The sequence below is a fragment of the Equus asinus genome, chromosome 6 (genome assembly GCF_041296235.1).
Source record: "Equus asinus isolate D_3611 breed Donkey chromosome 6, EquAss-T2T_v2, whole genome shotgun sequence".
NCBI lineage: Eukaryota > Metazoa > Chordata > Mammalia > Perissodactyla > Equidae > Equus > Equus asinus.
In genome coordinates, this window is record NC_091795.1 from 98539622 (window position 1) to 98683800 (window position 144179).

Below are 144179 nucleotides of genomic sequence, written 5' to 3' on the forward strand. Positions count from 1 at the left end.
TAGTTATGGCATCTGGCCAGCAGAGATGATTCCAGCCAATCACATTTATCTGTATGTATAAATCTGTAGATGGCTTCTTTGTTCATCTATAAGGCCAGCTTTTGTGATGTTTGGTAATAATGAGAATGAATACGAGGGCATCCTGTGGTATTTTATAATGCATTTTGGTAAAATAGTTCTTTATTCATTTGTTTAGTCAGCCAGCAAGTCAATTAGCCAGCCTTTTATTCTCTGAATAATTTTTTATAAAAAACAGCTACTATGATGCAGACTTTCTTGTAGACAGTGAGATACTAAGTGATAGCCGCTGCCTTCAAGGATCTTTTCTCACTTAGTAGATAAGAAACTTGCTCATGATCACATTTGGAAAATACTTTTCACACTCATAGATGGACACTTGTCTTTTAATAATATAAACAAGCAGAGAATAGCAACATTAAAACTCTAAAATCCATTGTATCCATCTTGGACATCAGATCTCTGTGTCTCAAATTAAGATATAATTGAAACTACAAGTCACTGACATTTCCTTCTAATAGCATTTTAATGTAGAAATTTCACAGTTCTTTTTAAAATAGATTTTGCTAAAGAGGGGTGAGAAGGTAGTTGATAATAGTTTAAAATGCCAGTGTTCTGTCCAGAGTGGGTATTCAAAAATGCTCACTGAAAAATGCATGAAAAGAATGGCCATCAACGTTTCATCAATATGGAATTTACGAAAGAATACTTTTAGTTTTATTGCTCACATCTCTTTTTGTGAACATAGAATCATTATCAAAGGATGTTCTTTAATGTTACGCACACATAATAGAGAAATGGAGGAGGCTGCCAAACTTATTGAATCTGATTTGTAACTCGGTGGGTAAGTTCACCAGACTAAATTCTTGGACCTTAAAGTTGGTGCCTTTCCATCAAATTTCCCGTTGTTGAAAACACCTCCTTCCTGTACTGACAGATCTGTAATCATATTCATATAAAAATTGACTCTTGGTAAGCTAGCAGAGAAATTCATTTTTCACATATCAGTCTGCATGTAAGGATGGAATTCCAAGTCTTCTTCAAGTGAGAGACAAAGTACATGCATGGTTTGCTTTTAGGGAGAAACTTACTTAAGCATTAATGATTCACTTGAGATTAATCCTTCATCAATAGCTTAAATCCTTGATAACTATATAACTCACCCTTCTCAAACACACATTGTCTAGGAAACAACTCTCTCTGTGGACTCAGTTTTCCCCAGAGCTACTCAAAGCATATAGGTACTTTTAAAGGTCGGGTCCATATTTAAGAGTCCAAACCTTCCAGATGTTCTCATTCTTGGGACTTCTGTGTGAGAAGCTAACAGACGAGGAAGTGCACCAGATTGTACCCACAGGGAAAGTTAAGTTCATTCTTCACATCATCCAACAAAGAAATGGATGATGGAGGTGGTGATGAAAGCATTGAAGGGAGACCGTTGAGGACAACAAGGGATGGTATGTGAAGACAGACTCCTTGCATCCACCTGTGGAACGCTCGTACAGACTCAAAAGGAGCTGAGGTACCATCTCTCCCAGAGACTTCACTGTACTAGTAAAGAACATCTTTAACTCCCTGGAAACTCAAAATGTAGTGTTTTTTGTTGTTGTTGCCCTCACTCACTGCAATTTTTTTTCCTATGGACTGAAAGAAAATAAGGACTTGACCTAGGTAATAAAGCTGAAGAGAAAATAAGCTTACATAATTGAAGTTTGAAGACGCTCTCAGAAATGAAATAGACCTCAATGAAAATTGTGGATGTGTTTTTGTTTCCTTGATATTTGACCCCAAAGCTCCTATTTCTCATGACAGTTTATGAGATAATCTTGGAATTATTGATAATTGTTGAGAAAAGAAAGTGTCTATGACCCTAGAGTCTGAGTAAAAGTAAGAACCCCCACTTTGCAAGCCGTGTCATTGACACTGCTTCCAGGGCCTCACTGAGGCATCTAGGATGGAGCGCTTTCCCTCTGATCTCAGGCTCCTCTTCTCAAGAAAGAGCAGTCACAATTCAGTCCTACTGTGGCTGATTCAGAGTGACTATTAGATCCAGAGTCTGGCTACTGAGCAGAGTCCTGAGTGATAAAACATGGGGATATGTATGTAGGTGTTCACGTGCCATATATTCGTATGAGAACCGGGCACATATTCTCTTTGAACTCTTCTTCTGTGTGAGGATCAGGGTGGTGACACAGGCATAGAGAAAAAAGGCACAGTCCCTATCTCTCAGCTCTCATGATGCAGTGCCACAGATTGGGGAACTTAATCACAGCAGTGGGGCAGCCAGAGCCGAGGAGGGGTGGTGCTCATGAACACTGGCTCTGGAGTCAGGCAGCTGGGTTCCGGTCTCTGTTCCACTGCTACCACTTCAGAGAATGACCAGCATCTCTATCAGCCATGTTTATCGTCTTTGAAATTAGGCAATAGTAATTCCTACCTCAGGGCAGTTGTGAGATAATCAACAATTGTAAGATAGTTCCTAGCACATAATGTGTGCTTGATGAAAGGACAGACTGGTTGAAAAGGAATTAATTATGAAACCATTTTAATATTTCTGGTGAGAGAATTATGGAGAATTGAATTAAGACTTCATAGTAGGGTAGAAGTTACAAGGCAGCCCAGACTTCTGTTTCTGCAAACGATGAGGTGGGTAAATCAGACCAACTTTTTTATAAAAGGATGAAATTTTTAAAAAACCTCAAAAATATATCCAAGTGTCAACCAATTAGTGGAGAATTACAGGGTCAACAAATGAGAAGAGGCAAAGAACCAAGGGATACAAGTTCAGAACTCAAATCTACTTAGATCTTGAGGACATTTGAGGACCTGGAAGAAACAGATGTGAAGGTGAGCTGCATTTCTTAGCAATTTAGGAGGTCAAGTAGGTCAAGTCAAATTCAAGGATGTCTCCAAGGTGGATGCTCTGATGATCAGAATCCACTTTAAGTTAATTCCCTCCAGGGAAGAGGAACCTGATCTGAGGTAAATCAGCAGTCAGGCAGAGGTGCCTGACTGTCCAGGGCCATTTAAGCTTGAGCTTGTATTAAGGTGGTCCCAGACCAGAAGACTCTCAGTTGCCTGGCAGATAGATGCAGATAAATATCATCTCTGGAGAAAAGTGACAACATTATAACCCTCAAATTACACCTTCAAATAATTTTGAAAGTACAGTCACAACACAAATCAAAGATAACTAGTGTATGAAGAAACAGGACACAGTGATTCTTTCTTGATTCTTAGAATCGAGAAAACAAGACACAAAGAAACGTCCTATCAAGATTTGATGTATTAGAATGATTAGCCAAAGAATACAAATTAACTATGTTTACTGTGTTTAAAGAAATAAAGGACAAGCTTGAAAATATCTGCAGGAAATAAATATTTGTAAAGGTTAAGGAAGATTTGATAAAGAACCAAAATTCTTCTAGAATAAGAAAATAAATACACAAAATGGAAGAATTCAATGAACAGTTTAACACTGGATTAGACACAGCTGAAAAGGGATTGGTAACTGGGATGCAGTTCAGAGGAAATTATTGAGAATGCATTATGGTGACACAAAAATATGAAAAATATTTTTGACAGAGTAAGGCATGTAGGCAGTGCCGTGGGAAGGTCAAGTGAGATTTAATTGAAGCCTCAAATAAGAGTTGAGAGATAAAGCAGCAGAATCAATATTGGAAGAAATAATGGCTGACAATTTTCTAGACAGATGAAAGACCCAAAACCACTGATTTTAGAAGCCCAAAGAAATCCCTACCAAAATGAATAAGAAAGAAAATCCACTCTTAGAATTGCCATAGTCAAATGGCAGAAAACCAAAGATAATGAGAAAAATCTGAAAAGTGGCCAGAGGAAAAAGATCAGATTACCTTCAAAGCAGTTAGAGATAGACCAAAATACATCATCTAAATGTCAACAGCAAAAACCAGAAGATGGTGGAATACAGTCTCTGATAGGCTAAAACAAATTAATTATCTACTTGGAATGTTACTCTGAAGCAAAAATAACCTTTACAAAGAAGAAAAAAATAAAGAAGTTTTTTGATCAGAAAACTAGTCAACCAGAAACAAAACAAAGTGCCCTGGACATTATATATAAGACAAACATAAGAATAATCACCCCCTAAAAAGAATAAAACATTAAGTTCTTCAATAACATACTTTTTTTTTCTGTGACCAAAATCAGTTAATAAAATAATCTAGCTTGAGGGGAGTTATCACACAGGCCCCCTTGCCAAAACTCCCCCCAAGCCCCAAAATCAAAGGCAGTAATGTTTTAGAGAAAGAACTATGACAATAAATTCTGGCGCAAATCCTGCCTCTGCCATATACAGCCAGTGCATATGAAGTTACTTAAACTCTGGTTTCCAGTAAAAAATTACCAAACATACAAAGGAGCAGGAAAGTATGACACATAATGAGGAAAGAAGCAATCAAAATCCAGAACTGACCCAGATGTTGCATTTAGCAGACCAGGACATTAACCAGTTACTATAACTGTATTCCACACATTTAAAAAGTTCAGTAGAGACTGGATGATATAAAAGAGAACCAGGTTAAACATCTAGAGAGAAAACTAAAATGCTTGAGATAAAAAATACACTGGATGGGATTACCAGCATATTAGACATTTCAAACAAACAAATTAGTGATTCTGAAGACATAGCAAAAGATAGGATCCAAAATGAAGCAATGAGAGAAAAAAGAATGTCAGAAAAATGAAATCAGCACTTGAGAGCAGTGGGCAAACTCTAAGTGGCCTAACAGACATATAATTGGTGTCACTGAAGAAGATGGAAGTGGGAGAGGACAGAAAAAATATTTGAATAATTAACAACCACACATTTCCAAATTTGATGGAAACTATATACCCACGGATCCAAGAGGTCCAATGAACTCCAGGAGGAGATATGTAAAGAAAACCATGCTGATGTGCCTTATAATCAAATTGCTCAAAACCAGTGAAAAAACAGTATCTTAAAATCAGCCAGAGGAAAAAAAATATGGATTGCAAATAGAGAGAAAGTAAAGATGATGGCAGATTGCTTGTTAGAAATAATGAAGCGGGGAGACAGTGGAGCAACATCCTTAAAGTCCTGGGTGTGAAATACTCTCAAATGAAATTCTGTAACAGCAAACACACACATAACGGGAGTCCCAGAAAGAGAGGAGAGAGAAAGAGGCAGAAAGAATATTTTAAGAAACACATCATCTCTCTTGAATAAACACTCCTTGGATTGTTATAAGCCTTTTTTTAGTTCCCAGAGATCTGAAAAAGTTGGTAGTGCTAACTTATACCATTTTTCAATAGAGGAGGCAATTTTTGAATATTCTTATTCCTTCAGAGGAGGGGAGCTATATCATTCCTCTAGTGCCTACAAAAGTCTCTGATTTTTTAAAAAAACTATTCCAATAACTAAATATGCACTTGAAATAACAAAATGCCCTTCACAATAAACTGTTCAGGGAGAGAAACAAAATTCACTCTGAAACTGTCATATGCATTGTGAATAATATTTACAGAAAGGCAACTTGTGGTACCCTTGGAGTTAAAAGAAGAATTTCTGAGAATGGAGTCAATTTGATATATGACTTTTGCTCTGATTTTGAGCTAGATTTGTTTACGTATTTTTTTTTTCCTGAGGAACGTTAGCCCTGACCTAACATCTGTTACCAATCTTCCTCATTTTTTTTTTGCTTGAGGAGGATTAGCCCTGAGCTAACATCTGTGCCCATCTTCCTCTGCTTTATGTATGGGTTGCCACCACAGCACGGCTGATGAGTGGTATCGGTGCATGTTGGGGATCTGAACCTGTGAACCAGGCCGCCAAAGCGAAGGGTGCCAAACTTAACCACTAAGTCACGGAGCTGGCCCCTAGATTTATCTACTTTAAAGTGCGTCTTCTTGTTGTCTGGCTTAAAATTTCCCATAACATTTATGACTTTTTCTGCTTATGAGTGATAAGTAGACTATTTTACACAATTGTAGAATTATACTTTACTAGTGGTAGATGAGATCATTGACAATACACAGTAATTTCATATGTGACATATAAGAAATTGTGACTTTTCTCAGGTCACATAACTTACTGGTAGAGTCAGAACTGATATCTGACTTTTAATATCCAACTGTGTGACTTAGATGGAGGCAATCTATTACCATTATCTGTGCTTTACTCTGTACATACAATGTGATTTCATTTGTATAAAAATGCTTAACCAGTAGTGACAGGTTTTTGAATTTGAGAGAGTGATTGTTTTTTCATACTTCTGAGTTTTTAATTTCTTAGTATGGTTTTTAACATCTGTTTTCAAAGAGCCACATACCACTTGGCAAGGTACATAAAGTTTGGAGCTAAAGCAATGTCCTTGTTCCTTTTGTCCCTTGTCCAGGTGAAGACTTACATGACTTCAGAAGTGTCCTCACCTTGCAGGACAGGTGGTGCCTCTTTCCTCAGGAGAGCCTGGGATCCAGACGCTGCTCAGAGGTGAGAACACAACCGCAGAGGTTTGCACCTGGCTTCGGGAGCCTGTGGTAGATGTCCATCTCAGAAGTCTCGAGACACTTCCTTTTGGAGCAGTTGTCCTTGAACTGGTCTGTGCCACTCGGACGCTGTCAGCTCTCCCAGGGCAAAGGCGGCCCACTTCTGGGTGGGGAGAAGTCTTATTGCCTTTAATTAATCAAGGACAAATATATCTGTGTTTTGTTTACTTTTTCAGAGATTCTAAAGGGGAGAAAACAATGATGAATGTAACTTATCCACTTCGCATGGTTAAAGCCAAACAGCAGCAGAGCCCTTGGCTTCCTTTCAGTCTAAAAACAAATTTCACAAACTTAAGGAGAAATGCAGTTTCTTAGGAAGGCTCTCTAAGACAGTAGTTTCATCAGGATCCAAATGGCTGAAAAGCCTGGTGCTCATGATTGAAAATAAAAGAGTTATTAAACCCAAACTGCATACTGCACCTGGGAGGTACTGAATCTTCTGCGGATCCTTTTGGATACCCTGCCAGAGGGAGTTTCCCTCTTCGTGTAGAGCTGGTGGGTGATCAACCCTCCTGAGCATCGTACTCTCTGGTGGGGAAAAACGCAGGTGCCCTGACTCCACAGATTGGGGTCTAAGTCAGTAGGTCTGGGGGATGGCCCTGCCAGCCCTGTAAAAACACTTCATGAGTGCTTATGAGTTACCGCCAGGGCTGAGGAGCGCTGAAGCCAAGGCTTCCTGGAAGAGACAGTACGTAAGAACAGCAGTGAGACGAGTCAGCCAGAGAAGGGTTCGAACGCTAGCTCACTCGCTTCTTCCACAAATAGTGAGGACTCAGGAAGTACTAGATGTGCAGAGGACCCTGAGAATGGTCTGTGAATAAGAGAGGCATCGTCCCTGACTCATGGACATAGGTTCCCACTGGCCGACTGGCCTTTGGCAAAGCCATAGCACCTCTTCCATCAGTTTATTTGTTATGGAGATATATCCATTTTATGTGTGGGGAACTGGTGGGGATTAAGCAATCTGATGTATGCAAAATGCCTCGTGTAAAAGGGGCTCAATGAACATTAGCCCTCGCCATGCACGTGCACACGTAAATAATCACTGCTGTGCTGCTTCTACTTTACAGCCAACTATGCAAATACGTCCACACAGAATGCATAACAAGACATATTATGATTTAACAGGTAGACAGCAAGTTTACTAGGAAAAATGTAAAGCTATGGGTATAGATATTCACGTTGTAGTTTGAGTTGGGCATAAATAGTAATAATAATAATAATAACAACAACAATATCAATGTGTCAAATGCAAATGTTGTGAAAAGTGCTTTATATACATTGTCTCAATTCTCAAAATGACCTCATAAGTTGGATATTATTATCCTGCTATGATGGAACTGGATCTCAGAGCCCCTGGGTAACCTGTGTCAGGTTGTGCAGCTAGTTCACAAGAGAGCTGGGGTCCCAACTGACTTCTCCAGGACCTGAGTCTGGGCTCCCTGCCCAAGACCGTACCGCCTCCCAGCAGTCAGGTGTGGAGCCTCAATTCGCCCTCTGCACCTTGGGTTCTCAGCTGCAAAATCAGAAAACTGTCTGCGCAACCTACTGCAGGGCTCAACGGAAATCAAATCATGTTGGATTTGAGGTGCGCTTTGCAAATGCAGGGTTTGAATGGGTGCCTGCTTTGTGATTTTAATTTTTCTATCCGGCTGTGATTTTGCAAGGACAGTTGAACCACAATTCGATTCCTTTAATGACAAACAATTCCCTCCAAGTGACATATATGACAATGAGAGACAATATTCCAGTTCAATCTTAACATTTAGCCAAAACAACATCATGGATTTTGAGTATTTCTCCTTCTCATCGGTGGATTTAGCTGGAATGGTTTCCGTTGGATCCTGAGGACTACATTTCTCACAGAGGTAGATTTCTCTCCATCAGAAAAGTCCTTTGGGGACTTGCCAGAATGTAGGCATGGCGGAGCTCACCAGGGCAGTCACCCCGACTGAGGGTCTGGTTCCACCACTTCTCCCATTGCTGTGCTCTGATGCCAGTCGCAGGGTCCTGCAGCCCACCACGCAGCTTTCTCCGGGGGCAGATTGGAGGGTATCTCTACTGCACTGTAGCAAGAGGGCGGCTCATTATTTCATTTTTGCTGAAATTAACTCTAGGAAGGGGATACCTTGTCCCTAGATTATCAAGCATCCCTCCTTTAATGTAAATAACCAGCCACTTTTGCCTGTTTGTGCGTGTGTGATTTTTTAAGCTACTGCATATATCATTACCCCAAATCTGTGTTTTGGAGTGAAATAGTAAAGAAAGAATGGAACTACATTATTTTGTATATCTCCCTCATTTAGTCATTCATCCACTCAAATTATTCGAAACTCTCTGTCTCACATGCTTCATGAGTTGCCCTGAGATGCTTACAGTTTTGTAAGACAGGCTCTCAACTATCCTTTTACCCCAGCGGTCAAGCTTATATAGGGTGGTGACTGGTGCTTCCTCAGTCTGCTGTTGTTGATTTCTCAGGAAACAGCAAATAGCAGCAAAGAAACCCCTGGCTTATAAAGCTCTGTGCTTATGTCCAGTTAGAATTTACTGACATAGTAAATTCTGACTCCTTATAAGTAGCATCTCCACCATTAATCTCACAATATTATGGAGAAGTCTATCTCAAGAAAAAGCACTTCCCAACAACAAAAAAACGCAATCGAAACACCCACATGAGCATTGAATATTCAATATTATACCAAGAAATAGCAGGAAATTAAAGCAGCCCTAGGCCAACAAGTCAGAGGGCTGGAGAGAAAAGCCTGTGTTCAGTGGGAGGGCTGCGAGTCTAGTTGCCTGCGTGTTTCTGCGCCCGGGGACAGAATGGTGGCTGTCGTGGAATCTAGAAGGGCTTGGATGAGAGGGAGTCTAATTGGGGTAAAACACCTTCTGACCACAGCAGCCTTCAGGAGATGGACATGACAACAAAGAAGGAAAATATGCTTGAAAGAATTCATGAATGCCTAGCATTTCCAGGGTCCACACGTGATTCATGTCTTAAGACGTAATGTGCCAAACTCTATGTTAAATGCTAAGTTTGCTTAATACGTATCCTTGTCATGAAAATGCCCAGCTTGACTTTCCCTATTTCCATGAAGAACATTAGGGATGTATGATTCCTAACTTGAGAAAATAAACGAGGACTATCATACTTGCTGTTGTATCGTACAGGTGGGGCCTTCAATTTGGAGCCAGGGCACCTGATTCAGGTCCTCTCTTGTGTCTTGGAGCTGTGTGGTTTAGGAGATGCATTTGACTTCTCTGAGCTTCTCTTTGCTTCATGTTCCTCAAGTAACAAATTAAGTTCAGAACAGATCTGTTCCCAACCTTGCAGCCTAGGGCTCTGCAGGTAAAATGATGGTCCCCGCAGCATTCTCAACACTTCAAGAGGCCTGAGAGAGATGCCCATTGGAATAAGACTCTAAAGAGAAGTAAACTCCCTGTTTGATTTTTGAAGAATTCTTTTAGCTCAGGGGGATGACGACTGAATTTATCAGCTGTCTGCTATATGTCAAGCACTGTTTACAAAAATCAAATTGAATTCTCAACTGAGTCACCATTTTACAAACGGAAAATGAGGCCTAGAAAGGTGAGTGACTCACTAAGGGTCGGTGCCTGGCAGGGTGCCGGCAGCTGCAGGGGAGCAGCGTGCTTGGTGCAGACTCCGCCCGGCACAGAGCCAGCCCTCCTGCGCCTCCATCACCATATCCGCTATGGCTTTCTCAAGATAAGAACGGACTTTGACTGGTAGATATCTGTCTGCTAAGAAACTCTAAAACCCGCCAAAGGATTGCTTTCCAAGTTCACCTTGCTTAGTAAGTAAACACTGTCATGCCGTGGGTCCCTGGACGTGAGGCAATAACAAGACTCTCAGAGCTCATAAGGTTGCCACATCCGAACTAAATGACCTCTGAGGTCCTGTCTGGTTTTAAGATCCTAAAAGTCTACAACTCTGGTCAAAAATAGGTCAAGAATGGATTTGCTCTCTCAGTTCCAAGAGGTCCTGATGTCCTTCACTGTCCTCTCCTCTGAGATTCAACTCAGAGGCTCTGATGTCTTAAAAGTTGCTAATTTAGGAGACAGACAGTAGATAACCTTGAAATGCATTTTAGAATATATTAAGTAGAATGTTCCCCAGGAAAGTAAATCTTGTCTTTAATCAGGTGGTTCTTTCTTTAAAAGGAAAAAGAAAAAAGCCCCGCAGCCCCAGATGTCGACGAACGCTATGCTGCACCTGTGTCTGACGCGGAGGCGCTGGCCCCTCTGATTTACCGCTGCAGAGAGGCACTGACTTGCACTGAGGTTAAGTTCATTTTGTCTCACTTTGAAGTAGCTGCAGCTTCATGACAGTGAGGGTGGAAACCAAGCTTCAGGGAACACAGCGAGCAAGCCCAGCAGCAGATTTCCTTGCTGAAGTGACACTTCAAAATTGTATTAAAAATAGAAAAATTGCCACTATTTTCTTGGAGGGGGCAAGGAAGAGGTGGGGATTTCCTTGGAGTAAGTGAATGACCTAATCAGTAAGTTCTGTTTTTGAAGACTTGGGGCTGGAACGCTATACTCTGTGTGGGGACAGGAAGCCAGTGTGGATGTGACAACTAGATAGGGCGCCAGGATGTGCATCCTGAGTGGAAATTGTTCAGTGTTGGTAACGGGGAGTCATTCTTTTTATGTCGCCTATCAGAACCTGTTGACTAGAGGTTTTCTGAAATGCAGACATGAACGTGAATTTTAATTTTGACTATTCTCCTTCTAAAGCCCAAAAAACATTCTTCCAGAATTCCATATTTGAAATTATTCTCAAAATAGGGACTCCTACTGAATGGAAGTATGTATAGGGTTTAAACACAGTGAGTGAGGGAGAAAAGAAGAGCTGAATTAGCCCTGCGTAAGCGAGGAGGAGCCTCTGGGCCTGTGGATTTGCAGGAGGAGCCAGGACTTAAAGGTGAGACTCTGGCCAGAGAAAGAAGCTCCAGGGACTTGGTAGAGACCTCCTGGAGAGACCTGGTGACGGGGAACTCCAGACATGGCAAAGTGAAACCGCAGGAGCATTTGCATTTCTTTAAAATGGCATATTGGCAGGCCTGTCCCAGAGATCAGGACCCAGATGAGACCTCTGCCCCAGCAGGAGGCTGTACCTTTGAGTGTTCTGAAAGTCACCTTTGAGAGGTTGTAACCATTTGAAGTCAAGTGTGTTTGCTTTGGTCAGAAGGCTGCGGCATTTGACCTCATTCTTAATACAGACGTGACCATGAGTTGCTCTCCCCAAGCAGTTGGCCTCAGCCTGGCCCCTGCTCGGAGTAGATGCCCAAGGAGACAGGATGCTCAGCACCCACCCCTTCTCTCCCTTCACACACATGCCCGGGGCTCCCTCCACAGCCCGTGCTCCCAGTTAACGCCCACTGTTCTAGTGCTTTTCGGAAGGGACAATAGGTAAACAATAACATTTTGGGTCTTAGTGTTTTGTCTTTTTCTTATGAGAACACGTAGTAGAGAAGCTTTAAAAGAACTTAACCCAAAATAAGATTGAAAACTAGTGGGATTTGGGGTGTTTGTGGGCACTTACCTAGAATCTCCATGAACTGATGCAATAAATGCTTGTTCTATGAAGTCTTTAGGAATAACACACTTAAAAAATGCTGATAGCATCTCTTTTGCCTTCTAACTGATGTGTCTGTATCAGACATACATCATGCTCTGTATCCATCCCCACCCTGGACACATTGATCTTAATAATCTGCTCTTCTAAGATGTAGTTTCCTCATATATAAAATAGGCAAAATACTTTGTTCTTAAGGTGGTAGTCAGGATTCTGTGAGTAATATATGGGGAAGCACATATTTGAGTTTGGAAGTCCCTGATAAATGATTTTTGAATGAAGATAGACTCCTAATTCTTGAAATAACTAGCAATCATAAAATTTCTTATTTTCTAATGTCACTGGTGGTCTTTCTCTAAACCAGCAAATAGCACAAGTATTGCCAACCAGTTCTCTTCCCGTTGTGGTGGGATGAAGGGGATCCTATGGAATCCCCTCAGGGAGGAAGTAGACAGAAGATTTCTCTTACCTGAGATTATGTACCTTACCTCCTATCTGTGGGGCTCAGAAAAGGACATTAATTTGTAGGAATGAAGAAGGAACGGAGGTCAGTGGTGAGGAGCACCATTCAAAGCAGGTGCCCAACTGAGGGAATGTAAGAAGATGGTAGAGGTCAAGCATGTTAGGGTCCCAGGTCAAGCATATCAGGGTCACAGGTTTGGAGAACAAATAAAATTGAGGTTTGATCAGCCCTCCAGGAATCAGCTCTGTAAACTTGAGTGTGTCAAGTTAGCACCTGCTTCCTTATTTGTAAGAGGGAGCACAAGAGGTTGAAATGTCGTAATATTTTTGAAGTTCCTGGAGCAATGCCAAGAATGCAGTCATTTTTCAGTATCTGGCAGCCGTGAAGCTGGGGAGCTGAAGTAGCATCAAGAGCGGGACCAATGACCAGAGAGATGCTAATGGACAGAAGAGGTGTCCCCGAACATTGGTGGGTCTGTCTTAGGCTGGGCCCTGAGCTTTTATATCAGTGCAATTGTGTGAGTTTGGGCAGGTTTATTTAAAAGGCTCAGGATGGGCAAATACCATTCCTCATTTTAAAAGACACGTTTAAGCACTCTCACAATCTGAGTACTTGATGTAAGCCATTTTCTCACAAGGCATGTTGGCTTTACACAAGTTCATTAAGTGGTACTCCTTAGATTTGCAAGTTGGTGTGCTCACATGGATTTGCAGAGATAGATTAAGTTACGCTAGAGGCATCAATTCTCTCAGGCCTCACGGGGCAGCCAGGTGCCGGGTTGACTTGGTGCTCTATGCAAATATGTTAATTCTTCCATGGGTACCAGCAGGTGGAAAGTTTGGAAAGCACTGCATTTCATGACTGCTAAAGGCAGGCATTGACAAATGAGGACTCCTCATGGGTGCGCAGTCTGTGCTATGGGATAGAGAAAAGCAAAGGTCCCCAGCATTTGTCAAACGCTGAGTAGCTCTGCTCTGTAAAAGACACAAAGAAGGACAGGTTTTATGTTTTCTTCCATATTATTCTAGGGTCCGTAAATAGCTTTTTCCAAGAAAAATTTCTTGCTGTGAACATGGAGGCTGCTACTGAGAGCAAGAGGCTGATGAATAATATTAATGATTAAAGAACAGTAGCAAAAGCTGCTAGGAAATAGTTCGGTTAAATGCAACCACTGGTGTTTTTTGTCAACTGTCTGATTACTTTTCATCTTCTCAGCTCATGTACAAGTTAAAATAACCCGGCCAGTGTCTTCCCAGAAGTCAGATCTATAACCCCCATGCCAGGCATGTTGCTGGCTTTGCCCTCCTGGGACAGGCCATGTTTAAATATGGGCTGAACATGTGAACGTTCATAAATTCTGTTCTCTGTGTAAGCTTAAGACCCAATCAACATAGGCTCTTTTATTTTTTTTAAAGCTTGCTATGTTTGTACTTTTAATTTAACATTAGTGGGACATCTGCCAAGCTAATATAGGTGCTTCTCTATGCACTGGAAAACCCAATTAGGACTTGTTCTGAGTTTGATTATCAGTCAGAAACATGCATACAGAAATATTCATTAGCGAGCTACTGAGAGCTGTGACAGAAGAGCAGACAGCTGAATTATAGAGCCACTGTCACTCTCCCCCACAGCTTTACATTTGCTTGATAAAAGGTGACCAAATATGCTCAGTGTGATGCGGTGCGGTTGGAAATCCCTGCGTGATGAGGGATGTTGTCCTGATTCTCTTTAGGATGAGACATGCTATTGCAGACAAACGATAAACTCAGCATTGACTACAGCCCACGTACGGCCTTGTTGTCTGCGGATCCCACGCAGGCCTGCCTTAGGATTTAATTATGGACTTTGGAGACTGTGTATGTGGTACCTGGAGGCAGGTGGCAGTGGAGGTTCCCTACATGCTTGCTTTGTGGAGCACCTCAAATGTGGTGTCTTGCCATCCTCCTACCTCAGAGCTGCAATTCTCACTGAGAGTTTTCCCTGTAGGTTAATCTGTTATTAGTCATTAACTGTGGATTTGACTTAACTTGTTGAGGTAGTCCAGACATTCCAAGAGGAGTTTGAGCGACTCAGAAACATGCCCACTACCCCTTAATAGGGATGAGGATCAGGAAGATGCAGAGGGCTGGAATTGAGGCATTACCCAGGGTGGGATCTCACTCAGTATGAAGAGTGCGTGGAGGGCACCGGGCAGCCCACAGCCAGCATGAGGACCCTGAGGGAGCCCAGGGTGCAGAGGGAAGATGAGGGCGGAGAAGAGCAATGAGTGCTTTAGACTCCTCTTTCTCAGAACCACTTGTTTGGTCTCTCATAGTGCTTTCCTAAACTGCTGTTTCTCTTTGAATGAACTCATTAGGCAATACTAAATGGAATTTGGCAAACACAGCAAACTAAAGTAAAGCGGTCCTCCAAAATGGTAAAACAGCTACTTTCCTATCTCCTTGAATGGCAGGCTTATAAAATAGTCTGAGTATTCCTTTCTGGGCTTTTTAATTATCTTCTGCTCCCAATCTGGCTCACAGGCAACTGTGCATGTGCTGCATGGACACAACATTCCCGCATGTAATCAGAGGGGGCTGGGTGCCCTGGCTGTCATTGCGTTGTCAGCTAACAGGATCAAAGACTTCTGAGCAGTTTACTTGAAAAGCATTTGAGTAATTTAGTTCCTAATGGCTTCAGTATGTTGGCTATTTTAAACATTAAATATATTATTTTTAAAATGAAAGAAAGGGAAAAATATGTTTTCCTATGGGTTATTCCATTAAACAATGTCCATTTCCTGCATAAACTAAGAAACCAAATTAAAGAACACAGCCTTCAATATAGCACAACAGTCTGTCTGAAAATGATTAAATGTATTTGGGGAAAAAAAAAAAAAAAACAGAACAAAAAGGCAGAATTTGTATTTTCTAAAGAAAGTAAGTCGGTCCCTATCTATCAGTATAACATTTCCCACACAGCGAGTAGAAATAACGGATGTCTTGGAAGACCAGAGATTTCAAGATGACCAACATTGGGATAGGGCCATCTTCATAAACTTTTAAGTACCTTCATGGAATTCGAGATATTTGGTGATAATTAAAGTGCTAACCCCTGTTGCTGGAGTATATAATAATGCTAAACATTTTAGCCGGGACAATTAATGGGACCAGAAGACATTTGAAAGTGAGACTTCTGCTTTGTTTGTAGAGCGGCAGTGCTCCTTGTAGCTTGAACTACCTTTTTATTCCCTTTGGGGAAGACTGAGATGATGACTCGGCATTTATAATTCTTTTCCAGTATGGCAGCACAGGGCTTTGGGGTCTCTAGGGAGAGAGTCTACCTCCTCAGCCCTGTCACTGTCTAGGCGTGTGATTCCTGAAAGAATAAGGGACTTGTCCCTTAATGTCCACAAATATTTGTGCCACTGAAGTCATAGAGAAGACAGCAAATAAAGTGGAATTTCTACAAAGAAGGTAGAATTTCCTGGCATCGATAATCACAGATTAGGAAAATTCCTTAGCAAAAATGAAAATTTGAAATTGATCTTAAGTGGGATAGGAAACACTGTCTCACTCTGGTTCTGGGTGAAGTATTTGGTGAGTAGTCTAGATGGTTTTGAGGATGCTCCTACACAGTTGGGAGACACGGCCTCTACTCCAAAGATTGGGCTGGGAATTATGAAAGAAATCTCTCCCTCAAGATGGTGTTGAATAAACCACATGCACTTTTAAATGTATTAGCTCAATTTCATGTTGCTCTTTTTGACTGTTACCATTTTGTTGTCTTCAAACCTTCAGTACAATCTCAGTCTTCCAACCCAGTATCAGATGGGAATTAAGGGAAAAGACGTGAGTTCCCACTAGTCTAGAGCAATGGTCCTCTCCTGGGGAAGAAGGGATACCGACAATGTGTGGGGACATTTTTTCTTGTTACATCTGGAAGAGGAATTCTACAGGCATCTACTTGGTAGAGGACAGGAATGCTGCTAAACATTTTACGCTGCAGAGGGCAGCTCCCCACTGCAAAGAATTACCCAGACCGACACATCAATAGCGTCGAGGTTGAGAAATCCTGGTCCAGAGTGTTAAATGGAGGGTAATGTTTGCTACAGTAGCTTGGTTTTGGTGATAATAGCAGTAATTAGTCAGGGATTGCCAAAGAAGAAAGTAAGTTTCAAGAGCTAAAAAGAGTCCAAACCTTTCTTGTGTGAATATTTTCCCCAAATGGTTTTGCTGTAAAATCTGGGCATTTAAGTTTGTGTTTTTTTCTTCTTTTATAAGGTTATAAATTCCTTCAAAAACATGCTGGACATACAGGCATCTTGAACCTGATTATTAACACGGATTGTACCAGCTTTCAGAGTGGATTCCGTGCTGTTGGACAGGTAGAAACCGAATCTACGAAGTTGTTTTCCTTGAGATTCAGAGAGAGTGTGTGGAACATCGTTCTGTGACAGAGCCTGTGCTAAGCGCTCTATGTACCATCTGGTATGAACCTCCCCAAAAGTCTTCAAAGTAAGCATTTTCCTTTTTTAAGAGGAAGAAGCAAAGGCCCGGTTGAAGTCATGTTCCCAGCATCTTAGAGCTAGGTAAGTGTAGATCTGAGATTCCTTTCTCCGTCTTCTCACTTTTTATTTTAATCCCGCTGTCACTTTTACTATTATTTTTAGTTGTGACTTGGAAGCCACACAGAAGGCCTGTCACCCCTTCCGCCTCTTGCCTTTTTAGGACAGCTGTAAGGTTAACCTCAAGGATGAACACTCCTAGTTTCTCTCCTAACTCTGAAGGAGAGACCATCAATCTTTTACGCGGCCTCATTACCCTCTCCGTGAAGCTCTCGCTGACCATGACCCTCCCGTAGTGGGAGCTACATGGGCATCCTTGTTCCACCTGAGGTCACGGTAGGCAGTCCATCAGGGAAGTTGTGTCCCTGGATGACGCTGTGTCTCCTGATCAAAGACCAATCCCGGAAGCCTTGTCTGTAACAGGGAGCCTGGTTTTTAATCATCTCAAAACATCTAAAGTGCTGTGAAACGAGATTGTCACACACACACATATAACATAAAATAAAACAGGCATACATTTATAAATATGAAGATACTTGATTTTAAACAAAAATAAATATCAATAAATCAATAAATGTATTTGATTTGTTTTATCGCTAAAATAATATGCACTTTTAACCATTAGATATAAAGATATGGATGTACATGATGTAGATACAGATATAGATCTGGATATAGACATTAACATAGATCCAAGTTGGCCTTTAGATGAGAGAATAGCCTGAGTAAAGGCATGGGAGCCCCCGGGGGACTTCTGTCTGTTATGCGTTTGGAGTGAAGTTGGTGAGGGATGGGCTGTGTGCATCTTCAATTGCGCTAGTGCATTTGCTATTTCAGAACTTTAGTTCTTTACTATTTTTTAACAGTATCTGGGTTTAGTTTGCTGTTTTTATTCAAACCTCTGAAATTATAGTCTTAGCTCATTCATTTTCAATATTTCTTTTATAAACGAAAGCATTCAGAATTATAAATTTCCTACCAGGAACCTCTTTGGCTGCATCCCACAGATTTGATATGTAGTATTGTCATTATCATTTTTGTTGTTATTTGAAAACTTTCCTTATTTCTTCTTTGATCCACACATTATTTAGAAATGTGCTGTTAAATTTGCAGCTGTGTATTCTTTAGAGTCCACTTCATACTATTGATTTACTTACTTGTTTTTCAGATAATTTATTCAGTATGGTATTGATTTGCCTGTCCTAAATGTTATTTTTTCTAGTAGTTTAATTCCATTGTATTTTCTCATCTACAAAATTAGTTGTTATTATTTTGATGTTGTAAGGTCATTGTTTACATTTACCCATGTTTGCCAGGTTTGTGTTGCTCAGATTGTCTTCCGACACTACAACTCTTTCCTTTGGGATCAATTTTTATCTTCCCAGATGTATATTCTTTAAATGTTGCTGTAGTGAGAGTATGTGGTAAATACTTTCCGAGTTTCAAATTTTGTTGGTCAAGAAATATTGTTATCCAGTTTTATGTGTTGTATTTATTAGACGACTAGTAAATATTCTTTATCCAATGCAGTAATATATATGTATGTATTTATGTATACGTATTTATAAATGTATGCAAGTGTAATGATGCGTGTGTGTCTAATCTTTAAAAATGCTTTATCAATATAAGCTCTTTAGAGTGAAACAAACACTAATTCGTTCAACATAGATCTACTGAACAGATACTATGGGCTGGGCACTGTCTTGAAGAGTCAGTGATAAAATGTAGTCCTCACCATCAAGAATTTCACAGAAACACATAGAATATTCCATAAAAGAAATATTCAGGGTGAATTTTGAGAGCCAAGTGAAAGCTTTCTTGATTAGAAGAGGAGAGACCAACTAGGGAAGCTTTCTGGGAGTTGATGCTCAAGCCCAGTCATAAGGAATGAGCAAGAATTTAACCAGATCTGGAGGAAAGAGAAGTTAAGTGGAATTAACGTGTGCAAAGGAGCACGCGTGTGAAGGAGCATGTCCTGCTGTGGGACTGGAGGGATTACTGGGAAATCCCTTGCAGAGACGTGGAAATGCTTAACTGCTGCTGCTACAACTCCTCCTAGCGATGGTGATGCCGTGTGTCAGTCACTCAGGATCTCATCCACCCGATGCTCCTAACCTGAGGGGCATGTAGCAAATAGGAGTGGTGACTCTCTGCTTCAAAAGATTGTGGCAGAAAATGATTGAACAAAGCTTGTCACACGGTTAGTGTTTACTCAACATGTGTTGACTCCACATCCATCTCACCCGCTACATCTTTCGAGGAAATATCCAGATTTGCCATCCTTTCTCAAGTGTTTTTGGCAGTGGTTCTCAAAACTACCAGAGAATTTTGCTTCTCAACCCAGAGATTCTGATTTTGCTGCTCTGGAGTGGCCTAGACATCTGTAATTTTGTTTTTTTTAACGTTCCCCAGGCGATTCTGAGACGCATCAATGTTAAGAACCACTGGCTTATAGCTTTTTTTTTTGACCTATCAGCTTTCTTAACCAGGGTTCTACAAAATAATTAAATCCCACAGAAAATGATTTGAATAATTGTTTTCACAGTTCTCCCAAATATGGTATATAGCTAATAACATCCTAGTGTATGGGAGAGAAATCAATTCATGGCTTACAATCGATACCTCAGGGCATTAGGCTGAATTCTCTAGTGGAGAGAGATGATGTTTATAATCCTTCAAAGATACATCAACAACCAGTGGTGACATTGGTAAACTGACTCCCTATAGGAGGAAAAAAAATGCTCTGAGTGGTCGCACCTGACACTTTCTGGGGTATAAATATTCCCACCACAACTGAGGTTAACCTCTTGACTGTGTAAGAACCTGCTCATGGGATTCCTGAGTAGGTAAAAAACAGCTTCGCAACTTGGTCTCACAAAGTGGCAGGACCTGCCTCCAGCACACTACACAATTCTTGAGCAATTTCTCTGTTTAGTCTATAGATGCCATGCCATGAGGCTGTATTTTGACACTATATTGTTGTATTTGTTCTCAGATTTCATAAAGCAACTCAGATAGATGTTTATACCAGTGTGGCTGGATTTGCTCTCACATGCTCTCCCAAGCACGTGACACCAGAGCCATCAGCTGTAGACGAGCTGGACATGGATGCAAGAAAAGAAGACACTGTACGATTGTGCATGAAGGTTCTTAAAAAAAGAGTCCCATATATCACACAGTGAGAAAAACCAAACCTAAAAACCAGAGATCATAATATGACTTCTGTTTTTTAAATTTTAGTTCAAAGCAAGGAAAAGTGTACAGAATAGAAACAGCTGCCACTTCCTCTCCTTGACTTAACAGAAACACCCACATTCAAAAGACTCAATGGTTTATTTAAGTTTCTTGGAACATATGGAAAACTCATGAATAACCCGCACACAAATACAGATAGTATAATAAGGTGGAGACCTGAAAAAATATCACATGATGTTGAAAATAGGGGAAAAAAACCTGAATGCCTTGAAAATAGTAACATACCATACAAACATTTTGGAAATTTGAGGATATTTAGCCTAAAGAAAAGAAGACCCACGAATGCATGATTGTTGTTTACAAATAATTGTTCTGAGTGGATGTTAGGACTGTGGAATATGGTCATGAACAGTGGGAGACATATTCGTGTTTAAACACGAGGATGGACTTTCTCAAAATGTCTTGAAAGGTGTAAGCATTTTGGTAGAGGCTGGACAACATCTGGCGTCATTATAGAAAGAAATCGGATATTACACAATGAGAGGCTAAACTGAATTATCTTTCAGAACTTTACCAACTGGGATGTTCCATGATTATACTAATCATGCAACAAATAAGTGGATCGGCTGAAATCAGTAGGTTTTTATTTCTTTGTGCAAAGAAATTACAGTATGATTTGAGTAGAGAAACTAAATTGCGTGCTCTGTAGGTACGTTATCTCTGAGGGGTGTTTTCCATCACTTACCCAATGGGGAGGGAAACCTGTGCTCCTTCACGGCCTCAGGGTAGTGGGAAATGAATTGAAGGCGCAGCTTCTCAGTTCTCCCGCTTCAAAATTGATACCATGGAATTTATTCAATGGGAAATACTTTACTGAAGTAATTTTAGAATAAAAAGTGAAGGAGATTTTTAAGACACCATTTGAAAATGGGAATGAGGCCACTCTCCATGCTCCTAAATATGAAGACTTATTGTTACCTGTAGCTTGTTACCTGACCGAGAAATAGGCTGCTGGGTCGGGAACAGGACTGGAACTCCTATACCCCTGCTCTGGGGACTCTGCCAGGACTATGCCAGTTTTCTTGGGTTGTATAACATTAGTCATTAGTCAAAATGATGGAGATACACTGATTGATGCCTTCCTGCTATTGAGGATCAATTGATTCTGCAATGGCTTTCCAAGCATTATCAGACCTTTTACTTTAACAAATTAGAAGCATGTTGAATCATATAATAATAACAAGGGAATCTCCATAAACTAGTTGGCTTCTTTGCCAATCCCAGAACATGGTGAAGAGTTTAGTCCATGGGTAAATTTGATCTTTCAAGTGAATATGCTATTACTGTGACCAGGATTTAGTTGAAAAGGGGAAAAACTCAATGGAGTAGGCTTATGTGTGAAGTGGCCACCTCGGATATCGGGACATTAGGCATTCTGATAGATGCTATCCTAACTATGAGTTTAGATCTGCTACTCATCTCATTCTGGGAAAAAATGAGCACTGAGCATCCTCTCAGGGACAGTGCCCTTTTTCACATTATCTTTGGTACATTCATGTCACACTTCCCCTTAATCCTACTCTTTGTTCTAGTGTCTTCTTAGGTTTGTTTATGGCTCTTCATAATATCTTCTCCATGAACCACTCTTGGTATCTTATCACGTCTTTGTGCTAAAACATTATGTCTCCAGAAGGACTTTATCGATATGCAAACATGCAATATGGGAGGAGAATGTATTAACCATATAAATATTAATTTATCGCCACGATTTTCAAACTGTGCTTCGAAAAGACTCGGTGCTCTATGGAAGTAGTACTCCTCCACCAAGTAGGAAAGGCTATGGGGCTTCTGTCCTAGTTTTATTTAAGCTATTCTGCTTTAATCTCTTTTTATATTGGGATTGTACCCAATATTTTGCTTTAAAAGAAAGATATTTTTTACCAAAAAATAAGATTTTTTTGTAAGATTATCCAGTCCCAGAATGTACTGCATGAACAGTGCATCCGACAGCTAAAAAAGGTGGCCTCTAAAGCTTCTAAAGATAAAATGGGAAAATTGACATTTAGAGAACCAGAGGAACGTGCTGTATCCTGCAGTGAGTTGATGAAAGAGCCAAGACTAATACACTTGCTGCCTCATTCCAAAATGGTTTACTTTAGTTAAACATTTATTGGACCGAGGCAAGGTTCCAGACTCTATGCCTTGAAAATGCATAATATCAAAACCTTGACATTACTTACAACCCAGTGGGACAGAGAAATGCGTGAATAAGTTACTTCAATGTGTCATGATTAGTACAAAAAAGGGATTTGTGCTGTTTTCTATGGAAGAACTAGGAAGGACCCAACTTAGAAGAGGTGAGGGCTGGAGGTAGACAGGGAATGTTTCCTTGCAGTGAGGATCATTGGTGACAGCCAATGGGTGAGTTCCCATGTGTATGTGCTGGATAAGAGGGAGGAGGTGGAAGGGACACTCTTAGAAACAAATCAGGAACATTGTCAAGTGAGTGCTTGTAGCAATAAATCATTTTAAATTTTAATTGAATTAATCTTCAGAGTTACAATACAATGTTTCTCTCTTTTTTTGAAATCTTACTTCTACATTTACATGGAATTTTTTTCTTTGATTATTTTAGTGGAAGAAGTATGACATGAAATAAACTTGACCCATTTGACCAGCCTTAAATGAATGTCACTGCACCATACAACTAGAGTGACAAGCAACAAACAACCATTGGAAAATAAAATTTTACCTGCAAGGAAAAGAAGGAAAGCAACACCAGAACCACTTTTAAAAATAATTAATGATAGGGGCTGGCCCCATGGCCGAGTGGTTGGGTTCGCACACTCTGCAGCAGGCAGCCCAGTGTTTCATTGGTTCAAATCCTGGGCGCATACATGGCACTGCTCATTGAGCCAGGCTGAGGCAGCGTCCCACATGCCACAACTAGAAGGACCCACAATGAAGAATATACAACTATGTATCGGGGGGCTTTGGGGAGAAAAAGGAAAAAAATAAAATCTTTAAAAAAAATAATTAATGATAATAATTAAACACTCTTCTCTGTACAGTCACTTTGAAAGACAGTGTGGTGGATTCTTATAAAATGAACCCGACTCTTACCATATGATCAAGCAATAGCGCTCTTTGGTATTTAATCAAAGGAGATGAAAACTTACGTCCACACAAACCTGCACATGGATATTTATAGCAGCTTTCTTAATGACCGTCAAAATTTGGAAGCAACACAGACATCTTTCAGTACGTGAATGAATAAATAAACGGTGGTACATCCACACAATAGAATATTATTCAGCTCTAAAAAGAAATGAGCTATCAAGCCACAAAAAGACAGGAGGAATCTTAAACGCATATTACCAAGAGAAAAATGTCAATCTGAAAAGGCTACATCCTCCGTGATTCCAACCATATGATATTCTAGAAGAGTCAAAACTATGGACACAGTAAAAAGATCAGTGGTTGCCAATGGTTACTGGGGAAGGAATGAAAAGACAGAGCACAAAGGAGTTTTAGTCAGTGAAAATACTCCATATGATACTATAATGATGAATACGTGCCATTATACGTTTGGTCAAACCCACAAAATATACATACCAAGATTAAACACTAACGTAAACTGTGGACTTCAGGTGATAATGATGTGTCAGTGTCAGTTCATCAACTGCAAGAAATGTCCCACTCTGGTGGGGGATGCTGATAGCGGAGGAGGCTGTGCATGTGTGGAGGCAGGGGGTGTATGGGAAATCTCTGTGCCTTCTGCCCGGTATTACAACTGCTCTACAAAATAAAGCCTATTAAAAAAAATAGAACTCTTCCTTCATCTCCATTTTATCCCAGAACAAACAGCAGCTAAATGGGCAATTTTTCTGATTAATAGAGAGTTTGAATAACTTCTGAAAAGTCAAATAACAATATTAAAAAAGAAACTCTTTGAAAAATTTGAGGCAAAAACCTAGAATAGACTAAGACAATTACAGAACTGACCTCTTTGCTTTTAACCTTTCATGATATTTAGTTTCTATGTCAAAAAATAAATGACATACAAATTAGTCAAATAAAGGAAGAATATTTGTGCATCTAAGTTATTCTCTCCTATTTTCTTTAAGATGAAAGTTAAATTATGTCCCGCATTTAAAAATTGAGCAGCATGATCTGTATTTCCCATCAATGATTTTGTTATCACGATTTGCTTTGCCAAGAAGTTTATGTAAGTACAATTTAGATGTATCTCTTTTGTGTAGTATTTAGTCATCAACACACTACCTATTTTATCTTGATGTAATTAACATTGCATTGATAATTTTTTATGCCATAATGTCAAACCTTAGAAACTTTATGGTTTACCATAAACAAATGCTTTTCATTGTTTTGAACAAGGCTCTGCAGGTCTGCAGGACCTCTCCTGGTCTCGCCTGGGATGAGCTGGTCTTGGTTCCAGGCTATGGATTGGATTCAGGTCTGCTGCACACCCCCATGTTTTCCTTGGTCTAGCAGCTACATGGCGCATGTTTCTCTAATGGCAGAGCACAACTGCACATTTGAAGCTTCTGTTCAAAAAATATTTGCTAACGTTGTGTAAGTCGCAGTCCAACGTCAACAGTGTGGGGAATTATGCTGTGTCAATGTAGTACTGTTGAGGTCACATAGCAGCGAGAAGAGGTGATAAACTGAGGACACTAATCCAATCGACCAAAATCAGTATCTGCACAAATTTTTGTGGACTTTTCTTTGCTGCAGCTATAAATCTATTTCCATTAGAACTCTATCTGTTAACCTAAGTATGACATAGCCTCTAATTCTCAAGTATTTACTGATCTGGAATCTACTACATGTCATTGTTCATTTTGGTTTTGCTAAAAAGTTGTCAGGGTTATCAGATAAGTTTATCAAAGATAGAGAGTCAGTCTATCGCATCTCTTTGCTCTGATTCCTCTGAAGTCTTATAAAATCCAACACAACATTGTTCACAAAGGAGGAACCTAGAATCCATGTGAATCCCCCCAATCTTGACCCTATGTTTCTCACCAGTCTTCTCGTTCAAACATTTTAAACTAGCTTTTCTCACCTTGTCCACTATGAATTCATCATCCATCACCTCCACCCATGGAAATCTGGCCTTTGCTTTCTGCATACCTTTCCCCAACCTGCTCTCATCGTCACTGATGGTTTTCTATTGTCAACTCCAGCGTATAGTCTTCAGTCTTTAGTTCTAAGATGGCTAAGATTTGTGTGAGACCATTCTCCATCCCTCCTTTTTGAAATGCTCTACTTTCTTGCTTCTGCAATGCCACATCCTACTGGTTTCCGCTGTATCTCATTTGAAGGGCCCTCTTGCTTCTGGCCATCCTCATCCCTCAGGTTCTGGATCAGTGCCCTGCTCTTTTACATTATATTCTGTCCTTTGGTGATTATTTCCTCTGTCATGCTTTTGCTTTTGGTGTTATCTGTCAAACAGGCAGCTCTAGGCTAGAACTTTTCCTCAGGCTGCAGACACACATGGCATGGGCTGCTAGGCATTGCTGACTGCATTCATTCTAGGCATTTCAAATTTTGCCCACTGTAAACTAAATTTAATCATCTTTCTACATAAATTTCTTTCTTTCTTCATGTCTTCATCTTAGCTGGTAAAATCATCATTTATCTAGTCTCACACTGAAGCTCTGAGAGTTACTGTTGGCTCTGTCCCCACATTCCGTTAATTACACAGTCTTAAGGGCCTTGTCTTCCAAATATTGTTTCAAATCTTTTCCTCTTTCTTATACCTGGTGCTCTACTAATAATAGCTCTGATGTGGTAATTACTTAGCTTGAGCCAATCACCAGGCTAGCATTTTACTTTTAATATTGTATTTGTCCTCTGCGGCAAATATTAATCTCCCTATGTTGATGATGAGAAGACAGTCTCAGAGATTTGGAAGACGAGGAAAATGAGACTCCAAGAAATGCACATTCACAGTTTCTGACTATTAGAAAGTTATAAATCAAAAATGCGTGTAATAAGTAAGATACCAATTTTGATTATTCTAAAACTTTGGTGACAAAATGATTTGTATTGTTAAACCCCAGAAATACCATGTTTGGGGGTATTTATACAAATTATCCAGATGGTTCAGGCTAAGAACCATGTTGACCTGAAATAACTACGGATTACCTAATGGTATTTTTGTCTCAGTTATCAGGCCAATTTGTATTTGTTGCTTCAGATTAAGTTCGTATGTCTTATTTATGAATGACTATACATTAAAACAAAGATGAGGTTCAGAACTGAAGTCAGACAGTTCAGGATGAGGAAAGGAATGTCACCTACTTGTCTTCTTCTCAACAACACCCAGATCAGTGTGCTTCAAGGGAATTCATGTGTGAAACACATTTCCTCTCTTCCACCTTCCAAGATGTAGCCGTATGAGCTCTGGTTTTAAGTGGTAATCAGCAATAATGTATTGCTTGTTCCTTAATGCCAGTATTGGTGATTTAGTGATTAATTATCTGACTGCTGTGTAGTGCTTAAAATAACCCAAATGCATGAAGTAAATTAGTTGATCCGGAGGAAATTCTGTCATGCAAATTCATGCAGTACAGACCCTCACTGTCACACTCATCATGACAACATAAGTGGGTCACTGGAATGGCTGGCCCCTGTTAATTTATTTTCTCAGACACACTATACATATTCATGATATCCTGCTGTTTGTCTATCACCTCAAAGAAGCCCTCTGGATCTTCAGAATCACAATTAACAGAAAATATGCACAGTTAGCCAATGACTAGAAGTGTTGTGGATCTGAATTGTTTTCCAGGCTTTTACTGCGGATTGGAAGCAGCAATTATTTGTCCGTGTGGTACTCTCAAAACATTAGTTCATGGATAGTCAGGTACAAGGTTCCTAGGAGCAAGCATTCGTGAAAGGAAAACATTTACTCATGCATTTTAGGGTTCCGTGGCTTACTAAGCTGCTCACCATTCCATTCTAATCAACGTTAAGTAAATGCAGATTGTGTCAGATAAATAAATGGAACCTAAGCACATAGGCACAACTCAGTGTGTAAGTGTCTATGTTTCACCCTTCAGGCATAATAAACGTTGACAAAACCATGACAGAGCTGCAACCATCATCACAGAACTGGGCCAAGGGCCTCTGTCAAACAGGGTTTCTGGACTTGGGCATTTTTTCCTCTTTAGGAACGCAGTATGTTTCATTAGCAAAGAGATACTAGGTGGCGAAGTACTTGCTCAGGTACCCTCTGTGACCACAGGTGACCGCCATAGGTAGATACAGAAACAGGAAAATAGATGCACTTTAGACAGCATTCATTATTTTCAAAGATTGTGTTCATCAAACATGGAGCCTTTGGCAAGAATGGGACATTTCCTGAACATAAACACTTGTTGCTTCATGGTAAGATCGTAAGCTTCATTTTTCTACTTTACATTAAAATTGGTGAAACAGTATCTCCATCTGTGAAGGAAAAAATAGATTTGAAAAACAGAATTTGTCAATGATTTTTGAGTAAGGAAGTAGGTTGAGGGATAAGAGCAGAGTCGTATTATCTTGCTTCTAAAAAGACTTAGAACAGTAAATTGTGAAAAATGTATTGCAAGTTTCCCCAAAGCCTTCACGTCTGCTTTCTGATCTGTACAAAGCAGAGGATTAACTCCATTGGTGATATTTATGTCAGGGCCACGCTGATTAATTTAATATTCTGATTGGATGAGCAGCAGAGCTTCAACGGCTGTTAACTTTTTGGCAAGTAGCTCTGAGAGAGCGATAATGAGATTAACATTCAGAGGACCTGATTTGCTTTGTCGCTGTATTTAATTACTACTTTGACACCAAATAGCACTCACTCTGAGTTCTCTAGATAGAACACTATTAATCCACATTTGTGTCACGTGGGAGAGGCTGCTTTGGAAAACCTGTGGAAAATAGGGTCTTTATAAGCTGCTTCTGCAAGGTCAGGGGACCTTCCCAAAGAAGGCCAGGAGTAAGAGCTTGAAATTCGATTGAGGTTCCTACATCCGGTCCCTGGTCGAACATAAACACAGTACTTAATCCATGTCTACGTCTTAACTATTTACAAAGTGTTTTCAGAGTTATGATGTCCTTTGATTATTCCTCAAAAGCCTGTGATTTAAGTCTTATCTTGCCTATGTTACAGGTGAGGGAAGTCGAGCACGGATATAGACACTGGCCTGAGGTCACGTACGTTTTGTTCAGGAAGCCTGCGCTGAAGCTCAGGCCTCTTTCTCTCTGCGTCCTGGAGCGCATTGGGCAGTGTGGAAAGGATGTGACTTTAGGAGTGTGAAGTCATTTATCCGTTTATTTATCCCAGCTGTCAGGATTTATAAACGAGCTTTCTTATTTTCTCAGACAAGTTAGGAAATAAAGAGAAAATTTGCCCTTCAATGTGAAGAGCTATATGGTTGAATTCCTTGAGGAAATGAAAATATTTTCTAAAGAATTAGAGGAAACTTTTGATTAAAAAAAATTAAGGAAACTGGAGAGGACTGAAGCAACGATGTGTCTGGTCCTATATTTGGTACCAATGGCTGAGGGGACCAAGAACATAGAACATCTCTGTCTTACATCTTCTCACCAATATAAATGAAATATCCCTTAAAGCCCTTTTCAAAATAAATAATCTGTAATTCCACACATTTTCAAGTGTTCCTATATTTATAAATTAATATACAGCTACATACAAATAGACAAGTTATGATTCAAAGTAAGCCTATTGAATCATTCTTCAACTCTTCAGATTCCTTCAGTCTATCTTACGAATGTGATGCCTTTTATTTTGGGATTTAATAAGATGTTTGAAGGGCAGTTGTGGTTTCCAGGGGATGGGTCTAGGAAAGATATGGTAGAATGTGAATAAATGCTTATCACTCCTCGGAACGCAGCTCTTGCCAGCTTTTCCACTCATCCATCCATCCGTCTATCCGTCCAGACATCTCCGTCTACTCGTCCATTCTTCCAACAGTATTTACCAATCCTCTTACGTGCCAGCTACTGAGAGCACAAAATTGGAAAAGTGTAGCCCTTCCTTCAAGAAATTGATGTTCTAAATGTTTGGTCTATTGATAACTTCTGTTTTTCTTTACAAAAATGAGTACAATAAGTCGAGAATAATAATTTCCAAAAACATTAGAATGTGATATATTTATTTAGTAACTCGTTTGAGAGAGAATGTATTAGATGTCATTTTTGAAGGGGTGCATAAATTTAATTAGATAAGAACAATTTTTTTTAAAAACTAAATAAAACATCAAGCAAATAGGACAATATTAGTTTATTTCATTGGTCATGTTTTCTTCACATGAAGAATATATGCATATATATATATATACTTTTTGTTTTTCTGTTGGTGAGCAAGGTTGGCCACAAGCTAACATCCATTGCCAATCTTCCTCTTTTTCTGAGGAAGATTGGCCCTGAGCTAACATCTGTGCACATCTTCCTCTGTTTTGTGTGTGAGACGCCACCACAGCATGCCTTGATGAGCAGTGTGTAGGTCCACGCCCAGGATCTGAACCTGCAAACCCTGGTCTGCTGAAGCAGAGTGTGTGAACTTAACCACTTGGTCATGGGGCCAGCCCCCCAAAATAATTTTTTATGTTTGTGTTTGATAAACAGAGAGAGGAAAAGCCCCTTGAAACAATTACATGAATGTGAATAATTTCAAATTTTTTTAGTTGGTGCTTTCTTGGGCGTATTGCTGATGTTCTGGTGTTCAGGAAACTGGTACCCATTTCATGGCTACAGTACACAATGTTGTTTTGAAAGTGAGATCTACTGTAGGCTGCTTCTGCCTTTGGCACGTTGCCGTGCTGATAACCTGATAAACAGGCAGCTCTCTGCCAAGGTAGAATGTACACACTCGCTTCTCTGCTCGGGGGCTGGCCATTCCCTAGCCATGCCTGAGAGCCGCTCTGTCCCCGCCCCCGAGTGACTCTTGCCAGGGGGATGTGATGGTCAGTGAGGATCACCTGGGCGCAGGGATTATTACTTTAGATAATTACTAAGGAGAGTTCTCAGATTGGCATTTCAGAGACAAGGCAATTATCAAGGAATAATTAAATCACAGCATGAGTGAAGTCAATTCACATTTCACTAAAGAGTTTACTCTCGGCATTTCAACTAATTCCAGCAATCTCTGCAGACACAGGTGTCCCTATATTAAGGTCTTGCTCCTCATCTAACACGTGGTGGCTCATTTTCTTCCCTCTCAGACACACGCACACAAACACATACAGACACACTGAACGTTGCATGTGTATTACTGCCCAAAAGTTGACTCGAACTTTTCTGCTATTGCTGTTGTTGCCAGATTTCGTTCACTTCTCATTTATCGCTCTGTCCTTCCTGCATTTGGTCCATGAACTCTGCGCGCTTTTGCTCAGTCGCTCTGTTTCTTCTGATGATGATCTTGGAGCCTCCTCTCAATCTGAGTAATCCTAGTCCCAGGATGAAAGCTCTCCCTGACCACAGCATCCTCATACCATCCTGATGGCCATCCAGCTGCCCTGGCCGTCATCTGACGTTAGTCTGACAGGCCAGCTCCCCAGATCGTCTGCTCTGACTCCACTTGGCTGTTTGGACTCCCCCGTGATAGAGGCAGGGAAGACAAAGCTCGTGTCAGAGGAAAGGTGGAGGGAGTCTCGAAGGAGCCTCCTGTGCTTGATCCTATTTCCCTACTCCTGGAAGGGCACAGAAAACCTTCTCAGCATTTGTAACCCTTCATAGTGTCAGGTGCCAAAGCGAAAGGAGAATGTGATCTTGCAATAATTCACTATTGAACAATGCATTGAAATATAATACACGTGGAGGAAAATGCCTGTAGGATTGTAAGTCAGCCTTTTAATGCATCAATATGAATTTAGAATAAAATTTTATAGGGATACTTAGAGAGTCTTTGTCCTGTTCAGGACTCACCATGAATGCAGGAGAGGCATGACTTTCGATTTGGGATGCCACTAAGCTTGAAGCGACAGCGTTATTTGGAGGATTCAATGAGATAATGAAAGAAAAGCACTTCTCTCTCTATATATATTATATATCTATATATACACACACACGCATCTTGTGTATTTACATTATTTATTATTATATATGATGCATTTTTATTAATAATATAAATAATACATGTATATATATATATTTGGTGCTAAAACACCAAGCAGTCCTGGCATAATAGAAAAAGATATTTTTAAAAGTTCTATATGACTAAATATTTATTTGAGGCAGCCATATTGTAGCAAGCAAACTTTGTCAATCTAGTGGCCAGACGGAGGGAAGGAAACATCCCTCCCTACTTTCCAGTGAGCTCACTGCCCTGGAGTGTTGCTCTCCTTCTTGGCTGCCACAGCATCAGAGCACAGAGGAGCTGGGGTACATGCAGAGAAGAGTTGACTTGCTATAAGAAGAAGGGCTGAGAAGTTTACCCTGGGGAATAGAAGACTCAGGGATTCAGGAGAGCTGTTTGGAATTTGTGAATGCTGACCGGGCAGGGGGCCAGCCCCACACTTACAGGCCCTGAGGGTTGTGCTCTGACCCATGGGAAGCAGATTTGGTTCCAATGAAATGAATTTTCCGATTGTCAGAGCTCCTCCAAGGGGACCAGGCTGTCCCACCAGTGAGTGCATGTGGCTAGAAGGAGACTAGCCTGGGATTTAGATGTCAGCTAACCTGGCACTGCCACCTACAACTGATGTCACCTTTGGCAACTCTAAAACTTCTTTAGACCATCATTTTCTGCATTTATAAAATAGAATCTTGGGAAAATCCAGATCTAGGATTCTTTCCTTATCTAAAATGCTCTGACTATGCAAGCTACTGATAAAGGAGCCTGCACACTTTTGCGTGTTTCTTAGTTTTGGTCAGTGCAAAAACACTGTGGAAAGATATCTGCACTTAGGATCATAATGAAAGTTCGCATCTGAGGGACCATCATATGTAGGCGCTGACCTTTTGTTTTCGCATGTTTTACAGACACCTGAGACTCTAGCAGAAGGCGCTTGCTCTCCGGACAGCAACTTCTATTTACCAGAAGACTCTTGGGTGAGGCATTCAAGGAAGAAATAACAATTTTGCTTACTTAAAGCAAGGATTTTATTATCATCCGATAGTACACATAAGAGCTGCGCAGTCTTTTTGATTTGTAACATTTGTTTGTGGGAAGATGTCCTGGATTGCAGATTTATATTTCCAACTCTGTTCTCCTGGCACAGTCTGGTCATTACACATCTGCCACCCAAGCAGCATCACCATTTCTTTCCCTGACTTTGCCTCCATCTGAGTTCCAAGGCTTTCTGATTATTAAACTGCAGAGAGTTCAAATTTGCTATCAGACAATTGGAGCTAATTGTCTGAGACGATTTACATCCATCAGTGCAAGGTTTACAGCTTTTCAGACTTAGTGTAAGATGAATGAATAACGGAGTTTGAGTCATTACTCTGTTTTATTACTTACGATGTGCTGGGTAATCTGAAAATAATTTGGGCACTATGGTTTGATCAAATAGTGGACATCTGTCAAGTTCCAGGTTCTGATGATATTTTGCAATCTGTCCACTCATAGCCTTTACAACTGCTACCCTAAAACCAAGGAATTGAGGGATTTTTTTAAAAGAATTTTGTTGAAGAAATGAGAGTAACTTTCACTCAGTGGATTAACCTTTTTGTAATATGGCTTCTATTTCCTTTCCCTCTAGTCACCACCTTGCCAAGCTCACAGACTCCGATCTTTTGCTGACATAATGGACGCAGAGGAAGCCAATGTTCCCCTTGCCATCTTGTGGCTTTGATTATGGTGTGCACAGGGAGCCAGCCACCAAACCAGATGGTGCGGGAGGTCTGGCCCTGGTCTCCTCGCCTCGTTTGCACATGGACTGTGGAGATGGTTCACCAGCTATGGCTTTGACAAATGCATTTTAAAGTTCTTCAACATATCTTCAAAAATGACATTTTTTACTCCTTCTAGGAAAGGGTTTTCATGGTTAGATAGGTTTTACTGTTTGGAAATTTCCCCTCATTCCACAGAATCGTTTTTGTATTTATTTTTACAAAGCCATTTAAACTTTATATTTTTCTGGCCCCGTGTTACACATAGAGCTAGTGGACAGATGTTTGGCCAATTTATTGAAAATGGTCCATTCACGTTATTTGGTGAATCTCTAAGTGCCCCCTGGGAAATTCTTGGATGTGTGTCACTGTACAGGAAGGACTAAATCTACATTCAGTTTCACTCAGGCTCAGAGAAAAGAAAGAGAGAACACAGATAAATTTATCTGAGAGAAGTAACAACAAGAACATAAGGTTCAGATAAAAATGTTGTTGTGGGACTGGCCCTGTGGCTGAGTGGTTAAAGTTGTGCACGCTCTGCTTTGGTGGGCTGGGTTCACAAGTTTTGATCCCAGGTGCAGACCTATACCACTCTTCATGCCATGCTGTGGTGGTGAACCACATACAAAACAGAGGAAGTTTGGCACAGATGTTAGCTTATGGCAAATCTCCCTCAGCAAAAAAAAAAAAAAAAAAAGTTCTTGTGAATTATTTTGTACGATTATGTTCCATGCCCTTAATCATGAGAATGTAGGAAATCATGGAACCAAATTTCAAGGGTGAAGGATGTCATTAGGTGAAGAAGACAAAGTATGGATGTGAAATTTAATAAATATCATATCATACAAATTTGTTGAATGCCTGATTTAGTGACTCTATGTACAGGAATGACTCAGACAGTCTAACCTGGCTTCAGGGAACTCACAATCAACAGTACAAACAGACATGTCAGAGGGAAATACAATGTGAGGTGTATGTCTTCAGTAGAGATACACACAAAATGACATAGAAGCACAGGGGAGGGAGCAACTCCCTTCTAGTAGATGCAGAAGTATTCACAACACTGATTTGCAGGACATCCCCGGAAGGAGGAATAAAAGTTTGCCAAGAAGAGAGAAGGAGAGTTGTGTGCTCTGGGCAGACATACGGGAGTGAGGCCAGCTCAGGCTGGCTTCTCGCTCCCAGATTTCACGCTTAGGGCTCAATTTGCTTTTGTCTTAGTCCTTTTCCCTTCTTTTCCTGTTGGCGTTGTTAACTTCTTCACTGTTGCTGACGTTCAGGGCAGAATGTGCCTCAGACTTCAGAAATTAGCAATTCCTCGTGTTCCCTAGTCCCTCCCAGGCAATCTCCCCTGCGGAAATGTCTCAGCCAGGACATAAGGGCTGATGATGCTGGAGCTCTCTGCTGGAACGCCAGCCCCTCCTCCAGCAGGTCTCACAGGCTCCCCTGGTCTGACCCAAAAGCCTTTCAAACTCTGGTGCTCAGCTCCCTGCCTTCTCTGCCTCCCCATGCTCCTTCTTTGGACAACCACTCTAGGATAGAAATTCAAATCTGGTCTCACCTCTCCACTGCTCACAACTGCCAATGGCTTTCATTTCCTTCAAGATTAATTTTTAAAATCTTATGAGCATCTACAGTTGTCCTGCCCAGTGGAGTCCCAGTTTATCTCTTCAGATCTTGACTCCTGCCCTCCCTCCATGCACACCGTCGCACCGCCTCTGTCTGCCTGGGGAGGGTCAGCCTCCAGTCCTCCTCAGGGCTTCTCACATATGGCTTCTGCTGCCTGTGGTACTCGGTCCGTCACTCAAGGAAACTTTCCTGGTTCCTCTCAACTAGCCTGTGTCTCCTCCTGGTACATGCAGTACTTACCAGAAGTACAGTTTAACTGCAATACGTCTATGCATTGTGCGAGCGTGCATGTCTATTGTACAAGGACAGAAAACGTATGTATGTTGGTCACTGCTGTAGTCTCTGCAATTAATGAATGAAGAAATGAAAGGAAAAAGGGAAGAGAGGTGGAGAAGAGAAAGGCAGGAGGAAGACAGGAGGAAGGAAAAAAATTAATATCATGACATGATCACTAAATGGTGAGTAGTCCAAGAATTTGATTAAATTTATTAATATAGGCAACATTTTAATTTCTTGCTGCACAATGAGAAGAACAATGAAGGACAGAAGTGTTTTATTAAAGTACAAAAATAAAATAAAGAGTGTAGGGGACTTCTAATATAAACTCTAGTTTCTGAATTACTCCATTTCAAAGTCTTTGTTGACAGGTTTTTGGGGCTCCAGGAGAAAGTTTAATTTTTGTTGCTTTTATTGCTGTTTTTCATTTGGGCTTAATTGTCAGTCTGTGTTTCATTTTAAGGAAATATTTTTATTTTACCTAGAAGAATTTTAACGATATGTAAGCAGAAATTGTGTTAATGAGCTCTAGGTAATTTTAAATGTAGCCAAATCAAGTTGTTTGGTGGTGATTCCATGAGAAGGCAATACACTCAATGTGATAAATAAGAAAGAACCATTAAAACCTTTTGGAAAAGGCAAATAAACAAAATCAAAACATCTGGCTGTCTTATCAGCTTATCCTTGAAGAAGACTTGTGTCTGTTAGTGTTTGATTTCCTGTCTCAAATCTTCTAATATTTAAAAATTGCACATAAAATTATTAAACAGAGACAATTTGTTCAAACTTCCGTCCCTAATCAGAAGTGTGACACACAAGGTCTTATAACACTTTCCTAGATTGTGGACCACAAGCATATCCTTGCTGATAATAACAAGAGATAGACAATGATTTATGAGTTGCACATCATGGAGAGGGGCTCAAGAGATCAGAATACTGTTTATTGAGTACCTATTCTGTGACAGCAGCTAAAATAGTCATAATAAAGATATGTCAGCTCTTATTCATCCCTCCCCAATGCCAACCAGAATATGAGGTAGCCATTTTACAGCAGAAATTAAAAAAACACTGATATTTGGGCTGGTTGCAAACTTGCCTCACTGTTTATCTTATATCAAACATCTGCCTGAGACGACTGATCTCTTAGGAGATTGTCTGACTCTGTCACATTAGAGAAAGTGCACACATGTTTCCTGAAATGTATTAAATGGCACTGTTGGAGGTAACTTTCTCTGTTTCCAAGTATCTGGGTTATTCTTGCACCAGGAGCACCCCCTGGAATGTTACATACTTTGATATCATTAGTTGCATCCTTCAGAAAAGGCCTCCACTGAATTCCATTTTCGAAGATTGGAATGAGAACCCACCATGTGAAATGCACTGTTCATTCCAGGAAACAGCGTTTATAGCATTTTTGGAGACAGAGTCCAACATATTCCTCAGTTCCTCTATTAAGTTCAATGGGATACACTTTTTGAGAGAAATTCAGAGTAAGAGGGTTATAACATTAAAAACCAACACATACATAATGACGTATTGAGACGATAGCCCAATAATATCATATTAATAGATTAGATCATTGTTTGGAAGATATTTCTGGTACTCAATTTAACAGCATATTGATTTAGGAGAAAACAATAACAGTGATGCATCTTCTTTTAATCTGGCAGTATAATTTACAATGCACATTTGAAAATGCTGTCTCAACTTTTCATCATAGCAACCTCATGAGGTTGTCAGGGAAGTATAATTATGTACATTTTCCAAATTATGTCTTTTGGTGTGTGATGAGGGCTTTCTTTAAAAAAAAAAAAAGGGAAACGTGAAGGCTTGTTTCCATAATAATCCTTTTGTGCATGTGCAGCCATATATCAGCCAGTAAGAATGGGTCTTGACGTTGGGTTTAGCTGTGTGTTGTTGGATATTTTAAAATTTGGAAATATCAATAGGATTATTGTAAATTTTAAAAGTAAACTTATTTCAGTGGTTGCCCTGAAGGGGATAATAAGTGATGATGGTGAAAGCATAGTAGTTACCGTATAGCAGTTGAAATCATTATTGCATGCTGGTGTTTGCAAGGAGACAGCAAAAACAATATACAGAACAGATGAATTCTGCCCTTGGCACTCCAAATATATTAAGAAACAAAACAAAACCCTAGGAAGATCGTGAGGTTCCATTTTCTTCTCTGAGTATTGCCTCCTTAAAGTCAATAACAATGGAAATGGAAAACACCCATTTGACTCTGTAATGCCGTTCTGGGAAACTCTCGTGTAGATAGCATTACAGCTGGGTGTGGGGATACGTGTGTAAGGACGTTTGTCACATCAATGTTTGTGCAGGCTAACCTGCAGCAACTTACTATCTGTCAATAGGGAAAGGGCTGAAAAAGATGTGTTCATCCCCATTAAATTTGTGCTATGGGATTGTATGCAGGTATTTAAAATGGATTCTCTCTGTATCTATTGACCTCGCGGCATAGCCGTATAAACTGAGAAAGCAAACTGTAGAATAATATGCATAGTATGGTACTCTTTTGTACAAATAAATGAAAAGCAAATCCATATATTCATGTATCTATGGATGTATATGTTTAAAGGAGCAGAGGGACAGCTACTGAATTGTACACAACACTAGCTTCCTCAGGGGGATGGGATTGGAGGTTTTGGCAGAGAATTGTTTAACTTTTTCTTTATCTCTGTGATGTTTCTTTAGTTACAATGAACCCATGTGTCAATTAGGGCACTTGCACTTATGTGTAGCAGAGTATCTGAATAGAAGTGGCTTAGCCCTAAAAAAAATCATAAACTCCCAAGATATTGAGAGGCAGAGAAGTTGTAGAGATAATTAGCTGACTGCTTACCAATTTCAGCAATGACCCATGCTTTCCTAACATTCCTGCTGTCATTCTCAGGTGATGACTTTCATCCTCATGTTGTTCTCTCAACGTTCCTATGGCTGCAAAATGACCACGCCCTCCGGACCTCCTATCTCATACAACAGCGTCCACAGGCAGAAGGGCAGAAAGGGTGCCCGCTCCCTCCCCCCTCGCTCTCTCTCTCTAAGAATGACCAAAAGCCAAACTCCCTCAGCAGCGCGCCCTCCAGCTCTTAGACTTCTATGCATAAGGAGTGCTGAGAAAACGAAGGTGGACTCGTGCAGGGTCTATCATGGAAAGTAGAATCTGCTAGCAAGGAAATGGCAGGGAGAGGCAACTGGGAAAGTCTCCTATAGCTTCTTACATTTTTCTACTTAAAACAAAGTGATTCTGAAAACTAGAAAAATATAGAACACATGATGAAAAGTGTAAAAAAAGAGATTCCAATTAAAAAGTCAAACTGTAAGACTACGATGTGCCTATTTGTTCTACACCTAAGAAATTCCCCAAATGTTCTGTGGGCTTTCATTGGAGAAGGAGAGAATAGACAGTTGCCTTTTACTATTTCTCAAAAACTCGCTCTGTTTCAGGACGAGCAGATTGCCTGGACCAGGACAATTCCGAGACACTGGCTGCTGGAGCGTGTGGCCAAATTCAAGTTTGACTTTGAGACGTGAACAGCCGTGAGGCAGCTGGTTTCCAGTTCAGCGAGTCTTCACTCAAGTTCATTGACTCACTGGCACAGGTGGGGCAGCACATCTCCGTGTGGGAAGCAGTCTCCACCTGTGATAAGAGAAGCAGGTCTGTGGTCCAGTATGAGCAGCCAGGGGGGTGGAACAGTGAACTCAGTGGTGAGTAGCGCCGCAAGAGAAGTACCCAGTGTCTCCGATGCCTCCACAGCAGACACGATATTCTTGAAGCCAGGTCACCATAACCCTGCTGTCCTGCGCTAATGGTGCACTCTTAACTTTCCTTTAGCACAATGTGAAATGTTTGCTTATTCACTGAAGGAAGAAAGAAGTGACAAAGAGAAATCTTATTTGTAAGACTACAGATTTTATTTGGTGCCAGTTTTGTGGCATGGGGCAAAATTTCAGAGGCAGTTTGTAAAAGGCCGCCCAGTTGGAGGCGAGTCTTCCCTTTGCCTTACCACGCTGCTTCCACGTGCCACACGGCCGACTCCCTCAGCTTGAAGGCCCTGAAAGTCCTTCTCTGCGAATTCTATTGCCAGAGAAAGAACACTCGACCTGGAAGCAAACTTAGACAGTGGTTTGTCACCTCCTGTGCTGCTTACTAACTCCACAGCCTCTACAGTGTCCATTTTGCCATCTGTGAAATGCTGTCCTGTTTGCCGCTTCACTCAGCGATCCTACTTCTGATGACCTGGGGCCCTGGGCTCTGCAGAACCTGATGGGCCACCGGGTGCACATCTCTACTGAGCCTCTGGTCACCAGAACCCATGGCACACCCCCGGCCTTGGCAATTCCAAGTCCCTGGGGAGAGAAAAGGAAAATGCTTCTCCCTTCTGTGATATACTGTGTGAGAGGAGCCCTCAGCAGGTTTGATTGGGCCTCCAGGTATAGTGGAATTTAGCTAAATGACTCTTTCAACTCACACCCAAAACTCTTGTCTCCTGTATGAAGAATAGCCTCCTAGAACGAGCTCTGGGAACAGCTGGGATTCTGTCCCTGAAGCTGGCACCTGCCTGAGTTCTCAGGCTCTTTGGCTAAATCAGCTTCATTCTACCTGGGCTTTTCACTCCTTGTAAAGCGTTCACTCTCAGGAGTCCTACAGCCGAGCCCCACAGTCTGGCTCCTGCACTTATTAGAAGTATCAGTTCTTCACACCAGAAAGACTCTTAGTTCATACCCAATCAATGCAAATATGTTCTTACAGGAATTTCTCACTTATGCTAGGTGTAACCAAGTCTCGTATTTGGCTCAACAGAAACCCTTGCAAAAAAAACTACAGTACCCGGGTCTCTAATTACCCATCTTATCCTTTGAACTGGAACTGTTTTATCAAATCAGACATCATGCAAAGTCCTGAAGCAAAGTGGCACAAGGCAGGTAATCAAGGAAGAAGATGTCTGGAAAGATTGGGCGTGGACGTGAACGAGGAAGGTGAGCTCCCGGTTTTTAAGAGGAGAGGGAACATGAGCAGCCACATCCTTAGCTGCCTCCCCACGTTCTTAATTCTTCTTTAGGGGAAGAAGAAGGAGCGTGGATTTTGGATTTTAAAACAGAAATAGTGAGCATACTGGACTCTAGTGAGTTGGAGGGTAAGATGGGAGAGGTGTGGTTATGAGCGCCATCAGGTCCTCGGAGCGGAGGTCTTTGTGAGTGATGGGAATGGGGAAGGAACTCTCATACAACTAAAAACTAACTCCACCGCCAGCAGTCACTTAGGTCTCTTGCTATGCCATGCTTCCCAAATCCAGGTTTAATATTTGGCATTTCTGGCACAAATAGTCCCTCCTCTTTAAGAATCCCAGCTTGTTTGATCTGTCCACTTAGGGAATCCTAGTGCAACCCTTGTGGTGAGGTTTGCCAATCATGGAGGGGTTGTTTTACTCAATAAAGAAACTGAAGGATAAATTTAAGAATGACTAAACTTGCATTAGGCGTATGCTGCCACCTCCCTGCTCAGTGTGTCCTGGACCTGCAGCATTGGTTTCCCCAGGGGATTGTCAGAAATGCAGGGGCCAGCACCGTGGCCGAGTGGTGAAGTTCACACACTGCTTCCACGGCCTGGGGTTCACTGGATTGGATCCTGGGCTCAGACCTACACAGTGCTCCTCAGGTCATGCTGTGGCAGCATCTCACATGGAAGTACTAGAATGACCTACAACCAGGATATACAGCAATGGACTTGGGCTTTGGGGATTAAAAATTTAAAAAGAAAGAAACGCAGAATTTTAGACCTGCCCTAGACCTACCAAATTAATTTTTGCAATTAAACAAGATGCTCAAATAATTGACATGGACATCCAGATTTAAGAAGTACTGAGTTAATACATTGTACCACAAAAATGTAACAATACACAAGCACACAAACAGGTAGACATAACTAAGATGCTACCAAAGTATAGAGCGTTGTTCTGCTGTTTATCTTACCCCTTCTAAACTTAAAGTACTAAAATCCTATTACTATAATCTTAGGTTTGAAGAGACTTGCTACAAATTGCTTAGCAAAAGACAATCAACCTAGTTTATTTTTTTTTAATGGTCTTAGGTTATAGAGAGGTGCTTTACAGAGGAAACCAGAACTTCCAAATCATAATCGTAAAACGTGCTCCAAATCTCTCATATCAGGAAAACTCTAATTAAAATAATAAGAACATTTTATAACACAATAGATTGGAAAAATTAAAAATACCGCTAACCTCCGGTGCTGGGTAGGGTCTGGGGAAAGCACCCTTTTTATACGCTGCTGATGGGAAGTGTGTCCAAGAGCTAGCAGATCAGGATGAAATGTGTTAGAAGCTATTAAAAGTAGACCTGCCCTTTAGCTCAGCAATCCTACAGACCAAAAAGAACCTGCTGTCATGTCTGGCTAAAAGTATGATGATGTCACTTGCATCTCTGTTTCTACGGGCTCAAAACAACATGGACGCCCATTAGTAAGATAATTATTGAATATATTATGGTACAGCCATAACAACGGTATGGATTAGCTGTGCATCGATTAACTTAGAGCAACGTCCTTGAGGCATTTATATCTACTAGAGCATTTATGTTAGATACTCTGTAACTAACTTTTGACTAGTGCTTCCTACTTATCAGGCACCACACCAAGTGCTTCATAATGTTAGTATGGTTCTGTTATACTGACATATTTTAATTTCTATGAACTCAAGCTTTCAAAATCTTGCCCACATAACTGCACAGGCTTCCTGGTGGGATGGGAAGAATTCTGCATAAGGTGGGGTCCACTATGGTTAGTTCTCCTCTCTGAACGTGTTGTTTCATGTCAGGCAATATACTGTCCTGAGTAAGAGTGCCAGACTGGATCCCAGATGTGTGATCTTGGGTGGTGAGCTAACATCTGCTATGTCTTGATTTGTCCTTATGTTGGATAAGAATGATAATAATAGTTAATCGTCGTCATCATTTATCACCTACTATTGCTGTGAGGATTAAGTGAATCAATGCATGGAAAATGCTGATTGCAGTGTCTGGCACATAATAAACACTCAATGAACTCTACTTATTGTACACATTTCTGATCATAATTTTTGCTCTGCCTACTTCGAAAGATCAATGAGATAATATAGTTAAAGTGATTTATCAACTGTAAGACACAACGTTAACTTAAGATATTATCATCATCTTGGCAAATTTGTGTTCTGGCAAATCATACATATCGATTGATACAATTAATTATTTCTTCTATTTTAAATTTTAAAAAAGTATATACTGCAAAGTATTAGAAGTAGTTTTACCTGTTGGCCAATCGTATGTCTTCTTTGGAGAAATGTGTATTCAAGTCCTTTGCTCAATTTTTTAATTGAGTTATGTGGTTCTTTTTGCTTTTGAGTTGTAGGAATTCTTTCTATATTTTAAATGTTAATATCTTATCTTATAGAAGATTTGTAAATAGTTTCTCCCATTCTGTAGTTTGTCTTTTCATCTTGTTGATCGTTTCCTTCATTGTCTAGAAGCTTCTGGTGTGAAGTAGTCCGTCTTGTTTATTTTTGCCTTTGTTTCCTATGCTTTTGGCATCATATCCAAAAATGATTACCAAGACCAATATCAATAGTCTAGTCTTTCTCTCTGTGTTTTCTTCTAGGAGCTTTATAATTCCAGATATTATGTTTAAATCTTTAATTCATTTTGAGTTGACTTTTGTGTATGCTGTAAGATAAGGGTCCAATTTCATTCTTTTGCATGTGGATATCCAGGTTTTTCCCATCACCATTTATTTAAGAAACAATGCTTTCCTCACTGTGTGTCATTGACACCCTTGTTAAAGATCAGTTGAGCAAACAGATGAGTTTATTTCTGGGTTGTCTATTTTATTCCGTTGGTCTATATGCTTGTCTTTATGCCAGTACCATACTGTTTTAATTACTGTAGGTTGTTGTAATATATTTTGAAATCAGGACATGTGATGCCTCCAGATTTATTTTTCTTTTTCAAGATTACTTTGGTTATTCAGGGTCTTTTGTAGCTCTATGTGAATTTTAGGATTGTTTTTTCTACTTCTGTAAAGCGTGTCTTTGGGATTTTGTTGGGAATTCCATTGAATTGGTAGATTGCTTTGGATATGTAGACACTTTAACAATATTAAATCTCCCAATCTATGAACATGGGAAGTCTTTCCATTTATTTGTGTCTTCTTTAATTTCTTTCATTAAATGCCAACAGGTATATGAAAAAAATGCTCAACATCAGTAATCATCAGGGAAATGCAAATCAAAACCACAATGAGATATCATCTCACACATGTTAAGATAGTTATTATCAAAAAAACAAAAATGAACAAGTGTCAGCAAGGTTGTGGAGAAAATAGAACCCTTGGACACTGTTCCTTGGGATGAAAATGGTGCAGCTGCTATGGAAAACAGTCTGGAGGTTCTTCAAAAAGTTAAAAAGGAACTACCATATGATCCAGGAGTCCCACTTCTGGGTGTATATCCAGAAGAATTGAAATCAGGATCTCGAAGTGGTATGTGCACTCCCGCATTCATTGCAGCATTATTTCCCACAGCTAAGACAAGGATGCAACCTAAATATCCCTCAGCAGATGCCTGGATAAAGAAAATATGGCAAATACATACAGCGGAATATTATTCGGTCTTAAAAAAGAAGGAAATCCAGCCATATGTGACAATATGGATGAACCAGGAGCATATCACGCTAAGTGAAATAAGCTGTGACAGAAGGACAAACACTGCATGAGTCCACTTACGCGGGGTTTCTAACATAATCAAACTTGTAGAAGCAGAAAGTAGAGTGGTGGTTGCCAGGGACTAGGGGGAGGGGCAAATGAGGAGTTGCTTAACAGGAGCCAAGTTCAGTTATGTAAGACGTGTAAGTTCTAGAGAGCTGCTGTGTAATGCAGTGCCTGGAGTTAACGATGTTGTATTGTGCACTTAAAGAATTTGTCGAAGGTTAGATCTCACGTTAAGTGTTCTTACCACACACACAAAACAAAAACAGGGCACGAGGAAACTTGTGGAGGTGATGGGTACATTTATTATGTGGATTGTGGTGATGGTTTCACAGGTGTACACGTAAGTCCAAATTTACCAAATTGTATACATTAATTATGTATGTTGTTTCGGGATATAAAGCTGTTAAAACATTTTTAAAAAGGCTCTCCTGAACCTTGCAGATTCTCGTCCCAGGCTGTACCATCGCTCGGCTGCCAGTGGAGCTTCCGTAGCTAGCAGCCTCCCTTTCTTGACGTGCCAATGTTCATTTTATTGTTAGGTACTACCTTTTTCTGTTAAGAAGACGTAATCTCTTAAAAAAGCTGCATTCGATAATATAGAGTTGAAGATTTTCCCAAACATTGCTCTTTTATCTCAGGATTTCCACTCTTAGCAGACTGCCCACCTGCCAAATTCAGCCTGAAGCCTGCTTTTGTCTGACTCTCAAGCTAAGAATGACTTTTATATCTTTAAAAGGCTGTTTAAAAAATGCCAAAACGGATATTCGACAGAGACCTTATGTGGCCTGCAAAGCTTAAAATATTTACTAGCTGGCCTTTTAGAGAAAATGATTTCCAACCCCTGGTTTGAGGTGTGGAGTTAATTTCTACTTGTTTTTAAACAATAAAGGATATGCACGTGTGTGTACATGTCTACACACACAGAGAAACGCTCGTTAATACAATCATCTGAACCTGACAGTGTGCAATCGGGATTTTTTCCCGTTCGCTTACACATCTGTCAGATCGCCCTCTCACCTGGGCAGAGTGTGTGGCTTTTCAGGGTCAAGTCCCGTTCTGATCAAGTGAATCTCCAGCTCATCTTCTCCCATCCTCTGGGCTCACGACTAACCCTTGGGTTGAAGCTCCCTACGGGAAGGGGTCATAGTCTCCTCTTTCACTTCTGCCGTCTCAGTCCAAAAACAAGAGACATTCTCTCATACATGTGCTCTTTTCTCCTTCCTCTTCTGATTCTAGCTCTCTAGAGTTTGGGACCTGGAGCATGGAATAGCAGAGATGACAAAAATTCTCCCTTGTAGCCACCTAATAGGTCTCCATGAATGTCCCATGCCCCGCTGCACACCATCTTTGCAGAAACGAGTAGTGGTACTTGGCCCACTCACCATTGTAGGTACAGCCGGCCTCTGTGGAAATAGCGATCTTTCATAAATGGTGCATGTGGTTTGGGGAAAGGTGATTAGTTTTAACCTTGCTCTTTTTGTTACCGAGGATTCCTTCAAAAGCGATCCATACTCCTTTTGACTCCTGCCAGTAGGCTAGGCACGCAAACCCCTCAAGGAAGCCCCACAGCTTCTCTGGCTTCTTTTTCCCACTGTGATCCATTGTATGGAGCCATGAGATCTCCAAGGTTCTTCTTCCATGCTCTCTGAGATCCAAGGAGAACTGGAACATAGACACGTCCACCATCCCTTATTCTTGTAGTGCACACTAACCATGGTTTCTTCTCACCCTACTGGCTTGCTTCTCTTCAGTAAGGATGACACTTTCAGAAATCCTCAGGCAAGAACAAGCTACCAGTTTCTCAGTTCACACATGCCCCTGAATTCCATGAAGGTCACATTAAGTTTTCCTAAGTACTCACCACACATTTCTCTGGAGCGTGCGCCAGGCTAGTCTCTCACATGCCTGCAGCTCAGCAAGCGCCCAGTTTGGGAATGGAGACACCAGTCTCTTCAAGCACTCGCCCTCAGTCTAAACAAATGCTCCCACAGGAATCACTCTCACTTGGTTGAGGAAAAGAGATCTGTTTTCTTACTTCTATGTTCTCTCTCTACATTATGAAAATTAAGCCTTCTCTTCATGATGTTGTTAATTGTTTGATTGTTGATAGAATTTTTATATAGTCAAGTCAGATTTGTCATTATTTTTTGGCCCCTTTTTTGTCTTATTTAGAAAGACTTTCCCCACTCTAAGATTATGTACAAGTTTCAATCCATCTTTTTCTGAAGTACTTTTAGAATTTTATGTTTTACAGTTAAAACCATCAATCTAGCTACCTTTTGTTTTGTTGTAGGCAGTGAGATGGCGATTAAGATTCATCACTTTTCCTGTGGGATTCTCTTATGTTTCTCTAAACCATCTATCAAATAATATATATTTTCACCTTTCCATTGAAGTACGTACTCAATCCTGATTTGTATGTGGGAATCTGTCTGAGCTTTCCATCCTAGCTCATTACTGTGTTTTTCCTTTCATATACTGGTACCAAATGATTACTTAAAGAGTATTTTTACAATATATTTTTATGTCTGTTAGAGCTGGTATCTGCTCCCAATCACACCATCATAAACACAGAGCACGTTACTCTTTTTTTTTTCTTTATTATTATGAATGTTCTTGGGTATTTTTCTAAGACCTGGCTGTAAATGGCTAAAGATTTAGCATTTTTAACAGACTCAGTCATAAGTTCTTGAGGTTTTTGTCCAAGAGGTAAGAAACTATTCATCCTCTTCGATGTTGTCTCCACATTATGAAGGAGCGTGTAGTAGAGGCGCTTAATAAATATATTTGCAGAAAGTTAGGAAGTAATCCTCCCAAAGATCTCACATTTAAAGGCAGACCCAGATTCAAACCTCAGCTCTCTGGGTCTGTTGTAAAGATTAAAGGAGGCAATTTATCTCAGGAAACATTATGAAGAATCTGGCACATAGTAGAAACCTGACACTTGGAGAAATTTTCCTAATCCCTTCTCACTTAATAAATACTCAAGAAGGTGGCAATATTTTCTTTTTTTTCCTTTCCTTTTTTTTTTAACTCTGGAAACAAATCACTTCTAATCGAAATTATAGGATTTTAGAAATACCCAACCAGTTTCCTCAGATGCTTTTTCAGTCGGCCAATTCATCAAAAGCCAGCAAATTAAGAGGGCAAAATGAATTAAATGCACAAGGTCAGTCTTTAAGGCTTGGGTTTACCTGTTATTTCCGTGTTGTCTCTGACTAATGGAATTGCGTCTGTTGGCTGGACAAACGATTAGAAGTCTCTGTCTACAATCACTGAGTAGTTAGGGAGCTCTGCCTCAGCCATGCACAGGTTTTCTGTACCCTAATTCCAAGCCTGCATTTGAGGGATGATCTCTACCATTCTACTATTGTTTTAGATACAGGACTGGGTTGTTTTTCACTTAACATTAATTGAAAATGCATTAAAATGATTTATATTCTGAAGAAAAAATTCTCTCATTTGTGTTGGCAAATGACTCAGACCATGGAGTCTTAATCTTTTGGATTAAGAGCCACTTCTATTCACAACATTCTTGTGATATTCAAGTCAACTTTCTAGAGTAAGAGATTGTATTTCTTTCGTTTTCTGGCCTGGGATGAAATGTTTCCTTCCTTTCCTGCTTCAAGATGGACTCTCAGTCTTCTGGTTATGAATTACATATTTTGCTGCCAGCAACACTTTCGTTGTTGAAATGCTCCTACAAGATCCCGGGCTTGTGTTTCAGTGGTTCACATGAGGGATAGAGGAAAGCTGTTACTTTGAGCGTAGGGTGAACCCGGACTCAAGGAAAGCTTTGGCACTGGTTTCAGCTTCGAGTATTGACCAGGATAATAGACGGTTTTCCCTGGTCAGCACACTGAATCACAAAGGTGGGCTTCCGGGGAAGTGTCCAGTTGTAGTTCCTGATGCAGACGTTTCCTGCAAAAGGCAGCCTGGAAAGTCAATATTCAAATGAGGCCAAGAATTGAAAGGCTGTGTCCCACCATGAGCAGGTGGCCCCATTGTGCACACAGGTCTGGAAGTACCAAGGAGCTGCCTGCTGAGCAGCGGCAGTGCACCTGGCGCTGGAACCCAGAGATGGCTTTGACCCTTAGTGTTCTTCCCTGCAGCCAGTCCCCATGTTGGAGGCTCACGGCAGCAATTGATAGATTATGAAGTCCAAATGCTTTAAGACACTCTGACTCTGTGTTCATGCACACCTACACAGGCGTGTGTATATAATGTGTGCACACAGAGATGTGACAGCCTAATGCCTGCTTTCATTATGCTATACTATTACATTTGTTGTTCTGACTTTTCTGGGAGGATTTCAGAATTGGTTCCTTCTAGAAATTCATTTTTATGCTTAGATGCTATGACTAGTAGAAACACCTGAAGCCTAACTGGAGTGTCACTTCGTTCCCTTCCCCTTTTATTGTTGAAAGTATCAGAGGAAAGAAACACTTTGTTGAAGGCTTACCTGTAGTTCCTGCTAAAGAGCCAATTCTCTTGTCTCCGCTGATGTGTAAGATGCTATCTTGTGCATTTTCAATAATTAAAAACATTAGTGGGAAAAATAAGAAAAATGATATAGCGAACCTCTAATATGGGCAGGTTTTGTCTTTACTGTATTTAGCATGTGAATAAATGTGTATTGTCCTGGCATCATGAGGCAGATTTTGAAAATCACTAAAGCTCATTGCTGACGCATGCCCTTCAATGATTTAAAACCTGCATGCCCTTGAGTGTCAACCTGTTAGGCAATTTGGCTTCTCCAGCCTGTCCCCTGGTGAAACTTTGTGAGCACATATTTAAAGATCAGCCTCAGAGGGCGCACACTTACAGAACATCTGTGCCAGTGGTGAGCGGACAGGCAGAGAAGAACCACATTAAGCGAGAGCCAGCTGTTTCTGAGGTGAAAAGAAGACTGCATCCAGTCTGACAGCTCTCATCCTGAGCAGAGAGAGGCCAGAGCAGCTGCTCTGGCGACAAGCCTTCTTGTCTCTTGACTCCCAGGAAAGCACATTTCATTCCCCAGTCCTTCCGCTCCCCTGCCTGTCTGAGCTCTCCCCTCCTGACTCACATTTAAAACTACCTAGAGAGCTTTTCCTTGCAGGGATGGTGTTTCTCATTGTACATATGGTGTGAAGATCACAGATGAGAAATGTGGGCACCTAAAATAAATACTATATGAACCCAGAGATGCATGAGGGCCCCTGGGAGTTAACAAATGAGATACCCTTCAGGCCCTGACACATTGGAGACTCCCGCGATTGGCAGCGTCATCCTCATTATGCTTGGATCAGAAACAGGGGTCTGGCTCCAGGCACGCTCTCCAGTTTAACCGAGGGGTGCATGCTGGGGAGAGGCAATGTCTCCTGGCCGAAAGGAAAGATGGGGTAAAAGAGCATGGAGCTGATTGGTCAAAAATGTGGGAAGATGAGAGATCTGTGACCAACTGCCCTGAATCCATCATGAGATGTCCTTTCAGCTTTCAGGGTGTGCTCATTGGTTTTACAAGGTGGCGGTCACTATATGTGTGTTTTAATTGCAATTATTCTTGTGCAAATTTGCAGAATGAAACAGTAAACAGGTTCTTCTTCCAAGGAAGGAAAAAAAAATGAAAGGCTGAGTGACTACTGCAGCTGTGTGTAAACTCTGAAGCCGGCGTTCTGTTTACAGAAGGTTCCGCAGATGAAGCTGCTGAAACTGCAGAAACCACGGAACGTCATTAAACCATTGTGGCCTGCTCTGATGAACAAAGTAGGCCTAACCCCAGAAACAGCACTGAAGGATCGTGCATGCATCTGTGATGCAAAATACTAGCTTGTAGCACACTATGAGAATCCCAAATTAATAAAAAGCTGGAAAGTGTAACATATACATATAAATCCAGAAGTACTGAAGAAAATGTTAGTGCATTTTGGGGGGGGAAACATCAAACACTTCTAAACTAAAAGAGTAAAAAAGTAATAATCCTTTACTTTAATATGCTTACCTGAGGAAAGGTAAGAAAAATGTTTCCAGGTATAAAAGTAACTACAGTTAAAGATTCTTGTTATCTACAGTGAAAGAGTATTCCATGAGATCACTCAGAGGAAAAGTTAAGGTGGGCCTTGCAAGTAATTAGTGCTAAAAAGAAGTGACAAATGCTTTTTATTATTTATTTATTTATTTAGTAACGGCCACATATCCTTCCACAGCAACATTACATGAAATATTCATTTATGTTTGTGCGACAAGATTAGGATAGCCTGGAGGCAGCATCCATTTTTTTTGCAAAACAAGACATTTAAGATGCACAACTTGGGGGCTGGCCCTATGGCTGAGTGGTTAAGTTCACATGGTCCACTTTGGCGGCCCAGGGTTTCACCGGTTCAGATCCTGGGCATGGACGTGTCACTGCTCGTCAGGCCACACTGAGGCGGCGTCCCACATAGCACAACCAGAGGCTGTCATAACTAGAATATACAACAATGTACCGAGGGGGTTTGGGGAGAAGAAGAAGGAAAGAAGGTTGGAAACAGATGTTAGCTCAGGTGCCAATCTTTAAAAAATAAAATAAGATGCACAACTTGCACCATAGTAAAAAGCAACACCAACGTTTCTCAATTCTCTTTCTCTGAATTCAGACAGGAGATGTTGGGAATTTAGACATCTAATTTTTAAAAAGTGCCTCTGGTAGTGATTAACATGTGGATGGGGAGAGGAGAGCTGCTTAGTGCGACGTAAACTTGAAAACGCTGTTCCAAGTATAGACTGTGCTGGTAACATAAATGGGGCGAGGGCTGAGGGTATTTCACTCTTCTTTTATGCCTCATTTGTAATTTTCCCATTAAAATATTAGTTTGTTTCATTTACCCTTACCTTTGAGTGACGTATTTCTAGATTTCCTGAGAAGCTGCTTATTTGACGATTCTTCACGTTAAAGTGCTCCTTTCAGTAATTTATATAGCTCAAGCTCTGTTCCTCCCTGTGATATGTGGAAGAAATGAATCACTTGGATCGGAGAGCCCCTCCGAAGTGTTTTGGAGCTTCCAAACTAGGGGTCAAGTAGTGAAGTTGACATTTGAGTGTTTGGAGCGGGGACATGAGGACGTCTACTAAGGACCAGATGAACTCTAACATGAACATGAGTTTCCACGTTGGATTTTGTCACAAAATAAACACATGCCATTCACAACGATCCTTTGCTCTCCAACTTTTCAATTCCTTTTAAATCAATCAAGCTATATGACCACAATTTAGCATGAAAATTCCAGTGGCTCATTATTTTAGTGAAGGTTCTATTGACTTTTTTTTCTGGATATCATACAAATTTTTTCAAAAAGGAAACAAAGAAAGTGCATGACCATCCATTGTATACACTGAAGAAAACCCTCTCAATTTGATTTTGTTACAGATGCTTATTCGATTTCTTCAAATATGTTCTCCAGTGTCCCACCACGGCACTGCTTTCTGTTATATTACCCGCTCCTTTTAGAGTTAAAGGCACTTGAGTCATCAACTATCCCCACTCATTTCTACATATGAGAGAACCAAGAATCTGAGTGAGCAAGGCAAGGGAGGAAGCCACAAACCACAAGATTGCCTCATCACCTTGTGGCTAAAGAGGGAAAACAGTTCAAATCCCAAATGGCTAGAGGCAAAGACATGGATCCATCCTTATAAATGGCCAGAAGAAGCCAATAAGAGAAAATGTTCCAGGCAAATTGAAGGAATCGTCTAGACAGTTCCTGGAGCCAGAGTTCAGAGAGCATTGGCTGTGCTGGTGGTGTTCCCGGGTGATGGCAGGAAAACAGGGTGCAAATGATAAGCTGGAGGCTGATGAGGCAAACCCCAATTACTGTGAGAGCTCCAGCAGAGGCAGGGTCAGCTGCAGAGTTAAGTAACCAGGCCTCTGAATAGTTCAGAATCAGTCATTACTCTTGTGTGGACTAATGCATTTCCAGGCTGTGCATAAAGCACCCCGTGTGATCCTGGATTAAGGAGTGAGTTGATGAGCACCAGGGATCCATTTATGTTCCCTGGTCCATCAGGCGATGATAGATTCTCCATGACTATGAGTTGGGGCGTTATTTAACTTAGACCATTAGACTTTGGGGTACCATATTCACAATTTGAGCTTTGTTGAAATCAGAGAGAGTAGTGCCGTCCATTAGAAATGTAATATAAGTGACATAAGTCATTTTAAATTTTCTAGTAGCCACATATAAAAATTAAACAGTGGATAATTAATTTCAATATATCAAAAACACTATTTCAACATCTATCACGAGCCATGTTCCAAGAACTCATTAACCACATGTGGCAAGTGGCTCTGTATTAGAGAGCACAGAATATTGTCATTTATTTAATATTTTCTTTAACTAGACCTAATTTTTTTGCTTTGGAAGGAAAATTTTATATCACTAGAAAAATTTAAAATTTGAAGTGAGTAATACATATTTCTACTATTTATCATCCATAACTACTAAAATTAAATAGAATATCTGTTCATATACTACTTAAAATTAAATTGAATTGAATTAAATTCATATACTACTTAAAACTATCTATGAGATACCAATGATACACATATCAGACATCAAAAAATATGACCAAATAAGGAAAATTTTATGAAGGGAGCTCCCCTGTATCTCAACAAGACTTTTTTCCTGAAATTCCCTAAAAATTATGTGAAAAGCTATGATTTCTAGAATATATTCTGAAAAATAGAAATGAAACTTTTACCCTAAATAAACATTATATATATGAAAAAATCTAAATTTCAACTTTTGATAAACTCATTTTCATGTGAATTTGTGAAAATTTATGATAAATTCATTTTCAGTAAAATGAAAGAATAAATAAAGTATATTTCAAACACAGAACAGACATTTGATAACCTTTGATGCTATTTTTTTTTAGATATTGTTTTTTAAAAACATTTCATTTCCAATCTTTTGTTGCTGGTATACAAAAGTAAAATTACGTTTAGTATTTGACATTGTATTCTGCATCCATGTGCAATTCACTTATTAATTCTATCAGTTTTTTCAGATTCATTTTAAATTTCTAAATATACAACTATGCCATCTCTCAGCAATGGTAATTTTATTTATTCTCCGATGAAAGGCACCAGGGCAGGTATCCATGAGGCTCGGTGCCCCTAAAGCAGGACAAATACAAAGCAAACCATGTTAGGCACAGCAAAGTCAAACTACTGAGAACCCAAAATAATGAGCAACTCTTAAAAGCAACCATAGGGGGAAAAGATTCATCCCTTCCATGGGAAATTAGATGGATGACAGTTGATTTATTCCTCAAATCAGCATGGGCTAGAAGACAAGAGGAAAACGGTGGGCACCACGTCCAGGACTTGCTGCTATGGTGAGATGGAGACCAGGGATGAAAATCTGCATATTTAAAATTTTCTGTCTGAGTAAATGAATTCATTATGTATTCTAAACAGGTTTTGGTTTTAGAAAAAAATATGAAGGCATTGGTTTGGACAGGAAGGTGAGAACAGGTGTACCATCTTTTATGTACTCGTTGGCCCGTTGCCTCATTAATAAATTATCACAAGTAGATATATAGGATACACAGCTAAAATAATATTTTAAATGAACCATAATGGTGATACATTTTATTAAATTTATCATCAATTTCATTTTTTCTTTTACACTTTCACATATTTGTCCTTTTTGGGTATTTTCACTAGTATTGCAAGATCTGGTGCAGTCATAGGCCATGTGCTTGTTCTCTCCATTCTCTTTATTCGTCTCAGTCAGTATCGTGTCATAAGAGTGTTTGTTAGGGATCATGTAGACCTTGGGGAGCAACTATATTTTTAAATTTCTAATTCCTTTCTCTTAAAAATATGCTTCTTGAGGTCCACTAGAGTTAGGTTTTCTTAAAATTACTTTTTAATATATTTAGAATCTTAAACTGATATTTTCCTCAAGGAAGTTTCATTCATCCTTTTACTCATTAATATGTTAATTTATTAAAAATTAAAATACACATTGAATTTATACTCAGCATTAATACCGTCAGCTAATTTGTTTAGAGAATCCTTTGTACCTTCTTTTCATGGCGAGTGGATTATGTGACAGTGGAAGGGATCGCGTAGATGCTCTTTATGTTGGGAGGTGCCCATCATATGGCACCCCACGAGCAGGCAGGGAAGAAGCAGTGTGTTGTAGGAGAGTTCTAGCTGGGATTCTGCCTTCACTGCATATCTTGGGGATGCCACTTAACTTTTTCAAGCCTCAGTTTCCAAAACTATATTAGGAGCCCTGTGGAGCTGAGTTATCTCCGAGGCATGTTCCGTACTTTCTTATTCCATAAGCAGTAGTGGATCATGAAAATATAAGAGCATTGGATGCTGCCTCACCCTGGATTTTTCTTTAACTTTTCTTGGCAGCCTAAAGTGAAATGATGATAAAGCAACTTCCACTGAAGATGAACTTCTTAAAACAACTAAAGCTAAAAGACAAATCCAGTTAGCTTAGAATTTTATGGGAGTCTCGTAATCTTGACAATTTGAACATATTATTTCTGAAACCTGGATTTACTGGAAAATATTTAACCTTACATTTCCTAAGAAAATGGTGTAGAACTCACCTCACGTGTTAACTGGAGAGAAACTACCCCTGGAAGGATCAGTGGGTACTTATGACCAGAGGTCGGACTCCAAGCCCGGGAAGAAAGGAGCCCGGGGAAGACGCCGGCTTACACTGACTTCACCCAGACTTCCAGCACTCTTTTATTTTTATATACTTTTTTTCGTCTTAAAAGATATCATATCTTTCACCTTTAGTAAAAAAAAATGTTGTCATAACCTAGTTCACCCTCTTTTAAATCACTGTTCCCAGATTTATACTTCCTTTTAATTTCGCTTCCCCAGTTTCAAAATCTCTTTATTCCACCGATATTGTTCCTGCTGTGGAAAGAGCCAGAGGGAGTTAACAGGGAGTTTTTCTCCAGAAAGACAGCCATCAATAACCTGTGAGCCACCGAAGAAAGTTCTCTCTTCCTATCACTCTAGCAGCTGGGCACATTTCTCACCGTGTGCCCCACGCTGTGCGTGTGAACTGGTGTGGCTGGACCTCTACTTTGCTTCTGGATGGGTGAGCAAATCTCCCTTTATGAGAAGGAAAAAAAAAAAAAAAACCTTTTTCTAAATCTCTTCCCTAGAGCTTCCTGAATGCAGCTTATCATTTCTCCCACCCTGAAGAGGTTAGAGTCAGGCACACAACCGCTGCCAGTCATGTTGTCTGAAACCACAGTGCGTAAGGGACAACAGGTGACAACAGGGAGCTCCCTTGACTCCTGAGTCATGACTGCACCAACCATGGCCGTCATGGCGAGCAGAAGCCCAGGGTTTAGTGTGCTAATCTTGACATTTGCTTTTTGTCTCATTCTGAATCAGTGGAAGTTAAAATAAAGCCAGCAGTTCTCGTAGACACAGAAAACTTTGCTCCAGGACTCTCAACTCCCTCTGGCTAGCTCTGAATTCCTTCTAATTTTCTCCTGTGCATGTGAAATTTTGCTTTGCTTCCTGCAGACACAATGTTTTGAAAATTTCAAGCATCCAAAGAAAAGCATGCTTTTAAAGCATGGATCAAGTGTCACTCACCTTTGCATCATTCCAACAGAGCATGCCCGTAAGAATAATGTGAGGGAAGGAAAAGCGTATGCTAGGAAAAAAAGTTTACAAGTGAGGACAGTTTCGATGTTCATCTACTGTGAAGCGTGTCACTACAGATCATCAGATAATACTTCCTCACTGCAAGGGGAGGGCAGATTACAAGTCAAAACCTGAAAAAGCCTCACCAGAGGGCATGGCTCATTTTTCACCATCATCATCGCCATTGTTATGATCCTTATCACCATTAGTAGACATGAAGAAACACCACGATTGAAGTGTTTACACATGTAAAAACTCTTTCTCTTTTTCATTTTGTGAGACAGAGACGATAAGTACCTTATGCTAGAAAAAAAATTCAGAGCTCTTGTCAATTTAATCAAGGGGTCAGAATTATTTCCACCTTTGCTGTGTTACTTTTTATAAGAGGGAGACTAAACAGGAGGTGACCAAAGGCAGACTTGCCTTACCATCGTGCTATTAGTGTCACCTGCACGGTCAGCAGGTGAAAAGACACTGTGAAAGTAATTTTTATACTTTTTATTAAGCATTGCTTATAGATTTGCCAACATATTTGCAATGTCTGAGAAAATAAAAAACATTTCTATAAATCATTCCAAAATGATGTTTTCATCCATGTTTTGGGCCACCACTGGCTTTTCTGCTCTTATCCTCTTGCATCCTTTGCATCTTGAGTACCAAGTTTTATTGGTTCCGTTCCTGATGTAGATGCCAACTTCTTGATATTAAGTCTCCCTGATCTAGACTCTTGACAGTACTGTTAAATTACTGTTGGACTTTTCCATAATCTAGAGCATTTTCTTTCTCGTTAACCAAATTCATGTGTGTGTGGCTTCAGTATTTTCCACAGTGATATACTATTCATATGCACTAAGATAGTGACTTAGGGTATTTAGTCTTTTGGGGATATTTGCATTTCAATAGAGATTACCATAATATTGAAAATACTCTAAGCTTTCAAAGTCTGGTAACGCTGGAATTTGGATTTTCAGGTAAAATATCTTCTTTGAACTGTATAAGTCATCTACCTTGGGCCTGTGCCTATCTATTTGGTCTGGCCTATGTGGTCTATTTTATAGGGTCTTGCTCTCGGCCAGACTTCAGTTATTATCACTGTAATTGTTTTGCAAACTATAAAGTGCTACCTGTGCATGAGACTTTATTTTATATACTTACCGTTATTATGTGACGATGACTCTTTGTAGATTTGTATTACTCGTTTCAAGCTTGACAATGCTAGCTTAATAATCTTTCTCTGGAATCAATGTATCCTAGTCCTCAGGAGTAGTCTTTTGACCATTATCACCAGAGCAGGAGACAGGGTGAATCACCTGGGTCACGCAGAGTTCTTAGAACTCAAAGCTGCTTGTGGGACCTGCACACAGGTTCTGCTCAGCTTTCTGTCCACAACGCAGTCACCTTTGTTAAGTTTCGGGCATAATGTTCTCCTGAAATCTTGTGGAAAAGTCAAACATATAAAACAGATAAGATTAAACAAATGAAAATACAGGTAACTTATACATCACCTTTGTGCAAATTGGAAAAAGCACCTCTATACTTAGAGGGTTGAGAAAGTGGGGCTCCTCCCTCTGGACAGACAGCTCCTTCATATGCAAAGGTTGGTGAGTGGAGCTGGGCTAGTATTTCTACGTAATGCACAAACTGTATAACCATGTGGGGCAAAAAACAAACCAAATTCATGTGGTGACTTCAGCATTACAAGATGAATCACCCAACTAGGGTTCTGTGTTTCTCAATTTTCTCCACTCCATAGTCTTCCCTCATTCTACCTCAGCTGCCCAGTCTCAGGTCAGGCAACAGACTTGGCAATCACCAGCAGCTGGGCCATTTCAGGAATGCTCATTTTGAGAAATCTACATTCTTACCTTCATCTCCTACTCGTCCAGCTGAGTTACTCTCCAACTATTCATGAGTCCCCACTGCTTTCATCTCTCACTTTCTCACCATCATTGCATCTGCACTTTCTTTCTGGCCCCACTGAGACATCATGGTTTGGACATAAACACTCCTTTGAAAACATCTTTAACTTCCTTACACATTCCTTTGATTATTGTATTTTCCTGCCAATGCAGAGCCTGCCTAATTATCTTCTTATACCAAACAGCTAAACATTGCTGGGGAAAACTCTTACAACCATTTGAATTGTTCTTGTTTGAAATTTATAATCACAAATCTTAAATAAGCACACAATGTGTGAGATATATCTACAAAAATAGAGGAGAGGGGGCAGGAGAAATGGGGTGGTGGGGGGGAGAGGGGTGAGGAAAGATTGCATTCTTCCTTCCCAGACAACATAAGCATTGCTCTCTGCTGGCTGGACTCTCATCAGAATAATGTATAAGAATAATGAACATCAGAAGTGCTAGACTGATTCGATCTAGAAAGGATGGAGTATTAATCACTGAAAAAAATTATTGGTCATGAATGGCCGGAGCAGGGGATAAAAGTGAATTGATTCAGAACATGCCCAAGCCTTTTATTGTTTTGAAATGACTTCCAGAACCACTAACCTGACTGAGGGAAAATTATCTGCAGCTCTGCCACGCCCAACATTTGTGTTTCTGTACCTTCCTGGATTCTCTTAGATTAGCCATGCACCCGTCATATTTTTCAAATATTTGACATCACCTGTCGTAGCCCCTGGACAGTTTTCAGTAACAATAAAACTCAGCCTCAAGTCAAGGATTATGAGTCCGGAAAACATTTGTCAAACATATGGTGTAAATAATCTTTTCTATGTCTGGAAAATTCGTAGATTTCTAACCTACAGAGAGTGTAAAGAACATACGAGTAGGTATTTCCTGGTAGAATCATAGGAGGAAGGTGCTCCAACATCATGTAATTTATTTGTATAACAGGCTGTAGATGTGCCTAGATATTTAGCACAGCCTCACTCTAAGATGACAGCTTCTAGATAGAGTATCCAAGGAGATTTCCCTCAGAACGACTCCTGCAACAGATCAAGAAGACACATCACAGATGTGGAAATTAAATTAATGTTGAATGCATTCAGTGAGCAAGCTGCAAAAAAAGTTACCTCCTTTATTGTAATTAATTCAATCTTTTATTTATGTGATTCTCTGTTCCAAAACATTTTAATTGACAAAGCATCCTACACTTCATGAAACAGAAAATTAATGATAAGCAAGAAGATAAAGCAAAAGGAGAACGAAGAGAGGGAAATAATCTCTAAAAATTAAAGAAAAGAGGAAGAGTGATTTATGAATTGTTGGGACATATTAGCAAAATTCAAGTTACCACATTGAATGCTATTTGGAATTATAAGAATGGTTTTCTTGGATTCTTTCTTACCATCCTTAAGTTCCACAGTTTGGTTGCTGTCTGTCATGTGTTACTGTTAAAGATATAGTTGGAGAGACCACAGCACAGAATTGAAAGGAGTCCCCTTGGGAATTGTTTCTTGGCATGATGCATCTGTCCTGATTTGGGGGATAGTTTTCTCCTTTTCTAGAATTCCAGTAGGAATGCATGATTTCTGTTTTTGAAGGACGTCAATTCTTAAAATTATTTTTATCCTTAAGGATGGGTACAATTTCTGAAAACAGCAAAAGTCTTTGAGCAAAGACTGCTGAACAGGTTTATGATTATGGCTGAAGAAAACGGCTTTGAGACTTAAAGGCTGTGACACCTGGTTGTCTCGTTAGCTAATAAGATGACTGCAGCAGAGATTTTCTAAGAAAAATTCCAGAAACTTTTAAATAAATGGCAGCATCACTGGGTTAAGGGTATAATTTCTTCAGGTAATTACTTGGAAGAGGAAAAGCTGATACACACCCTCATGTGCTGCTGTGTCGACTTAAAAGCTGCCTCTGTAAGCTGCTGCTCCAGAGAGAGAAGAAATGAAGAACGATCACCAGATCCTGGACCAGGAAAAAGAAATCCAAAAGGACATCACTGGGACAATCGATGAAATTTTTAAAAAGACTGAGGATTAGATAATATTATTGTAACAATAATCAATTACTGGGTTTGAGAATAGCTATTTTTTGTTTAGGAATGATGATGTTCTTGTTAAAATATACACATTGTAGTATTAGGGGTAACAATGGCTTAAGGTTACTTTCAAATGGCTCAGAAAAATAATATACACGCATATCCATGTACACACGGATGTGTGTGTGTATCAGCGTGTATGCGTGTGTGTATGTAGATGTGCCTGTGAATACACATTAAGGGTGTGTGAGCTCCTTGTTCTACTCTTGCAACTTTTCAGTAAGTTCAAAATTACATCAAAGTAAAAGGTTAAAATCCCAAATAACAACGACAAGCAGTCTTTGCATGAGAATGTGTGCTTATGTGTGTCTGTGCATACACATTGCATGAACATAGTTTAATACAAGTCATATCTGCTTGTACATAAAATTTGGAAAACAAAAACCAAAACCAATAATCTCAACATTTTAAAGCTAACCAGCCACTGCCGAATAGTTTTTTTTCTAGAATTTGTGTAATTTATAGATTGCTGCATAATTTAGATTATGTTTTGTTATTTTTATAATCCTATACTCAGCTTTTACATTTGACATTCTTCTTAAGTTCTTTTCCGAGTCATTAAACATTATTCATCATTCAGTAAGGTGGCAAAACATTGCATATTTGGGATTGCCCTTTTCAGCAAACTGTCTCACTAATGTATACTCTGGGAGGCAAGGTGACATGGTAACTGACCTGGAGCCTGCAGAAGGCTGACTTGTACTCTGGAGGCAATACTTCTTGGTGGTTATGATGGTTAATTTTATGTGTTAGCTTAGCTAGATTATGCTGTCAGTTGTTGGGTCAAACACCAATCTAGACGTTGCTGTGATAATATTTTTTAGTTGTTATTAATATTTACTAATTAGTAGACTGAGAAAAGCAGGTTTTCCTCCATGATATTGGTGTGTTTCATCCAGTCATTTGAAGAGAATGGGACTGAGGTTCTCTGAAGAAGAGGAAGTTTTGTCTCTGGGGCCCCAGTCTGCCAGCCTGCACAGCAGATTTTGGACTTGCCAGCACCCACATTCTTGTGAGCCAATTTCTTAAAATAAATCTCTATTGTATCTGTCTATCATATCTATCTATGTGTCTGTCTATCCCTCCATCCATCCATCCATCCCTCCATCCATCCATCCATCCATCATCTATTCTCTTGTCCACTCATCTACTCACTCGTCTATCTATCTATCTATCTATCTATCTATCTATCTGTCTATCTATCTATATACCTATCTTGAATATGTTAGTTAACCACTTTTTCCCTTAGTCTCCAATCTACAGAACAGAAATAACAACAGTACTTACCCCACAGGGTTGATATGAGAAAAAAATACATCATGCCTTTAAAGTGCTTAGAAATTATCTGGCTGACCTCACAGCTAGTGAATGCTGGCATTTTTTTCTTTTTCTTTTTTTATTTTTATTTTTTGTGGAAGATTAGCCCTGAGCTAACATCCGCTGCCAATCCTCCTCTTTTTGCTGAGGAAAACTGGCACTGAGCTAACATCTATGCCCATCATCTTCTATTTTATATGTGGGACATCTGCTTGCCACAGCATGGCTTGATAGGTGGTCCACAGGTCCACACCCAAGATCCAAACCAGCAAACCCTGGGCTGCAGAAGCAGAGCGCATGAACTTAACTGCTACACCACCAGGCGGGCCCCTGAATGCTCACTCTTTTTATTACAGCTACTTTAATTATTTTTTTCTGGTCTGGGAGCACTGTTTATAACATCAGGATATGCATCATGGTGAGCACATCCTCCTCCACATTTTTGGATTATTTCCTTAGTGTCTCCCAGGGTCAGTTCCAGAAACTCTATGTTGCCCCCAGCACTGCTGTGACATCCCACCTCATTCTACCCACATTGGCTTCACTTCCATTCCTCAAATTTACCAACATGCCTTCTCCTGGGGCTTTGCTATGTGTGGTCCTCTCCTCCACCCGGAAGTGCAGCACTGTTCATACATTTACTTCAGTTATGTTGTAATGGCTGTTTCTTTTAAAACCATTCTAGAGACCAGATTAAACATAAAACCTATCATTTCTTCTTTCTTTGACGTTATGTTTTTACTATTTTGAGTGTTAAATTTGGGATTTTTTTCTGGTTTATTTGGAAATATAAAGACATACTCAAGTTATTACAAATAACGGGGACTGGTGTTGTGTGAAGGGAAGCCAGGATGCTCCGAGAGTCGGGTAGCCAGGCCCGGTAGACATGGGTCTGTTGCTCAAGCTATGCCAGCCGTCGATTTTGCCATGAGGCTGACGGTGGTTGTTCTTCATGAACACACTAGAGACTTTTGGGGATCCCAGGCATCTCCCGCCTCAGATTGTCTCTGCTCCTCACCAGATGTGCTTCTGCTGCTCCTCGCTAGGGTCGGTTCCCTACTCATGGCCTCAGCGGCCTCCTGGCTCCTTCTTCATGCCTTCTCTCTGTGTGTCTCCCTGTGTGAGAGCTCTCTGTCCCCTGAGGCTTTGAACTGTCTCCTGAGAGGCGAGGATTGGGACTGACCAGCATCATTCAGGCTGGGGCCCTCTTGGTGGACGCTCTTAGGGCTGGTTGAGAAACCGTCCATGAAGCACACTCCAGTTTGCGGCCTTTAGCATGGACACGGACCCAGGAGTCCACTGCAGCCAAGTAGGAAACAGGACAACTCAGGTTTCTCATTAAGCCTGAGGTCCTCTCAGGCTCTTCTGAGGGGGCCGTCTACATGACAGCATTCCAATTTCTGGCATCTTAAGCTACAACGCTCCTGTGCCTTTTACCACATGACCCTCATATTGAAGTCCTTATGAAATGTGACTTTTATTACCTCCTGGGGTCACACTTTTTTTTTTTTTTGAGGAAGATTAAGCCCTGAGCTAACATCTGCTGCCAATCCTCCTCTATTTGCTAAAGAAGACTGACCCTGAGCTAACATCCGTGCCCATCTTCTTCCACTTTATACGTGGGATGCCTGCCGCAGCATGGCTTGACAAGCGGTACATAGGTCCGCACCTGGGATCAGAACCAGCGAATCCTGGGCCACCGAAGCAGAATGTGCCAACTCAACCACTGTGCCACTGGGCTGACCCCTGGCATCACACTTTTTACGTCATAAATGGAATTATGTTTTTTGGGAGTCAATGAGAAAATGGCATCCAACAGGAGGGAACTGCCTCCCAAGTTTTCAGGACATCATGCATTTCTACAAACAGACTTCACATAGAATCTGCTGCACTGACATGTTTTAAGCTTTGTCCTAAGAGGAATATGTGTCTTGTTAACCTGTGGATATTATTCTGATATTTCTCCTTGATTATGAAAGAGAATGATTACCATATGGTTTAAACTTTTTTCTTATGATAAATTAGTTCCATCATATCAGATGACAATGAAGAACAACTTCAGTAGAAAATTAGAAATATTAAAGAAAACAAAGGGGGTCAATATTCTCCTTTGCTCTGCCTTTGAAATGTCAGGCTCTGGGAGCAGCATTGGGGGGGCTCTAGAACAGCTCTGAGGGCAGATCTTGGCTCAGCTTTTTTATGACAACCACGCTGATCTCTATGAAAAGTGTTTAAATGCATCCTGTTGCTCTAAGGAGAAGGCCCCAAACCCTTCACACGCCTACACGGGGCCATTGCCCTGGCCCACGCCTACCTGGAAGCCAGATTACAGGCCTGGGTCTTCTTTGCTTTCTACCCTACAAACCCTGCCCCTTCCAGATGGACCTTTCCAATAAGTAGTTCCCTGCCTAGAAGGACAAGGTCTTTCCTATGTACCTAATTCCCATCTGCCCTTCTTATTCTAACCTAAGATCCATTTCCTTGGGGAAAAAACTTGCCCCCACACCACCCTGCTGCCTCTGCTTTAATGGAGCCATGTGCCTATACTCCTCCTCCACTGAATACTTCACGATTATAATGAAATTGTGCAATTTGTTATTTAATGTTTCACTATCCTACCAGCCCATAAGGACAGAGACATCTGGGCCCCAGTACCTGGCATAACGCCTGTCACACAATAGGTGCTCAATAATTGTGTACTGAATGCATCATCTGGGGCAAGCTTATTGACCACCTTCCTACACACGCTATTTATACTTCAGTGACTGTCCTTATTCTTAGGCTGTTTAGCCAAATTATGTAAAAATTAGCAATCTCAATACCATCATCTATAAAAATAGTGACAAGACTGCTCAGGATTCATAAGAGTGTTGTTTCCAGAATTAGTTTAGTACATGCATATACATCATTTACCTTCAAGGCATGTTTCCCTTTGCAGTTAAAAGTGGCAAATTCCTTTGGTGAGTGAAACTGTTGAGTGAATTTTTGAAAAATACATTTTTTTAAGTAAGATGTATCCTAGGAACTTCAGTAGTTGATGCTAAAGTTATTGCTAAAATCGTGGCAATATCTGTGAGCGACTTTGTTGTATAAATGATGCTGTCTAAAGAGAGCAGTTTCTTGGTCCACACAGTGGATCGCTTTGTGCAGTGTTGTGGAAAGATGCTGGTGCTCACCAAATGTGGTATCAGGGACTGCACTGACTATCAAGCTGCTGCTTAAATGCAGTGAAAGACTTTGTTGGGGGAGATGCTCTCCAGCTCCTCATTTTATTTTGCTGCTGTCATTTTTCTATATCCAGTACTTAGGACTAGACCTGACACAGAGTAAGTCCCTGATCAATGTTTTCTTCAAATAAAAAGTAAGAATTTTGCAAATTCTGCGTCTATTTCAGCTCCGTGTTTTTCTCTCCTTGAATATCTTCCAGACAGTCTTGATTTCCCACAAGTCAGCTCCATGGGTGCATATGGGGCCGTTTCCAGTGGAAGATGCTGTGACAGCCCAATCTGTGCGCCATGAGCCTGTGGTAGACACAGCCCTCTGTCTTGAGAGGAGTTGGCACAGGAATTCCCTTCAAAGGCTCAGCTCTTCTCCATGCACTGGCCTCAGCCTCAATCACAATGGGAGAGGCCATGAGAACCCTCAGCCTAGCTCCCTACTCACATAACTAACCCTAGGAATGTCCTGAAATAGGTTAATTATAACATTGTGCTTATGTTTGGACACTGCATTATTCTAGCTAAGTGATGTATACATGTCTATATAATGTGCATGTGCGTGTATAGACAAATACATATTCCATCTATGATGATGTTTTGCAGGGTGCGGACATATAAGATTAAATAAAGAAGAGATGGTTAATGAACCATTGTCCCCTTTGTATAAAACCTTGGGGGTCACTTCCTTGTCCCTTGGTCAGGTTTATAACCTTTACTTGACATTATAGAAAACCTCTATGTTCTTCTACTTTGCATTTATCTGACTGAGAGTATAGCAGACATAAGTTAGAAGAAGCCTCTACCTAGTCTTTCATGATGACCTTGCTTCTGGCTTCTGTTGATGAATTCTGCTGATCAAACCACAGCCCAAGGAGCCACCAAGAGTGGCATGCTCCACGACCAGGCCTTTGTAGCTTGCATGGTCAGAGAGTTTTTCCAGCAAGTGTTGTGATGCTAACTGAATCCTGTGCTATAACACAATCTGGCCAAGGAAAGATAAAAAGGAAAAAACCACGTATAGCTAGGCTTTAATTGCCTGCTTCACGTAACATTTAAGGCAATATACAGGGCTGTAGGATAAAATCCATAAAAAGTGTGTGTATTTTTCTTCATATCCTTCAATGGAAATCATGATCTATTATACGGCATTACTTTCTCAAAATTACAAGTTATTATTTATTAATAAAAGAGAAATTAGCATTATTTTTTCAAAATACATAATTCATATAGAATTTTTCCATGTTGAAACTAATAAGGCTTATTTCAAATTTCTCATTGCTGGGGGCCAGCCCTGTGGCCGAGTGGTTAAGCTTACTCGCTCCGCTTTGGTGGCCCAGGGTTTCGCTGGGTCGGATCCTGGGCGCGGACATGGCACCACTCATCAAGCCATGCTGAGGCAGCGTCCCACACGCCACGACTAGGACCCACAACTAAGAATATACAACTATGTACCAGGGGGCTTTGGGGAGAAAAAGGAAAAAAAAATAAAGTCTTCAAATTTCTGATTGCTTATAGTCATAATTCCCATTTACCTAGAATTGTAAGACTCGAGATATATTTGTTTACTTTTATCTTTCACATAAAAATAGCTTTTAATGTATTACCCACACTTGGAAACTAATATAGGTTCATTGGAGTCATGAATTTTAAAAGTTTTCAGACTTCCTTATGCCTTCCAAAGCACAGATAATTGGTAATATTTTCATGACTTTACTCTGAAGTGCATTCAAACATTAAATAGCACCAGGATTACTTTCTAATATGAGAAAAAAGTAGGCTACTTTCTAAACTACCGAGTTTTTAGAGTAGGGCTTATTTATCAATGCTGTAAAGCTATGTCCTCAAAAGCATCAAGAAACGCTAGAACTGGCAGCCAGCTCGTGGGCATGGAAAATGAAAGAACCTCCTGGAGTTCCTCGGGCTGGAGAGGCAGGCTGTGGTGCTGGAGTGCTCTCTCCCCCATTTTATCATAAAACGGATGAAGCGAGGAGTATTTTCAGTCTCCTTCAAGTGTTTCTGAATTTCTAGTAGAGATTTTAGTTTTTCTTCCTGACTGTTTTAACAAGCCATAATTTAAAATTCTCATTTTGACAATTCTTCATTAATATGTATAATGACTGTAAATATTGTGTACTTTGAGAGTTGTCCATTAACATACTCTCTCTGAGCTGAGGATGTGGATGCTCAGACCCTGATGATAACCCCTCCTTATCACACGACTACACAGATGCCAGCTTCTCACACATCAGAGGTCCCCTCCTCCACACAGGCCTTCTCTCATCTTTGTCTACCACTCACCTGGGTGTGGTCCTTCTTCAGCTTTCCGAACTGGTAAACTCTCACTTATCCCCAGAGCTCTGGCTCAATTGCCTGTCCTTGCATGAGGTTATCTCCAGCCTCCCTGGTTGGAATTGATTCTTTTATGCTCTGTGTTCCAATCATTTCATCCACTCATTCCTTTAAATGCATTTCTTCGGCACCTCCCATGGGCCAGGCACTTCCACTGGCCAGGGACCAGGGTGGATGTAGCCACTGCTCTCATGTAACCTGCATCATGCAGGGGAAGAGGCCAGGAATAAATGAGTACACAATCCATCTTCAGCCAGTGCTAAGTACCGTAATGACAAATGAATCAGGATGAGGGTTTGAGATGATGAGAGGGGATGGAAGGGGAAAGGAGGCTTTTTAGTTAGGATGTTTAGAAATGAATTGGCAAGGGCAGGGAGGCATGCAGTGAGCAGAGATTGTAGAACTGTCATGAGTCTGAATATTATTTCAAGTGTTATGAGAAACATTGGAGGATTTTTCTAAGTGTTATTTTTAATAAACTTTTAAAATGAAGTATGATACATGAAGAAAAGTGCACAAATCAGAAGCGTCAAGCTTAATGAAATTTTAGGGTCAACTCCTCTGTGAGAACACCCACCAGATATGAAACGAGAGTGTACCAGCACCCCAGAAACCCCCTCAAGTCCCCTCCAGTCACCTCTGACCACTCCTCCCCAAAGGCAACCACTCTTCCGTCTTTTAAAACCACAAATTAGTTTTACCCGTTTTTAAAGTTTATATAAAAGGACATTTATAGTATGTAGTCTTTTGTGTCTGGCTTTTTTTGTTCAACATAGTTTGTGAGATTCAACCATGTCATATGTAGCTGTATGTTATTCCCAAAGCTTACAAACATAAAAGAACATATCTATTCTACTGTTCTAGGCACTTAAGCTGTTTCCAATTTAGGGCCATCACATACTGTTCTACAAGCATTCCTGTACATGGTCCTGGGTGAACACACACACACAAACCACCTCTGCCACCATCACTACCACCACCACTGATTCTGTTCGGCAGCTAACCGAAAAGTAAAATTGCTAGATCATTGCAGACGTATATGTTCAATTGTAGTAAATATTTCTAGTGTCCCAAAAAGGTTATACCAATTTATACTCCCACTAGCAATGTGTGAAAGTTCTAATTGGTCCACATTCTTTGCCAACACTTGGTATTGTCGGTCTCTTTAATAGTAGCCATTTTGGTGTGTTTGTTATCTTGGGGTGGATTCAGTTTGCATTCCCCTGTTGACTGAAGAGGGGTAGTACTTTCTACCTCCTTATTGTTCTTTTTCATATTCTATTGTATGAAGTATCACTTCAAGTGTATTGCCCATTTTTCTATTGGATTGTCTGAATTTTTCTTATTGATTTATAGGAGTTGTTTATATATTCTAAACGTAAGTCGGTTGCCCATTATGTGGAGTGCAAATATCTCGTCTCACTCTGTAACTTGTCCTTTCACTCTCTTTATGGTGAATTGTGATAAACAAAATATCTTAATCTTAGTACAGTGCAAATCATAGTTTTTAAATGTGGTCAGCGCTTTTTGTATCCTGTTTAAGAAATCTTTGCCTGCCCTAAGATCATGAAGATAGTCTCCTATTTCATCCTTTAAAAACAATATTGTTTTAGTTTTCATATTTAGATCTTTCATCCCACTGGGATATATTTTTGCGTATAATGAGAAATAGAGGTAAAAATGGTTTTTTGTTGTTGTTGTTAAACATAAGGCTATACAATTGATGCAGCATCATTTATTAACGACAGTCCTTTCCACAGTGCTCTGAACTGTCACCACATAAATCAAGTGATCATATATGTGTGGTATGTTTCTGCATTTAAGCTCCTTATTCTGTGCCATTCGATCTCATAGATTTTGTTGGTTTGTTTCCAGTTGTCCTTTTTCCTGATAAACTTTACAGCTATTTTTAGATTTATACAAAAAATTTAAAGATAGTACAGTGTCCCCGTAAACCCAGCATGTGACCCCTATTATTAACATCTTGCATTTGACACAATCAATGAACCAATATCAGTACATTGCTATTAACCAAAGTCCAGACCTCACGAAATTTCCTGTGCTTTTACCTAGTGCACTTTTGCTGTTCCAGGATCTCATCCAGGACACCACACTACATTTAGTCGTCATTTCTCCTTAGGCTCCTTTTGGTTGTTAGAGATTCTCAGGCTTCCCTTGTTTCTGATGATCTAGATAGCTTTGAGGAGCATTGGTCAGGGATTTTGCAGAATGTCCCTCTTGGAATTTGTCTGATATTTTCTCATGATTAGATTTGGGTGATGGGTTTTCAGGAGGAAGACCACAGAGATCAAGTGCCATTTTACTTCCAGTATAATGTTGCATATATGTAGTGAGAAAGAACATCCTTGTCTTGTTCCCAAAATTTGGAAGAAAGAGTCCAATTTCTCACCATTAAGTGTGATGTTAACTATAGGGCATTTGTATAGATGTTCATTATCAAATTTAGGACATTACCCTCTATTTCTACTTTGATGAAAGTTTTAATCAGGAATGGTAGTTGAGTTTTGTCAAATGATTTTCTCTGGATTAATTGATATGATCACATAGTGTTTCTTTTTCAGTCTGCTAATCTGTTGAATTACATGGAAATCCTAGGGGCCTGGTATTTTGTTTTTTGAAAGATGCTATAAATTTCCCTCTAAGCACTGCTTTTGCTGCATCCTAGAAATTTTGGTAAGTTGTAGTTTCTTTTCATTTATTTAAAAATATTTTAGGGCCAGCCCCATGACCTACTGATTAAGTTTGGTGTGCTCTGCCTCGGTGGCCTGAGTTCAGTTCCCAGGCATGGACCTACACCACTTGTTGGTAGCCATGCTGTGGAGGCGTCCCACATACAAAATAGAGGAAGATGGGACAGATGTTAGCTCAGGACAAATCTCCCTCAAGCAAAGCAAAAAGAAGAAGATTGGCAACAGAGGTTAGCTCAGGGAGAATCTTCCACAGGAAAAAAAAAATTAATTTATTTTGCAACTTCTTTGACTCAAGTTATTTAGAAATACATTGTTTAATTTACAAATATTTGGGGATAGTTCAGCTATCTTTCTATTATTGACTTTTAGGTTAATTCCATGTAGGTTCTAGAACATACTTTATATAAGTTCTCTTTTTTAAAATTTAAGGTCTGTTATATGACTCAGACTTTGGCCTATCTTGGTGAACATTCTCTGTGAGCTTGAGGAGACTGTGTATTCTGCTGTTATTGGGTGCAGTGTCCCATAAATATCAGTTTTATTGAGTTGATTAATAGTTCTGTTCAGGTCAACTATGTCATTAGTTATTTTCTGCCTACTTGGTGTATGTATTATTGACAGAAGGATGCTGAGGTCTACAACTACAATAGTGGATTTATCTATTTGTCCTTGAAGCTCTATTGGTGTTTTTTTTTTTTTTTTGCCTCACATAATTTGATACTCTTTGTTAGTTACATACATGTTTAATATTGTTATGTCCTCTTGGAAAGTTGACCCCTTTATCATTACATTATGCCCCTGTTTTTCCCTGATGATTTTCCTTATTCTGAAGTCTGTTTTGTCTTAAATTAACATAATGACTCCAACTTTCTTTCGGTCAGTGTTAGCATGGTGTATCTTTTTCATTCTCTCTATCATTAACCTATCTGAGTCTACATTTTCATCAGGCTTCTTATTGACAACATAAAGTTGGGTCCTGCTTTTTTACCCACTCTGAAAAGCTCTGTCTTTTAATTGTTGTACTTAGACGACACGTATTTAAAGTGATTATTGGTATATTTGGGTTAATAGTTCCCATATTTGCACCTGTTGCCCATTTGTTCTTTCTTCCCACACTCCTCATTTTCTGTCTTCTGTGGGTTTAGTTCAATATTTTCTATGATTAATTTTATCATCTCTCTTAGAATATTAACTATTCTTCTTAAAAATATTTTGATGGTTTCCCCAGAGTTGGAAATATACCTTTTTAACCTATTTAAACCCACTTTCAAATAACACTATTTTGCTTCACATGCAGTGCACATATTTTAGGAGTGTTCTAAATTGCTCCCTCTCATACTTTATAACACTGCTGTCATTCGTTTCTCTTAGCCATATGCTATAATCCATCCAATACATTGTTGCTATTATGACTTTAAACAATTATCTCTTAGATTAAAAAAAGAGATATTTTCCTCTGGTTTGTTTCAACATTTTTTCTCTCTTCTTTGTTTGGAAAATGTGATGGCATTTTAGAATTAAGGAAGAACTTCAGAGACTATGGGTCTTATTTCCATTTTAAAGAGAATGAGTCTGACACTCAGCAAGCACCTTTCCCTCTTTGCAGATTGTGGGTCTTCATCAGCCCTGTCTGGAATGTGAACAGCTGGACTGAGCTGCAAAGCACCATCAGATTTCCTCTGTTACCCATTATATGTTTGGAAGAGTGGGTGAACACAAGCTAGCTTGTTTGGTTACACTTGGCAGGCATATTTAACACAAATCTCTACAAAGAATGGCTGAATGAAAGCATAGAGCTAAGCATGCCTTTCAGTGATACTCAGCTTTTTGCCCAAGTCTGAGGTTTTTTTCTAGGTTTCTGTATTTTTACCCACAAGGTGGCTATTGCAATAGTTCAGGAGAGAAATAATGAAGTTCCTGGATTCAAGATGTGAATGCAATTAAGACAAATGTAAAAGGAGACAAAGAAGTACAGGATAGACCCTTGTGAAATCTGTCGAGATAGGAAGGGGGGAAAGAGTTAGAAACGAGTTGGAGAATAAGTCTCTTCAGGGAAAGAAGGTGGGAGACACCATGGCAGGCAAGGAGAAGAAAGAGAGCATTTCCCGAGGAGGGGTTGAGTCAATGATGTCAAAAGTGCATAGAGGTTAAGGAGACTGAGGGCTTACAAAAGCCCATGGGGTTAGGGTCAGAAGGCCCTTGGTAACCTCTCCACAACTGCACTTAAGTGCAGGACAAAGTAGCGTGGACCAGGATCAGGAGTCAGCAGGATGTAGAGTGTCAGTAGAACTAGGCGTCAATTTTTCCTTCAAGAGATTGGCCTTGAAGAATCGAGTGGTGGTGGTGTGGTGGTGAGATACCAGTAGAGTAAAAAGCTACCTTTTTTTGAAGAATGAGAAAGATTTAAGCATGTTTGAGACCACATAGAAAAATAATTTTTGCACATGAGCAGCACGTCTAAATACCATGTCGCTAGAATAAACACTCAGGGTGAAATAGCTGCTTTTCCACTGCTAGCTTAAGCTGACTTCACCCATTCGGATGAACAACTTAGATTTCATTTATGTGTTTTTAAAAAGCTTTCATTAGGTATAACAGTTAACATTTAAAATAACTTTAAAAAATCATAGCTCAATACTAAAGGCATTGCTGTGTTGTATTATTAATAATTGACTAGCCTTTAATAAAATATATTTTTAATTTTCTCTATGTGGCTTAACCAGATTCTTATGACTATTTACCATGCAATATTTCTTTGCAGGGTACAGCAACTATACCACACTGCACTTCTGTTAGATTGATCTGAAATTTCTGCAGCCGTGTTGGTTCACAGCCAATATTTTGGCCTCCCTTTTTCCAGCATTCCATTTTTTAACTTACATCAAGTGCCTGTGATCTACTAGATTTTAGTATGTTCTAGAAGATGACAGGAAAAATTGAATCCTAGGTAGTGATTTTTTTCTCTACGCCAATGTTGAAAATACTTTCATTAGACAAGTGTGAAAGTGGAGCTTACAGTTTTATGAGAAGAGACAGAGGAAATATTTTAATAAACTCTTCTAAAATCAGGTATGTATAAAGATTCCCTGAAGAATAAAACTGCATGACGGTATTCTCCATATTCTTTTTCAAATAAGTAAATTTCCCATTCCACTTGCATGGGCTCAGTTACACAGTTGTGCCCACAAACACCATTTGCTTCTTTGTTCTTGCTTGTGGGTTCTATTTTCTCACTTGAAAATAGAAACAGGAATTATCTGTCCCTTTTATGTTCAAGAATGGTAAGCAAGTGACAATGTTTTGGTGATGACGGTTCCTGTTGTGGACAGACAAAATGGTTTACAAGAGTGGGAGAGGTTGAAAATTGAACAATGGATGTCGTTATTCAAAGATCCACTACGTCAGCTGAGACAACCTCTCAGATCTTCCCATTGGGCAATCTTAATTTAAGATTTTCCAGGACTCCACAGAATTGGATCTTTGAGTTGGTATGAACTTTGAGATTATCTAGTCTAACGTTCTCATTTTGCAAAGTCTCATCCGTAAAACTTGTCCCGCCTCTGCCCCAGAAGGAGGAAGTCTTCCCTTCTCTGAACCCCTCCGGCAAGTCATCTGAACTGGTTTGCGGCACTTACCACTGCAACCTTGCATTGTAGTAACTTACGTGCAGGTTTTCTCTCCCGATAGGCGTGGGGAGCAAGGTCTGTGGCGGGTTCATACTGGCAACCCTGGTGGCACAGACCCAACGTGCCTGGTGAAGATAAGGTGCTCACTATGGATCTATTACATGTATACAGCAGCAAGTCGGTCATATAGATAAAAAAAGCTGAAATTTACCCAGTTCATAGGATTTGACCAAAATCTCAGAGTTAAGGCAGAAGTAGGTCAAAAATTCACATCTCTTGACTCTCAGTCCTACAATTATTCTTTCTAACACACCCCCTTCTCTCTTAAAAGTCATAAAAATGCATCGTTGAATTTTGATTAAGGACTTCTTGATTTTTAATGCTATTAAATAAAAATGCACCCTCTACTTTTAGGAGTTTACAAAGTTGAATAATCTCGTCCTCAAAGACATGTAAAGAGAAAATTATAAATTTTCTTATTTGAATTACACCAACAGGCATCACATTTAAAAATAATGGTAGAATCTATGCACCACTGATTATCTAGGAAAACTTTCAGATACATTTATGTGGCTTTTCTAAATGGAGGCAAAAATAGTTTAGGAGCTGATTAAGTTTGGATAAAGTATCTTGTGGATGAAGAACAGATGTGAATTTGGTTTGATCTGTGCTTTCTGGTTCTCTGCTCCCTTAAAGCATCTGGATCAGCAGGCATACCTATTGCTCTGGCTAACCAAGGACTAGTAAGTATATCACGACCTGTGTTAGAGTACTTAAAAATCAAGCCTCCTTCTCCCTAAAAACACCTTTCAGTGTCGGAGAACTGAAGAGTGTTGAGAAGGAAGTAAAAGTGAATATATAAGAATTCCCTAGATTGAGTACAATGTCTGTTTATCCAATAAGCATTTGCTGCCACACCCAATGGTCTAGTCACAGAGCAGGTGCCAAGGACACAAAGCTGAGTCAGTTCTCCTGTCTTTGGGGAGAGTTCAATTGATAGTGGGAATAACAGTGAACAAATACATAAAAATATTACAATGTGACAAGTGCTATATTAGAAATACATGCAAGGTGCTAAGGGAGCCCAGATGAGAAAGCAATTAATTCTTCTTAGTGGAACAGGGAAACCTACAGAGGAGCGGCGGCCTTTCAGGTAGGCCTGCAAGGATTAGAAGGAATTTGCCAAGAACGCATGAAGGGGAGCAGGCAGACCAGACAGGAGAAGGAAAGAAGCAGAGAGCGTGGAGACTGGAGAGTTTGTTCTGTGTTGACAAACAGCGGGTGCATGAATTCTCTCATTCGCCCATATGTCAGTGAAGTTTACTTTAATCTCTTCTTTTGCGAAATTTAGAAAACATATACAATAAAACAGTTACAATGTATTTTAACCTCCACCTCCTTCCTCCTGCCACAGGCTCACATGTGCTTCAGGCTAGACCTGTGCAATAGCTCTTGCTGAGCACGTCTCCCCCTCCCCCACAAAAAAGAGAAGACCTGAATTGGGGATACGAACATCACAGTATATGTATAATTAGAATATTTTTAAAGACATTTGAGCATTAATCTGAATAAATGCTAAATGAGGAAACAATAGGATAGAAAAGCATATGCTCAGAAACTTGTCAGAAGTCTCAATAGGTGGACATGAAAAGTGCAAATGTTGTGGATTGTGCAGGACCCAAGAGAAAACACTTACCCAATTTACTCTTAAAATGATCCCACTTAATTCTTCTAATGAAGTTCTAAATTATATTATGGGCTTTACAAACTAATAATAAGTTATCATTTCAGAATCTTTCAGCAAATCTTAATAAAATATTTTATTTATAAAACACCGGGCTATGCACGATAGGGCATTTGGAATATAGGAAGGATGGCCTTGTCTTCCAACAGCCATGCTCTCTTCGTGAAGATGCTGCATGCAGGCACAACAGGAAAACTAAGAAAAAGCAGTGCACAACAGCGACAACTGAGGGGCACGCGTACAGGGTAAGTGCTCAGACAAGTTTTATTAAACATATTAATAGAGCCGTTAGGGTCATAGATGGTTATAGCAATGAGAATTAATAGATGAATTGGCATTAAATGAGAAAGTTATTTTAATGAGACATCTGAACTTTTTCTACTTAGTTTTGCTTAATTAATTTACAGCCAGATTTTACCAGAAAAAAGAAGAAATCTAAATTTACAAAAAGATAATCTGTCATCTATTTCTTTTGAGTAACAGTGCAAAACACTGAAATGTTAGCAAGATAGTATTTATGACTTATTACCAGATAGAAGCCCCGGTACTTAAATTGTATTTAAACACACGGGGACAGTCTTCTATGAATAAGGCAGTTGATTATTCAATAGTAATGATGGCCAATAAGAAATTGGTTTTCACATATTGTTGGCAAAATATCACATGACAAGTGAAACATTCCTTCCCAATAATTTCTAGGTAGGCTATGGATTATCTGAAAACCAAGTTTTCAGTTCAATCAACTTATTGATTTACAATTAGCCAGACCTGAGTTCTTAGCAGCCTTGAAGGATATGAAAGCTTATGGTCTGTTCTCTGCCCTTAAAAACTTGAAGGTCCCATGAGGGATGGTACACAAGCATGACAAGGAGTCATTCTACGATTTGCAGGTGTTGGAGAAGGAAAAGGTTGATGAGAGGAGAGGTGGACAAGAGTTTGTTTTGTAGAGAAGATGGGCCAAAAATTACAGCTTGAAGTTTAGGGAGGATTTGAATAAATAAAGACACACATTTCCACTAAAAATGCTGAGTAGCTAGTAAGTTCCTAGCAGGAGGGGAGCTAACCCATGTGGATTCAGAGTTCTTCTAGAAAGAACAAACAGTAATGGCCGCCACCACCATCCTGGCTTTGGGGGCAGGATATAGTGTTCATGATTTCAGGATTTAGACCATGCATAGATGATTTTTGAACATTTAAAAATAATATAAATTTGCAGGACATTCATTTATTTATTCATTCAAAATATTTATTGAGATTCTTCTATATGTCAGACAGTATTCTAGGCTCTAGGTTTCAGGCAGTAAACAGAAAAAAGTAAAAATTATTGGTCTTTTTGAAGCTTATAATTTTGTCTATCCTTGTACAAGATAGCTTTACAGAATTATACACTTATGTCTTACTTTCTTCAGAGTTGTGCTTGCAGAAATTCCATATACACTTAAAGCAGTTCATATACCCCTTTTCAAGTCAATTTTTTTCTCTCTTTCCCAATCCTAAATTTGGTGCATATTATTATATTTCTTTATACAAGCATTCTTTAGTTTATGTAGATCTGATATGCACAAATTTCAGACATCACAGTTTCGTTCAATAACACCAGCTCTCCGTCAACATGATTCAATTCCACTTATTGCTGTATATTAACTGTCAGTAGCTGCGTTAAAGTTCAAACTTCACTGCTGCCTCCTCAGCCCACGGTGCATCTGTCATTTAGTTCATGCATGGACAACAAAGTGTGGAGGAAATGTAAATGTACATTATTTAAGTGAAAGAAGCCAATCTTTAAAGGCTACGTACTATATGATCCCAACTCTGTGACATTCTGGAAAAGGCAAAACTATGGAGACAGTGGAAAGATCAGCAGTTGCCAGCAGTTAGGAGGGAGGAAGGGAAGAATAGGTAGAACACAGAGGATTTTTAGGGCAAGTGAAGTATTCTGTATGATACCACAATGGTGGATACATGTCGTTATACTTTTGTCCAAATGTATACAATGTCTAACACCCAGAGCAAACTTTAACGCGAACTGTGGACTTCGGTTATAATGAAGTGTCAATGTAGCTTCATCAATTGTACCAAATGCACCACCCTGTTGGGAGATGTTGACAACAGGGCAAGCTACCCAAATGTGAGGTCAGAAGGTATAAAGGAAACCTATGTACCTTCCTCTCAACTTTCCTGTAAATCTAAAACCACTCTAAAAATGAAAATGTATTAGAAAAAAAGAAGGTAAGCAGTGTTCAAACCACTCAAATTTTTCAAAGAAATAAAACACTAATTCTCAATGAACTAATATTTTATGTTATAATGTACAAAGTAAATCTTAGTTTTGCTATCTTCTCATGTCTCTCTAGATTTAGAATTGATAGTAAGACAAAGTTTTAAAGATCATGAGACAATCATAATTTTTCCCATCAATTCTTAAAATTGTTTTCCACGGTTTCCGATTGTAAAGTTATATTTACATCATGCAAAGTGAAGACTTCCTGTACTTTGACTATATAAGTGTGTATCAAAAATAAGTGATATTGAGAACATGATTTCAAACTTTGTATAATCCAATGATTTCACTAGCAGGAATTGATCCCCAGTCAATTAGTTTACTGTTTATTTATTCAGTTGTTACTAAACAGATTTCAGTATGCATCATTGCCTTATTACAATTTAATGCAAATTAGTTCTTCTCCTTTATCTCAATAATACTCCGACCTTAGAATCCTTTCATTCCATTGAACTCCCTCCCATCTTTCACTTTAACATTGCTATGCATTCTTACATGTAGTATTTGATTGTATTTTAATGTTCATTTACCTAATGGTTAATAAGGTTGAGCATCTTTCCCATATGTTTGTTTCTGTCCTTATAGCCTGTTTGATGAAGTACCTGTTAGTATTATGTCCTCATTTCATTACTGGTTTGTGTTCTTACTGTTTACTTTCAAGAGATCTCTATATATTATGCATACAAGAACTTTGTCTGATATGTGATTAGCAAATATCTTCTCCCAGTGGGTAGCTTATCTTTTCTTCTCTTAATAATGTCTTTGGAAGAACGGAGGTTTTAGATTTTGATTGTTTAGTTTATCAAGTCTTTTCTTTCATGCGTCAAACTTTTTGTATCATATTTAAGAACCCTACTCTTAACTCTATAGTCAAGAATATTTCATCTTATGTTTTCTCTTAAATATTTGAATTGTTGTATATATTACAGTTAGATCTACACTAAATAAAATACGTTTTATCTGGGACTTTTAGGTTGAGAGAGGATTCAGTTTTTGACTAACATGGGAAAATCTATTCTAACCAGAGGGATAAATACCATATGAAAAGGCACAGAGATTGACCCATGGGTGAGGGACATGTACACTCTGTCAAATGCTATGGACTTGATCCTATTGATTAGTAGTCATCAAAATATGGTCCCCAGACTAACAGCGCCAGCATCCCCCGGGAGTGTATTAGACATGCAAATTCTCAAGCTCCAGCTCCGACCCACTGGATCAGAGACTCAGGAGGTGGGGTCCACTAATGTGTGTTTTAACAAGCCCTCCATGTGAGTCAAGTTTGAGAATCACTGCTATATATAGGCAGTGGATTTTGAAATCAAGTAGATGACATGATACAATCTAAATCATTGCAAGATAATTCCGCCGATGGGGTAGGGGACTAACTGGAGGTGGGAACGGTTAGAGCTATGGACACCAGTCAGAAGTCTACTGCACTGTCCCCTGGCACACAGCAGTCACATAGTAAAATACAAAACATGACCATTCTTCCAGGATGTGGATCGTGCTATCTAGTGTCATACTTCTGGCATCTAGCACAGTATGTGACTCGCAGCTGGTGCTTGATTAGTGTGTCCAGAATGAGTCGTGAATAGCGACCGCCTTAATCAAGGAGGAAACTAGACGCGACTTAAGAAGATACGAATTTCGTTAAAAGAAATATGACCTCATGTATCTAGAATTGCCAATATTGTTTGATTTTGGGGTTGGTGAATTCATTGGTTCAATAACATTTTCAGAGTTTTTTATGTCTGTTTTACTCTGCCATCCTCAATGTTTTGGCTTTTTTCTTCAAGTTTGTCCCCTCGATGCTACAAGATGGCTGTAGCTCCTCCCAAAGACTAATCCTCATACAGCGAGGCCTGAAGACAAGAAGATAGGATGTCTTCTTGTGTGTTTTCTCCAGTGGCAGCACCTCCTCCTTCATTGCCAGCAATTTTCTCTTCTTTGCTATGGACCAAATGCTATGGTCTGAATATTAGCGTCCTTCCCAAAATTTGTATTTTGAAATCTATCCCCCAACATGACAATATCAGGGAGCGGGGGTTAGGGAGGCGATGAGATCATGAGGGTGCAGCCTTCAGGAATGGGATTAGTACCCTTATAAAAAGACCCCACAGGGCTCCCTAGCCCCTCTGCCATGTTGGACACAAAAAGTCTGAGACCCAGAAGAGGGCCCTCATCCAAGCTCCAAGCTACAGAACTATGAGAAGTAAATGTCTGCTGTTTATAAGCACTCAGTCTGTGGTACCTTGTTTTAGCAGCCTGAATGGACTGGACTCAGACACTAGGACTGCATCATATGCTCAATTCTTAACCACACACAAAGGAGTGGAACTGTCACCCAAGGTTGAAACTACTCAAGAGTCACTCCTGGAGCTGTGGTTTCTCCCAGCCTACCAAGAAGCACACTGCTGCAGAAACTAAAAGAAAGCAGTGAGAGGGGAGGGTCACAGCTCTTAGGTAGAAAACCAACAGAATCCCTAGCAGTTGTGTCTATTTCAAGCTTTGTCCTGAGAGTAAAGCATGGGAACCCCATGTTTTGAATAAAAAATTCTGTTCAAATTTTAATTATTAATAACCAAACTTTATGGAGCACCTGCCATGGACTTTGCATAGTACTAAGCGCTTTTAGTGTAGATGATGTAAAAGACAGAGTGTTTCAGAGGCAGTACCTGGGGCATGTGGTACCTTTGTAACTAATCAGTTTTCTGACTTTCATCACTTAGGAGATCTGTTTCCTCTTATCTGTGGTGAGAAATCTGCTTTACGTCCTTCTCTAGGTCATTGTGTAAACAGTTTCCCTGAGAAACAGGAAATTATGCTTTGATTGGGTTGCCTATCATGAACCGCCATCACCCCCTGTAATAAAGTGGGAAGATTCTAACATTCTTGACTGCTTATTTTATGTCACAATCACACGCACACATTACCTCTTTTAGTTGTAACACACAACCCCGGACAAAGGAATTGTTGTTCCCACTTTAGAAACGAGAAGTCTGGGGCTCAAGGCCCTACACAACTTGTCCTAATTGAGCATAAGCTGTGAGCAGTGGTAAAGGAATTCAACCCATGGCTATTCTCCCCCAGATAATGCTACTCACTAGAGGCCCCGGACAGACTCAGCCAGACCTTCTGAAGTGCAGAGAAGGTGTAGTCCAGTTCAGATACTGGTCCTTCTGTTCTTCTTCATCCAGCCCTCTCCAGAGCATCCTTCTAAACAGATAGCCACGTCTTCTTCCGTAAAGGCTAATAAGCAATAAGAAGATTGAGCCTTCTAACCCTGTTTGTCAGCGCACTTTTAAATGGAGATTTCCCCTTTTATTCACGTGAAAGGAATGAGGCAGTCTTGCAGGCTCAGAGTTTGGAGAAATGCAGGACTGTAGAATTTTACTGGAATTTGTGGAATTAGCGATGGCCTCAGGCACTCTTGCCTAGAGTGTGGAGCCTTTCAAGTAGGTGGCCATGTGGCTAAAGGAATGGAGCTGGGTGTTTTGGAAACAAAATACTTTGTGTTATCCTCAAGGCCAGATTCACTGGGCTGTGAGGTGAATTAAGAAAATTTGGCTTTAAAAAAATCCTTGGTAACTTCAGGCCACAATGGTCCGGTTCCAACATGCAGCACCAACTTCAAAGGGCTCCCCAGAAGGATGCCTGAGCACCTCTAGCTGCGGCTGTCCATCTCGCTCGGTTTCTGTTTTCTCTAAAGCTCAAGCCCAAATTCTTTAGTTCTCTAAGGACTGTGGGGAAGGCAGCACCAGACAAGGAGGTTGTCTGTGTGACTGGAACCGTGGACACTGCAAGGAAGGAGACCAGTAACAGGACCCAGTTCCAATGGACATTTCTCATGTGAGTCAAAGTCAGATATAGAACGTGCTCTGGCCACTAGCATCCAGCAGGAGAGAGTTCATCTAAATGTATTCGTCACACATGCTTCCCTTTCCATTCCTCTGATTAAATGCTATGTGTGATGTATTAGTCAGAGTTCTCTGGAGAAACAGAACCAATAGGATATACTTAGAGAGAAGAGATTTATTCTCAGGAACTGGCTCACATGATTGTGGGGGCCTGTGAGTCCAAAATCTGCAGGTCAGGCCAGCAGGATGGAGACCCAGCCTTGGAGAGGTGATGTTGCAGTTTGAGTCCAAAGGTATGTCTGATGGAAGAATTCCCTCTTCGGGGGACACCAGTCTTAGTTCTGTTAAGGCCTTCACTGATTGGATCAGGCCCACCTCCATTGTGGAGGCTGATCTGCTTTACTCAGAGTCTACCAATTTAAATGTTAATCTCTTCTAAAAGAAATTTTTACATAAACATCGAGAATATTGTTTGACCAAATATTTGGGTACTTTGGTACAGTCAAGTTGACACATAAAATTACCATCATATGTGGTTTAGTCTACGTTTAAGTGAAGAGTTTTCTTGTCTTTTAAATTTGCAGAATCCGTTGAGCTTTTGACCCATCCTCTTCCCATCACAAAGGAACATATAAACCATCTTTGTCTGCTCACAACGAGCCTTACACAGCTTAAGAGTGTTCCCCAGCATATAACTCATCTGATGTGGAATGTGAGCCAAATTCTTCAAACAGACCAGGTGGTTCACAGGTAAAATATGAGTAATCTCAACTCACCTGCTTACTGAAACATTTTTCTCTTGGTAAAAAACAAATCCACTCACCAATGTAATTTTTTTTTTCATTTTCTTTTTTTAGGCAAGCAGAAAGGCTGAGCAAAATAAAATATTGCAACTTCAAATTGGACATCAGAATACAGAAAATATGAGGGTGCAAATGCCAGTAAATCAAATGTGTGACATCCCTGAGCCCCTTGATGCGACCTGACACTTTGGGAATAAGCCAATTATTTCAGCAGATGCTGTTTTTGCAAAGAAGTTGCTGTCCTGTTTACTTTGGAAAGTGTAGCTCTTTTTACATAAGAACTTGATCAAATTCCCAGGACAGCACCCACACTGGGCTGAGACTTGTCTGGAGGTGACACGCTTCCCCAGCTGCTGTAAAATTATACCTTACCAAGATGTCCAGCTCTCTTCGCTGCTTCAGCCTTTCTCAGCCTGGAAGGGTTTCTTATTTTGTTATGATACTCTAGGTAATTTGTCAGCCAAAGGAGATCTTCATATCTTGAGAACAAAGAGGTGGCTGGCCTTAGGACTCTTGATTATGACATGAATTGAAAAGCCAACGTCTTCTGTTATAGGACTGCTCTAACATAACGATCCTCTTTGTCTTTTGCTTTAGCTGTTTTCTGCCCAAGCAAAGGGTGCTGTTTTTTTGAGAAGTCCTTTGGCCCACAATTCCTTACCTCGTCACTTAGTGTAACCATCACTCAGGTGGTAGTGCTGCCTGCAAGGCAGACAGCTGCCCTCACTGCCAGAGCTGGGAACAACAAAATTACTTCCATTTTTATGGTCAGGTTTGCTATCTGTTTGGAAGTGATACTGTATCCCATCACTATGATAATAGGCAAATCCAAAGCAGTGAAACGATGCATCAGGCTCAACGACATTAGAGTGAAGTAGAAACAACAAATCTGACACAAATTGTCTGAGACTGACGGAATAAATAAAAAGAAAAGAAAGAAAAAGTAAAGCGTCTGTGACTTTCATTCCTTCCATGTGTCCTTGCTTTACTGTCTCATAGATTTCAGAATAGTTCCAGCTGCTAAGCTTAGCAGAAGGTAGGTCTCTAGACCTAAACCGTATGTCCCACTCAACTTCTTCTCAGGTTACTTTCAGAACGTGTCTCTAATTTCTCACCTCCAGACATACACAAGAGTTAGCTCTTCCATTGTCGTGGTGTATCTTCTTTCTCAGTCTACTCAGGCTGTTACAACAGAATACCACAGACTGAATGGCTTAAGCAGGAGAAGTTTATGTCTCCAAGTTCTGGAGGCTGGAAGTCCAAGATCAAGGTGCCCGCAGATCCAGTGTTTTCCTGGTTTGTAGACGGAAGTCTTCTTACTGTGTCCTCACATGGCAGGGAGAGAAGCAGGAAGGAAGCTTTCTTGTGTCTCTACTTGTGAGGACACTAAGACCACCACGAGGGCCCCACCAGAGATCTCCCGAAGGCCCCACCTCCAAATACCATCCCATTGCAGATAAGGGCTTCAATATATGGATTTTGGGGGAGGACACAAGATTTCACCCCAAGCACCTTCTCTTGACGTATATTTACCTAAGCTAATTTATACTCATCCTTGAAAATTCAGCTTGAGCGTCACTTTCCCCAGAAAGCCTTTCCTGACCACATCTGATTTGGACACCATTTTGAATCTGGTTCTAGAACAGCCTCTTCTTTCTTTCTTTCTTTCTTTTTTTTTTAAAGATCAGCATCTGAACTAACATCTGTTGTCAATCTTCTTTTTTTTCTTCTTCTTCTCCCCATGGCCCCCCAGTACGTAGTTGTACATTCTAGTTGTAGGTCTTTCTGGCTCTGCTATGTGGGATGCCACCTCGGCACGACTTGCTGAGTGGTGGTGGGTCCATGCTCAGGATCCAAACTGGCAAAACTCTGGGTCACTGAAGCAGAGGGCGTGAACTTAACCACGCAGCCACGGGGCTGGCCCCTAGCCTATTCTTTCTATCTCAGCAATGTTGCTTCACTGGTATGCCATCATTGTCATTGGACTATGAACACCCCACAATAAGGAACACTGAAACTGGCAGAGGGGCTAGACTTTACTGTCATTCCAGCCTCTTCCTCCTCCTCCTCCTCCTCGTCATACTCTTCCCCACCGTCATCTGAGCTATCACATGAAAGCTGATTAGGAGCCGGGAGCTTTCCTACATGCTTTGCATGCGTTGTGCCACATAATCTCCATGACAGCTCTAGGACATCAGTAATGCTACTATTCCTGGTTTATAGATGAGCGAACTAACGTTTGCAGAGGTTAGAAACATGCTGAAGCTCACGCTGTGATTCACGCCTGGGGCTGCCTGACTCCAGAACTCTTAGCAGAATACCATAGAACCTCAATAAATGTTTACTAAATAAAACATAAGTAACATTCTCGGACCATCGGGTCCTTCCCTTACCCCCCACAACACTTATTAATATCCCATCTACAGAGAAGATACTTTAAAATTGCCTGTTGGTGTAACAAATGTGAATGCCACGTGGACGATGTGGTGACAGAAGCCGGTCTGCTTGTTCACGGCCAGGGCTTCTGTTTCTCAGAGCAGAGATTCTGGACTCTGTCACAGTTCTCTTCCTTCCTAGCAATATCACAAACAATGCATGATTTTCCTCATCTTCAGAATGTTGAGAGGTCTACCCCTGCTTTCTCAGTAATTCCTGTGTCCTCCTATGCAAGACTAAGTTCCACATGCCCTTGACCACATCTGTGTAAGTTTAGAGTCATAGCTTGGAGGATGCGTATAGAATAGACTGGATGATGGAGCTGTAAATGTCATTGGATGCAATCCTGTATCCATATGTTTAAAGCACTGTTAATTCTCATAAACATAGTTTTATATAAATAATGATTAATCTACTTATCGGTGCTGCAGGTAGCATCTCACAGATATGGAGCCATGTCTGTGTGCCTCTGCAATGCTTAGGTGAAGTGACCATAATGTCTGTTGAAGTGTCAAGAAATGAAAGTATGTGTAGACAACCTCATCATGGGCTAATAAAGAAAGATTGGGGTATGGTGTCCTGATATGTGAAGGGAGAAAAGAAGATGGAGGGAGCTAGCAGGTGGTGATGACAGTGGAGAGAAAGCTGGCAGGACAGTCCCTGGGCCAACACTGAAGACTGGAAATGTCACAGGCTTTGAAACCAAGGGGTTAGGGTTTTAAAACCAAACTGCCATTTCCTACATGGTGAACGTTACCATGTTACTTAAATTCTCTGTTTCAAGTTTTTCTTACTTAAAAAAGTAGACCAATCTCATTCTAAATTGCTAGACTTCAATAAACAATGAATGGAAGAAGACAAGGATCATTCACACAGCAGGAGGTTAAAATATAATGATCTACTGTCCTCAACTTTTAATACACACACACCTTTTTGGCTTTTGTTTTAAATTATTTTGTAATGCTTAAAGAAAAAGAAAAAAAGCTCCAGAAATGTCTTCCTCATTTACAATTGTCATTTCTGAAGCTGAGGTTGAATATTCTTAGGGCCACTAGGGCAACTGGTCACTCCACATAGGGCTGGAGAGGAACTGTGGGCCGAAGACTGTCACTGCTCCAAGAATTACACTCGGGAACACTTATGGGAGAGGAGAAATGTTGCCCTTGCATTTTGTGGGGATCACAGTCAGTAGTTACCTTACAGGTAGAGTAAATCCATCACACAGGCATTAAAATTGTCAGTGATTCTTCTTTCCCACAAAGTTTTATTTTGAAATTTTCAAACATAGAGAAGAATTGGGGAAGGTGTACAATGAACAAGAACACAAACATGCCTATGACTTAGATTCAAAATATTTTCAGGGCCAGCCCCGTGGCCGAGAGGTTAAGTTCTCACACTCCCCTTCGGCGGCCCAGGGTTTCTCTGGTTCGGATCCTGGGCGTGGACATGGCACTGCTCATCAGGCCATGTCGAGGCGGCGTCCCACATGCCACAGCTGGAAGGACCCAAACTAAAATATACAACTATGTACTTGGGGGTTTGAGGAGAAAAAGCAGGAAAAAAAAAAGATTGGCAACAGTTGTTAGCTCAGGTGCCAATCTTTAAAAAAAAAAAATATTTTCACATTTTACCATATCTGTTTTATTTGTTGATCTATTTAGTATCTTTTTTTCCCTGATAAATCATTTCAGAGCAAATACATACATCATGGCAGTCCATGTCTAAGAATATATAGTTTTGTAGTGTAACCCTATTATCATTCTTAAACCATGGAATACTAACAATAGTTCTTTGATAATGTGGAACATCCAGACCCTATTCAAATTTTTCCAATTATCCAAAAATATATTTTATGCCTGCTTTTATATTTCTAAACAAGGGTCTACTCAAATTTCATCCTTTGCACTTGATCGTTTTTTCTGTTTAGTCTCTTTTAACCTAGAACATCCGCCTCAATTTTTATTTATAACTACAGTTACTTTGCATGATATTGAAATTTGAAGAACTCAGGCCCTCTGTCTTGAAGAATACCTAACATTCTGAGTTTATCTGAGTGTTTTGTCTGTATTTTGCTGACCTATCTATTTCCCATAACTAGAAGTTAGACTATCTGGCTAGAATCAAGATGAACAGGCTGGACAAGAATACTTCACAGATGGTTTGGGAGTTGAATTGTGCCCCCCAAAAAAACATATGTTGGAAGTCCTAACCCCAGTACCTCAAAATGTGACCTTATTTGGAAACAGAATCCTTCAGATGTAAATAATTAAGATGAGGTCATACTGGAGTAGGGTGGGCCCTAATTCAGTATGAATGGTGTCCTTATAGAAAGACGGCCATCTGAAGACAGACACACACGGGGAAGTCCAGGTGATGATGGAGAGATGCAACTGCAAACCGGGGAATGCCAAAGCTAGCCAGCAGCCACCGGAGCTGGGAAGAGACAAGGAAGGATCACCCTACAGGTTTCGGAGGGAGCCTGGCCCTGTTGACATGGTGATTCTGGATGTTTAAGCAACCCGGTTTATGGTACTTTGTTAAGGCAGCCCCAGGAAACTAACACTATAGATATTGCTGTCTATGTGAAATTGTACCACATTTTGAGGCACACGGTTTCAGTCTCTCATTATTTTTGATGTTAAATTTGATAAATTTGTTAAGGTTGGACTGCTCCATTGTAAAGACGTTTTTGTTTTTTCTTTCCAATTAACAAGTGATTACTGACTAACCTTTGTTACTTTGGGAATGTCCTTCCAGCCAACTTTCAGGGTACAACTTTAGCATCCATTAATGATTGATGATCCTTGACTGCATCAATTATTTTCTTTGGGGTTGAAACACGATGCTTTCTAATTCCTTCCACATTTATTAAATCATTCTTTTCTGAAAAGAGAAACTTTTCCTCGTGAACTGAGAATGAACTACTATGGCTCTGCCTAAAAAAGCAGGAAAAACATTTAGTTGTCGCCAATAATGATGCCAAACGATGTGCTCCCTCCACCCCACCCCAACCTCGCAGCTCCAGGAACACATGGGTTTTTATTGATTCAGTGTGGTACAATAACATACAGTGAGCATTCATTTTTGATGCAGTAATTGTCCCAGATTTGGCCAATAGGAGCAACTTCAATCTAACTTGTCTGTCTTCTGCACGTACCCTCTTGGTCTTGCAGACATTGTTTTCTGGTACAAGACGTCTTAGCCTAACTTTGTCCTTCCCTGTCCTAGAATTTCTCCAAGTGCTTCTTAGTTGCTTTGTTGGAAAATGGTGTTTGTAAACAATGATTTACCTTTCGTTGGTTCCCACTGCTGCTGGGGTTCACTTTAAGGGACTTTCAGTAGAGTGAGAGCTAGGAAAGTTACTTTTTATGAAAGACCCTGAGCTCATAGTCTTATTTACAATTTTGGTTTAACATATCAGGGTATATTCTTAACTTCTTTGATGTTGTATCTCTGTTTTTCTCTCTGACACTGGAAATCTCAGTTTCTTATAACTTTAACCTAGATTCTTGTATGGTGTATAAGATAGCTTGCCATTTGTTCTAGCTCATTTTTGTGTTTTTTCAGGGGTATTTTAACGTTTTCATCGCAAAAGTTTTGCATATTTAAGTTTATTCTTTTTCTTTAATCTTGTTTTATTGCCGTTATAAATGGTCTCTTTTCTTATGTTTTCTACCCTGTGATAAGAAGATATATTTTAAGAATGCCTACAAGCTTATTACTGTTATATCTTCCTGTTTTATTGAAACATTTATCCTTAGGAAACGTTCCTGCTTCTCTCCATTTAGTTTTTCTGCCACGAAGTCCAATGTGCTTGTTATTAAATAGTTATTTCAGCCGAGTTTTCGTTTTTCTGTTCTTGACTGCATTTGCGCTGGATAGCTTCCATCCATCCTGCGTTTCTTTCTGTTTGGGTACGCCCACCAGACTCCTAACGGGAGGATTTAGTCCATTCACATTGATTGTAATTACATTTCTCCTGTTTCATTTCTTTAATTTTCTTTTTGTCCTAATTTTTTTCTTGTTTTATATCTTGCTTTCTTTTGGATTGAACTTTTCTCCATTTCATTTCCTTCATTGGCTTCTGTCGTCTCTGCCATAACTCTTTTTATTGGTTATTAAACTAATTTTAAAATTCCTAATTAACTTGTCCAAGTCGAAATTAAATCAAAATTTTCATCTTTTTACTAGAAAATATAGGGACCTTTTAATTATTTAATTAAACCATAAGAATAACTTTAAAACAATTTAACTCTACTACATTAACATTTCAAAATTACCACTAAGGTCCTTCCAATTAATTTAACTTTTTCCTCTTTAGAAATAAAAACAAATCAGCACATAGATTCCTTGCTTTGCAAAATTAATGATTTCAAAATATCTCTGCTTGACGACCAGTAGTTCAGATCTTTGCCACTTATGTAAAAATGTTCCCATTACAGCACAAAGTTTACGTCCTGAAGACCACAACTTTACAGCTTCAGGTTACAAATTTTTGAGCGTTCTGACCCTGAGCTCGAATTATTGGTTAGAGCTTAAAAACTGCATTTGGGGGTATGATTAAGTTGAGTAGGGCTGAAATCTTCGTCTGCTTTAAACTGATAATAGGTTTAAGAACTCAGCAGTTAAGAAGGAATTATCTTCATGGCTCATCAATCAGGAAAATTTGCAGATGTCCAGCATGTTTAAATTTGCTTTTCTGTACTGAGCTGGTGGGAGTAAATAATCCTCATAATGTGCTGCTTTGAGGCAAATGCAGAGACCATTAAGAATTTGCAGTGCAAACTGCGCAATGACTGTCAGTGAGTGCGGCGGCGACTGGGAAGAGGCCATGACGACCTGGACAGAAGGCTTCGAGAAAATATGAGTAACTCCCTGTGAGAGAGACCTAAGACCTTTCTCAGACCCTTCAGTTAAACATGCTGACCATTTGCAGATACTGCCTTTTCTTTGATCTGTAATCCAAATGATCTTTAATCCAATATCTACAAGTGAAGACAATTGGTTTCTGCTGAAGAAAAACCTTGTTTTTCTGCCTCATCGGTGAAGTGGGAGAGGAAAGAGGGAGCCATGAGCAAGGATATTTAAAAGTAATAAACTGTGTGTGCAGAGAAAATGGCTTAGTTCCCTGTGGTGTGTTCAGTGAATTATACAGCAAACTTTCGTTTGCAGAAATCATATTATCTTTTACACCAAGTGCTGGAATCTCCAGTGGTGGTTCTAAGACATTATTTTATATGCTTTTCACTTCCTCGTCTCTTGGTTTCAGCTTGCAGGATTGGTTTATCAGTGACACATCATGGCGAATTAATAGGTACCGATAAAACCTTCTATAAATATTCATTATATCTCATTACTTCAAATTAATGAGATATTTTAAAATTAAGCCTAATCACATGTGGTGCTGAGGATCTTGTTTTAATATATGACGCTCAGAGATAAATTATGATCATGAAATTGATTGACCTCATTGTGAGAAACTTTTAGATATGCTTTTTAGTAACAATTTGGATAAGGAACTGACTACTATTATACCTGATTTTAGTAGTGGTGAGAAATTCTCTTTCCATCCATATGCTTCCAAATTTCTGTAATAAAGTGTTAACTGTTCTCATATGATACAACAAAGCAAAGAACCTTGTATGTAGGGTACATAAGGCATTTTAACAATTCAGAATAGGTGTGTCTACCTAGAAGTGCCTGCATAATCAATCAGAATTTGAAACTAAATATGATTTTTTTCCTCCAAATATTCTGTTTATTTTTTATCCACATTAATAATTTGAGCAAATATATGAGGATTTTTCAAGAAAATCAATGCATACAGTTTAGGTTAAATTGTATAAACCAGCTACAACTAGCTTCACCCTGGTAGAGAATTATGTAGCTAACTAAATGGCCACTAAGTACGAATTATGCTTCTAAAAGTGCCTCGGGTCCTCCTCCGGGAAGCTCACTCAGTGAAGGCTGCCAGTGCCTGCTCAGAATCTGAGAAGTTCTTGCAGATTCTGCCTGAACTATTTTTATGTACCTTGGTTCTCACACCTTCTCTTCAGAGAGATGTTTTATTAAAAATCCTTTCTTTTGCTCTTTCTTGATTTGTTCCAAAGAGGTTGTGGCATTCTTGTTTTTTGGAAATTGCTAGTCTGGCCTAAAGGAAGGCCCTTGTGTTATCTCCTCCTTATGAGCACACTGACAGTATTCGCTCAGTCAGGCACGGAATAGACCCTATACTCTCACGTGGGAATAGCGCCAACCATTCCAAGCACATTGATAATGAAATTCAATCCTCCACTCACAACTGTGAAAGATTCGGTTATCTGACTGAACTCATCATTCAGTTGACTCCCACGAAAAAAAAACCTAGCATCAAAATGTTCTAAAACAGAACAAATACTTTTGACTTCTTTGTGCCTTTGTTTCTTCACCTGAAATGAAATTTATTTTATTAGATAATACCTGAATTCATCTCTAGCTATAAAATTCTATGATTCTAACTATATTTAATATTACTATTTCTAGGAAATATAGTTTTCATAGGTTTTATTAAATTTATTAATCTGACATCTTCTAGAACAAAATAATCTTCACTGTTTAGTGATTAAGTATCTGTATCCTTTCATTCATTAAATTTTGCTTAGGGAATATCAACAGAATATAAGCACGTGGGACAGAAGCTTTGCATGTCTTAGGAACTTCTGTGTTCATCAGGCTCAGAACAAGACCAGGCGCCTAGCAGGCATTTGCTGAACAGAAGATGAGTGAGTGTAAGGCACCATAGACAATTCAGAGAATGACATGTGGCCTCTTTCTGCAAAGCATTTATAATCAAGTGGGAATGGTAAGAAAGATACAAAAACGGCTATTACACAAAGTATTGTGTAGTGAATATTTTGACAGTCACGGCAAATATAGAGAAAGTGGAATCAGTTCAGACCACCAGCTTCCCACCAGCCCCCAAGAAAAGCCCCCCAGGTAGAAGGTATGTCGGATTGGGAAGAAGCAAATGCTTGAAATCCAGACTAACAAATTTGAAACGCAGGGTCCGAAATGTCTTGCTTATTTCTTACCTTTATTTCTTTGTTTTAGAATCAGGTTACTTGATACCATGAAAAAAAAAATCAGAGTATTTGTGGAATGCTACTGAATGCACAGATCAGGTTGGGGAAACTGGCATTTCTACCATGTTACGTCCGTTTATGTATGAACACGTTTTACCTTTTAATTTATCCAAGATTCCCTTTGTTTTTTAATATAAAGTTTCATGCTTCTCCATAGTACACTTTCACATGTGTTTTTAAAATATATTGTTTGTTGCAAATATATTTTTCTATTGTAAATGTCAAACGTTCACTCTGTTTGCTTCTTGAATATAAAAATCCGATTACCTTTAAATATTAATCTTGGATTGTGCACCCTAGCACAGCTTCCATGCTAGTTCTGGAGACTCGTGTACAAAATTTTGGAGGATTGTTACATAGACAATCATAAAGCCTGTGAATAATGATAATTTCTTTTCCTTTTCAATACCCATGCATTTTGTACATTTTCCTTTTACTTTTCGCTTACTGGAAAACCCATATTTGTTTAATAGAAAAGGTGGAACTGGGAATATTGGCATTATTTCTGACTATATTAAGAATTTCCTTTGTTATATCATTTTGTTGTTTCCTATGATTCCTTTATCAGGTTATGAAAGTGCTTTGCTACTCCTAGTTTGTTGAGTTTTTATTATGTATCGTCTTCTATTTCTTGACTCTGTCTTGGAAAAGCAGACTTTTCAAGGCAATTGTTGATGTTGCCCGGGCTTTGAAAATGCCTTGGTGTGCGTTTTTCATATTCTCTTATCTTTTTAGTCTATATTACATTTAGTGATAATTCCCATTTTCATTTGTAATATTGGTTATTTGCACATTTTTTCTTTATTTTTTCCTTGACTAGCGTTGCTAGACCTTTGTCAATTTTATTACATTTTCAAAACAACAAATCTGTCATTGTGAATCCTCTGAATTGCATCTTTGTGTTCTGTTTTATGAATCTCTGCTTTCATACTTATTACTTCTTTTTTCCTATGTCTTTGAGTTTATTCCGTTGTTATTTTCCTTACTTCCTGGACTGAATTCCTTACTTGTTAATCCCAGCCTTTCTTATTTCTTATTTCCTAGGTCTGAGTGCTTTAAATATCCTCTTAAGACCCTCTTTAGTTTGCTCCCTCAAGCCCCACTGTTTTTGTATGCAGCACTTTTATTGTTATTAATGTATGTGTTGCGTAATTTAATTATCTCACATATGACATGTTACTTGGAAGTGTGCTAAGTTTCTAAGTGCATATGTTAAAGCTGTGAGTCTCAAAATGTTCTCCCTTGACCAGCAGCGTAAGCATCACGTGGAAACCTGCTAGACATGCGAGCACTGGGCCTTGCTTTACACCGGCTGCATCAGAAACTAAGCGCAGGGCCCCAGAAATGTGGATGTTAAAAAGCCTTCATGAAAGCCTGATGTACACTGAAGAATTATTATATTGTTCATTTTAAAAATAGCTGTTTGAAAGCAGAAAGTATCCTCTGAATGATAGTGATTTTTTAATGCTGCTTTACGCCGTAATAAGCAGTCCATTTTCATAAATGTCCCTTGTGTGCGTCTGAAGGATGTGTCCTCGCCAATGATTGGATGTGTTAATGTGTACAGTTATTATATCAAGATGGTGAATGGTGTTGTTTCAAATCTTCCACATCTTAATGTTTTTCATGATCCATTCTACCAACTACTGGGAGAATGTATAAAAATCTCTGGCATGATGGATGTGCCAATTTCTAATTTTTAATCTGTCCATTTTTGCTTCACAGACTTTGAAGGTATATTTACATGCTTTTACCTTTCCTTTTTCAAAACAGTTTTATCAAGATATAATTTACACACCATAAAATTCACCCATTTCAAGTTTATAATTCACTAGGTTTTACTATATTAATAAAGTTAGTTTTTATAAAGTATCTTTTATGTACTTTAGTGAAGTTTATCAAGTATATTTATAAAGTTAAATCTAATCATTAGAATCTAATTTTAGAACAAATTCCATCAACTCTAAAACTTTTAGCAGTCACTTCCCATTCTCTTCCCAAAGCCCTAAGTGACTATTACCCTATTATTTGTCCCTAGAGATGTGTCTATTCTGGATATTTCATATAAATAGAGTAATGTTTTATATATATATGTATATTTCTTTTTCTGAGGAAGATTAGCCCTGAGCTAATATCTGTGCCCATCTTCCTCCACTTTATATGTGGGTTGCTGCCACAGCATGGCTGGCAAGTGGTGTAGGTCCACATGCAGGATCCAAACCCGTGACCCCAGGCCACCGAAGTGGATCACACCTAACTTAACCACTATGCCACAGGGCTAGCCCCAATATGTGTGTTTTTATAACTGACTTCTTTCACTTAGCATAATGTTTTCAAGGTTCATCCATGTCGTAGCATATATCAGTACTTTGTCCTTCTATATTGTCAAATAATATTCAGTTATATAGATAGATCACATTTTGTTTATTCGTTCATCAATTGATAAATATTTGGGTTGTTACTACTTTTGGGCTTCATGAATAATAATACCATGACCAACTGTGGGAACTTTTTTTGTGGACATATTTTTACATTTCTCTTGGCCTAGCAGTGGAATTACTGGGTCATGCATATTTATATTTATATCATATATATATGGAAACCCTATATTTAGTATCTTGAGGAACCACCACACTATTTTCCAAAGTGTCTGACCATTTAGCAATGTATGAGGGTTTCAATTTCTCCACATCCTCAACATCACCTGTTTTTGCCTGTATTTTTGATTATAGCCCTTTTGATTATGTGAAGAAGTATCTCACTGTGGTTTCGGTTTGCATTGCTCAGATGACTATCAGTCTTGAACTCCGTCGAGCATCTTTTCATATGCCTATTAGCCATTCGCATATCTTTGGAGAAATATTCATTAAAATCCTTTGCCCATTTTTAAATTGGATTGTCTTTATTATTGAGTTGTGTAAGTTCTTTGTATCTTTTATGGCTTCTGAATACAATTCTCTTGTCAGATACATGATTTGAAAATATTTTCTCTAATTCTGTGGGGTGTCTTCACTATCTTGATAGTGTCTTCTGAGCAAAGAAGTTTTTAATTTTTATAAAGTCCAATTAATCTATGTTTTTACTTTGTTGTTCATACTTTTGGTGTTAATCTAAGAATCAATTGTGAAATATGGGGTCACGAAAATTTACCTCTATATGTTCTTCTAATAGTTTAATAATTATTAAATTATTAATAATAATTAATAATAAAATTAATAATAATGCTGCTATGTGCACTGTTCTCTACATGTCAACTGGATCAAGTTTGTTAATAATATTATTTAAGTTTTCCACATCCTCAATGATTATTTTGATACTTATTTAGTCAGTTCATGAGAGAATGTGATATAATCTCTCCATAACACTTGTATATCTGTCTATGTTAATTTTAGTTGTTTAAATTTTTCTTAAATTTTTGAAGCTATTTTATGAATAACCTTCAATTTAGATTTATTATATATGGAAAGATTTAATACATATTATATATTTCTTTCATCACTATGAAATGTTTCTTGTCTTAAAGTCACATTTGTCTATGTTTTAACTATATCAGCTTTCCTTTGATTAGTATTCACATGTTCTTATCTTCAACCATTTTATGGCATTGTGTTTAATTTGTGTCTACACAAACTACTCTAATAATTTTTACTAGATTAATGTTGTAACCAAGTAAACCATTATCAAATCTAACATCTTTTCCTTGAGAGGGCTTTCAATTCAAGTGTAGGTTCAGTAATTTCTTAAAAATATTTCTTGAATATCCACTCTATAAAGATATTTAGTGAACACAACAGACACTCTCACTTCAATCATAGAACTTATCATGTAATACATTAATGTGATATATACCTGTGTAAGTTGTTAATCACTTCTGGTTACAAAATTGTTATCACTGTGGTTGGATGGCAATTACTCTCCTTTCCCATCAGCTTCTAAGGAGGAGAGACCTCCGGAATGTCTCATTTCCACTGTAGGGGAGGAGGACATTTCCTCTCCCCAAATGGGGGGTTCGTCTGGCCGGAGAACAAATTAAATTCACATGAGACAGAATAGCAAGAGAAAGTTAAACAAAGCTTTATGAGGAACCATGGCCCGGGGCCTTTCTTCCCGAAGGAAGAAAGGGCAGCAAAGAAGTGGGGTGCACAGAGTGGTTATATACCCCCAAACAGGGTGTTTCACATGTGATTAAAATGTCCCTCCCACAATAGTCACAAGATTGCCCTGTCAGCACAGTGCTTGATGGACACAGCAGGTAGTGGACTGCTATCTTGGAGGGCGTAGCAGGAGGCAAGTCTATCGTCTGGAGCTGGGCGGTCACAGGTGAGCTCGGCAATCAGTTCCTAGCCTAAGGAAAGATGCTTAATCCTTAAGAAATGCCAGCGTTGGGAGGGGGAGGGAAGTCAGTTACAGGAGGTTACCAGACTAGCACAATAAAATGCAGATTTTAAGTCCTTGCCTTTGGTATTGATTAAGAGTTTTTAGAGAGAAGGTCATCTCCTTTCTTCTTCCTGGTACAGAGAGGAAGGCAACTTTTACAGATAGAGATTTACCTTACAAATGTAAACGTGTCCTAAGGAAGGGCAAGTTCCATTCCTCAGAGCCTCCTTCCCTGTCCCAGTTTATCAAAAGCAATCAACCTCAAATAATCCTGATGCCAAAGAGACATATCTTGGGGTGGCCAATTCCAGGTCCCCATACCACCATGCATTACGGTCTCAGAGATTTGTTTGGTTGCAGATAACGTACATACTACAGCACTTTATCTTTTCCTCTATCCACTTTGCCATACAGATTTCCAAGACAATACGTTTTTGGTAGTAGTACTATGAATAATAACTTTATCCAATGTAAGATCACTTACTCTGTGTGAGGTATTTAGCAAGATCCTTTTTATGGATTATTTATGTTAAATCCCCACAATAATCCCCACTTGACAGGTGGTGAAATTGAAGCTTAGAGAAATCAAATAATTGCCCAAGGTTATGGAGGCAGTAAATGGGGACCTTGGGATTCAGACCCAAGTAGTCTGACTCACAGCCTAAGATCTCAATCAAGGATGCTATGCTCTCACTAAATTCACAAACCCTTAGTTGTTCATAAACAAACAACAGACTGAAATACTGCTGATGAATTAGAGATTGTAAATGGAAATTGGTTCTATTGTTCTATTCCCAATATTCCAGAAGTCATGTAAATATCATTGATATTCTCTTTATTTAATGTTTTGTGTTTATGTTTTAATTTGGTAATTATAAAACAAATTTGTCTTTATAAAATAAAACAAATTATAAAATATAAGCAGTTCGTGCCCTTTGTCTTGGTGGGGAACTGAAAGCCCACGTGCACTCTTACTCCACTCTCCCCTTTCTCCCCACGCACACCAAGTCTCTCAGACACGATTCTTCTACCTTTGAGATTCTACATATAGCCCTTTCAGAATTAAGTATTATGTATATAATGTTATGTGTTAAATATTACAGGAGAAAGCTGTGATATGCAGATGGGTCAGCTGAGCTCAGACAGAAACAGCCACAGCAATTAAGGAAAATAATGCTGGTAAGTGAAACACCACTTTCTTCATTCAGGGCCATTGGTTTAGGCAGTCCAGATTATTTGCATGAATTTTTAAGTCCTGTTGACACAGGAGCTCCATTAGAAAATATTGTTTAAGCCATTCTTTTTGAAATAAGCTTTCTTGCAGAGCCCTCTGCCTGCTACTTGACTCTGCAAAACACCCAGCAGAGTCTAAGCAGACTTTGTTCAAGCATCAGTTGAAGCCTTACTCTCTACCAAGCTTAGAAACATATTTCAGTGTTGAGGTGTTCCTAATTGAGACTCAGAATGAAGTCATGGACAACACACTGGCTTTGGAGTCAGAGAAGTTGGGTTCTGGCAAAACTTTACTAGTAACTAATCGTGTTACATTAGGCCTGAATGAGTCATGGTTGCAAGTATTCCACAGGCTGCAACCACGACACAGGTGACCCTTACTCATTCTGGGCACAGTACCTCACCATATCCCAAAGCCACTCCACTCACGACTCAGCCTCCACCTTTTGCATTTAGATTTACAGGGGTCACCCAATCCTCTTTGCATGTATTTTTCTTCATTATTATTTAAAATGGTGAGGTCTGAATTTTAGAAGTTTTTTTTTTTTCGAGGAAGATTAGCCCTGAGCTAACTACTGCTAATCCTCCTCTTTTTGCTGAGGAAGACTGGCCCTGAGCTAACATCCATGCCCATCTTCCTCCACTTAATACGTGGGACACCTATCACAGCATGGCTTTTGCCAAGGGGTGCCATGTCCACACCGGGGATCCGAACTGGTGAACCCAGGGCCGCCTAGAAGCAGAACGTGCGAACTTAACTGCTGCGCCACTGGGCAAGCCCTTTAGGATGTTTTATAATGTGCACATTTAATTTAATTTTATTAAAATTAAATCACACCTAGTTGGAAGCAGGATCAGTATCAGAATCCACTCACAGATTTGACAGGGTTTCTCAGGGTTGGCCTATCTGCTAAAATGCGTGGCATCCTTTCGTCTTCCTTCAAGGCGGTAAACAATGCTTAAAGATGAAAAACACTCTTCATAGAAAATAAATAAAGAGCTCAATAGATGAAGTAATTCCTACACAATGCTATTTAATGTTTTAAATGTAAATCAATCAGAAACATTAAATTGTCGTTAGAATACAGATGGTCTTTTAAATTGAGAGCAGAGGTTTTGCAAAATGCTTGAAGGGCTTTGTCAAACAGAGAGATATTTGGAAGCTATTTTCAGCCTTTGCGAAACAGTTACTTTTTCACAGATTCAGTGATAATAAATTATAACAGTATTTTGTTATCTGATTTGTGCAGAGAGGAGAAATGGAAAGGAAAGAAAAAGAAAACATTCTGTCTGGGTGAGAGTAAAGAAGAGGCTACTCAGATCTCAAAAAGTGCTTGGGCCCCTTTGGCAAAAGTTAGTGACTGAGTATTTCTTCATTCCTCCCAAACTGGGCAGCAAAGCCCCAGGAGACCATCCGTTGAAGAACAATGGTGAATCTGCACCGTGTTCTTCATGACTCCTTCCTAATCAGGCCACTTTATTTCCCAAACTCACTGCCATCTCCTGATTTAATCTAGCTGGTAGAGGACAGTAATATTCTGATTTTTGACCAGCATTTTTTGAAATGAGGGTTTCCTAATACCCGAAGGGCGTAGAGATTTGGAGAAATAAAAGGAATAATACAGGAGAAAATATGGCTATTTCATTTCTCTAGATGAACAGGGTTGGTGATAAAAACTTTTGAGGAAGAGTAAACAGAAATGAGATGTAACAAAAGAAAAAAATTGAGTTCTTTCATAAGGCACGGATGAGTCTTGTAGAAATCCCTGATTTCATGAATGCAGGGGGCTCCGAGCAATTTCATCTTCACCTTTTCCGTTTTGCTGTAGGCCATGCAGCATCTCAGGGCTTTGGGCTGTTTTCTAGATATTATTATGAGTGCTACTACTTGCTTTGGGTTCTGGGCTTGGTAAGATCTGGGAGAAACCTCTTGGATATCCTGTACAATTTATACATTTGATGAACACAAAGCGTGACCGATGTCTCCAACAGGTCTTCAAGAAACGTGTGTACACTGCTTATGATGTGTTCTTTTAATCCCTAGTTTTTAGCTCACTTTTTATATTTCCAATATTTTAAGTTTGTAGATACATTTCAGACTCGTATAGAATTGCTATTGTAAAGGTCAGGACGTGGGTGTCGTCGTCAGAGATATCTGTGTTTACAGCCTGGCTCAACTATACTGACTATGAGGCAAACTCCTTAATCCTATTTAGTGGCATGTACTCATCCATATAATAGTGTTCGTTTTGCATAATTGTTACTAGATAGCAGTAAAACTTACTTTGCATAAATATCATTATCATTAGAACTAAGTGAGGTTACATTTGGGAAAGCATATATGCATGTATATAAATACACATATGTAAATATTTTTTGCTTTTCATATAAATACAGGTGATAGTGCTGCTAAACTTTTCGCTACTATATAGAAAGAATCGCCTCTCTTCCAGCTTCCAATAAATCTTTTTTCACTTTTATTTAAACCATGACCAATATCATTCTTAGGGATACCAAACCTGCCATAACAGTCTCTACAAGGCCCTTCCCACTTCTGCCTACCATTGAGTCTTGAAGAAATAGCCACATTTTTAGATTTTTGTTATAGCAGCACTCCATATCTGGTATCAAAATCTTTTCTGGTTTTCTATTGTTGCGTAATAAATCACCCCAAAACTTAGTAACGTAAGATAACAAATAACATTTAGTATTGTTGGGAATCCCTGGGAGTCATGAATTCAGGGGTGACATCTCATGATGCTGCAGTAAGAAGGACATCATCTTGAAGACTTCTTTGTTTACCTATCTGGTGACTTGCCCGGGAAGACTCACACTGCTGGAACAGGTGGAGCTCCTTGACATTTCTTTCTGTGTCTCCATGTGGTACCATACTTCACTTGATCTTGCCAGCATGAGAGCTCTATAAGATAACTGGAGTTTCTACATCTTAATTTAGGGCTGTCATAGTGCAAGACCCAGGAGAGAAGGAGACAGGCAGAATCTGTATCACTTTTTTTTTTTGAGGAAGATTAGCCCTGAGCTAACATCTATGCCAAACTTCCTTCACTTTTTGTGTGGGTTGCTGCCACAGCATGGCTGACAAATGGTGTAGGTCCATGCCAGGGATCTGAACCCATGAACCCAGGCCACTGTAGTGGAATGTGCTGAATCCAACCACTACACGACAAGGCCGGCCCCTGTATCATTTTGTTATGGCTTCGTCTTGGGAATCACATAGCATCACTTCTGCCATATTCTATTGCTCAAGGTAATAACAATGTTTTATCCAGATTCAAAAGTAGGAAATCAAACCGTATTTCTTTTCTTTTCTTTTCTTTTCTTTTTTGAGGAAGATTAGCCCTGAGCTAACCTCTGCTCCCAATCCTCCTTTTTTTGCTGAGGAAGACTGGCCCCAAGCTAACATCCGTGTCCATCTTCCTCTACTTTATTTGTGGGACGCCTGCCACAGCATGGCTTGACAAGTGGTGCCATGTCCACACCCAGGATCTGAACCGGCAAACCCTAGGCCACCAAAGCAGAACATGCAAAGTTAACCACTTTTTGTACCACCAGGCCAGCCCCCAGACCCTATTTCTTAATGGAGGAGCGCCAACATCACAATGTAAGAAGAGCTTATGGTGTTGGCCATGGATTTGTTTGGCCATTTGAGGAAAATACCATCTGTCACAGATGTGTATATATAATGTACGTATACATACTGAAAAATGATATACAGGTGGTGGTTATCAGTATCCCTTTCATTAAACCATAGACTCTCAGGTTTATGTGGATCTTTACAGTTCTCTCAACTAAATGGATTTCACAGAAGTTATATCTCATTTGAAGATATTTCCTCACTTCAAGATATGCCACTTTGGAAGGTATCTGTAACGTTGGCCACAAAAAACACTACAATTTCTCCAAAATAGCCTACCAGCAGAATCTTTCTATTTACATATCAGGCTCTAAACGTTGCTGCAATAGGTTAAGACTGTTTAAATTACTTCTCTCTTTATTCTTTTTCCTTCTTGGGGATGAAAATAGGCTGCTGGTCTCATAGGTGCTCTGACAATTGCTCTCAAGGTTTATGAACATTTTTTCTAGCTTCCTTCATTATCACAAGAGCGTGAGCCTCTTATGATACTAGTTCTTCACCACGAGGAGTTTCTGCAACACCTTATACAATCATGAAAAATCGCCTTCAGTGTGTTAGATCCAAGACCATTGGAATTAGATCATTTAGATGTATAGAAACAGAAAACATAATCACTATTAGACTATTGTACTCGATAACTCATGTATAGAATCCTGGAATGTGTATTTATTTTCGCTTCTTACTTATTCCTTCTTTTCCTTTCTTCCTTTATTTTTCTTTACTTTAATAGTTTTGATGACAAAATTAAGATGTGGTTACTGTAAAAAATATGATACAGAAGTGTATGTAGAGTAAAAACTGAAAACTGCCATAAAATTGTTAATAAACTGCCAGTTTGATCTCTCTATATATGCATATATATGTGTTTTCTAATGTTTGTTGCATCTTTGGTGAATATTTATATATATTTTTGGTTTATTTGTGAATATCAAACTGTCTGGAAGCATTTATGTGCCCACATGATTTGTGTGAAATTAAAAAACAAATTATTTTGCAAGCATCAGTTACATCAAAAGTACGGACATTTCTCCAAAGAAGATATAGAAATGCCAACAAGCATATGAAAAGATGCTCAACATCACTAATCATTATGGAAATGCAAATCAAAAGCACAATGAGATACCACTTCACACGTGTTAGGATGGCTATAGTTACCAAAAAAAAAAACAAAAAAGAAAAGAAAATAATAAGTATTGGTGAGGATGTGGAGGAATTGCTACAGTTGTGCACTGCTGGTGGGAATGTAAAGTGACGCAGCCTCTGTGCACCAGTATGGAGGCTCCCAAAAAGTTAAAAATAGAACTACCATACGATCTAGTAATTCGCCTTCTGGTTATAGAGAAAGTATTAAAAGCAGGGTTCTGAAGAAATATTTGTACACCTATGTTCATAGCAGCCTTATTCACAACAGCCAAGATGTAGAAGACGGCCAAGTGCTCATCACCTGATAAATAGATGAGCAAACATATAGATGCATAGACCACATACATAGATGTATGTGGTCTATACATACAATGGAATAGTATTCCACCTTAAAAAGGAACGGAATTCTGACACATGCAACTACACAGATCAACCTTGAAGACGTTATACTAAGTAAAGTAAACCAGTCACAAAAAAGCCCAATGCTATGCAATTCCGTTTGTGTGAGACATCTGGAGACAGAAAGCAGAACAGTGACTGCCACGGGCTGGAGCAGGAAGCAAGGGGGAGTGACCATTTGATGGGCTCAGAGTTTCAGTTCTGCAAGGTGAAAAGCGTATCAGCGATTGGATGCACAACAAGGTAAATGTACTTAACACTACTAAACTGGGTACTTAAAAGTGGTTAAGACGGTAAGTTTTACATTATGTGTATTTTATCACAATTGAACTTTTTAAAAAGAATTTAAAAAGCGTATTAAAAATTGAACAGTTCTCTCAGGTAAAATTGTTGGGTTAATGAACATTTAGGAAAGGGAGATCACAGTGTAAGGATAAAGAACACAGCTTCTGAGGTCAAAACATCTAGAACTTGACTTTCAGCTTGACTACTCACTCTGTGAACTTGAACGCTTTCTTTAAATCTCCAAACCAATGTTTCCTCATCTGTACAATGGAGATAATGGTATCTAAGTCAGAGTGAGAGGATTAAATGAGATAATACATGATGAAGTGCTTAAAATAGTATCTCACATGTGAAGTGTTCGATACATTTTTGTTAAAAAATAATAGCAATATTTTAAGATGGCTATTACAGACCTTATATGTCACACATGTTTTGTTTAAGAGTAAATAACATGAGTGAAGAAGAAAAGTCTGTGATACTAGTATTTGCCCATTAAGAGTAAGGGGACATTTTAAGTTCATTTTTATATTTATTTTTCATATGTACTGACTTTTTTTAATACTGTGAATTGGGCTTTCACTTCTTACTTCTTCAGTTTTACAGAGTCAGTACGTACAGATGCCTCAGGCGCAACAGCTATAGCATAAAACCTTCATGGAGGGAACGCAGCACACACTTTAGGGGACATTGTTTTGTATTTTATTAGCACTTCTGGCTCTATGCTTTACAATGTGTCCATTTTTTGCTTTATAATTAAAATAGTTCCCCCCAATTAATCCCATCCTTCAGCTGCCTGAAGTTGATCTGATGAACCGTTTACTATTAGACCTTTAAATCTTTAACTTTCTGTGTAATTTTATTACAAATATTAACTATATTCACCTGAAATTTATTGATAATTGTTCAGGGTGGGAGTTACAGCATATTTTAGATTTTCAATATTTTTATTTTTAGGCAAATATAGGCAGGACTATATTTCCCAGCAAAAGAAATGTAATCCTATTTGAGCAACTACCACCCTTTTAAGCACTGCAATGTGGTTCTTGATTTTCTTCCATATTTTTATTACTACCATAAAAGAGGAATACATAATATGGAATGTTTAACTTATACCATCATATCAGTAAGCATTATTGGATAAAAATGTGTCTTCAGGGAAAATAAAAATGCTATTCTAAACATAATTAGGGATAAATTTCCTAAATCAAATGATCTTCATGGAATAAAATGAAATGAAATACTAGTTTGTTAATAGTGTAAGAACGTAATAGAAGGAAGGTGGTTGTGACATTTATTTAAAAAAAAAATTTTTGTTTTCTCCCCAGAGCCCCAGGGCACAGTGGCACATCCTAGTTGCAAGTCATTCCAGCTCTCCTTTGTGGGATGCCCCACAGCACGGCCTGATGAGCGGTGTGTAGGTCTGCTCCCAGGATGGGAACCAGTGAACCCCAGGCCGCCAAAGTGGAGCACAGGAACTTAACCGCTACGCCACTGGGCAGCCCCTAAAAGAGTTTTAAGCCTCTAATCTATTCTAATAGGATATTTCCATTATACAAAGTCTTGTTTTAAATTACAATATGATTGTTATGTAAATATACACTTTAAATCCTCAAAATATCTCCTTAAGTGACTTTTGGGTCTCACAGATTAATTATGTGCAAATTTTGCAGTATGTGGAGCCCTCATTGGAAGGGATTTGTTTATTTCCTGTCTTTGAACACTGTGTGTGTAAAAACCAAATAATGTTCCTTGATTTTGTTGAAATTAGACCATCCAAATCGTGTGCATTCTTTAAAAATCCAAATTCTAGTTTGTCTGCAGGTCTTAAACTTGCAACTCGTTGTTTGATATTGAGTTTCCTAATGTTAGATTTGAAATAAGCAATAACATAGGAGGAGCAATTCCCGTAATGTGAAATTGAATATCTCGTAACCATGTGGGGAGAGGAAGGGAGGTAGGTGAAGCAGATGGATGGAGATTTTATTTTCAAATATTATGTAAAGATGTGAAATTATATTTTATAATAGTTTAAAGCCAATTTCATCTAAGCTTCATAAGCTTATTAAAACAATTCGTACTTCAATAAAAAGCAAACATTTGTATGGAGCTTCCTAAAAAAATAATGGAAAATGCATTTCTTTAATATGGATTTTGACGTAAGGGATCCTACATTAATATAAGCAAACTCATCCAACAATATTAATTTTGTGTTCTGCCTTACGTTCTCTGAGCCCTCTTGATATATAGGATCAACTGAAGACTATAGCATGTGTGTTGGGGGATTTGCATCCAATGTGACATTGATGTTTTATTCCTCCGCTCGAAACTGAATTATTTTCCTAAAATTTTTTGCTTCCCTGAATATGTTTTCTTGTATCCCAAGATGTATTTCGACAGTTATCTAAATAAGAGAGTCCACAAACTAAAAATAATTGGAGAAATAGCATATTACAAATAGTTCATTATATGTAATAAGTGATAAATAAACACTTTTTTAAATGGGTGAATGAATTAGCCTTTCCTAAACAAAGAACAACAAGGAGTAGATTTTTGGTGAAATCTCATTTGATTTCCAGCTTTTGTGCTTTATTTTTAAAACATATCGTAGAGCATTTACAGCAGCTCAGAGATCAACTTGTGCAACATCCCCATTTCACAGATGTGGTGAGTAGGTGCATTGGTGGGTGACAGTAGAAGTTGATTTCATAAGTATGTTATGTCATGTGTGTATAACTTAGGGCACTGAATAAAATCAAGTGGGAACCTGAAAATTTGAAGAAACTCAATTTAGTAGATTTAAATCAGTCTGAGCATCCTCAACACCCAATTTCACCCATCACCCCTTGTTGGCAAAAGCCAGCCCTCCTCTGTCTAAAGAGGCCTTTTTTATTTTGCTGAGGAAGATTCACCCTGAGCTGACATCTGTTGCCAATCTTCCTCTTTTTCTTTTTGCTTGAGGAAGATTAGTCCTGAGCTAACATCTGTGCCAATCTTCCTCTATTTTGTCTGTGGGTCACCACCACAGCATGTCTAATGAGTGGTATAGGTCCACGCCCAGGATCTGAACCCACGAACCCGGGCTCCTGAAGCAGAGCATGCTGAACTTAACCACTATGCCATGAGTCCAGCCTCTAATGAGGCCTTTTTGATATTGCTCAGAAACTACATAATGACCTCACCTGGGATAGTTATCATGAAAGAAGTGCCAATTCTCCTTTTGTAAAAAATCCTTTTCTCCCCTCTTCTATCTCCAGACTTCTAAATACAGTGGCATCTCAACATGACCCCAGGGCAAAAACACAACTTTTGACCCAGTAAAGAGAAAGCTAACACATCAAAACTTGATCTATATACATATCTCTATATATCAATACATCCATGTTTCCTCTTCTGTAAAATGGAGGATGTCCATATGTGTGAGGGCATATCCATACACATACATAAAAACTTGGGTATCACATGTGCAAATGGGCTCTAAATATTCTATACCAGTGAAGAAGGAACATGATTTGAGATCAGGCTGATGTCAAAAAGCATGCTTTCTTTAGAGAGTAGAGTTTGAATATACTAGTTCAAGTACCTGGGCTTGTTCTCACTTTGCCCTTGACTTTTGGCTGAAATCTGGACTCTAGGGAGACTTGAGGTTTTTGAGGTTGAGAAGGCAGACGTCCTCCTTTATGTTGTAGAGTAATAACACAAAGCATTTAGGCAATAGGTGAGATTCACTCACCCACCCAGTATCTATGGCTCCAAGAAGACACAGATAACATTTCCTTCACAAAGTCAGCAAGAAGTACGTCAGTGAGTCGAAAATCAGCATCCTTGGAAACACTGTCATGTTTCTCTCCTGCAGGTTAGAAGAGAAGCGCGGTGATGTTGCCATTGGAATAGGCTCCCTGATTTCAGGGAGGACTATGTTACCTAGAAGTCTCAGAGCATGAGTGGAAGCACTCAACTGCCTCAGACAAACCGGTGTAGAATCACAAAGAAAGGCTAAAGTGGTCATTACACTTGTGTGATTTTGGTGTGAATATTTAATCCTGTGACTCTTTTGGACTGAAATATTTGAGTAGACTTAAGCCGTCATATCTCACTAATTTCTAGACCGACTGTGTTGACTTCCACTGCGTTGGGATCTCTCCCTCAACGCATACTTACGGTCTCATGAAATGCTTTCATGATTCGTTTATTAAAAAAAATTAAGCCTAGTTTACTAGTAATTCTGTACAGTATTCTGGCACTTGTGAAAGAACATAGGATTACAGACTCCACAAGTGTGAAGGAAGCTGGGGTGGGAACCCCTTCCAGCGATGAACTTCAAACAGCACTGCCATTGTGGACTTCCCAAATGTCTTATTGGCCACCAATTATCCCACATGATCCCACCTTGACCAAGTGATTTATCTCACTGTAAAAGAACACAGGTAGTAGGTAGAAGCCCATAAGATTCACTGGTGTTACCATGTTCTCCACCACCAGAAATAAATGGCCTTAGAGAACGGTGTGCTAGGCAAGACTCAGTGATGACACTGGTTGGAAACAGAACCTTTTAAGTCTGGAGTGATCCCCGTAAGGTAGGTAATGTGTTCTAACCTGTTGACCAATATGTTATGCTTATTCTTCCTCAGGTAAATCATCTGGATTTAGAACTCTAGTGCAGGAATGGAAATAGCATCTCTCACAATTACACCTAATAATCGACTTGCAAACTTTGCCTCCTGTTCCATGACTTTATGCCCTGCTTGTTTAGAGGTCATAGTTTTCATAGGAAAAATACTTCCACCAAGAGACACAATAACTATCTCATTAAACTAGATGTTGGGACCACCATCTCATTCTTTTGAGATGAATAGGAGATTACTGAGTTGGCTGAAATTATTGATCCTTGTTATCAAGAGGAAAGTTTACTGCTCTACAAGAAGAAAGTCTATACCTGGAAACCAGGGAACACACTGGGGTAATTCTTTGTACTTCTTTGATACTTTATAATGGTAAAAATTCATAGACGAGTACAGTAACCCAGCATAAACTTGGACCTCTCAGCAATGAAGTCTTGCTCCATCTCTCCAGGTAAAGAATTCTGCTCTGCTGCAATATTGGCTGAGAGCAAAGGATGCATTGAAATGGGTAGTAATGGTAGAAAACTATTCCTCCTGATCAGTAGTGGATGGGAGGGCTATACTCTCCACCTAGGATAGATCAGATTTGTGTGGGACAATATGTGAACCTGAAAATCTCAGTGATTTGACACATCGCTTGGCTGATTCCAAGTTCAAAGCACATCAGGTAATTCACCAAGGCAACTGCGCTGCAGGCTTCTTACAGCTGTAAACGTCTGCCACATGTGGCTCCCAGACTCATCACAGGAAAAGAAGAAAGACTGTGGAGAACGCATACTACCTATCATATATCACAGGTTAGAAGTGATACCCATCTCTGCAGCTCCCAGCCTACTGTCCAGAAATCATTCTATGGCTCCACTGAACCTCAAAAGAGGTTCAAATTACATGGGAATACAGGAAACACCACACTGAGTGAGCACTCTCTCTCCCACACTACGCATACCTTTTTCTTTGTTCCGTTACACACACGCATACACATATATGTCACAAAATGTTGAAGTAGAGTTGTATCAGAAATAGAATAACCATTATGTAGAGACAAATGGAAGAAACCACAGACATTTGCAAACATTTGGATTCCTTTTGGGAAAAGGGTCACCAGCTGCATATTTTCCCACAACCAGTGGGGACCTCAGTGGCCCCCTGAGCTCCACCCCTGGTTCTTGAATCCCAGACATTATTGTGTAGCTTTTAAAGCAATCACTCAAACGCTGGCTTCCTAATGTCAATTACTCAAGTCTCTCCTTTTATTCTGTAAGTACATAATTTATGTTTAAAAACTCTTTTTGCTAAGAGTACCTAGTGAGTTTCTGATTCCTGCATTAAACTCTGATTAATACAGTTATAAAAAAAATATTGACAGATCTAGGACTGAAATCCAGTCTTCTGATAAATATTATACTATTTTGTGTTACTATATCCTACTGCGTTTGGCAGGAGAACAATAGAAATATCTCCATGTACCAGCAGCCATGAACAAGATATTTCTGCATTCCATATTTCAGAGATCTCAGATACTTCCTTAAGTTAATCACAGAGCTGAAATGTGTACTCTGTGACTTTACCAGAGGACATTTATACGTCAACATTTTCTTAAATCATCAAATATAATGGGACAGCCACTGTAAGTCATCATTTTTACATAATTGAACACTTAAGACTCTTTGGTTGACTGACTTGTTTAAAAACAAGTCGATCCATTTGATTGCCAAGGAGACTGAGATTCAGAAATGATAGATCAGATCACTTGTCATCCAAACTATATTCCTGAAATTGAATTACTGATAATTTTGTAGAAATATGTACTGTGTGACGTAAGACATTAATACATTCTTAAAACCCAAATATGATTTAGTGACATAAGCAAAATGCTAAACCTTAGGGTGGAACTAAAAACAGATATAAGTGGCTTGAGGAAGCATGTTGGCGTGGAGGGAGATGAATCCTAGAAGTTTCTGAGGGCTGATTTAGTCAGCCAGGGGCTTTAGGCTGTGTACATTGGTCAGATCTAAGATCATAGGCAATTTGGCACTTGATGTTAGGCATTTCGACAGCAAAGTGAGAAATGAAATAGAAGTCACCACAGAGAGGAACATGGAGTGAAAGAGGAGGGAAGGAAGGCAATTGCTTTATGTGCTGTTATGAGCTCGTCCCAGCCAGGGAAGATGGGGCACTCAGGAGCGGCTTTGGAGAGGGCAGTGTTTCAGTGAGCTCCGTGAGGGAGAGGAGGCTAGAGGAGAAGAGGCTCTTGCTGCTGTTTCGGCGTGGGGGCTGTTGGCTGCCCTCTCAGAGCACTCTTTTTAGTGCTGTGCCCGTAGGGCAGCAGGTCTTATCGGAAATCACGGTGAAGCCAATAAGAACTTCAAACTTGAATTATCCTCGCAGGCTTTTTATTTTTTTCTGCTGGTTAAATATTGGATTCCCTATCATTTAACCACAGAGTAAGCACCATTTGATAAAGAAAAGAGTTAATTTGGCGAGAATATCAGGTTCATTGAAATACTGAGTTTTTCTATTACACCGTGGGGGGAAATTACATGAAATGAAAAAAAAAAAAATAGTCTGTATCAGCCCTGAGGTAATGGCTAAGGTTCTGGCTGCACTAGCACAGCGAGCATTCTGGGGAGGATCCCCAAGTGTCACCTTGTTATGTGAATGTGCTTCGTAGTGACAATAGCTGGAGAACTGCAGGGCAGAAGTCCACACAGATAAGATGGTTTTGGGAATTAATGAGTTTAATAATATAGTGTTTGCTCTATATTTGTTTCAGAGAAAGATCAGTAAGGTTTCCAACCTTTTAAAAAGCTATGTTCCTATGTTGCCAATGTACAAATGAGACTGTTTAATATGTATTTAGATTATATTGGCAGGGATGTTTCTAAATTTGTATTTATCCCTTCATGTGATTATACTTAACCTATAAATGCAGAGTTGAAATCACTGTCAAAAGACTCTTTTGAGTGTTTTTATCTTCGCTATTTATAATTGAATTGCAACTAAATGGAACAGAGAGAGAATAGTGAGCGTGAGGGAGGGCTTCCACACTGATTTACGGAGACAGCTGAGTCATATTTACAATCTTTGGGAGAAAGTCCTGGTAAGAAGTGAGCTTTCCAGCCCTAGACCTACGAAACTACATTATGGTGCCTGTTCTTTTTCCTTTTGATATTAGACATTCTTAGCCTGGAAAAACTTTCAACGTAATTCTCCTAATGTGTAAGCCATCCCTTAGGACATACTAGATACAACGGAAGTTAATAAACACTTAAATATTATGCATATACTAAACATAGCCCACAATGTACTTTCTGTCTCAAAAAACAATGGTAATAAATCTTGAGAAGTTTAAAAGTTATTTCCATGAGGCAACTAAAGTTGTCTTATAAAACAGGGCCAGGCATAATATCTGGCATATAGAAAGCACTGAATTAATGTTCAATCAATATACAGAAAAGAGTACCATAACACATATTTAATCAAACATCCTTTAATATGAAAGAGATACATTTATTAACACTAATCTGCTCAAGCAATTGATTCTATCTTAGCTTCCAGCCTTGATGGGGTTTGTGAGCCCTTCTTTGCTTCATGCCCAACACCAATTAAAGTGTGTTATAAACACCCCTCCAGACCCATCTATGGTTTCACTTTGCCATACTTTACCAGCACAACTTGGGTTCTCTTAACAGACACTAATGGACAGGTCAATCTTTGGTTAAATATGGAAAATGTTAAGATGGAAACAGATTAGACATCAGAACTATAGTATAAGAATGTTCATGCTAATATCAGAAATATAGTTGCAAACATCCAGGCAATGTCTCTTTTCTTCTAAAACCAGTAATTCTCATCACTTCACATCTGTCATTGTTAAATTCAAGATCCTCTTTGAAGTCACCCCAAAATCACTATTCAGGTTTGCTTTGATGGACTGCATTATTGCACACAGCCCAGGTCACAACAAATATTCTCAAACACTGAATCCAGAACTCCGTGACTGTGCTCATGCATCTCTCTACCTTCCCCAGGCTCCAGCTCCATTGGAGTTCTCATTCCTCAAGATTGAGGACAAATGCTTTCTATGCTAGCATGTGAGTTTGGATTTCCACATGCGTGAAACCCTTTCGGTTGTCTTTTGTGTCTGACTCCTTTGAAACAGAGTACTGTTTCCAAGACTCACACGTGCTGAGGCCTAAAGCAGCAGTTTCTTTTTATTGCTTAAATTGCATTGTGTGGCTCTACTACAATTCATTTATGTATTCACCCGGTGATGAGCATTTGACTTATTTCCCGCTTTGGCTATCTTATGAATAAAGTTCTTATGAACATTCCTGTACAAGTCTTCGAGTGTACGTGCATTTTCACCTTTCCTGGGTGAACATCTGGGAGTGGAATTGCAGGATCTTGTGGAAGGTTTATGTGTTACTTTAGAAGAAATTGTCACCGTGTTTTCGGAAGTGGTTATGCCCTTTCACAATCTCCCCAACCATGTATGAGAGGTCCAGGTTCTCCACCTCCTTACCGACACTTGTTCTTGTCAGGCTTTGCAAGCTCAGCCATTCCATTGATGTGTAGTGAGTGGTATTTCAAAGTCGTGATAGCTTGCATTTCTCTGATCATCAGTGAGGTTGAGCACCTTATCATGTGCTTATTGACCATTCTCACATCTTCCATGAATGCTATTCAAGTCTTTTCCCGTTTTAAAATTGGATTGCTTTCCTTATAACTGAATTCTGTATATATTCTGACTGTAAGTCCTTTCTCAAATGTAACTATTGTGAATATTTTCTCCCCTTCTGTGGTTTACATTTTCATTTTTTATTGATATCTTTTGAATATAAGAATCTAACATTTTGTGATAAAGCCTAATTTACCTTTTTTTCTTTCTTGATTTTTTCAAATATTCTAGCTAGAAATATTTGCCTACCCTAAGTAAAAAAGATGTTCTGTTTCCTTCTAGAAGTTTTATAGACGTTAGCTTTTACATTTAGGTCTAAGATCCATTTAGATTTAATTATTTTTATTTGTGAGGAAAGGGCCAACAGTGATTTCTTTTTTAGATCTTTAACTTTGTTCGACAATGTTTTTAAATGTTTTTGACTAGGATTTGTGTGTATTTTCTTACATTTGTCACTAAATGTTTGATTTTTCTTATGTTATTATAAATTCTGTATTTTTATTTCAATTTCCATTTGTGTATTGCTAATATATAAAAATACAACTGATCTTTTATATTGTTATTGCTATCCTGAGACCATGATAGAATCATATTAGTTCCAGGGTTTTTTTTTTTTTCAAGATTACTTACGACTTTTCTACAAAAGTTAGCATACTGACTGTGAAAGAGGAAGTTTCACTTTTCTTTTCCATTCTACGTGCTTTTATTTCTTTTACTTGACTTCTTTTCCTGACGAGGACCTCCAGTACAACGTTGAACAGGATGGAGGTGAAAAGCAATCTGACTTTGTTCCTGATCTCCTAGGGAAAGTATTCGGTCTTTTATCATTCACTATGATGGTATCTGAAAGCTTTCCATGGATGTCCCGCGACGGGCTGAGGGCATTTTCCTCTGTTCTTGGTTTGCTGAGAGCTTTTTATCATAAATGGGGGTTTAAGAGAACAGAGGTAAATCAACTGTCTTGTGATCCTTTTTTTTTCTTTTTTGATTCTTTGTAGGACCAACCTGGGAAAATGACAAAAGGCAGAAGAACTAATCTAACATCATCCTTCTGATAACTGGACCTTCAGGTAAACAGATTAGTGATATTAGCTTGGAGGAGAGTCCTTATCTGTGGAATGCTCTTAGTAGATGAACCTGGCTTAGAATTTCTTATGATAAACACATCCAGAATCAGTGGAGTTATTATGAGGAATGTCTCCCTGAAGAACGTCATGTAACCTCTATAGAACTCTGTGGTACCAAATAGAAGTGTTTGATAAGCAAAAGGCTCCCTGCTCTGTGAAGAAATAATCTGCCTACCTCATAAGAGACTTTGTCTATTCAGTCATGACACTGTCTGATCTGGGAAAACAGGATCTGGGAAGCTACCCTCAATATGTCAGAATTGCTCCTTCCTTGCCTAAGTCATTGGGATAAGTGTTTGTCACAGGCATATAATTAGTTGCTGATGTCTTTGAAATTATTATTTAAGCTTGATACTGAGTAAAACCTTGAGTCAACATGAATCTGAATTGATAATCCAAAACTTTGTGCTCACTCAGTGTGAGATTTTGCCAAATGATTTTTGAGCATCTATGGAGATGATCATATTTATTTTCTTTTTTTCTGGTAATATAGTGAATTAGAGTCATAATTTTTTCAGTGTTAGAAAATTGCATTCTTGAGAAGAAGTCTACTTGACCATGGTATATCTTTATCTTTATATATAATTGACTTCAATGTCTTAATATTTTGTTATGGATTTTTGTGAGTATATTGATAAGGGCTATTGATCTGAAGTCTCCTTTTCTTGTAGTGTCTTCTATCTTTGGCATCAGTGCAATGATGACATTATAGAAGTAAGTTGTAAAGTGTATACTCCTCTCTTTTTTCTGAAAGAAAGCTTGAAAGTTGGTGTAATTTCTCCCTTAAATATTTAACAGAATTCACCAGTGAAGACATTTAGGCCTGAAGTTTTCTTTGTGGGGAGGTTTTAATTACAAAAGCGATTTCTTTCATAGACACAGGACACTGTAGTTTTGTGTGACTTCTTTCTGTTTTGATACTATTCCTCTTCCAAGAAACTTGGCTTAATGTTTATGACATTCCTTTAACATCTTTTTAGGACTTGTAGGATATAGAATGATAACCTCTCTTTCACTTCTGCTGTTCATAATTTGTGCTTTCTCTCCAATTTACCTGATAGTATAACTAGAGGCTTAAAATTTTGTTAATATTTTCAAAGAAACAGCTATCGATTTTATAAATTTTCTCTATTATTGGTGCATTTCCTATTTTATTGATTTCCATTCCTGTCTTTATTGTTTCCTTTCTTCTGCTTAATTTCTGATAAATATGCTCTCCTTTTCTTGCTTCTTAAAGTAGAAAATTGTGTTATTGATTTGAGGCACTTCTTTTCTAATGTAATTATTTATAACTATAAATTTCCCCTTAAGCACTACTTCAGTTGCATCCTACAATACTGTTATATATTGTTTTTAACATAATTCAGTTCAAAATATTGATTTTTTAAAATATTTCTTTTTGTCTCATTGGTATTTAGAAGTATGTATTTAGTTTCCAAATATTTGGGAATTTTCCCAGATCTATTATTGATTTTTAGTATGTCGACATTGTGGTGAGTGACATTCCCCTTTAGGATTTCAAGTTTCATGTATTTATAAAGAAATAATTATTTTCAAACCCAGTAGAAAGTCTATCTTATTGAATTTTCCATGTATATCTGAAACAATATGTATTCTTCTGTTTTGGGGCTCAGTGTTACATAAATACTAAGTACAACTGGTTGATAATATTTTATAGGCCTTTTGGCCCTTAAGGATTTTCTATTTGTTCTATAAATGACTGACAGAGGAGTATTGAAATCTTTCACTCTAATTGCAATTTTTTTCTATTTCTTCCTTCAGTTCCTAGTTTTTACTTCACATATTTTGCGTCTCTGTTATTCACTGCGTATATTTAAAATTTCAATGTGCTCTTGCTTTATTAACCTCTTCACTTCAATTACGAAATGTCCACCAGTATCCTTGGAGATAGTTCTTATTCTGAAAGTTATTTGCTCTGATCTTAAAATAAATATACTAGATTTTTTAAAGTTAAGGTTCGCATTGTATATCTTTTTTTTAATCTCATTTTTAACTCACCTATGTCTTTACTATGAGAGTTTTTTGTAGATGTCATATAGTTGGGTCATTCTTTTTTATCCAGTCTGACAATCTGAGTCTAACCATTGGAGGGTTTATATTATTTATAATGAATACAATTTTGAAAAATTTGTGTTTGTTCCCCTTTTTTCAAAAAAAATTATTCTCTATATATCCCATTTGTTTCTTGATCCTTTTTTTTCTTATTTTTGTGCTTTCCTTTGGATAAACTGTGTTTCAGTGTTTTTTTGTCGTTATGTTTTGTTTTCCATTTTACTAGCATTATTGGTTAATAGCTAAAACTCTGTCTTTTGTTTGTAGTCATTGATTTAGGATTTTAAAAAGGTACATTTAATTTATAGTATTCTATCTTTAAATGATGTTATACTCTTTCACATATAAATCAATAACCTTTAACAATAAACTGCTTTACCCTTCTCTCAAATATTGTGCTACTTTTGCAAAATTTTTACTTCGTTGTATGTTACAAACTCTTAAATATATAGTTGGGGTTTTTCTTTTGCTTTTATCAGTCAATTATTTATTTTTGATTAATAATTATTTTATATTTTTATATAAAAATATATTTAAATTCATATGTATGCCTTTATTTACTAGTTATTGTGCTCTTTATTCTTGTGTGTGAATTGATATTTCCCTCAGGTATCATTTACTTTTTTACCTGAAAACCTTTATTTAACATTTCATGAAGTGTAGGTCTGCTGGTGACAAATTTTCTCACCTTTGATTTCCTGAAAAAATATTTTATTGCTAATTTTTGAAAGATTATTATCACTCAATATAGAATTCCAAATGGACAGTCCTTTTTTAGGCATTTAAAAATTTGTTTAAATAATTCTTATTTCTTGCCTGTTTTTGCTGAGAACTATAAGGTCATTCTTATAGTTTTCCCCTTGCGTGTAATCTATATACACTTTTGTCTATACAACCTATATACATTTCGTTCTGGCAGCTTTAAATATTGTCTTTTTGTCACTGTTTTTTAGCAATCTGAGTATGATGTACTTTCTTGTTGTTTTCTTTGTGTTTCTCTTGTTTGGAGTTTGTTTTGCTTCTTGATCTGCGTGATTAGAGTTTTCATGAAATTTGAAAAACTGTTGGCCATTATTTCTTCAGAACATTTTTCTGCTCCTTCTTCCCATTTTTCTTGATTTTGTGTGAAAATTAAATGCTATTAGACATTCTGATATTGTTCCACTAATCATTGAGGTTTTGTTCATTTATTGGTTTTCAGACTTTTTTTTCTCATTCTTCAGGTCAACTAGCTTCTATTACTATTTTAAGTTCACTGATTCCTTCTTTTGCATTGTCTATTCTGCAATTAATTCCATTTGGTATATATTTATTTCAAATATTACACTTTTCAGCTCTATAAGCACCATTAATTTTTTATCTTCCATTTTTTCCCTCATCATGTCCATTTTCTAAAGATTCATGAACTCATTTATAGTACTGTTTTAAAGTTACTGGCTGCTAATTCCATTGTCTCTTTCATTTCTGTGTTTGGTTCAGCTGACCAATTTTTCTTCAGGTTATGGGTCGTGTTTTGCTGGGATTTTTTTGTTGCCATTTTTGGAATTTTTTATTGTTTTCTTGAGATATTGAAGGTAACATGGTTGAATGTTTGAATTTTATTGTCTTGCTTGAAAGAGTTTTAGAATTTGTCTTGAAGTCTCATTCAGAGCAGCTTAATCTTTCAGTTTTGTTTTCAAGGACTGTCAAGGAATGTCTAGAGCAGTCCCTTCCCAGGCTATTCTGGAATGTCTACTGACTACCTTGGTATTCAACCCTGTGCTGGGTCTGGCTGTTACACACTCTAACACCTCCTCCCCACACTCACTCATCGGTTGCTGTTTGCCTGGCCTTGTGGAGTTGTACTCCATGAAGGAGCAGGTAGTATTCTGGCCAAGACTCCATGAGAACCCTATGCAAATTTATGGAGTCCCATCTTTTGTAGCTCCATTCTCTTTGATATTTGCCATGTAAATTCCAATTTACACAAAATCGCTGATCTCCTAATTCTCTGTCGGTGAGATGGTGAGTCTCTGCTGGGATTCCTCATTCCTGAAACACTGCCCAGAAATTTCCCGCCTGCAGGAAATTAGGACAATTGTTTTTCTCACATCATTAATTTCCTTTATCTCAGGAATTGCAGTCTAACTCTGCATGTTGTCCAATATCTAAAAACATTCTCTTATACATTTTGTCCAATTTTCTCACTGTTTCCATACCATCCTATCCCCATATCAGTTATTCCTTTATCAGTAGGATATTTTCAGTTATTAGAAAGCACTGTATTATTAATATATTGAATATGCTAAGACATTGCATAAAATTGCAAATATTTTATCGTTCATATTATTTTAGCTTAAATGAAAATTGTTGATGCCTTTCTTAAAATTTGAGTGTATTTCCTTATCTGGAAACTCTTTTATTCCCTCCAAAAAAATTCATCTCTTTTACATAATGGCATTTACAATGGCATCCAATGAAAAAGACAACTTAGCAGGATTAACTTTGTGGCAAATGCAACCATTTCACTGATGGGGAGTTACCTAAATTCTTCAGCATACATATTCTTAACTCTATGGATATCAGGTCTTTTAGATGAATTGCTATTGAAAACCTTCGTAATATTTTTGATCCTTGCTACTCAAAGTATTGTCAGCAGAGCAGCAGCATTAATGTCAGCTAATGACTTGTTAGAAATGTAAACTCTCAGGCCACATGCCAGACCTACTGAGTCAGAATCCGCATTTTTAACGAGAACCCCAGGTGTTCTTCAAGCACATTAGAATCTGAGAAGCAGTGCTATAGTAGATCATAGTCTGTGTGAATTTTCCCAATCTGTCTCACCTGACAGGCATATATTTAGATTCTGCATTAATAACAACACCTGGCAGAAGAGTAATCTGTTTGCTTCAAAGCACATGTGTGCAAATTCTCTGGCCATCCTCAGGCCTCTATGTGTTACCACAGCACCCAGAAGGACTCCTTTGTGGCAGAGCCTGTTTTCCCATCAAAAACTCTAGCTAAGAGGTCTGTAACTCAGCTACTTTAAATCTGAGGAGGCAGCAAATTGATCTACATGTTCTCCTTTTAGGTGCAGTTCTTTCAAAATGAAATTTGATTTAAATCAGTGCAGTCACTGTGACTTAAGAACGCATTTATTTTATACATTTAAAAAGATCTGCCAGCCAACGGGGAAAAATGGTATAATTCAAAGTACTCATATTCCTCCATTGTTAGCCTAGGAGAGCAGAGACCTTTGGAGAAGCCATTTCTTTCTGTTCTGGAATTTGATAGCGAAGAAAATATGGAAAGAAGTAAGATAAGCCGTTAAAATATGACAATAGGCAAGCCCTTGTCTTAACGGTCCTTCTAATTCATCCCACTAGAAGCTCTCCATGAAGTTATTCTTTCACCAGACCCCACAGGGCATTGCCTTCTACTCCAGGGGCCTTAGCGGGCTGCGTTAATAGGTTTGAGATTGCTCAAGAGCAATACCTCTTGAGGAAAGAAGTAGATAGTTTTGCTCCTGTCTGTAGACCTTAGGGATAGAGGTAGGACATAGATAGGGCGAGGCAAGAAGTAACCATACAGAAAATTAACAGTGGACAGCGGGAGATCCCTTTCCAGATAGTCCTTAGGTTTATGTTTATCTCTGCTCACTGAGACCCATGGCCTCACAGCATCTGAGAGAGTGAGAGATTTTGAAGTAGCGACAGCAGGTAAACCGTGCGGAGCAGAAAGTACTATCTCTAACATAGGCACACGTTTGTTTAGTAGCAAATAGAAAAAGGAATAACTAGCTATGAGGGGAAAGTGTAGCTTTTAAGTATAGATAGGGTAATTGAATATTTTCTAAGCATTTCACATCTACCTTGATGCCAAGACATGCCAAGTTTTATATAAATTTATGGATAGATCTGTGTGGAATGAAGAAAAACACTAAAACACGAAGAATGAATAAAAAAGTAGCCAAATAGGAGGTGGGCAAAAATATGAATTTTTTTTCTGCTTGTATTTTTTTCCTTCTTTCTCCTCCCTGATCTTTCTTTTTCTCTTTCATCTTTAACTTGCTTTCATCTTCCTCTTTATTAATTTTTCTATTCCTTGATGCTTTATTGAGCACTTACCATTATGTGCTAGACTCTGAGAGCACAATACTGAACAACAAGAAACGTATTTCCTCAACACTTGGCATGTGCAAGCTTGTGAAAAGTATAGAACTAACCCAGTAATCATACTGATGAATGAATCATTACTAAATGAGTTAAGTGCTTGAGCTGCATTCTGAAGGACACGTGAAGATGGCAGGCAAGAGTTCTGAAATGAGGCAAAGACATCCTTAATATAGGGAACCACAACACGCACCAAAGCTATTTGGAAAGGAACGGTGGCAAATGTTAACAACAAAATATTGTCAGTGTGACTGGAGTGCAGAGAGAATTAGGGAGGGTGGTTAGTGACTTTAGCAAAGGGTCAGGAGGGAGCAATTCTTTAAGCCATAAAAGGCCACGAAGGATTATGATCCGGATGTGTGGAGCCCAGTGTTGGTGGTCAGTTGTCTAATTCGCATTTAGAGAGAGTCATTTTTGTCACAGGGAGTAAAAGAAGTTTTAAGGGGATCAGAGCAGTTGTAGGGTACCAGTTGGTGAGATTATATGATCCAGGCAGGACTCAATCACTGTTCGGGCTTGGTAGTAGCAGTGAAGATGGAAAGAGGTGCATGAATTAGAGTATTTAGGTGATAAAATTGAGAGTATTTGGTGATAGATTAACTGGACTTGGGAGGTGGAGCACAGATAGGTGTCAAAGATGACTTCAAGCTTTCTGACATGCACAACTAAAGAAACAGTGGCACCATTCAGAGATAGAGAATGTTGGGAGAGAAGCATTTACGGAATATTATGAATTTTTGTTCCTGGATATGCTGCAATCTCAGAGAGAAGTCAAAAAACAATTGGCCAGGGGCCAGCCCAGTGGCATGGTGGTTAAGTTTGCATATTACACTTTAGCAGCCTGGGGTTCGTGGGTTCAGATCCTGGGCACAGACATGCATACCACTCATCAAGCCATGGTGTAGCACAGCATCCCACATAGAGAACAAAGGAAGATTGGTACATACGTTAGCTCAGGGACAATATTCCTCACCAATAAATAAATAAATAATTGGCCAAAGGTCAGCATATTGACCAGTAAGAAGTGATTAAAGCAAATATCAGAATCCTGATATAGGTAATGTTGGTACTTTTGACATAGATACAGGAGCGACCATGTGCAAGTGTGTGGTTGTGCATTAAGTTGACTCCTTCGTACACTATAGATTACTTTCTAGTGTCAGTTAAATTTTAAGCAAATACTTGGTCTTGTCACATACGTAGTATAGCAAAAATAAAGCACATATTGTGAAGACAAATAAATTTACGTGAGAATCCAGGGTAGTTATTTTTCAAATACATAAAAGTCCAAAATTAGTGGGCCTTTCAGATTGTTGAAATAATAGGCTTTGTTAAGACCTTCATATAATTGAATTTGCATTTGTACGTTTATCATTGTGATCTGCAAGACATACATCCTACTCCTAGAAATATTTTCTCTCTATTAAATATACTTGCAAATTAATTTCCTGGACTTGTTTCTTTGCATTTTTGATACATATAAAAATTACATTTTTTAAAGAACAGGACAAATATTCAATAGTCTACTTCTGGGCCACAGATGTTTCAAAAGGGATTTATTTCTAACACTAAATAATAGTACGTAAAGGAAGAAGCATGGAAGAAATGAGCTTTACCTAAGGTATAATTTTATTAGAAAATATATCCTAGATCTGATTGAAATCTTCTGCATTTTAAAAAATGTCATACTAGAACTGCGTAGTCAGTATCTTGCACTGCTTGTCAGCTTCTGAGGACATTTAAAATTGGGAAGTTAATTTACAAACCTTGAATTCTCCGTTCTGGAAAATATCCTCCCTCTCTCTCATACATAATCACATACACAGAGACACACGTGCATACGCACACACCATTACCTTCAGACTATTTGACAACAACTGAGATTTTCAAGTCTACTTTTATTGTCAGTTCTGCATTTATAAAAAAAAGGCCAAAAAATTAATAATTTTGATTTTTAACTTTAATCTCAGTTTTCCAGTTTGCCCTCTAAAGTTGGTTTGGTAGGAAAAAAAATCCTATTTAGATTGTGCAATAAGAAGTGTTTCATACATATGTTTTTGGCGTACTTTTTATATTTTAAAATGTTTTTCATGTAGTTTTAACATGTGGTAGTGGTTTTATTTTGAAATTAGGCAGAATATAAATGACCTAAATAAACAATGCATGTAATTTGCACATACATATGTATGTATTAACATGTGTATATATACACACATATGCATGTAAACTGGCAACTCCAAGAGAAAAATATTTCTCTGGCTCGATTTCTTTTCACATTGTTTTAATTTTCATAAGCTGTATTTATTTTACTTTAGAAATCACTATTGCCCAATATTTTTTCTTATTGTAATTCTAGACCAAATTTGACATATATTTTCCCTGTACAATGGGGAAGGAATAGCTCAAGCTAAGTGGAAAGGAATCAATAGATCTGTGTCTCTTTACCACCAACCCCCTCATTGTAAGAAACATAGATTTAATGCAGGCTCTTTTAGTAGCTATATAACTTTGGTAAATTTTAAAAATATCTGAGGCTCAGTTAATTTGTGTATAAATGAGATATGATTAATTTATGCATTCAAATCCAAATAACCATTCACGTCAGGTTCTTAACTAGATGCTGGGATGCTGGGACTGTGGCCATCAATCACGATAGATATGAGTCCTGCCATGACTTAGAATTTAACTGGGCAGCTAAACAAGCAATAAAAACTACGTGACAAAGCAATTTGGGTCCATAACTCGGAGAATGGGTTCAGTAAGTCCTGAAGTTAGGAACAGCTAACTTGAGGTAGACTATGAACAAGACAGAGCCAGGTAAATGGAGAAGGGAGAGAAAAGACAAGAGTCAAAGGAGATAGTCGACGCGCAGGTAAGTTTCGTATGCAAGCGGTGATTGTGGACCAAACTACAAATGTAGCAATGGGGATTGGAGGAGGCAGGTGGGTAACAGGGAAAATTAAATGATACTCAGTGACCAACTCTTGACTGTGATTGACAGGAAAGACTATAGAATGATATCCATGTATCAAGACGCAGCAGCTGGTTGGATGGAAATGTGATTCATTGAGATGAAGATACAATAAGAAATATAGATGTATTGTGTAAAATCACAAATTCAACTTTAGACATCATGTATTTTACATATTTGAGGGGCAACAAGTCAGAGGTAAAAAAGGTCCTTGGAACCCAACAAGAGAGAGAGGGTGGAATGCAACAGGAATGGAGTAACCACAGCATAGTCCTGGGGATCACGAGCAGGGAAGGGCTTCTCTAAGTCTTCTCCGTCTTAGAAGAGGCAGCTTTAGGAACTGGAGAAAATCAGGAGTGTGGCATAATAGAAACCAAGACAATAAAGGCAGAAGGTCTTTCCAGAATGAGGTCTAGAATGGGGTCATATTCAAAAGCTGGAGTCAAGAAAAACAACGTATTAAAATTTTCTATTGTATTTATCCATGCGAATGCCACCAACGATTTTCACAGGAGAAATGTCTTTCTTATGATGAACGTAGAAGTCAGATTTTAGTGGATTGAAAAGCGAAAGGCAAGTATGAACATGGAAACATGAAGTAGAGATTATTAATTTAAGAAGTTTGGGTGTGCGAAGAAATATAGAAACATCATCTGAATGGATACAGAATCAGAACAAGATTTGTGAGAACTTCTGACTTTTGGCTCGACAGAGTAAGGAGCTGGACAAATGCTTTTCCACAATTCAAATTATCGAAACTCTCAAAAAAATTATTTCAGTTCTCTGGTTATGGACAAAAGGCATATAACAAAAACAAAAATTATTTATTCATAAGAATTACTGAAAATTGAATAAGAATATTGTGAATCTGGGGTTTTCCTGCCTGGGGCTTCTTCTGTCATGCCTTCTCTATGCTCTTCCATCATGAAAGAACGAGACAAATAGAAAACAAATAGCAAAATAATAGATGTAAATCTCACCATATCAATAATTATATTAACTGTAAATAGACTAAACACTCAATGTAAAAGGCAGAGCTTATCAGACTGGCTAAAGAAAGATGTTTACAAAAAATATATTTTAGATTCAAAGACACAAATAGGTTCATATTGTAAGCATTAAAAAAGGCACAAAATAAAAATAATATCTGAATAGAACTAGAGTGACCATATTAACATCAGGCAAAAGAAATTTTTAAGACAAGAAATATTGCTATAGAGATCATTTTTAATAGGCAAATGGTTAATACATTAGGAAAAGATAACACTTAAAAATGAGTAAAGATCTGACAAGACAGCACCAAAATACATGAAGCAAAACTTAACAGGAATTAAAAAGAAATGGACAATTCAATGATACAAGTTGGAAATATCAATAGTGAACTCTCAGTAATAGAACAATTAGAAAATTAGAAAAAAATATAGACGTTTTGGATAATGTAATCAATCAACTTGAATTAACTGACATTTATAGAACATCCTTCTCTATAACAGCATAGTAAACATCTTTTGAAGTATACATGGAATCGTCTCCAAGATAGACTCTATGCTGGGCCACGAAAGAAGTTTCAACAAATTTAGAAAGATTGAAATTTTATGAAGTGTGTTCCCCGATCATAAAAAAATTAATTTAGTGATCCACAATTGGAAAACTGCAAATATGTGAAAGTTAAACAGTATAATTTTAAATAATCTGTGGGAAATGAGAAATAACAGAAAAAATTTTGAAATGCTTTGAACTGAATGAAAACAACATGATATGTCAAACCACTTGAGATGCAGGTAAAATAATGCTTAGATGGAAATTTATATCTTTAATACCTATATCAGGAAAGAAAACAATACTAACCTAAGATTCCATCTTAAGAAGCTTAAAATAACAGCAAACAAAACCTAAAATAAGCAGAAGGAGATAAGTAATAAAAATAGAACCAAAAACCAATAAACTAAAAAAGATAAAATTGATAAAGAAAATCAGTGAAACCAAAAGTTTATTCTTTGAAATGATCAACAAAGTTCATAGTCCTTTAACTAGACTATTCAAGAAAACCAGGAGACACAAATTACTAGAGCCAAGAATTTAAATAATAATAAGTCAAAAAAATTCTGAACAACTTTCTGTTAACAAATGAGACCTTAGAAAAAATGGACAGATTCCTACAAATTACTGAAAGTTACTCAAGGAGATTTAATTTGTGACTAGATCTTTAACAAGGAAAAAAACTAATTAAAAATCTTCCTCCCACTAAAAGCTGAGGCCTAAATGGCTTCACTGGCAAACTATATCAAATATTTAAAGAAGAAATAATGCTAATCATTCACAAACTTTTTCAGAATATAGAAGATGAGGGAACACTTCCCAACTCATTCTGTGAAGCCAGCATTACCTTCATACTAAAACCAGACAAAGGCATCACAAGAAAGAATACTACACATCCTTCATAAACATACACATAAGAATCCCTAATAAAATATTAGCACACAAAAATCAGCAGTAGGTAAGAAGGATTATACAACACGACCAAGTAGAATTTATCTTTGGAATGCAAAGTTGGTTTAACATCCAGAAATCAACCAATATAATATGCCATATTAACAGAGTAAAATATAAAACAGAACACATGCCCATCTCAGTAGTTGCAGAAAAAGTACTTGACAAAACCTGACATTTTTCCTTTACAAATAATATTAACAAATTAGGAATAGAAGAGATTGAACAACATGATAAACTCTTTCTTCAAAAGAACCAGAGGTACCAATGAAACACTAAATTATTTTCCCCCAAATCAGGAACAAGATGATATCTGCTCTTACCACTTTCATTCAACATTGTACTGAAGGTTCCAGCTGGGATGAAAAGATGGGGGGCAAGAAAGAGGGAAAGAAAAATTTTAAAAACATCCGCACTGGAAAGAAAGAAATAAAATTTTATTTATTCATAGATTAAGCCTATGTGTAGAAAATCCTAAGGAATCAATGATAAAACTACTAGAACAAACAAATGAGTTTAGAAAGTTTGAAGCATAAGAATTATATACATGTCTATGTATAAGCAATGAACAATTTGAAAATGGAATTAAGAAAGCAAGTCCTTTCACAACACCATCAGAAAGAACACAAGATTTAGGAATAAATTTAACAAAGAGAGCATGACTGGTACATTAAAAATTACAAAATGTCATGGAAATTTCATAATGATTGAAGTAACTGGAGAGAGCTTCTGTGTTTATAAACCAGAAGACACAATATTATCAGAATGGCAATTCTTCCCCTAAAGAGCTACAGATTCAATGCAGTATCTTTCAAAATCTTAATAAATTAACAAGCTGTTCCTAAAATTTATATGGACATGCAAAGGACCTAGAATATCCCAAACAATTCTTCAAAAGATGAACACAGTTGAAGGACTTGTCCTACCCAATTTCAAATGTATTATAAAGCTACAGTAACCAACATTGCAATGTACTACCATGAGGATCAGCTTACAGATCAATGGAATAAAATGAAAAGTCCAGAAATAAACCCTTATATTTTAGTTGATTTTTGACAAAGTTACCAAAACAACCCAATGAAGTAAGGACAGGTTTTTCAAAAAATGGTGCTTGGAAAATTAGGTATCTATGTCTTTAAAAAAATGAACCTCTTACATCACATCATTAGTAAAAATCCACTCAAAAGGATCATAGATCTAAGTGTAAGAACTCAAACTATAAAACTTCTAGAAGAAAATATAGGAGAAAATTTTCATGGCCTTGAGTTTGGTAAAAACTTCTTAGACAAGATATTAAAAGCAAAATGCATGGAAGTGATTAATTGGACTTTATTAAAATTAAAAACAACAACGACACTTTTGCACTTTAAAAGTTTCCATTGAGAAAATGAAAAGACAAGCCATATGCCGTACCTTAATCCATTCGGGCCGCTGTAATAAAACACCATAGACTGGGTGACTTATAACGGACAAACATTTCTCACAGTCCCGGAGGCTGGGAAGTGCAAGATCAAGGCCCCAGCAGATCTGATGTCTGGTGAAGGCCCACTTCCGAGGTCTCTTCACCGTAACCTCACGTGGTGGGAGGGGTTCTCTGGGGCCTCTCCACATAGTGGAGGGAGCTAGCTGGGGTCTTTTTTATAAAGGCACTAATTCCATTGATGAGGACTCCACCCTCATGACATAATCACCACCCAAAGGCCTTCTGCCTAATACTGTCGCCTTAGGGGTTAGATGTAACACATAAATTTTGAGGGGACGCAAACATCCAGACCATAGAATACTGGGAGAAAACACTTACACATTGTTATGGATGAATTATAGTCCTCCAAAATTCACATTACTCCCAGTGCCTCAGAATGTGGTCTTATTTGGAAATAGAACCCTTACAGAGCCAATCAAGTTAAAGTGAGGTCATTAGAATTGGCCCTAATCCTATATGGCTGGTCTCCTTATAAAAAGGGGAAATCTGGGCACAGACACAGTAGAGGGAAGACAGTGTGAAGAGGCTCAGGAAGAAGATGGCCATTTGCAAGCCAAACAGAGAATTCTGGAACAGCTTCTGCCTCACAGCCTTCAGAAGAAATCAACTCTGCCAACACTTTGATTGTCAACTTCAAGTCTCCAGAATGGTAAGACAATGCATTTCTGCTGTTGAAGCCACTCATTTTGTGGTTCAGTCATGCACCACATAACGATGTTTGGTCGATGACAGACCACATACACAATGGTGGTCCCACAAGATTATAATGGAGCTGAAAAATTCCTATCTTCTCGTGACACTGTAGTCCTTGTAAGGTTGTAGTGCAACACGTTACTCATGGTTTGTGGTGATGCTCCTGTAAACAAACCTACTGCACTGCCATAAATGTATAGCACGTGCAATTATGCACGGTACATAATACTTGATAATGAGTGACTATGTTACTGGTTTATGTATTTACTATAGTATACTTTTTATCATTATTTTAGAGTGTACTTTTTATCATTATTTTAGAGTGTACTCTGTCTATTTATATAAAAAAAGTTTCTGCTTATATAAAAAAAGCATGCTGTATTATGCTGGCAGCAGTGTCCTGCATCTCGTGTTTACTACATCTCTTGATTGCGTCATTTTCTTTTGTGTTTGATTTCATCTTGTGTTCTTTTGTTCATCATGGCCCCTAAGTATGCAAAATCTACAGCTAATGTTGCCAGTAAGAGGCCACATCAAGTGATTGACCTGTAAATAAAATTAAAAGTAATTAAGGACCATGAAGCTGGAAAATCAGTATGGTTGTTGCTCGCCAGTCAGGCATGTCCCATTCCACCATAGCTATAATCTTGAAAAATGAGAACAAAGTGATGGAAGCTGTTAAAGGATGTGCTTCATTGAAGGCAGCAAGACTTAACAAAAATTCAAGAACGGCCTATACCAGACGTGGAGAAACTTCTAAAGGCCTAGACTGAAGACCAGACGTGGAAGCATATCTCTCTCAGCACCACGACGATCACGGCCAAAGCTGAATGTTTGCGATGTTGAAAGAGAAGGCTGGACCCGACTGCAATGTTGAATTTATTGCTAATTCTGTGTAGTTTAAACAACTCAAGAATCATTATTCATTGCACAATGTGAAAGTGAGTGGTGAGTCTGTGAGTGCTGATGTGAAGGCAGCTGAAGGGTTTTGGGAAACTCTAGATAAGCTGATTGTGGAGGAGAATTACTTGCCACAGTAATGTATTCAATACAGATGAAACCTCCCTGTTCTGGAGATGGATGCCTAAAAAGACTTTCATCCTTAAGGAGGCCAAGTCAATGCCAGGTTTCAAGGCTTTTAAGGACAAGATAACAGTCTTGTTTGGGAGCAATGTCGCAGGCTACAAATTGAAACCCATCATGATCTGGCACAATGAGAACCCCAGGGCCTTCAAGCCTCACACTGCCAGTGTACTACAGGAGCAATAATAAGTCATGGATGACCCAGCTCCTCTTCCAAGATGTCCTCCTGAAGTGCTATAACAGTGAAATGAAGAAGTACTGTTTGGAGAATAACATACCTTACTCAAGATTTTGCTTATGGTTGATAATGCTCCTGGGCATCTTGCTTTCATTGGTGATCTTCATTCCAATATCAACGTGTTGTTTCTCCCTCCAAACACCATCTCTTTGATCTAACCAATGGACCAAGGAGTTACAGCTGCTTTTAAGGCTTACTGTCTGAAGAGGACTTTTGCCCAGGCTGTTCCTCCAACTGAGGAAGACACTAAGAAGACAATGATGCAATTCTAGAGGAACTACAACGTCTATGACTGCATCAAGAGCATTGCTTGGACTTGGGTGCTGCCGCCAAGGAGTGTATGAAAGGCATTTGGAAGAAGACACTCAAGAGTTTCATCCATGACTTCAAAGGATCTGCCAAGGATGAGGGGATTGCAAAAATCAACAGGGCTGTGGTTCAGATGGCAACAACATCAACTTGTGTGTGGACGAGGATGACAATGAGGAGCTCCTAGGGGTGGTTCCTGAGGAACTGACTAACGAGAAGTTGTTGAAACCGGAACAGGAACACATAGCTGAAGAAGAGGCAAGAGAGAAGGAAACTGAAGGAGAAGAAAAAGAATGACGCCCCCAAGAAAACTCACAGTGAAGTTGAGCAAAAGCTTTTGCAGACCTCAACAAGCCCCTTTAAAAAGTTTGAAAACATAGACTCCAACATCAAAAAATTTCATTAATAAGAATGTTCATAGTGCGTTATCTGCTTATAAGAAAATCTATGATGAATAAAAGAAACAAATGGAGCAAACCACCATGGATGTATTTGTGAATAGAGTGACGCCTCCTCAAGGAGAGCACCAGGTGGGTCCTTCAGGAGGCATTCCAGAAGAAGGCATTGTTATCATAGGAGATGACAGTGCCATGTGTGTTACTGTCGCTGAAGAACTTCTAGTGGGACAAGATATGGAAGTGGAAGACAATGATATCGATGATCCTGACCCTGTGTAGGCCTAGGCTAATGTGTGTGTTTGTGTCTTAGTTTTTAACGAAAAAATTTAAAAAGTAAAAAAATAAATTAATTAATTAAAAATAGAAAAAAGCTTATAGAATAAGGATATAAAGAAAGAAAATATTTTTGTACAGCTGTCCAATGCTTTTTGTTTTAAGCTAAACATTATTACAAAAGAGTCAAAAAGTTAAAAAAATTTACGTTTATAAAGTAAAAAAATATAGTAAGCTAAGATTATTATTGAAGTAAAAAATATTTTTATAAATTTAATGTAGCCTGTGTGAACAGTGTTTATAAAGCCTACTGTAGTGTACAGTGATGTCCTAGGCTTTCACCTCCACTCACCACTCACTCACTGGCTCCCCCAGAACAACTTCCAGTCCTGCAAGCTCTATTCATGGTAAGTGCCCTATACAGGTGTACCATTTTTTATCTTTTATATCGTATTTTTACTGTACCTTTTCTGTATAGTATGTATGTATGTTTAGATACACAAATACTTACAAATTGTGTTACAATTGTTTACTGTATTCAGTACAGTAACATGCAGTAGAGGATTGTAAGCTAAGAGCAATAAGCTATACCATAGAGCGTACGGGTGAAGTAGGCTATACCATCTAGGCTTTAGTTAGTCATTCAAAAGAAGACAAACAACAAAATAAACATTGGGCAAAAAACTTGGTAGAAAACTTTAGAAACAGAGTTTTAAGAACCTAAACAAAAATCTAACATACTTTACAGCAAGTCTAGTTCAGGAATCCACTGAATGAAAATACATGTCCACAAAAAGACTCATACACAAATATTCATAGCAGCATTATTCATGGTAGCTAAGAACTTGAAACCAGACTTCCTGGTCCATATCAACTGGTGAAAGGGTAAACAAAATATGATGTATCTGTACAATGGAATACTATTTGGCATTGAAAAGGAATGAAATGCTGATACCTAGGTATGCCTCGATACTGTCTTCAGAGCAGGCTCTGACTCATGACCTTGCTTTGACCTTCTGTTCCTGCATATGCTCTCAACACAAATGACTATCCTAGCCCCACAGTCCTGGCTTCACTTTAAGTTGGGCTCTTCAGTCCTGCCCTGACCTGGTGTATCTCTATGTATATATTCTTGCCGGTGGGAGGGTCCTGCAGGCCCTTCTGGCTCTGATTTCTCAGTCTGTCTATAAGACATACTGATGCCCTAACCTCCATTTTTTTTTTAGAGAATGGAGGAAAATCTTTGGCCTGGTAAATAGAGATTGTAGCAGTCCCTAAGGGGTGACACAGTAATGCTTCAGATTTCTGCCTCAGTATCAAATGTCTACCTAGCTTTTATGATTCACTTCTGCCAGTTTTAGTCTTAGCAGAATGCACCCAGGTTTTAATTAATTGACGCAGTGACTTTACATTGTTGTATATCTCAGCGCAGTGACGTTTAAGAGAGATGTTTTCTTTGTGATATTTTATTTTAACAGTTCCTTTACAAATAAAGATGTGGAAGGACAAGAGATAATTATTATGAGGTTCTTTTCAAACAAGACTAATCCATTAATAAGATGGAAGTATAGTTAAATAGATGGTCCAATAAAACATGCCACTGAGGTTTATGTGTTATATCTATTTGCTACACCTTACATCACAATGTGATTACAGCCTGATGCAACATGACAGCAACCTAACTTGGTAATGAGGTTTTCCCCTTCCTCATTTTATTTATAGAAGTAGATATTTGGTCAAACTCATTTTTGTGTTTATTAAATAAATTAAGTAAAGTTTGGGAGGTATTTCTTAGTATTATTTTCTCATATTCTATTTAAATAAAGATCACAAAGCTTTCATTAAACATTATTTTAATATAGAAAATTATTTCTCCTTATATTAAAAATAAAATAAATGTATGAGAGCACACACTCAAAGGCCCAAATTCAATAATAAACCTATAGGCATCTTTCTGTGCTGTTATTGCTCTGAAAAAACAGAACAAGCTAGTTTTCTGCTTATTCTCAATGTGTTATTTCACATTTCCAAACATAAAGTTTAAGAGAGTCTCCACGGGGTATTTTTGAGTCTTGGCCAAAGCAAACAAAAGAAAAGTAAAGAAGATGCGTTCTCTGTGGAGAAATCGGCAGCCTTTTCCAGTCGGAGGTGCTCCATGCGTACCGCACATCCTCCACGAGGGAAGCACGTCAGGGACAAATAGGATGACGGAGGCGGTGCGTGCGCGATCTAAGCTAACATCAAACCACAGTTACGTGATGTGACGTGATGCTCTGGGCCGTGAGCTCAGGCAAAACTGTGTCTGGAAGGCACGTCTCCTACTAGCTGGCTCCACGACTTTGAACGCATTATTTCCCCTCTGAATCTAAGTCCGTATAAACAAATGGAAGTAACACGACCTAAATCACAGGATGTTTTGGGAATCAGAGGTAATATTAAACACCTGGAACATAAGTGGCACTTAATAATGTTATCTTATATGGACAGTAATTATTAGCAAAAGCTGGCAGGTTGTTCACTTCACATAATGTCTGATACTTAGGGAAGTGAAAACCAGAGCATGCAATCTGGCCTGAATGCATCTTCTTTATCAAAAGGCATAAAACTGTATTAAAAAATAACAACTTATTAAGAAATGCATGTTACTTAGTACGACATTTAAACATTTGAAGTCATGACGTTTTTGTAGAAAATCAAACGTGAAGTTCCGTTTGCCCGTGACGCGTTATCGCAGAGTGCAACCGTTAGGAGAGTCGCTGTTCCTGGAGTGCTTTTGTGCCCAGCATGGCTCCAGGAGCTGCACTCCAGCTCTACTAGGTAATTTCTCATCTTCACGACCACTCTGCGAGGCAGGCACTCATCCTCATTCTACAGGTGAAAAGAAGAAGATCAAAGAGTTTGAAATATTCGAGAGGCAATAGGCTCCAGGACTAAGATTAAAACTCAGGTCTATGAGCAGAGTGACTTCCTTCCGAAGAATATGGTATGCACCGGATAGAACAGTTTACACTGGAGACACCTGACAGACACGACCTCAGCCAGGCGGTCAGGGTCAACATGGATCGGATGAGTCACGTTCCTAGTGTGTACCTTGGATGTGATGCGATGAAAATTCACTTTACCTCTGTGATCTTGCTCCAAAAAACCATAACGCCAACCTAAGCATGACGAAAACATCAGACAACTTCCAGTTATGGGACATTCTACAAAATACTGAGCGAATTCTCCTCAAAATTGTCAAGGTCATCAAAAACAGATATGCCTAAGAAATTGACACAGCCTAGAGGAGCCTAACAACTAAATGTAGTGTGACGTCCAGGAAAAAGGACGTTAGGCAAACACTGGGGAAACATGAATAAACTATGGATTTGTTATTAATAATGTGTCAGGATTGGCTTATTAATTGTGACAAGTGCACCATACTAATGTAACCTGTTATACTAGGGAAAACTGGATGGAGGTCATAGGGGAAGTCCTTATATGATTTTTACTGTTTTTCTTGAAATCTGAAACTGTTCTAAAATAATAAAATTTATCAAAATACAAAGCATGTCTTGAGTAGGAACAGTTTCTATTATATCGCTAGCAGGGCTTTCACTGTAGCTGAGCAGTCTACCATCTTTCTGTGAAAAAAAACATGATAATTAATTTGCTTGAGGCATAAAGACCCTTGGGCCTGGGAGTAGGGATCCTTCTGACAAAGAAGGATCTGGACCAGGCTTTATGAGTTGTTGAAGCTAAGATTCAGTTTGCTCCAGAGCCTGTACGGCCAGACAGGAAAGAATCAGACATTCCTTAGCAAACAAGCATGATATTGTGTTCATTCGTCCTCACTCTTGTCTCCTTAGTGTCTGGCAGAGAAACTGACACATCACAGATGATTAAAAAGAGAAAATGATGAATGAATGACTGACCCAAAATAACCTCAATTGAACTGAATGATTAAAACAAAATGAAACAACCACCACCAAGGGAAAAATAATCAACCCAATGAAAAGAAATCAAAGATGTTATTTAACATAATGTTGGGAGAAACACCCAGTGAATCGACTGATCTTTCTCTGTCGTCAGTCCGTGTTTAGGCAGTTTATGGATCTGGACTGTGTTTTCCTAATGTTCTGACAACCATTTCCTTGATGGTCTGCAATCAATGATGCCTTTAAACCTGTATGACCCATAGGCTCATCCTTGTGCCACTAGTGGAAAGTAAATTTCCTTTCAAAATAGACCAGACTGAAAGAGTCTTTTCCTTTAGAATAATGTGAAGTAAAAATGTAAAAAACACTGTTTTGAAAGAAAGGATGCATGGGGAAGATTAAGTGGCTTGAGATGTCAGCACTATTTTCAGATAAGTGGACAGAAAATCTTTCTTGTTGCGCAATTCTCTCTCTGAACAACATTTTTCTTCTGCTCGGAATTGGCTGTCTATTACCTATAAGTAAACAGAAGTGTCTACAATATGCCAGAGCTATTTCCTGCTGAACAAAACAGTGCTCATTTTTTATATAAATGTTGGACTTCGTTTTAATGCTCTCTAAATTATAGTCTGCTGCAAAATTGCACACCAAGACAGTTTTTTTTGTGAAGAAGACCCATAACACACACAGCCACAAGCAATGAATACTGATTCTTCATTAATTCAGATGCTTGCTCTGATTTAGAATAAAAATTGGGAATAAGAGGGACGCATAACCTCACGGATTGTGTTTAATGTGGCTAATGGCCTATAATCTCTTTTTCTTTGATATGTCATTATATAAAGAATCTGCCTTTTGTTTATTTGCTTGTTGTAGTTAAAATAAATTTCTAATAACGTAGCTCCTAGAATTTCCTTACTGCAAGCCCTGAACTAGATCCTCTGACCCATATTTGTGAAGGTTGGAGAAGGGGGGATCTACAAATACCACACAGGAGAAAGGGAGGAATAAAAACATTCATTTTTTCTTCTGTGCTCACACTGCACTCACATGGCGTGCAGACAGCTGGAGCCCTCCCAGCACCACCAAAGACGCCTACTGAGAGCTGTAACTGCCATCCAACGGAAACACTCTTGGGGAATTTTAGCGAATTTTAGCTCTAATTCCTTTTATAAATTATCAAAGTAAATACATTGTAAGTACATATATGTACACAGACAATAAACACGCATACATACAGATAAGAGTAGACAGCTTCCATGCTTGTCCCACTCTCAGAGATTAACTAAATTACGTGTATTTACTCTATGTTTCTAGAAATTTTCTATGCTTATATAAACAAATATGTAGATGTTGATATAAATACAGGTATGCACTCATTTCCTATGGCTTCAGTAAACAAATTACCACAAACGACGGGACTTAAAACCACAGAAATTTATTCTCTCTCAGTTCTGGAGGCCAGGAGTCTGGAATCCAGGTGTGGACAAGGCCACACTCTCTCTGAAGGCTCAAAAGGAGGATGCTTCCTTGCCTGTTTCAGCTTCTGGTGGCTCCAGGTGTATCTTGGCTTGTGGCCGCATCACCCGGTCTCTGCCTCAGTCTTAACATGGCAGTCTCCATACGGCTGAAATCTCTCCCTGTCTTTCTCTGATAAACATGCAAGTCATTGGATCTAAGGTCCATCCTAAATCCAGGATGATCTCATCTCAAGATGCTTAATTTAACAACATCTGCAAAGACCCTGTTTTCCCATAAGGTCATATTCACAGGTTCTTGGGGTCAGGACATGGACATATCTTTTGGGGGACTCAATTCATCCCTCTTTAAGGCATACGTGTGCATGCATACACACACAGAGATACAAATGTATAGTTTCAGTCAGATTCCCAGCAGGAAATAAATGGCACCTTCAAATTAGGGTACTCGGAGGAGGATTTAATAAAGGTCCTCCATCTGCAAAGGTCCGGTGGGATATAAGGAAACCAGAAGGGCTAGGGCAGCCCCCGAGGCCACCATCAACCCTTGGCCAAGGGGCAACTCAGAGAAGAGCAGCTTTGTCTGGTCAGGGTGCACAGTCCCTCAGACCCGGAGCTGGGGAAACAAACACCATGTTCTCCCTACTCCCTCCTGCATCCCTCTCATCTCCAGCAGGACGTCCCCATTGGCCAAACCCAACTGGCAGCCAGAGAGCAGGGCCCCTATCCACACAGGTCAGGCCCAAGTGCAGAGTGGAGAAAGGGAGACGGAATCTGGACATACAAGCAGAGCATTCCCAACTCCTACGGAGCTACTTGGCATTGAAAATATACAGACAAATTCATAGATTTTTTTTTTAGCACAAAGACTATATTCTACAAACATTCTTGCATAGTGCTTTCTCACATAAGACCATGTGCTGGACATAGTTCTTTAAAAACACGTAGTGGTCTGCCTCATTAGTTTTCACTAAATCTCTTGAAAAGATTTGGTAGAATTTATTGAACTTGTCTTATGCTAATGGATATTCAGGTTATTCCCACTCTTTCAATTACAATAAATCTGCGATAAACATTTTTGTATATGTATCATTGTGAATGCAAGTGCATAAACCCCCAAGATAAGTTCTAAGTGTTCAACCTCCTGGTAAAAGCGTTGCGTGTGTAAAAGTTAATTGCTGTTTCCGAAGAGACTCTTGCAGATGCTGTAAGAAATCTCTACACCTGTCTTTACTGTGCGAAAGTGCTGCTCTCCCCAACACAGTCATCAACACTGGGAACCAGAAAGCTTTGAAAAGTTTAGTTATCTGTATCCTGTAATTCTACTGACTCTTTCCTTTGGAATCACCTTTACTGCCTTCCTGCAGGATGTGCTACAGTCTGGGAAGAGTGTCAGATAGGAGAAAAGAAATTCCTTAGGATCCTGGGGCTTTGGTTCAAGCTTCAGCTGTAATATTCACTTGCTGTGTGAACATGGCAAGTCACCTTACCTTTCTGAGCTTTCGTTTCCTATATATGAAATGGGAAGTATAAAAATCTCCCTCAATTTACCTCATAGGATTGTAAAAAACTTGGAATTATGTGTTTGAAAATACTGTAAAAATGTTCCCTATAATCAGACAAAATACTTGTCATTCTGATGATCTCTAAAATATAGTTTCAAGTCTGCTCTTCTGAAAACTGATTGCCTTCAGGGGAGTTTTCATTTATTTTTTCCTAATAATTACTAAATTCACTGTATTTCTTTGTAGTGGATTCTTGGTTTAAAAACTGGCTCAAAACCTGAAAATACTCATGGATACCCCCGGGTGGAAAATGATGACTATATACATAGAGAAGTGCTCTGTTCTTAGAGTATCAAACGCATATTCCCCAAGGTATAATTTTTTCTCAATATATAAGGCTCATCAAAAGCATATTTAAATTCATACCAGAAATAGAAAATCTGCACAATGTTTCTCATCTATCTGGGACCAAATTTTCCTCCTCAACAGAATAAGGTACATAGTGAGGAACCTTCAAGTCTCAGGGACTTCCTCTGTAAAATGGCTTAATAATAGCTACCCTACTAGCCTGTATCACAATCCCAAAATATCTGCGGGTCAACATGCTAATTTGCTCTCAGGATTAAAGAAGGAATACACAGACTCTAACGTAGAACCTTTTTTCCTTCTCTACACTATAGAGAGCGAGAACTGGAGCAGAGTGCTCCAGAGATCAGACTGAGAGAGGGCAGAAGGAAAGATGGAGATTTTACTTTTGGTAAAATAGTATTCCAAGGGCTGCACAGACCACACTGTTCAGATCACTCACCTGCTGCACATGCGTGGACATCTCTTTGATTGCAGTCCTGTCTTCTAGAAGTTCTGTCTTTCATGGGAGATTGGCATGTATAAGATGTAAGTTAGCAGGGTGGGGAGTATTTCTCCCAAAAAGACCAGGAACAAGAGGCCAGAAAAGGCAGTGGTTTGAACTTTTTCTTATTTAGAGTCACTATAATGTTCAAAAGCCATTTAAACAGGTTTCAAATGACCAAATATTTCTGAATTACTCAAAGTTAAAAAAAAAAGTTGGAATTTTTAGCCCTGGATTTTGGGATATAGGTTTTGTGTTTACTCTTCCCTAAAATTTATTTATTTTATTTATTTATCTAGCTATCTATTTATTTATTTTATTTGCTCTAAAATTTCCTCTCCTGTGAATAAAGACATCTAGTTTCACTGAGTCGTACTGTCCATCCATTTTCTGATAATTAGAATGTGATCAAATACACTCAACACTAAATTCCTGCTAAACTTAATAATTGAGTTCCACTTTGCCAATTCCTATGTCACCTCACAACTCTAAAATATCTGAGGATCATCTTTGGTTTTGACTTGATGATGTGCATTTAATAAACATTCTTTGAAAAAGAGTTTTTTGTGGTGGAAAGTTGAGTGAACTTACTCTTATGTTGTACATCTAGAGAAAGAATGTTTAGAATATTTCTCTGTCTTAGCACCTAGAAAGAGAAGAGTTCTGGAGGCGGGAAATGAATCTCCATTAGTAGTCCCCTCCTCTGGCCTCCCATGACCACTTGTGCTTTCCCCACATTATAACTGTCACAGGATGTTATATTAGCAGTTTTCACTGAGGCATTAAGACAGAAACCACCAAAATGAACTGCGAGATAGGCCATCTAAAGAACTTTGGAAATGTTAAAGGAAGATGGCTGAGAACAGAGCCCACAAAACACCCGGAGGGGCTAGGAAAAGCTCAAGAGCAGAGCATTCCATTGGTGAGAGCTGCTGTGAACGCCACCTCAAGGGGCGAAGTAGGAGTTTCCTAATTCTCCCCCTCTACCTGGTGAGAAATGCTTTGACTGCATCGCCAGGAGAGCTTGAAACGAGTCCTCTGGACTATCCCTGAACACACCTGCAGATTCCAGTGGGGAAAGGAATTGGGAGGAGCTAGCTGCTGGAAGGATGCCCAGAGGAAGCGGCTGCTGTATGGGGATTGGCTGCAAGTCAGGCATTTGTTCAGGGAGGAATGAGTGCATGTTCTTGATGGGCCACGGTGAGCTGTGTGGACATCACCTTATGTCCTTTTCTACACCTTCCCTGAGTGTGAGGTGCCCTCAAAGGAGAATTAGGTAGTAGGGGCTGAAGAAGGAGTCGGAGACAGCCAGAATAAAGGAATTTGACCGTGACAAAGTAAATGAAGAATCCCCCCAAATCAACAGTTAGATTTTTTTTATAACAATACCAACTGGTTAAACCCCTCTCGCCTTACTGCTACTCCTCCCCTCAACAGTTAGGAAAGGTGGGAGAGGAGGTGAGCAGGGAAGGACACGTGTAAAAAGGAGGAAACCATGCCCCTCTTGGCTAGTTCCAGCTCTGGAAGAGGAGGTCTGACCACTGAAAGAAAGTGGACTGCTGATTAACACGGAAATGGGCTTCTTAATTTCTGAATCAAGACTGTTTCTTTTGTTTCTTAAAAAAATTGCTATAGCCTTTTGAATTAGCTAAGAATGATTATGAAATTCTTGATCCTGCAGAATTTTCATTCAGGGACCAGGTAAGAACTTCCTCCACCAGATAAATTTCAAAGGGAAAGTGGGGGCCAAAGTGGAAGTGGCCTCCAGCTATATTCTGCCCTGTCAAGGTTCTCATTACATGTTGTGGTTACCAGTTGATGTGTCTAAGCCGTGCAAAATAGTGTGAATTATTTGTGGAGAAAAACTCTGCCCTCTCAACTCAGCCTAGCTTGATGCATGACAAACAAAAGTTGCTGAGTAAATATTTTGCATCTGTCGGATGAATAACATAAGACTAAAAATCTCCTGTATTCCAGTTAGTGCGTGTGGGTGTGTGTGTGTGTGTGTGCGCACGCATGTGGACATCACACTGGTTTATCATGAGGGCCCACTCTTGGCAAGCTTTGTTTTCTCTTTTTCTCTGTGACTCCCCATTTACCTCCAGGTCATGAAGCAGAGGGTACCTGTTTACTTGTGTTCTTAGTGAGTGTGGCCTGGAAAGCTGGAAAAGATGTGAGTCTTCAAGGCCAGGCTGAGGGAAGGGCAGACAGTCAACATCAGCTGTAGGGCTTTAACAAACCACAGAGGAAGCCTTTCCCTGGGCTGCTTTGCTGAGTCCATGGGCAAGGGGAACAAAGCAAAAAAGCCCAAGTGGTAAAACAATTAAGAGAGAAACTCAGGACTGCAGCTCTAAACATACATGGACTTGACAAGCAAAGCAGAGTCCTCTGAGAAACTCCTGTCATTCTCAAGGTGGGTCACCAGTCTCAGCTGTCCTGTGGAATGACAGAGCCAGACTTTACACTACTGGGGGTCCTAGGCCTCATGGAGACCAGGACAGGCGGGACATCATGTGAGCCAGGCTCCACAGTGTCAGTCATTAAGAAGCTTGATGGTCTATAGGAGAATTCAGCAGGTGATGGCTAGTGGGATCATCTAAGGGCCTCATATGTGCCTCTCTCCTGAGCACAGCCTTGACTTTGAGGAATTCTTGCCATTTTCAGGACAAGGGTTTCTGCGAAGTGGGCTTTGTTGGTTCTAAGTGACATTGGTTCTATGGCTAGATGGCTAAAGCCAGCTGGTGTCCATTCTCAATAGCTGAGCTGGGACTAGACCCAGCACAAAGATGAGCAACCTGCACTCACTGTGAGTGGAACCCACGGCTTATATTAACTTCTACTGAGCATCGCTGTGAACGCCATGGCTTGGCCACACTGGGTCAAGATAAGGCTAGACTCTTAGTTCAGTTCAAAATTAGCCTATTCTATATTACTTTGTATGCTTCTAAATACGATAATATTTAATTATAAAAGAAATCTTTCTTAGAGCACACACACATTCTCTCACACACATACACACACTCAACAGCTTTCACATCTTTAAAATCGAGTCCCATGCAATATATTTGATTAACCTAGTGTTATAATTTAGAACTAATTTTCAAAATATCACGAAGTTTGAAGATTGAAAGCAAGACAGAGGTAAAACCACCAAATAAAAACCTGGGGTAGTGGGCTTCAGTCTCCTTGTTATCAGCTCTTGCAAGAGTGTCAACCATGGTCATTTTCTCCTTCTCAAAGCTCCTGCAGTCATTCTCACTACCCCACTTACAGCCCATGACACTTCATCATACTTGCTTTCTCCACATATGTTTGTGGAATTGAAACATGCCTTAATGAGCAGTGCCCTTTTCCCTCCAAACTTAGGAAGCCTGGTCTTTAACTCCATTGTAATTCTGCTCTGAGTATAGCAAGATACCAAACCCAGAGACAATATTACTCAGAGGACCAACCCTCAGAAATGCATCTTCAGCCATCCATAAATAGAAGAGAAACCTATGAAAAAGAGAATCAATATTCACAACTACCCTCTTCCTAATATTTATATTTATTCATTTGTTTATGTCTAATGTAAGAGTGTGATTTCATTTAAGATTTATTCATTTACTGCATTCATTTTTTATTCTGTCATCCAGCAGATACTGAACATCTACTGCTAGATACATACTGACACCTTAATTAGTAGGCATAGAATAAGCCACCTCCTAGACGCCAGAGCTCTTTCTAATGCACAAATGAGGAGACCCGGACTAACACAGAAGTGCCCTTTGTTTCAAAGTCTCAAGGACAATACCACATTTAATATATTTAAGTGCAGGCAAAGGAAATCAGTCATCAGTGGTGTCTTCCCCTTCTGGAAAGTTCCTTGTGATCTTCACTGCCAATTTTCAGCCTCTAAAACCCTTTTGCTGGTAATGGAAGTGTACAAGTAAAAAGATCTTTAATATAGGAAACTGAATTTAAAAGAAGGAGCTTTTACTGGGAAGTTCATTCATTGACGTTACCACTTGAATCAGGAGGTCAAAATTCATGACAATGTAAGGAAATGTCCAGGGAAGGAGTGTTCATATCCACCCCATGTTATTTTTCTTGCCTCTGCTTGCTCCTCTCATTCCACCTGGATCTGCTGGTGGTCCTCACCCACAGGTTACTTTGGTGACAGCTCTGGAACCAATTGCGAGCCTGGCAGGAAGCACATTACCAGACATGGCTTCCCCTCTAGTGATGTTCACAGTCGCCCACAGAGCGTACTCAGGGCCTGGTCACAGTTGTTAGCCTGCAGAGTGGAAAGCTTACAGGGCCCTGTTATTCCAGGGTCAGAACAGCGCTCTTCCCAACAGTGCCTGAGACGGACTCAATTCATACTGGTAAACATAACGTATCCAAAATAACCTTGGGCTCGAGTTTTTGCTTTTCAGCCAATGCCTTACTGTAATATCGTAACAGTTCCAGTGGCTGTTATGAACTACGGGTGTCAAGGATGGTGTTGAAGGGACAAATGAAGGATTTAAATATGTCGGTCAGAGGGGAGAGGAGACAGTCAGATTGATCCCCCCCAGATCCTGGCCCATTCACCTTAGTTAACTGCTTATAAAGTGTTCATTGTTTCAGGGTTAGAAAAACACATGTTGAGATGAGAAGCAGTCCTGCTGACTGTGTAAGGCCCTGCATGCTTTGGTGTTGACCCAGAGGCAAAACATCCCATTTTCAAACTCAGTCTCTTCTATCCTCAAGCTTCTGTGAGTAAATGAACTAAAACTTCATTGTGAGCGCAGCCCTGGTCTTAAACTCAGTGCGCACCAGTCTGCGACAAATGCCTGTCCATGTCCCCATCTCCGGATGCTATGATTTCAAGGGTAATCTGGAGTTACTTTCTCCTTTTTGCTTTGCATCTCAGACACAGCCACATGAGGGATCAGGACCTCAGGCCAGAGAGTGTGAATCTGAGGCTACTTTAAACGTCCTCGATCCGTTGCGGTTCTGACTCTTATTTTTCCACAGAGCAGATCCAGCAGGTGGTGCTTCTCTTGGTTAGATGCCCAGGAACACCTCAAAAAATTGATAAACTCTCTGGGCCCCTTATGGAGAGGCCTGTTTTAGAATAATTCATATCTGTTACTGAACTTGTAAATTATTCATCTTTTGATTAATATGCTAATTAAGGATTTGCTGTTAAAAAGGTATAAATATCTTTCATTGCCTAAAGTAATTAGAATAAGTAATTACTTAAACATTATGATTCTGATGTTAAATAATTATTACTAGAGAAGAAAGAAGGAAAAGATACAAAAATATGCTTGATATAATTTCAACTGTTGAACAAAATGACAACATTTTATGTTGTTTATATAAATATATACATATGCTTTGGAAGGCTTTAATACTTGTTTCCTTTTATATAAGTCATTTCAGTTTTCATTCCACTGACAATCTAGAATAGCAATTTTGCTCTCCTCAAGGATTTTCTTTAAAAAAAAGAAAATAGGAACTATTTCTAATAGTTATCATGTAACTGCGTGTATTTTATTTTAACATTTATTTGGTGATTAGTTTTTAAATGGCTATTATTGCTAGATGCGATGCAAAGTACTGGGGATGCCAAGTTAAATAAAGCTTTAGAGTGACTTGTACCAATTGTGGAATTATTCTGGGGCATTGCAGCAATCACCAGAGTGTAGAATCTTGCCCATCTCTTTAGACAACAACCTCCAAACTTCATGTAACATTATTTGTTACCATGTAACTTTATTTGTTAAAAAAAAAAATCTTTGGTTCACACCCTGTAATACACGTGCATTTATTCTTAAAATAACTACATGTACTATTATCATGAGCTCATATTTTAAAATGAAATTTGGTATGAGTCTAGGCATTGACATTCCTAAATTTGCACTTTGATGGATACGTATCAAAATTTCAGACCCATGTCTTTATCTGTAACACCTTTTGGTTCATGGATCTGAATCACTTAATGTTTAGTCTTAGTTGTACTTTGATTGTAAAGAAAAACAAAATTTCTAGGTTTTAGCTGGTCATTCATCCATCCACCAATACATTATATGCATGTTTATTTATAAGTTAAATACACAAGTGAAAAATAGTCATTTAGGATGAGGTGTAAAATGAATAATTGTGGCTGTAAAGGCATCGTTAAAAGTCTTAGTGATCATTTTAGTCTTAGGCTGTTATTGTCTACAATGGGACTGTATCTGAACCAGAACAAGGAGTGGAAGAAATGTGAGTGCTGCCATGTTCTTACTGAGGAATTGGTAGTATAATCTGTAATCCGCGGTTTTTTGTTAACATTTTCAAGCTATTTGTGCATTTTCTCATGTTACTTAATTAACATGAAATAATATAACCTGAAATTCCTATTAGCTGGGGACTGCGTGACACACACCAGCGGGATGAATGAGTGAGAGGAGGCAGGTCTCCATCCTCTGTGTCATGGGACCCTTCCCTTCCCTAGGCACAACTCAAGTGTCAAATAGGACACTTGTTTCTGGATGACAGCAACAAATATTAAATATGGAAATCAAATAGTAATAAAGATTTTTAAAAATTTTACATAAAAATTAATAGAATTGCAAAGTTAGTATTTTCTTCTTGTAATGTAGTAGGCCCCCCTGCACATCTCGGAAGTGGGTGCATATACATTTAAAAACCGCGTTCAAGAACAGCGCAAATGTTACTGTCTTCCATTAGGATGCTTCATATTCTGCCAGCCTGAATCGTTTCCTCTAAAGCCTCATGGCCTTTTACTCTATCTCATTTATGACATTATTTCACTTTTGTGTAACGGTAGCTAATACATAATAATTGCTAATCATAGGTAATTGCTTCATATCCTTCTATGATCTGGTGGCTGCTAGGATCAGACATTTTCTCCTATTCATGTTTGCATCACCATAGCACCAACTGCAAACCATATACCACAAAGGTTCTTAGTAAAGGCCCATGAAAGAATGACTTGAATCTTCCAGTGACTATTATGGCAAGAAAGGACAGTAGGTTTGAGACCCCATGTTGCAGGATGTGACTAAGACAACGAAAAAAGGAAGAATTACGTTTTTCGGTGCTGAGGGAAACCCTGAACCAGGATTCGTGATTTTTATCCAGAAACTCTGAGTAGCAGTCAGTTGATGTAGATAGTTCTTTCTCATGCATCTTTCTGACTAACTGATAGAGGCATCTTCCAATTCAAATGGAAGAGATTGTAAACCGTATTTGGGGGCAATGGAGGTAATTTTTCTGGATCAAGATAGAAAAATATGACTGAGTACGGTGAATACTAATTCTCTCACTGCGTGTTTCACTCTAAAATACTCTGAAAACTGACACACCCAAATTGAATCCCTGACCTATCATCTCGGGCTTTGTGAAATTGGTTAAGTTACTCTCTCTCTCTCTGTGCCTCAGTTTCCTCTTCTGTGAAACGGGACCAGACATGCCACTACCAGGTATAGTTGTAAGCTTTGTGGGAGTGATGAGTGTTAAGGATCTGGTACATCATAGCTGCTTGTAATTGCTGATTTTCCTCTTATCTTTGCCTCCCAAACTCTCAGTAAGTCAAACACAAAAGATCCTTGAACTAGATCTTTGAGTAAGAACCAGACAATCTATCACCAAAATTATTTCATTAAGGAAAAAAATCATTTTTTTTAAGTAACATTGACAAGTTAGGCTAAGAAAACAATTTAAGA